Here is a 102,406-nt window from a genome sequence, read left to right on the forward strand (position 1 = left end):
TGCTCCTATGTACAAGAATATAACTACTATAATACTGCCCCCTATGTAAAAGAATATAACTACTATAATACTGCTCCCTTGTACAAGAATATAACTACTGTAATACTGCTCCTATGTACAAGAATATAACTACTATAATACTGCCCCCATGTACAAGAATATAACTACTATAATACTGTTCCTATGTACAAGAATATAACTACTGTAATACTGCTCCTATGTACAAGAACATAACTACTATAATACTGCCCCTATGTACAAGTATATAACTACTATAATACTGCCTCCTATGTACAAGAATATAACTACTATAATACTGCCCCTATGTACAAGAATATAACTACTATAATACTGCCCCTATGTACAAGAATAGAACTACTATAATACTGCCCCATGAACAAGAATATAACTACTATAATACTGCTCCTATGTACAAGAATATAACTACTATAATACTGCCCCTATGTACAAGAATATAACTACTGTAATACTGCCCCTATGTACAAGAATATAACTACTATAATACTGCCCCTATGTACAAGAATATAACTACTATAATACTACCCCTATGTACAAGAATATAAATACTATAATACTGCTCCTATGTACAAGAATATAACTACTATAATACTGCCCCCATGTACAAGAATATAACTACTATAATACTGCCCCATGTACAAAAATATAACTACTATAATACTGTCCCCATGTACAAGAATATAACTACTATAATACTGTCCCCATGTACAAGAATATAACTACTATAATACTGTCCCCATGTACAAGAATATAACTACTATAATACTGCTCCTATGTACAAGAATATAACTACTATAACACTGCTCCTATGTACAAGAATATAACTATGATAACGCTGCTCCTATGTACAAGAATATAACTACTATAATACTGCTCCTGTGTACAAGAATATAACTACTGTAATACTGCTCCTATGTACAAGAATATAACTACTATAATACTGCTCCCATGTACAAGAATATAACTACTATAATACTGTTCCTATGTACAAGAATATAACTACTGTAATACTGCTCCTATGTACAAGAATATAATTACTATAATACTGCCCCCATGTACAAGAATATAACTACTATAATACTGCTCCTATGTAGAAGAATATATCTACTATAATACTGCCCCTATGTACAAGAATATAACTACTGTAATACTGCCCCTATGTACAAGAATATAACTACTATAATACTGCCCCTATGTACAAGAATATAACTACTATAATACTACCCCTATGTACAAGAATATAACTACTATAATACTGCTCCTATGTACAAGAATATAACTACTATAATACTGCCCCCATGTACAAGAATATAACTACTATAATACTGCCCCTATGTACAAAAATATAACTACTATAATACTGTCCCCATGTACAAGAATATAACTACTATAATACTGTCCCCATGTACAAGAATATAACTACTATAATACTGCTCCTATGTACAAGAATATAACTACTATAACACTGCTCCTATGTACAAGAATATAACTATTATAACGCTGCTCCTATGTACAAGAATATAACTACTATAATACTGCTCCTGTGTACAAGAATATAACTACTGTAATACTGCTCCTATGTACAAGAATATAACTACTATAATACTGCCCCCATGTACAAGAATATAACTACTATAATACTGTTCCTATGTATAAGAATATAACTACTGTAATACTGCTCCTATGTACAAGAATATAATTACTATAATACTGCCCCCATGTACAAGAATATAACTACTATAATACTGCTCCTATGAACAAAAATATATCTACTATAATACTGCCCCTATGTACAAGAATATAACTACTGTAATACTGCCCCTATGTACAAGAATATAACTACTATAATACTGCCCCTATGTACAAGAATATAACTACTATAATACTACCCCTATGTACAAGAATATAACTACTATAATACTGCTCCTATGTACAAGAATATAACTACTATAATACTGCCCCCATGTACAAGAATATAACTACTATAATACTGCCCCTATGTACAAAAATATAACTACTATAATACTGTCCCCATGTACAAGAATATAACTACTATAATACTGTCCCCATGTACAAGAATATAACTACTATAATACTGTCCCCATGTACAAGAATATAACTACTATAATACTGCTCCTATGTACAAGAATATAACTACTATAACACTGCTCCTATGTACAAGAATAAACCTATTATAACGCTGCTCCTATGTACAAAAATATAACTACTATAATACTGCTCCTGTGTACAAGAATATAACTACTGTAATACTGCTCCTATGTACAAGAATATAACTACTATAATACTGCCCCCATGTACAAGAATATAACTACTATAATACTGTTCCTATGTACAAGAATATAACTACTGTAATACTGCTCCTATGTACAAGAATATAATTACTATAATACTGCCCCCATGTACAAGAATATAACTACTATAATACTGCTCCTATGTACAAGAATATATCTACTATAATACTGCCCCTATGTACAAGAATATAACTACTGTAATACTGCCCCTATGTACAAGAATATAACTACTATAATACTGCCCCTATGTACAAGAATATAACTACTATAATACTACCCCTATGTACAAGAATATAACTACTATAATACTGCTCCTATGTACAAGAATATAACTACTATAATACTGCCCCCATGTACAAGAATATAACTACTATAATACTGCCCCTATGTACAAAAATATAAATATAACTACTATAATACTGTCCCCATGTACAAGAATATAACTACTATAATACTGTCCCCATGTACAAGAATATAACTACTATAATACTGCTCCTATGTACAAGAATATAACTACTATAACACTGCTCCTATGTACAAGAATATAACTATTATAACGCTGCTCCTATGTACAAGAATATAACTACTATAATACTGCTCCTGTGTACAAGAATATAACTACTGTAATACTGCTCCTATGTACAAGAATATAATTACTATAATACTGCCCCCATGTACAAGAATATAACTACTATAATACTGCTCCTATGTACAAGAATATAACTACTGTAATACTGTCCCTATGTACAAGAATATAACTACTATAATACTGCCCCTATGTACAAGAATATAACTACTGTAATACTACCCCTATGTACAAGAATATAACTACTATAATACTGCTCCTATGTACAAGAATATAACTACTATAATACTGCCCCCATGTACAAGAATATAACTACTATAATACTGCCCCTATGTACAAAAATATAACTACTATAATACTGTCCCCATGTACAAGAATATAACTACTATAATACTGTCCCCATGTACAAGAATATAACTACTATAATACTGCTCCTATGTACAAGAATATAACTACTATAACACTGCTCCTATGTACAAGAATATAACTATTATAACGCTGCTCCTATGTACAAGAATATAACTACTATAATACTGCTCCTGTGTACAAGAATATAACTACTGTAATACTGCCCCCATGTACAAGAATATAACTACTATCATACTGTTCCTATGTACAAGAATATAACTACTGTAATACTGCTCCTATGTACAAGAATATAATTACTATAATACTGCCCCCATGTACAAGAATATAACTACTATAATACTGCTCCTATGTACAAGAATATATCTACTATAATACTGCCCCTATGTACAAGAATATAACTACTGTAATACTGCCCCTATGTACAAGAATATAACTACTATAATACTGCCCCCATGTACAAGAATATAACTACTATAATACTGTCCCCATGTACAAGGATATAACTACTATAATACTGCTCCTATGTACAAGAATATAACTACTATAACACTGCTCCTATGTACAAGAATATAACTATTATAACGCTGCTCCTATGTACAAGAATATAACTACTATAATACTGCTCCTGTGTACAAGAATATAACTACTGTAACACTGCTCCTATGTACAAGAATATAACTACTATAATACTGCCCCCATGTACAAGAATATAACTACTATAATACTGTTCTTATGTACAAGAATATAACTACTGTAATACTGCTCCTATGTACAAGAATATAATTACTATAATACTGCCCCCATGTACAAGAATATAACTACTATAATACTGCCCCTATGTACAGGAATATAACTACTATAATACTGCTCCTATGTACAAGAATATATCTTCTATAATACTGCCCCTATGTACAAGAATATAACTACTGTAATACTGCTCCTAGGTACAAGAATATAACTACTATAATACTGCCCCTATGTACAGGAATATAACTACTATAATACTGCCCCTATGTACAAGAATATAACTACTATAATACTGCCCCTATGTACAAGAATATAACTACTATAATACTACCCCTATATACAAGAATATAACTACTATAATACTGCTCCTATGTACAAGAATATAACTACTATAATACTGCCCCATGTACAAGAATATAACTACTATAATACTGTTCCTATGTACAAGAATATAACTACTGTAATACTGCTCCTATGTACAAGAATATAACTACTATAATACTGCCCCCTATGTAAAAGAATATAACTACTATAATACTGCTCCCTTGTACAAGAATATAACTACTATAATACTGCCCCCTATGTACAAGAATAAAACTACTATAATACTGTTCCTATGTACAAGAATATAACTACTGTAATACTGCTCCTATGTACAAGAATATAACTACTATAATACTGCTCCCTTGTACAAGAATATGACTACTATAATACTGCTCCTATGTACAAGAACATAACTACTATAATACTGCCCCTATGTACAAGTATATAACTACTATAATACTGCCTCCTATGTACAAGAATATAACTACTATAATACTGCCCCTATGTACAAGAATATAACTACTATAATACTGCCCCTATGTACAAGAATAGAACTACTATAATACTGCCCCATGAACAAGAATATAACTACTATAATACTGCTCCTGTGTACAAGAATATAACTACTGTAATACTGCCCCTATGTACAAGAATATAACTACTATAATACTGCCCCCATGTACAAGAATATAACTACTATAATACTGTTCCTATGTACAAGAATATAACTACTGTAATACTGCTCCTATGTACAAGAATATAACTACTATAATACTGCCCCTATGTACAAGAATATAACTACTGTAATACTGCCCCTATGTACAAGAATATAACTACTATAATACTGCCCCTATGTACAAGAATATAACTACTATAATACTACCCCTATGTACAAGAATATAACTACTATAATACTGCTCCTATGTACAAGAATATAACTACTATAATACTGCCCCCATGTACAAGAATATAACTACTATAATACTGCCCCTATGTACAAAAATATAACTACTATAATACTGTCCCCATGTACAAGAATATAACTACTATAATACTGCCCCCATGTACAAGAATATAACTACTATAATACTGTCCCCATGTACAAGAATATAACTACTATAATACTGCTCCTATGTACAAGAATATAACTAATATAACACTGCTCCTATGTACAAGAATATAACTAATATAACACTGCTCCTATGTACAAGAATATAACTATTATAACGCTGCTCCTATGTACAAGAATATAACTACTATAATACTGCTCCTGTGTACAAGAATATAACTACTGTAATACTGCTCCTATGTACAAGAATATAACTACTATAATACTGCCCCCATGTACAAGAATATAACTACTATAATACTGTTCCTATGTACAAGAATATAACTACTGTAATACTGCTCCTATGTACAAGAATATAACTACTGTAATACTGCTCCTATGTACAAGAATATAACTACTATAATACTGCTCCCATGTACAAGAATATAACTACTATAATACTGTTCCTATGTACAAGAATATAACTACTGTAATACTGCTCCTATGTACAAGAATATAATTACTATAATACTGCCCCCATGTACAAGAATATAACTACTATAATACTGCTCCTATGTAGAAGAATATATCTACTATAATACTGCCCCTATGTACAAGAATATAACTACTGTAATACTGCCCCTATGTACAAGAATATAACTACTATAATACTGCCCCTATGTACAAGAATATAACTACTATAATACTACCCCTATGTACAAGAATATAACTACTATAATACTGCTCCTATGTACAAGAATATAACTACTATAATACTGCCCCCATGTACAAGAATATAACTACTATAATACTGCCCCTATGTACAAAAATATAACAACTATAATACTGTCCCCATGTACAAGAATATAACTACTATAATACTGTCCCCATGTACAAGAATATAACTACTATAATACTGCTCCTATGTACAAGAATATAACTACTATAACACTGCTCCTATGTACAAGAATATAACTATTATAACGCTGCTCCTATGTACAAGAATATAACTACTATAATACTGCTCCTGTGTACAAGAATATAACTACTGTAATACTGCTCCTATGTACAAGAATATAACTACTATAATACTGCCCCCATGTACAAGAATATAACTACTATAATACTGTTCCTATGTACAAGAATATAACTACTGTAATACTGCTCCTATGTACAAGAATATAATTACTATAATACTGCCCCCATGTACAAGAATATAACTACTATAATACTGCTCCTATGTACAAAAATATATCTACTATAATACTGCCCCTATGTACAAGAATATAACTACTGTAATACTGCCCCTATGTACAAGAATATAACTACTATAATACTGCCCCTATGTACAAGAATATAACTACTATAATACTACCCCTATGTACAAGAATATAACTACTATAATACTGCTCCTATGTACAAGAATATAACTACTATAATACTGCCCCCATGTACAAGAATATAACTACTATAATACTGCCCCTATGTACAAAAATATAACTACTATAATACTGTCCCCATGTACAAGAATATAACTACTATAATACTGTCCCCATGTACAAGAATATAACTACTATAATACTGTCCCCATGTACAAGAATATAACTACTATAATACTGCTCCTATGTACAAGAATATAACTACTATAACACTGCTCCTATGTACAAGAATAAACCTATTATAACGCTGCTCCTATGTACAAAAATATAACTACTATAATACTGCTCCTGTGTACAAGAATATAACTACTGTAATACTGCTCCTATGTACAAGAATATAACTACTATAATACTGCCCCCATGTACAAGAATATAACTACTATAATACTGTTCCTATGTACAAGAATATAACTACTGTAATACTGCTCCTATGTACAAGAATATAATTACTATAATACTGCCCCCATGTACAAGAATATAACTACTATAATACTGCTCCTATGTACAAGAATATATCTACTATAATACTGCCCCTATGTACAAGAATATAACTACTGTAATACTGCCCCTATGTACAAGAATATAACTACTATAATACTGCCCCTATGTACAAGAATATAACTACTATAATACTACCCCTATGTACAAGAATATAACTACTATAATACTGCTCCTATGTACAAGAATATAACTACTATAATACTGCCCCCATGTACAAGAATATAACTACTATAATACTGCCCCTATGTACAAAAATATAAATATAACTACTATAATACTGTCCCCATGTACAAGAATATAACTACTATAATACTGTCCCCATGTACAAGAATATAACTACTATAATACTGCTCCTATGTACAAGAATATAACTACTATAACACTGCTCCTATGTACAAGAATATAACTATTATAACGCTGCTCCTATGTACAAGAATATAACTACTATAATACTGCTCCTGTGTACAAGAATATAACTACTGTAATACTGCTCCTATGTACAAGAATATAATTACTATAATACTGCCCCCATGTACAAGAATATAACTACTATAATACTGCTCCTATGTACAAGAATATAACTACTGTAATACTGTCCCTATGTACAAGAATATAACTACTATAATACTGCCCCTATGTACAAGAATATAACTACTGTAATACTACCCCTATGTACAAGAATATAACTACTATAATACTGCTCCTATGTACAAGAATATAACTACTATAATACTGCCCCCATGTACAAGAATATAACTACTATAATACTGCCCCTATGTACAAAAATATAACTACTATAATACTGTCCCCATGTACAAGAATATAACTACTATAATACTGTCCCCATGTACAAGAATATAACTACTATAATACTGCTCCTATGTACAAGAATATAACTACTATAACACTGCTCCTATGTACAAGAATATAACTATTATAACGCTGCTCCTATGTACAAGAATATAACTACTATAATACTGCTCCTGTGTACAAGAATATAACTACTGTAATACTGCCCCCATGTACAAGAATATAACTACTATCATACTGTTCCTATGTACAAGAATATAACTACTGTAATACTGCTCCTATGTACAAGAATATAATTACTATAATACTGCCCCCATGTGCAAGAATATAACTACTATAATACTGCTCCTATGTACAAGAATATATCTACTATAATACTGCCCCTATGTACAAGAATATAACTACTATAATACTGCCCCTATGTACAAGAATATAACTACTATAATACTGCCCCCATGTACAAGAATATAACTACTATAATACTGTCCCCATGTACAAGGATATAACTACTATAATACTGCTCCTATGTACAAGAATATAACTACTATAACACTGCTCCTATGTACAAGAATATAACTATTATAACGCTGCTCCTATGTACAAGAATATAACTACTATAATACTGCTCCTGTGTACAAGAATATAACTACTGTAACACTGCTCCTATGTACAAGAATATAACTACTATAATACTGCCCCCATGTACAAGAATATAACTACTATAATACTGTTCTTATGTACAAGAATATAACTACTGTAATACTGCTCCTATGTACAAGAATATAATTACTATAATACTGCCCCCATGTACAAGAATATAACTACTATAATACTGCCCCTATGTACAGGAATATAACTACTATAATACTGCTCCTATGTACAAGAATATATCTTCTATAATACTGCCCCTATGTACAAGAATATAACTACTGTAATACTGCTCCTAGGTACAAGAATATAACTACTATAATACTGCCCCTATGTACAGGAATATAACTACTATAATACTGCCCCTATGTACAAGAATATAACTACTATAATACTGCCCCTATGTACAAGAATATAACTACTATAATACTACCCCTATATACAAGAATATAACTACTATAATACTGCTCCTATGTACAAGAATATAACTACTATAATACTGCCCCATGTACAAGAATATAACTACTATAATACTGTTCCTATGTACAAGAATATAACTACTGTAATACTGCCCCCTATGTAAAAGAATATAACTACTATAATACTGCTCCCTTGTACAAGAATATAACTACTATAATACTGCCCCCTATGTACAAGAATAAAACTACTATAATACTGTTCCTATGTACAAGAATATAACTACTGTAATACTGCTCCTATGTACAAGAATATAACTACTATAATACTGCTCCCTTGTACAAGAATATGACTACTATAATACTGCCCCTATGTACAAGAATAGAACTACTATAATACTGCCCCATGAACAAGAATATAACTACTATAATACTGCTCCTGTGTACAAGAATATAACTACTGTAATACTGCCCCTATGTACAAGAATATAACTACTATAATACTGCCCCCATGTACAAGAATATAACTACTATAATACTGTTCCTATGTACAAGAATATAACTACTGTAATACTGCTCCTATGTACAAGAATATAACTACTATAATACTGCCCCTATGTACAAGAATATAACTACTGTAATACTGCCCCTATGTACAAGAATATAACTACTATAATACTGCCCCTATGTACAAGAATATAACTACTATAATACTACCCCTATGTACAAGAATATAACTACTATAATACTGCTCCTATGTACAAGAATATAACTACTATAATACTGCCCCCATGTACAAGAATATAACTACTATAATACTGCCCCTATGTACAAAAATATAACTACTATAATACTGTCCCCATGTACAAGAATATAACTACTATAATACTGCCCCCATGTACAAGAATATAACTACTATAATACTGTCCCCATGTACAAGAATATAACTACTATAATACTGCTCCTATGTACAAGAATATAACTAATATAACACTGCTCCTATGTACAAGAATATAACTATTATAACGCTGCTCCTATGTACAAGAATATAACTACTATAATACTGCTCCTGTGTACAAGAATATAACTACTGTAATACTGCTCCTATGTACAAGAATATAACTACTATAATACTGCCCCCATGTACAAGAATATAACTACTATAATACTGTTCCTATGTACAAGAATATAACTACTGTAATACTGCTCCTATGTACAAGAATATAATTACTATAATACTGCCCCCATGTACAAGAATATAACTACTATAATACTGTTCCTATGTACAAGAATATAACTACTGTAATACTGCTCCTATGTACAAGAATATAACTACTATAATACTGCCCCCTATGTACAATAATATAACTACTATAATACTGCTCCCTTGTACAAGAATATAACTACTATAATACTGCCCCCTATGTACAAGAATATAACTACTATAATACTGTTCCTATGTACAAGAATATAACTACTGTAATACTGCTCCTATGTACAAGAATATAACTACTATAATACTGCCCCCTATGTAAAAGAATATAACTACTATAATACTGCTCCCTTGTACAAGAATATAACTACTATAATACTGCCCCCTATGTACAAGAATATAACTGCTATAATACTGTTCCTATGTACAAGAATATAACTACTGTAATACTGCTCCTATGTACAAGAATATAACTACTATAATACTGCCCCCTATGTACAAGAATATAACTACTATAATACTGCTCCCTTGTACAAGAACATGACTACTATAATACTGCTCCTATGTACAAGAACATAACTACTATAATACTGCCCCTATGTACAAGTATATAACTACTATAATACTGCCTCCTATGTACAAGAATATAACTACTATAATACTGCCCCTATGTACAAGAATATAACTACTATAATACTGCCCCTATGTACAAGAATAGAACTACTATAATACTGCCCCATGAACAAGAATATAACTACTATAATACTGCTCCTGTGTACAAGAATATAACTACTGTAATACTGCTCCTACGTACAAGAATATAACTACTATAATACTGCCCCCATGTACAAGAATATAACTACTATAATACTGTTCCTATGTACAAGAATATAACTACTGTAATACTGCTCCTATGTACAAGAATATAACTACTATAATACTGCCCCTATGTACAAGAATATAACTACTGTAATACTGCCCCTATGTACAAGAATATAACTACTATAATACTGCCCCTATGTACAAGAATATAACTACTATAATACTACCCCTATGTACAAGAATATAACTACTATAATACTGCTCCTATGTACAAGAATATAACTACTATAATACTGCCCCCATGTACAAGAATATAACTACTATAATACTGCCCCTATGTACAAAAATATAACTACTATAATACTGTCCCCATGTACAAGAATATAACTACTATAATACTGCCCCATGTACAAGAATATAACTACTATAATACTGTCCCCATGTACAAGAATATAACTACTATAATACTGCTCCTATGTACAAGAATATAACTAATATAACACTGCTCCTATGTACAAGAATATAACTATTATAACGCTGCTCCTATGTACAAGAATATAACTACTATAATACTGCTCCTGTGTACAAGAATATAACTACTGTAATACTGCTCCTATGTACAAGAATATAACTACTATAATACTGCCCCCATGTACAAGAATATAACTACTATAATACTGTTCCTATGTACAAGAATATAACTACTGTAATACTGCTCCTATGTACAAGAATATAACTACTATAATACTGCCCCCTATGTACAATAATATAACTACTATAATACTGCTCCCTTGTGCAAGAATATAACTACTATAATACTGCCCCTATGTACAAGAATACTACTACTATAATATTGTTCCTATGTACAAGAATATAACTACTGTAATACTGCTCCTATGTACAAGAATATAACTACTATAATACTGCACCCTATGTACATGTACAGGGATTTCATGTGGTGTTCCTTCATCCACACCTTGCTTGACATAGCTGTGTGGCATGGCGCATTGTCCTGCTGGAAAAAACAGTCCTCAGAGTTGGGGAACATTGCCTGAGCAGAAGGAAGCAGCTGTTTTTCCAGGATAGCCTTGTATGCGGCTTGATTCATACGTCCTTCACAAAGATTAACCTGCCCAATTTCAGCCTTGCTGAGGCATCCCCAGATCAACACCGATCCTCCACCAAATTTCACAGTGGGTGCAAGACACTGTGGCTTGTACGCCTCTCCAGATCTCCGTCTAACCATTAGACGACCAAGTGTTGGGCAAAGCTGAAAATTAGACTCATCAGATGAGATTACCTTACTCCCATCCTCTATGGTCCTCTTCAGCCTGGCTCTCCTTTGCTTCTCATGGATGAAAGTCTTTTTTCTAGCTTTACATGACTTGAGTCCTGCCTCTAGAAGCCTGTTACGAACTGTTCTTGCCGTACACTTCACCCCAGCTGCCATTTCTTGTGTAGGTCACTTGATGTCATCCTGCCGTTGCCGAGTGACATTCGAATAAGATGACGGTCATCCTGATCAGTGAAGTCATTTTCGTCCTCTGCCGGTCTGTAGCTTTGTTGTCCCCAATATCTGCTGCTTGACCTTGTTGTAATGGACTGCCGTCTTAGAAATTTTAAGGATGGAGGCAACATAGCGCTCACTGTATCCCTCTGCTAGTAAAGCCACAATTGAGCCCTTCTTTTCCTCACTCAAGACTTTTCTTTTCCACTCCTTTGGCATGGTTAAAGGTTATTTTTTCATTCCTGTTACTTTTGGGATATTACTAGCACTTGTTTTGCCATCCAGCTTGTCCTATTGCAGGAGGATTGTGAAGACCACAGCAGTTTTTTATACTTTTCTTTGTTAAATAAGATTTGGTTCAGGTGATCACCTAATCAGAAGCACATTAAGTAGAATGAGGTGTTCTCTGGTTGGAATTCAACTGACACTGGAATGGAATGGCCATCAGACATGGAGAGAAGCTAATTTTTATAAAACTGTGCAGTGGGCTCTTGATTTTTGCCAGAGCTGTATATAATACATACATACATGCATTCACATATGTACACTCATATACACATAGATGTATGGGAGGGGAGGGGAGGGGGGGCCAGTAAGTATGGGAGGGGGGCCCCAGTGGATGGTGGTGGGCTGGCCCTGCCTGCCTGCATCTGCCCCCTATACCTCCTGGCCCCGCTGCATCGGTAGTATACCCGCCCCTTAGTGTGAGCCCCACAGATACCAGCTGGACAAGATTCTGGAGTAACGGTGTCACATCAATGGCAAAACTTTTAATGGGTCTTTCGAAAGAAACTGCTCCTAACCTTAATTTCACAACTAGTCCAGAATCAATGAAGTTGTAAGCAGACTCACAGTCAATGAAAGCTAGCGCAGATCATTGGGTCTTAAAAAGTTGTTCCACGTTTAACAGTATTTGGTCTGAGGAGTAAAAAGATACCTGGGAGTTTGAGTGACCTCCTCGACAATCACCCAGGCTTAGGCATTTTCTGTCAGCTTGCTTGCTCTAGGGTGTGCCGAGCGGTCCTTACGGAGATGTCCAGAGTGACCAAAATAAAGGCAGAGTTCGGAATCGCACAGACATCTTTTCTCAATGACCCGAGAGCTGGCAGGTCCAACCTCCATTGGTTCCTGCTCAGATAAGTGGATGGACTCAAGAAGAATGACCAAAATCTGCTGTCACCAATCACTTCTCTCCCAAATTCTTTGATCCATTCGATCGGCCTGAGTCATGGCCTCCCCCAAGGAGCAAGGTGGAGTATGAAGAGCCAGAGCATCCTTAAGAGTATCAGAAAGACCTCTGTAGAACTGGCACCTGAGAGCTACATCATTCCACAGAACTTCAGAGGACCATTGCTGGAGCTCAGAATTATAGTCCTCAGCAGAGCGGCCCCCTGTATTAAGGTTCATGATCTTTGCCTCAGCATTTGGGGCTAGTGGGGACAAAGAAAATGCACAAGTCTGAGGGCCCCATCATAGTAGAGACATGATTATTCTCACCTAATGGGACTCATCCCCTGAAGACCAGATCATAAAGTAAAAAATAGTCTACAGTTCTCCCTAAATACCCTAAGCTGGTCTTTCTACCCCCAAAATTTATCAGGAAGTGCCACTACTGGTTCGGGAGAGACCAATTACAGGTCAGAAAGTACAGAATTAATAATTACAGGTGGCACTCAAGAGCTTTGTGAGCACCAACAGTACTAAAAAAACTATACCTGCAGCTGAGACTGCGAAGATTGTAGCTTTCGGTGCTCCCTGGACAGATCCTGGACCACCTGGGTCAGATTCTCCACCTGATCACAGAGTGTATGAACTGGATCCATTGGTGGGGTAAAAAAAAAGTATATGGAGATTTTAATGTGACAAGCCGTCAGGCAGAGTAGTCAAACGTTTCATTGTCAGATACCAATGGAGCACGTCATAAACTAAAGGGGAAAGAAAAAGGCATAGTCAGGTCACGGTCCAAGGTCAGAATACCAGGAAGATAGTGGATCAGATCAAAGGTGGTAGGTAAATGGATGGTCAGAATGAGGTCCAAGATCAGGCATAGATGAACAAACAGAGCACCGGAATACAAGGCAACATGCACCATTGAGCAAATGCTGCGACTGGCAGTGATCTGGGACTGACAGCTTAGCTAAGTAATTACTTACAACAGGGAGCACCTGAAGGAAGCCCAGTGTCAGGACTCTGAACATTTTTTACCTTTTGCGCATTACTGCCCTTTTCCAAGATGGCGTTTTTGGTCTCATGTGCACTGTGTCTTCCTGCTATAAAACCCCACCCCAGCCTTCAGTGTGTGCTAGAGTATTCTGCCTTGCATCCAGCTCCTGACCTCTGGTGACTCCCTGGCTATACACCTGCTCCTGTGAACCTGTGTGGTGATCCTGCTACTCTGCTCTGAGTTCCTGCTGCATACACCAGTTCCCAGTAATCCTCCTTCATCTGCTGCTCGTGTTTACTTCCATCTCATTTGCTGGACATGTAAGCTGTTTCTGCTCTGCAAAAACCTGAGACTATTACCCAGGCCTCCCTGGTTGAGCTAAGATATGATTTGAACTGCCTTATAAGCTTATCTATCTGTGTTTGGACTAAGACAAGGATTTATTTGTGTCAAGTATCCTCTATCCTCAAGAATAACTGCTTCATAGACTTTCTGCTTGATTGCATTTTCCTCTGAAGTCTCCTATAGACTGCTAAGCTGCGTTTATTATTTGCACCAAGTGTTGTGGACTTGAGTTTCTCTCTGCACCTGTTTGAATCACCGTGTGATAATATAGACTTTACCAGTTATAAAACTGTGTCCTGTAGTTGTCTTGTTCCACGCAAAGAGTCTCCTGAGTTATCCCCTATAATTATTACACCCAGCACTTCCCAGTCTCAGAATGGACGGCTGAGCAATCTATCAAAATACTGACAGCTCAGCACGCCCCTGCACTAGATTCTAATGACTGAGCACACGCTCACTGCATCCAAGACACACTGAGTGGGGGGAATTGTGGCAGTCAGTAGGCCAAGCCAAGACACTTGAGGCAGAAGACCAAGCCAAGTGACAAGGCATGAGGCAGCAGGCCAAGCCAAAAATGAGGCGTGAGGCAGCAGGCCGAGCAAAGTGACAAGGCGTCAAGCAGCAAGCCAAGCCATGAGGTGTGAGGCAGTAGACCGAGCCAAGCTTAGAATTTCACAGAAGCCTCCATTGATATGAATAATTAATTGTCCCTTTCATTAATGATGAGTCCTCGTTAATATCTTAACAGCTGATTGTGAATGCTCTTTGATAGAAGGATCAATGGTTAAAAAAATGTGTTGACTTCAAGGTGAATGTAAAAGAGAGAAACAGGTAGAAAATACCCGAGTCGCAGATCTGAGATGGACTATTCTACACGGTGGACACTTAGAGGACTCACAAGACCAAACATTTCTCAAGAAAGTTTATCCCAAGTTCTGCCGTAAGATTAAAGGAGAGGGTGATCATGTTTCCTTCGTGATTCCAGTGTAACTGGAGACATAGGCAGTGCCACCCCTCATCTGGTTACCTATGGAGATATACTGGGAAACAGGCCATCAGAGAAACCCTTCTAGGGGTCATCAGGTCTACAAAACTCATCTGTCGTACAGTACTAGGGAATTCAGCAGCTAAAAAAAGCCCATTTTGCCTTGAAGGATCCTGTAATGCAATGCATTACTATCACGAGGAATTGATTACAATGGGATGCATGTAATGCTTCATTTCACCTGAAGGGGCGCTGCAGGAATATGGTACTTGGGCAGCTCCAATAATAGTGGTGAGCTACTTCCATTCTAGTTACTTGATACACATGGAAATAGCGATGGAAAAAGATGCAGCAGTAAAATTAAAGCATTGCAACAAGAATGCAGCTCTGGGGTATAATGCAGGATGTAACTCAGGATCAGTAATGTAATGTATGTACACAGTGACTGCACCAGCAGAATAGTGAGTGCAGCTCTGGGGTATAATACAGGATGTAACTCAGGATTAGTAATGTAATGTATGTACACAGTGACTGCACCAGCAGAATAGTGAGTGCAGCTCTGGGGTATAATTCAGGATGTAACTCAGGATTAGTAATGTAATGTATGTACACAGTGACTGCACCAGCAGAATAGTGAGTGCAGCTCTGGGGTATAATACAGGATGTAACTCAGGATCAGTAATGTATGTACACAGTGACTGCACCAGCAGAATAGTGAGTGCAGCTCTGGGGTATAATTCAGGATGTAACAGGATTAGTAATGTAATGTATGTACACAGTGACTGCACCAGCAGAATAGTGAGTGCAGCTCTGGGGTATAATACAGGATGTAACTCAGGATCAGTAATGTAATGTATGTACACAGTGACTGCACCAGCAGAATAGTGAGTGCAGCTCTGGGGTATAATTCAGGATGTAACTCAGGATTAGTAATGTAATGTATGTACACAGTGACTGCACCAGCAGAATAGTGAGTGCAGCTCTGGGGTATAATACAGGATGTAACTTGGGATCAGTAATGTAATGTATGTACACAGTGACTGCACCAGCAGAATAGTGAGTGCAGCTCTGGGGTATAATACAGGAGGTAACTCAGGATCAGTAATGTAATGTATGTACACAATGACTGCACCAGCAGAATAGTGAGTGCAGCTCTGGGGTATAATATAGGATGTAACTCAGGATCAGTAATGTAATGTATGTAACCAATGACTGCACCAGCAGAATAGTGAATGCAGCTCTGGGGTACAATACAGGATGTAACTCAGGATCAGTAATGTAATGTATGTACACAGTGACTGCACCAGCAGAATAGTGAGTGCAGCTCTGGGGTATAATACAGGATGTAACTCAGGATCAGTAATGTATGTACACAGTGACTGCACCAGCAGAATAGTGAGTGCAGCTCTGGAGTATAATACAGGAGGTAACTCAGGATCAGTAATGTAATGTATGTACACAGTGACTGCACCAGCAGAATAGTGAGTGCAGCTCTGGAGTATAATACAGGATGTAACTCAGGATCAGTAATGTAATGTATGTACACAGTGACTGCACCAGCAGAATAGTGAGTGCAGCTCTGGGGTATAATACAGGATGTAACTCGGGATCAGTAATGTAATGTATGTACACAGTGACTGCACCAGCAGAATAGTGAGTGCAGCTCTGGGGTATAATACAGGAGGTAACTCAGGATCAGTAATGTATGTACACAATGACTGCACCAGCAGAATAGTGAGTGCAGCTCTGGGGTATAATATAGGATGTAACTCAGGATCAGTAATGTAATGTATGTAACCAATGACTGCTCCAGCAGAATAGTGAGTGCAGCTCTGGGGTATAATACAGGATGTAACTCAGGATCAGTAATGTAATGTATGTACACAGTGACTGCACCAGCAGAATAGTGAGTGCAGCTCTGGGGTATAATACAGGATGTAACTCAGGATCAGTAATGTATGTACACAGTGACTGCACCAGCAGAATAGTGAGTGCAGCTCTGGAGTATAATGCAGGATGTAACTCAGGATCAGTAATGTAATGTACTGTATGTACACAGTGACTGCACCAGCAGAATAGTGAGTGCAGCTCTGGGGTATAATACAGGATGTAACTCGGGATCAGTAATGTAATGTATGTACACAGTGACTGCACCAGCAGAATAGTGAGTGCAGCTCTGGGGTATAATACAGGAGGTAACTCAGGATCAGTAATGTAATGTATGTACACAATGACTGCACCAGCAGAATAGTGATGGCAGCTCTGGGGTATAATATAGGATGTAACTCAGGATCAGTAATGTAATGTATGTACACAGTGACTGCACCAGCAGAATAGTGAGTGCAGCTCTGGGGTATAATACAGGATGTAACTCAGGATCAGTAATGTAATGTATGTACACAGTGACTGCACCAGCAGAATAGTGAGTGCAGCTCTGGGGTATAATACAGGATGTAACTCAGGATCAGTAATGTCATGTATGTACACAGTGACTGCACCAGCAGAATAGTGAGTGCAGCTCTGGAGTATAATACCGGATGTAACTCAGGATCAGTAATGTCATGTATGTACACAGTGACTGCACCAGCAGAATAGTGAGTGCAGCTCTGGGGTATAATACAGGATGTAACTCAGGATCAGTAATGTAATGTATGTACACAGTGACTGCACCAGCAGAATAGTGAGTGCAGCTCTGGAGTATATTACTGTTATTATTTTGCTGTCAGATATGTGATTGTTGACAATGAGGCTCAGTGTACATATGATAACACTGAGCTGCTAGTGATAGGAAGTATCATAGAGAAACTGACAACTCTGTCTGTTACTTCTGCGGATTTTTTTGCACAGAAATAAGTGATATTATTTTTATTTTTGTTGTTTTCTTTTTTTTTGTTTTTTTACAAACTTTTGATACACCTTTTAACATCTCCCATTTATGAACTGCCAGTTCCTTTATATAGACAATCCTTCCCATGTTTGCCCCGCAGGCTCCGCCCCGTTGTCACAATGCCAGGCTGAGCTCTTACACAACACCTCTCCCTTATTTGTCACACGCCACCAATCTGTAATACACTTCATGCACTTTTAATGACGGAGGGGAAGTGGTCCCATTAGACCAACACCAGGGGGATTAACCTGCCTCTCTATATTGCATTTTTCATGATCAGGCAATTCAATTTTACCAGTGCCCATAAACGTCCCATCCTCCTGGCTGCATAAAGTATATTTATTTCTGCGTCCATAACATCCTATTTAGTGCATTATTTATATCGTAACGCTCCTTTATATTCACTTAAAGAACAGACGCCTTTTAAATCACTTAATCCTGCAGCACTCTCCCAGGAAAAGTGCAGCCTGATAAATAAAAAGTAACAGCTTCAGGCCGGGTGAGCGCGCCGTCCCTTTAAGCTCCCGCTAGAATTTATTAAATTGCTTTACTAAAAACATTGGACATTTATGCTGCGGACTGTGAAATTGGAAGCTTACGTGACACTTTCTGCTAAAAACCCAGATGGTTCAATGGTAACGTTAATCACGTCTGTGTTTAATGGTGGAAGATTCACAAAACTTTACTACAGCAAACTTTATATCCCACAAAGGACAATGGGATAACTGAGCGGAGAGCAAAGAATGACAGAGTAAAGATAAAGACAGTGCAAAGGACTGCAAGTCTACATATACGGTATACATCTACATAATAGCATTACAAGTTATGTGCTCCTACACAGGAAGCAGGATTATAGTAGTTATATTGTTGTATATAGGAGCAGTATTATAGTAGTTATATTCTTGTACATAGGGGCAGTATTATAGTAGTTATATTCTTGTACATAGGGGCAGTATTATAGTAGTTATATTCTTGTACATAGGAGCAGTATTATAGTAGTTATATTCTTGTACATAGGAGCAGTATTATAGTAGTTATATTCTTGTACATAGGGGCAGTATTATAGTAGTTATATTCTTGTACATAGGAGCAGTATTATAGTAGTTATATTCTTGTACATAGGAGCAGTATTATAGTAGTTATATTCTTGTACATAGGGGCAGTATTATAGTAGTTATATTCTTGTACATAGGAGCAGTATTATAGTAGTTATATTCTTGTACCTAGGGGCAGTATTATAGTAGTTATATTCTTGTATATAGGAGCAGTATTATAGTAGTCATATTCTTGTACATAGGGGCAGTATTATAGTAGTTATATTCTTGTACATAGGAGCAGTATTATAGTAGTTATATTCTTGTACATAGGGGCAGTATTATAGTAGTTATATTCTTGTACATAGGAGCAGTATTATAGTAGTTATATTCTTGTACATAGGAGCAGTATTATAGTAGTTATATTCTTGTACATAGGAGCAGTATTATAGTAGTTATATTCTTGTACATAGGGGCAGTATTATAGTAGTTATATTCTTGTACATAGGAGCAGTATTATAGTAGTTATATTCTTGTACCTAGGGGCAGTATTATAGTAGTTATATTCTTGTATATAGGAGCAGTATTATAGTAGTCATATTCTTGTACATAGGGGCAGTATTATAGTAGTTATATTCTTGTACATAGGAGCAGTATTATAGTAGTTATATTCTTGTACATAGGGGCAGTATTATAGTAGTTATATTCTTGTACATGGGGCAGTATTATAGTAGTTATATTCTTGTACATAGGAGCAGTATTATAGTAGATATATTCTTGTACATAGGAGCAGTATTATAGTAGTTATATTCTTGTACATAGGAGGCAATATTATAGTAGTTATATTCTTGTACATGGGGGCAGTATTATAGTAGGTATATTCTTGTACATATGGGCAGTATTATAGTAGTTATATTCTTGTACATAGGGGCAGTATTATAGTAGTTATATTCTTGTACATAGGGGCAGTATTATAGTAGTTATATTCTTGTACATAGGGGCAGTATTATAGTAGTTATATTCTTGTACATAGGGGCAGTATTATAGTAGTTATATTCTTGTACATAGGGGCAGTATTATAGTAGTTATATTCTTCTACATAGGGGCAGTATTATAGTAGTTATATTCTTGTACATAGGGAGTAGTATTATAGTAGTTATATTTTTGTACATAGGGGCAGTATTATAGTAGTTATATTCTTGTATATAGGGGGCAGTATTATAGTAGATATATTCTTGTACATAGGAGCAGTATTATAGTAGTTATATTCTTGTACATAGGAGCAGTATTATAGTAGATATATTCTTGTACATAGGAAGCAGTATTATAGTAGTTAAATTCTTGTACATAGGGGTAGTATTATAGTAGTTATATTCTTGTACATAGGGGCAGTGTTATAGTAGTTATATTCTTGTACATAGGGGCAGTATTATAACAGTTATATTCTTGTACATAGGAGCAGTATTATAGTAGTTATATTCTTGTACATGGGGGCAGTATTATAGTAGATATATTCTTGTACATAGGAGCAGTATTATAGTAGTTATATTCTTGTACATAGAAGCAGTATTATAGTAGTTATATTCTTGTACATAGGAGCAGTATTATAGTAGTTATATTCTTGTACATAGGGGGCAGTATTATAGTAGATATATTCTTGTACATAGGAGCAGTATTATAGTAGTTATATTCTTGTACATAGGAGGCAATATTATAGTAGTTATATTCTTGTACATGGGGGCAGTAGTATAGTAGATATATTCTTGTACATAGGAGCAGTATTATAGTAGGTATATTCTTGTACATATGGGTAGTATTATAGTAGTTATATTCTTGTACATAGGGGCAGTATTATAGTAGTTATATTCTTGTACATAGGGGCAGTATTATAGTAGTTATATTCTTGTACATATGGGCAGTATTATAGTAGTTATATTCTTGTACATAGGGGCAGTATTATAGTAGTTATATTCTTGTACATAGGGGCAGTATTATAGTAGTTATATTCTTGTACATAGGGGCAGTATTATAGTAGTTATATTCTTGTACATAGGGAGTAGTATTATAGTAGTTATATTTTTGTACATAGGGGCAGTATTATAGTAGTTATATTCTTGTATATAGGGGGCAGTATTATAGTAGATATATTCTTGTACATAGGAGCAGTATTATAGTAGTTATATTCTTGTACATAGGAGCAGTATTATAGTAGATATATTCTTGTACATAGGAAGCAGTGTTATAGTAGTTAAATTCTTGTACATAGGAGCAGTATTATAGTAGTTATATTCTTGTACATAGGAGCAGTATTATAGTAGATATATTCTTGTACATAGGAAGCAGTGTTATAGTAGTTAAATTCTTGTACATAGGGGTAGTATTATAGTAGTTATATTCTTGTACATAGGGGCAGTGTTATAGTAGTTATATTCTTGTACATAGGGGCAGTATTATAAGTTATATTCTTGTACATAGGAGCAGTATTATATAGTTATATTCTTGTACATGGGGGCAGTATTATAGTAGATATATTCTTGTACATAGGAGCAGTATTATAGTAGTTATATTCTTGTACATAGAAGCAGTATTATAGTAGTTATATTCTTATACATAGGGGGCAGTATTATAGTAGTTATATTCTTGTACATAGGGGCAGTATTATAGTAGTTATATTCTTGTACATAGGGGAAGTATTATAGTAGTTATATTCTTGTACATAGGGGCAGTATTATAGTAGTTATATTCTTGTACATAGGAGCAGTATTATAGTAGGTATATTCTTGTACATGGGGCAGTATTATAGTAGTTATATTCTTGTACATAGGGGCAGTATTATAGTAGTTATATTCTTGTACATAGGAGCAGTATTCTAGTAGGTATATTCTTGTACATGGGGCAGTATTATAGTAGTTATATTCTTGTACATATGGGCAGTATTATAGTAGTTATATTCTTGTACATAGGGAGCAGTATTATAGTAGTTATATTCTTGTACATAGGGGCAGTATTATAGTAGTTATATTCTTGTACATAGGGGCAGTATTATAGTAGTTATATTCTTGTACATAGGGGCAGTATTATTGTAGTTATATTCTTGTACATAGGGGCAGTATTATAGTAGTTATATTCTTGTACATAGAGGCAGTATTATAGTAGTTATATTCTTATACATAGGGGGCAGTATTATAGTAGTTATATTCTTGTACATAGGGGCAGTATTATAGTAGTTATATTCTTGTACATAGGGGAAGTATTATAGTAGTTATATTCTTGTACATAGGGGCAGTATTATAGTAGTTATATTCTTGTACATAGAAGCAGTATTATAGTAGTTATATTCTTATACATAGGGGGCAGTATTATAGTAGTTATATTCTTGTACATAGGGGCAGTATTATAGTAGTTATATTCTTGTACATAGGGGAAGTATTATAGTAGTTATATTCTTGTACATAGGGGCAGTATTATAGTAGTTATATTCTTGTACATAGGAGCAGTATTATAGTAGGTATATTCTTGTACATGGGGCAGTATTATAGTAGTTATATTCTTGTACATATGGGCAGTATTATAGTAGTTATATTCTTGTACATAGGGAGCAGTATTATAGTAGTTATATTCTTGTACATATGGGCAGTATTATAGTAGTTATATTCTTGTACATAGGGGCAGTATTATAGTAGTTATATTCTTGTACATAGGGGCAGTATTATTGTAGTTATATTCTTGTACATAGGAGCAGTATTATAGTAGTTATATTCTTGTACATAGGAGCAGTATTATAGTAGTTATATTCTTGTACATAGGGGCAGTATTATAGCAGTTATATTCTTGTACATAGGAGCAGTATTATAGTACTTATATTCTTGTACATAGGAGCAGTATTATAGTAGTTATATTCTTGTACATAAAGGCAGTATTATAGTAGTTATCCATCACCGTAAGATGATGTCCTGAGTTCACACAGCGCAGAGTGGCATTATTTATGGCATTATGTATGGTACTATGTAATATTAAAGGATGTGAAAACATCCTGAGAAGCAGCGCACACTGCAGAGACTATAAACAGCAATGTTCTTCCCCTGTAATGGACAACACCTAGTTGGCAGGAAGACGACTTCCTCTGACCTCAGATTATATCTGAAGATAAGTTTGTGTTTTGCTGCTAGATCGTCCTCAAATAATATTCGGTGCGTTCCTGACTGAGACGACCCAACCTGAGTGTAGAAAAGTAATTACAGGACATATCAGCCCCACGCCGGTCCCAGTACAATGTGTGCCGGCACGATAGCACAGATGAGCCAGCAGGACTGGGATGGGCCGAGCTGCGAAAATGACTACTACTCCCAACCGTCAACTGTCAACTTTATCAGACAAAATGAAGAGCAGGAATGAACAATGTCACCATATCATGCAGCTCAGACTCTACTCAGATGCTGCTTATTGAATTGGAAAGTCCTGTGAAATATGATGGCGATATATGAATAAAGATTATTATTACTGGAATTTCTGTGACTGACACTGTTATGAGGGATCTGTGGATGACGCACTGTTATGAGGGATCTGTGGATGACGCACTGTTATGAGGGATCTGTGGATGACGCACTGTTATGGGGGATCTGTGGATGACGTGCTGTTATGGGGGATCTGTGGATGACGCACTGTTATGGGGGATCTGTGGATGATGCCCTGTTATGGGGGATCTGTGGATGATGCACTGTTAAGGGGGATCTGTGGATGACGCACTGTTATGGGGGATCTGTGGATGATGCACTGTTATGTGGGATCTGTGGATGACGCACTGTTATGGGGGATCTGTGGATGATGCACTGTTATGGGGGATCTGTGGATGACGCACTGTTATGGGGGATCTGTGGATGATGCACTGTTATGGGGGATCTGTGGATGATGCACTGTTATGAGGGGATCTGTGGATGACGCACTGTTATGGGGGATCTGTGGATGACGGGCTGTTAAGGGGGATCTGTGGATGATGCACTGTTATGGGGGATCTGTGGATGACGCGCTGTTATGGGGGATCTGTGGATGATGCACTGTTATGGGGATCTGTGGATGACGCACTGTTATGGGGGATCTGTGGATGACGGGCTGTTAAGGGGGATCTGTGAATGATGCACTGTTATGGGGGATCTGTGGATGACGCGCTGTTATGGGGGATCTGTGGATGATGCACTGTTATGGGGATCTGTGGATGACGCACTGTTATGGGGGATCTGTGGATGACGTGCTGTTATGGGGGATCTGTGGATGACGCACTGTTATGGGGGATCTGTGGATGACGCACTGTTATGAGGGATCTGTGGATGACGCACTGTTACGGGGGATCTCTGGATGACGCACTGTTATGGGGGATCTGTGGATGACGTGCTGTTATGGGGGATCTGTGGATGACGCACTGTTATGGGGATCTGTGGATGACGCACTGTTATGGGGTTCTGTGGGTGATGCACTGTTATGGGGGATCTGTGGATGACGCACTGTTATGGGGATCTGTGGATGATGCACTGTTATGAGGGATCTGTAGGTGACGCACTGTTATGGAGGATCTGTGGATGACGCAGTGTTATGGGGATCTGTGGATGATGCACTGTTATGAGGGATCTGTAGGTGACGCACTGTTATGGGGGACCTGTGGATGACGCACTGTTATGGGGATCTGTGGATGATGCACTGTTATGAGGGATCTGTAGGTGACGCACTGTTATGGGGGATCTGTGGATGACGCAGTGTTACGGGGATCTGTGGATGATGCACTGTTATGAGGGATCTGTAGGTGACGCACTGTTATGGGGGACCTGTGGATGACGCACTGTTATGAGGGATCTGTGGATGACGCACTGTTATGAGGGATCTGTGGATGACGCACTGTTATGAGGGATCTGTGGATGACGCACTGTTATGGGGGATCTGTGGATGACGTGCTGTTATGGGGGATCTGTGGATGACGCACTGTTATGGGGGATCTGTGGATGATGCCCTGTTATGGGGGATCTGTGGATGATGCACTGTTAAGGGGGATCTGTGGATGACGCACTGTTATGGGGGATCTGTGGATGATGCACTGTTATGTGGGATCTGTGGATGACGCACTGTTATGGGGGATCTGTGGATGATGCACTGTTATGGGGGATCTGTGGATGACGCACTGTTATGGGGGATCTGTGGATGATGCACTGTTATGGGGGATCTGTGGATGATGCACTGTTATGAGGGGATCTGTGGATGACGCACTGTTATGGGGGATCTGTGGATGACGGGCTGTTAAGGGGGATCTGTGGATGATGCACTGTTATGGGGGATCTGTGGATGACGCGCTGTTATGGGGGATCTGTGGATGATGCACTGTTATGGGGATCTGTGGATGACGCACTGTTATGGGGGATCTGTGGATGACGGGCTGTTAAGGGGGATCTGTGAATGATGCACTGTTATGGGGGATCTGTGGATGACGCGCTGTTATGGGGGATCTGTGGATGATGCACTGTTATGGGGATCTGTGGATGACGCACTGTTATGGGGGATCTGTGGATGACGTGCTGTTATGGGGGATCTGTGGATGACGCACTGTTATGGGGGATCTGTGGATGACGCACTGTTATGAGGGATCTGTGGATGACGCACTGTTACGGGGGATCTCTGGATGACGCACTGTTATGGGGGATCTGTGGATGACGTGCTGTTATGGGGGATCTGTGGATGACGCACTGTTATGGGGATCTGTGGATGACGCACTGTTATGGGGTTCTGTGGGTGATGCACTGTTATGGGGGATCTGTGGATGACGCACTGTTATGGGGATCTGTGGATGATGCACTGTTATGAGGGATCTGTAGGTGACGCACTGTTATGGAGGATCTGTGGATGACGCAGTGTTATGGGGATCTGTGGATGATGCACTGTTATGAGGGATCTGTAGGTGACGCACTGTTATGGGGGACCTGTGGATGACGCACTGTTATGGGGATCTGTGGATGATGCACTGTTATGAGGGATCTGTAGGTGACGCACTGTTATGGGGGATCTGTGGATGACGCAGTGTTACGGGGATCTGTGGATGATGCACTGTTATGAGGGATCTGTAGGTGACGCACTGTTATGGGGGACCTGTGGATGACGCACTGTTATGGGGGGTCTGTGGGTGACGCACTGTTATGGGGGATCTGTGGATGACGCGCTGTTATGGGGGATCTGTGGATGACGCGCTGTTATGGGGGATCTGTGGATGACGCACTGTTATGGGGGATCTGTGGATGACGCACTGTTATGGAAGGTCTGTGGATGATGCTTTGTTATGGGGGATCTGTGGATGACACACTGTTATGGGGGTCTGTGGGTGATGCACTGTTATGGGGGATCTGTGGATGACGCGCTGTTATGGGGGATCTGTGGATGACGCGCTGTTATGGGGGATCTGTGGATGACGCACTGTTATGGGGGATCTGTGGATGACGCACTGTTATGGAAGGTCTGTGGATGACGCTTTGTTATGGGGGATCTGTGGATGACGCACTGTTATGGGGGATCTGTGGATGACGCGCTGTTATGGGGATCTGTGGATGACGCACTGTCATGGGGGATCTGTGGATGAAGCGCTGTTATGGGGGTCTGTGGATGATGCACTGTTATGGGGGATCTGTGGATGACGCACTGTTATGGGGGATCTGTGGATGACGCGCTGTTATGAGGGATCTGTGGATGACGCACTGTTATGAGGGATCTGTGGATGACGCACTGTTATGAGGGATCTGTGGATGACGCACTGTTATGGGGGATCTGTGGATGACGGGCTGTTAAGGGGGATCTGTGGATGACGCACTGTTATGGGGGATCTGTGGATGATGCACTGTTATGTGGGATCTGTGGATGACGCACTGTTATGGGGGATCTGTGGATGATGCACTGTTATGGGGGATCTGTGGATGACGCACTGTTATGGGGGATCTGTGGATGATGCACTGTTATGGGGGATCTGTGGATGATGCACTGTTATGAGGGGATCTGTGGAAGACGCACTGTTATGGGGGATCTGTGGATGACGGGCTGTTATGGGGGATCTGTGGATGACGCGCTGTTATGGGGGATCTGTGGATGATGCACTGTTATGGGGATCTGTGGATGACGCACTGTTATGGGGGATCTGTGGATGACGGGCTGTTAAGGGGGATCTGTGAATGATGCACTGTTATGGGGGATCTGTGGATGACGCGCTGTTATGGGGGATCTGTGGATGATGCACTGTTATGGGGATCTGTGGATGACGCACTGTTATGGGGGATCTGTGGATGACGTGCTGTTATGGGGGATCTGTGGATGACGCACTGTTATGGGGGATCTGTGGATGACGCACTGTTATGAGGGATCTGTGGATGACGCACTGTTACGGGGGATCTCTGGATGACGCACTGTTATGGGGGATCTGTGGATGACGTGCTGTTATGGGGGATCTGTGGATGACGCACTGTTATGGCGATCTGTTGATGACGCACTGTTATGAGGGATCTGTGGATGACGCACTGTTACGGGGGATCTCTGGATGACGCACTGTTATGGGGGATCTGTGGATGACGTGCTGTTATGGGGGATCTGTGGATGACGCACTGTTATGGCGATCTGTTGATGACGCACTGTTATGGGGTTCTGTGGGTGATGCACTGTTATGGGGGATCTGTGGATGACGCACTGTTATGGGGATCTGTGGATGATGCACTGTTATGAGGGATCTGTAGGTGACGCACTGTTATGGGGGATCTGTGGATGACGCAGTGTTACGGGGATCTGTGGATGATGCACTGTTATGAGGGATCTGTAGGTGACGCACTGTTATGGGGGACCTGTGGATGACGCACTGTTATGGGGGGTCTGTGGGTGACGCACTGTTATGGGGGATCTGTGGATGACGCGCTGTTATGGGGGATCTGTGGATGACGCGCTGTTATGGGGGATCTGTGGATGACGCACTGTTATGGGGGATCTGTGGATGACGCACTGTTATGGAAGGTCTGTGGATGATGCTTTGTTATGGGGGATCTGTGGATGACACACTGTTATGGGGGTCTGTGGGTGATGCACTGTTATGGGGGATCTGTGGATGACGCGCTGTTATGGGGGATCTGTGGATGACGCGCTGTTATGGGGGATCTGTGGATGACGCACTGTTATGGGGGATCTGTGGATGACGCACTGTTATGGAAGGTCTGTGGATGACGCTTTGTTATGGGGGATCTGTGGATGACGCACTGTTATGGGGGATCTGTGGATGACGCGCTGTTATGGGGATCTGTGGATGACGCACTGTTATGGGGGATCTGTGGATGAAGCGCTGTTATGGGGGTCTGTGGATGATGCACTGTTATGGGGGATCTGTGGATGACGCACTGTTATGGGGGATCTGTGGATGACGCACTGTTATGGGGGATCTGTGGATGACGCACTGTTATGGGGGATCTGTGGATGATGCGCTGTTATGGGGGATCTGTGGATGACGCACTGTTATGGGGGATCTGTGGATGACGCACTGTTATGGGGGATCTGTGGATGACGCACTGTTATGGGGGATCTGTGGATGACGCACTGTTATGGGGGATCTGTGGATGACGCACTGTTATGGGGGATCTGTGGATGACGCACTGTTATGGGGGATCTGTGGATGACGCGCTGTTATGGGGGATCTGTGGATGACGCACTGTTATGGGGGATCTGTGGATGATGCACTGTTATGGGGTATCTGTGGATGATGCACTGTTATGGGGGATGTGTGTATGATGCTGTAACGGGGGATCTGTGTTGTGACAAAGACTTATTTTACGTCCAATAAAATTTACAACTTTTAGCACAAACTACAATAGGGTAAAACAGAAATAACACTTGGGGCCCCAAGGGCCACAGCAGAGACCTCTAGATGGCGCTCTAGGACCTGTAACCATGACAACAGCTTGGCCGCCGCCAGTACTGGACGGGTTTCCCATTCCAGCACCCAGGGACAACTTCACCTGTTGATTCCGGCGCGCAGTGGGCGGGGCTTGTTGCTGTGCGCGTTTCTGTTTGTGCTACGTCTCAGTGTGACCGGCGGCGCGCACGCAGGTTCGAGCTGTCGGGGGCGCGCAGAGTAACAGGTGACTTTCGCTGCCTGAGGGGACAGAGCCGGGAGCGGAGCCGGCAGGTAACAGCGAGCGCCGTCCGTTACCGGCGACTCCCGAGTGTTTCCGCACCAAGTGTCCTTTCTATGGGCTGATGTATAGGGAGGGACGGACGCGTTATATGTGCCGCGGCTCTAATGGTCCCGTAGGAAGTTTTCTCTCCGTGTGTGTAGAGATACAGGGTGTATACAGGTGTAAAGGCGATACATGGCGGGGAAGACACGGGGAGGGGATTTTGTTTATCAATTTTTTTTAAAGTAAAGTTTGGGGCTTTACAATTTGTTTTTTTTTTTTCTATTTTTTTCTGGCCATTTTGTGAGGTTTTCATGTGTTTTTTTCCTTCCCTCGAGGCAAAGCTGTAGCTCCTGGTGACACTAGTTAGGGTCACAGGACTTTTTTATTGCATTTTAGTCCATATTTTGGAAAGCTAGGTGACAAAAAAACACAATTCAGGCAGTTAGGTTTTGTTTTTTTTTTAAATGTATTTTTACTTTTACTATTCAGTTTACCATGTATCTAACTTATATTGAAGGATTGGACTTTTAGTGATGCCACGCTTGTTTTTTTTATTTTCGGAGAAGGCGACTTGGGTGTGTGTATATGTGTGTGTGTGTGTGTGTGTGTGTGTATATATATATATATATATATATATATATATATTATAATCCATGAGGCTATGTGCACACGTTGTGTTTTCCATGCGTTGTACAGTACCATGTAAACCTATGGAAAACCAAATCTGCTGTGCCCATGCTGCAGAAAATGCCGCGGTTTATTTTCCGCAGCATGTCAATTCTTTGTGCGGATTCCGCAGCGGTTTACACCACCTGGAATCCTAGAATGGTAGAGTTGGTATGGACCTCCTGGGTCATCAGGTCCAACCCCCTGCTCAATGCAGGATTCACTAAACCATCTCAGACAGATGTCTGTCCAGCCTCTGTTTGAAGACTTCCATTGAAGGAGAACTCACCACCTCTTGTGACCACCTGTTCCACTCATTGATCACCCTAGTTTTTTCTAATATCTAATCTGCACCATAATTGGAATCCGCAGGTGTAAAAACGCATGTGAAAACGGCACAAAAAACGCGGTAAATATGCAGGTAAAACGCAACTGATTTTTCAGAATCTGCACATACCCTAAGAACTCTCCAGGAGGGGGGATGTGTACCCTCACAATGAACATATGCAATTAATTGGGGCTGAAAAGAGAGGAGCTAAGTAAAACAAGGGAAATGAGAAGGAGAGCTAACCCTTCAATCTCCATTGAAATAGGGGCCTCCTACAGTGACTAGGTAATTACAGCAGAGAATTGCTCTGACTAAAAGATACAAAGTCTGAGATCCGTCTAATCAAGAGACAGAAAGGTGAAAAACCTAACATCTTCAGATGGATGTCTTGTTCTCTTAAAAAAAAAATAAATAATAATAATAATTGCTGTTAGACACACTAACTCCGGTGTCCAGATATGAATATTGGGGTTTTGTACCAAACTGATATTTATGGGAGATATATTTTAGGCGTCGTAGTGAAGGGATGAACATAACACATTCGCTCTCATCACTTTACGGACATTCTAACTTAAAGGGAACCTGTCACCTGAATTTGTCGGGACCAGTTTTGGGTGTTTGATTCACCCTTTCCTTACCCGCTGGCTGCATGCTGGCCGGAAAGGGTGAATCAAACACCCGAAAACCCAGCCCATATGACCCAAAACTGGTCCCGCCAAATTCAGGTGACAGGTTCCCTTTAATTCCCTTTAATATTGGGCCAGTGGATGATGCTATCCATGCCATGTTTCATCACTGCGACAAGATAAAATTGCGATAAGAAACATGAACACGTTATCTACCTCATGGGATCTCCAAGGGCAAAGATATTCTGTAAGCTGGGAATCTCATAAAATTCTGAAAGACTTAGCCCATCCCACAATCAGCCCCCCCATATGAGTTCATCAAGGGGAGGTATGTTGGGTGTAAGCTTGCACTAATAATAATAATAAAGAGTTTGGGTGTCTGTCTTTGTTCATTCTGGAAGACAGTTCTGTGAGAGTTGTCCATTTTCCCAATCGGAGTGCTTCCCTCCTTAAAGATAACAGCCTTTCCTGGAAAATCGGGTTTAATAATTCTCTTTCGTTATTTGATGCAGTTGTATATATCGTATTGTTTTGTTCCCATTTTGTATATATTTTTTTTTAAACACTGCCTGTCTTTCAGGATGAAATACATACCATTTAATATCTCTGTTCCTCTTGTTCTGTAATCCGCACCCCTTAAGCCATACGCACCTGATACCAGTGTCCAATTGGCCAGAATAAACAATTGGTGGTGGCAGCTAGTGGTTCTTTTATTATTGTGGAGCTGGCAGTGACTGTAGTGGGTGTACAGTGGCTTGTGAAACTATTCACCCCCTTGGCTTTTTTATCTATTTTGTTTTGTTACAACCTGTGTATAAATATTTTTGTAATCTGTTTTATGTATGATGCATCTAATAAACTGGTGAAGTGAGAATAATATAGGCATAAACTACATTTCTGGGATGAAATAACTACAAACTGAAATGTGCATATATATCCACCCCTTTTTGCTATGAAGCCCTTAAACATTTCTGATACAAGCAATTCTCTTGTTAAAGGGAACCTGTCAGCAAGGTTGTGCTTAGTAACCTACAGACATTTTCAGGTTGGCGCCGTTAAAATGATACCTTGGTTGATGAAATCCGTCTTGTGGCTGTTTCTTAATCTTTATTTTCAGTTTTGTGTTAACGATATGCTCGTGCCCTAAGGCGGGGCTGGTGTATGTGGCGCTCTGATTACACTGGTCAACAGCATTTTTGGTGCCAAAGATATTTCATCGAATTTAGGGTATTTTTGGGGTGCTGATTCTGAATATGTCATCAGTTTTGCCAGATTGGCTCAAGTTTTTGAGATTTTTGGTATCTTATTTATAGCACTTGTTGGTAAATGCGACGCATCATCTCATTAATTTCTTTGGATTAGTACTTGAACTGAGCAGTTCTCAATATAGTTTTGTGTTAATTAGTGTTCTAAAAGTTTGTTCATAGCTTGATTTTTGCACTAACTTTATGTTGTTGTCTGTTTTCCAGTGAAAAGCATGAACTCATCAAGAAGAAGTTGTCTTAACGATCCAGACTCATTCTGTTACATTTGTGGTGAATACACACTGCCAAAACATAGAAGAAACATAACAGACTTCGTAAAAAAAGTGTATTTTGCCTATTTTGGGGTTATGCTTGGGGACCAAGACAAGTTTTGGGCACCACACATAGTGTGCAAAGCATGTATCGAATTATTACGAAAATGGAGCAAAGGACAAAGAAAAAGCTTCAAATTTGGTGTTCCAATGGTGTGGAGAGAGCCAAAAAATCATCATGATGACTGTTATCTCTGTGCAGTGCAAGTGCAAGGATTCAATAAGCATAAGAAACGAAAATGGGAGTAACATGGAATCTGCAAGAAGGCCTGTCCCTCATTGTGAAGATGTGCCTGTACCTGTGTTTACCAGAAATAACAGTCATCATGATGATTTTTTGGCTCTCTCCACACCATTGGAACACCAAATTTGAAGCTTTTTCTTTGTCCTTTGCTCCATTTTCGTAATAATTCGATACATGCTTTGCACACTATGTGTGGTGCCCAAAACTTGTCTTGGTCCCCAAGCATAACCCCAAAATAGGCAAAATACACTTTTCTCTAGTCACCTTCCACGACGGCATATGGAGGTTGTCTCTTTGCCCTAATGGGGAACAGGAAACACAAGAGAGGTTAGAAGCACCTCCCACCTCCCATTCACCAGTGTCTTTCCTGATCCCCATGGGACAGGGAGAGGTTCCATATGCTGTAGTGGCCGGTGGCTACAGTCATTTTACAGGTCTTACCTGTATTTCAGCCGGGCAGCTGGGGTCGCCTTGTGCCTCTCCGTGGGCTGCTCCCGTCGTCCTGCTTGCCAGGTACCTCGGGACCCTTCCCGGCCTTCCTGCGCCCCCGTGAGGGTAAAGCAGGCCGGGATCCCCAGCCGGGATCCTCTCCGTAGCTTCCCGGCTTCCTCCCTCCATGCTGCCTGGTCGGCGTTCCGGAAGTGACGTCGGCGGCGCGCGCGCGCGCGTCACTTCCGGTTTTCATATCACCCTGAAGCTGGCTCTTCCGGGTTCCGCCGGCGGCGGTGTCGGTGCAATGGCGTCCCACACGTGGATCCTGGAGGAGGAGGAGGGGAAAATCTACCGCTGGGACAGGTGCTAGGAGAGTTACTCCATAAAAGCCTGCTGAACCACCACTGAGGTAAGACTATAATCTCTTCAGTATGGACGGTTCTTTATGCCCTGCAACTGCAGAGCCCAGCACTGCCCCTGCTACTGTGAGTATGCAGGGTCTGGATCCGGGAGGTAGTTTTTATCTTAGGGGTAGCTCCTCATTCTTCTCTCCCTCTCTGTTTCAGGGAGAAAAATCTGCCCCTAGAGCTACTATTAGGAAGAAGTGTCCGGTCTGTTCTGCAAAACTCCCTCATACCTGGGATAAAAAACTCTGCCAGCCATGCACTGACAGGATAGTTAAAGCAGAGCAACCATCTCTTCTAGATGAGATACGCTCTCTTGTTAAACAGGAGGTACAATCTTCCTTAGCAGCCTTCACTCCTCCACCCCCACCTCCGCCGCCACATTCCCCAGCTAAGAAGAGGAAGATTCAGGTCATAGAATCGGATTCGGATTCTGACCACTCTTTTTCTTCATCTGCTGGCTGGGAAGATCCAGCATCCCCTAGGGCTGAGGTCAGGAAATACCTCTTCTCTTCGGATTATATTGAGGACCTGGTGTCTGCTGTTCGTAACACCATGGGGCTTGAAGAGGAACCTGTACCACAGTCCATACAGGATCATATGTTTGGTGGGCTTAAATCGGAGAAAAAGGCAGGGTTCCCTGTTCATGCAAATGTGCTTAATATGATTGAGCAAGAGTGGGATCTCCCTGAGAAGCGCCTTAATATGTCTTCCGAGATGAAACATAGATTTCCTCTAGAAGGCGACCTTGTTAAACTTGACATTCCCAAGGTGGATGTGCAGGTGGCCATAGTCGCCAAAAGAACAGCACTCCCCTTTGAGGATGCGTCGCAGTTAAAAGACCCTATGGACAGGAAGATTGAGAGTCTCCTGAAGAAATCCTGGGAGTCATCTTCTTCTGTTCTCAAGGCTAATATTGCCTCTACATGTGTTGCGAGGACCCTTTCCTGCTGGCTGGAGAAATTAGAATCACACATTTCTCAGGGTACCTCCAGAAGTGAGATGTTGGATTCCCTCCCTATCTTACATAAGGCTACTGGGTTTCTGGCGGATGCTTCTCTGGAATCCGTTAGAATTGCTGCCAGATCTTTAGTGCTCTCTAACTCTGCCAGAAGAGCCCTCTGGCTTAAATTATGGAGTGGTGACGTCACATCTAAGGCCAAGTTATGTGCCATCCCTTTTAAGGGAGACTATGTGTTTGGTCCAGCTTTAGACGACATTCTGGATAAAGCGACCGACAAGAAAAAGGCGCTCCCGGAGCAAAAACAACCAAGAAAACGGGTTTTTCGTGCCCCACTGTCTCAACCTTCTCAGCCGAGGGGTAAAGGCAAGACCGGCAGGTGGAGCTATGCTAAAGGCAGAGGGAAAAATATCTTCGTCCCGCAACAACAGCAGCAGCAACAACAGTCATTTCAGCAAGATAAACAATGACTCCGACCCAGTGGGGGGGAAGACTCTCAAATTATGTGGATCAGTGGGAAAACATCACCAGCTCCCACTGGGTCCTCAATGTTATCAATGAGGGCCTATTGATAGAGTTAACTTCTCCCCCCCCTCAGGGTCTAAAGATTACCACCCCCTCAATGAGGGATCACAAACTGCTAACATTGGGTCTCAGAGACCTTTTAAGATCAAATGTGATCTCTCCAGTTCCACAATCAGAATGGGGTCAGGGACACTACTCCCGCTTATTCATGGTACCAAAGCCATCAGGGGAAGTACGTATCATCATAAATCTAAAAGGTCTGAATCAACATGTAAAATATCGAAGATTCAAGATGGAGTCTGTAAAATCAGCCATTCCTTTAATACATCAGCACGCCTTTATGGCGACAATCGACCTGAAAGATGCGTATTTTCATATCCCTATTCACCCGAGACATACAAAATATCTCAGATTTGCGATTCAGGGGAATCATCAGGTGGAGCACTATCAGTTCGGAGTCCTTCCCTTCGGCATCTCATCAGCTCCGAGAGTGTTCTCCAAAGTGATGGCGGAAGTCGTGTCATTCATTCGGAGACAAGGGGTTTGTATAGTGCCTTATCTGGACGATCTGCTGATAGTGGCTCCCACCAAAATGACCCTGGTATCTCATGTATCAACCACATTAGAGATATTGAAATCTCTGGGTTGGATACCGAACATAAAGAAATCCCAGCTTCAACCCTCAAGAACCAGAAGGTTTTTGGGGGTAATTCTGGACTCGGAAAAGCAGATGTCCTTCCTTCCAGAAGATCACAGACTACCATTAGTAGTAAAGGTCAAGAAATACAGGGAGATGAGATCTCCCACACTCCGGGAAGGAATGTCACTGTTAGGCTCGATGACGGCCTGTATTCAGTCGGTGGCTTGGGCTCAAGCCCACTCAAGAATTCTCCAGACTCATTTGCTAAGCAATTGGGATGGTCATCCTGGCTCTTTAAACAAGAGGATTCACACTCCAGGTCGAGTGAAAGCATCCCTAACGTGGTGGATGAAGTCCGAAAACCTTCGCAGGGGTGTGAGTTGGATTCAATTCCCGTTAACCACGATCAAAACAGATGCCAGCAAGAGAGGCTGGGGAGCCATGATAAATCATGTGCCTTATCAGGGTCTTTGGGACCCGTCAATCAGAGAGAGATCGTCAAACTTCCGAGAACTCAAGGCTGTGGAAGAAGCTCTCCTTGCAACAAATCATCAACTCTCTGGACAACATGTCCAGATATACTCGGACAACTGACCACGGTGGCTCACATCAGACATCAGGGCAGTACAAGATTCACCAGTCTAAAAAATATCTCTGCCCGAATCTTTGCCTGGGCCGAGAAACACCTACTGTCCCTGACGGCAACTCACCTAAAAGGTACTGCCAATTTTCAGGCAGATTATTTGAGCCGACAGGATATTCACCCAGGCGAATGGAGTCTGGATCGGCAAACTTTCAACTTACTGGTAAACAGATGGGGTCTCCCGGAGGTCGACCTCTTTGCTTCCCACCAGAACGCGAAAGTAGAAATATTTTTTTCCCTGGATACAAGAGGAAATCCCAGAGCAATAGACGCCTTGGTTCAAGATTGGCAATTTCATCTGGCATATGCTTTTCCGCCCATTCCGATTCTTGCAAAAGTGCTACGGAAGATTCGGATAGAAAAGACTCCAACTATTTTGGTTGCTCCATTTTGGCCCAAGAGAAGTTGGTTCAACCTGATTATTCAACTTCAGGTGGACGGACCGATAATGTTACCGATGAAGGCCAATCTCCTTTCCCAGGGCCCAGTTCTTCACTCGGATCCTCAGAGGTGGAATTTAGCGGCGTGGTTTCTGAAGCCAATGTACTAAGAGCGAAAGGGCTATCAAACCCTGTTATAGCTACTCTACAAAAATCCAGAAAACCGGTAACAAATGCTATTTATAATAAAATCTGGAAAAAATTTTCATCTTTTTGTCTGCCTAACCCTCCAGACCCTCTTAGGCCAGATATATCTAAGATATTGGACTTTTTACAAAGAGGCCTAGAAATTGGTCTGAAACCCAGTACTCTGAAGGTCCAGGTCTCTGCGCTTAGCTCCATCTTTGATCAAGATCTAGCAGGACATCGCTGGATTAAAAGGTTCATGACCTCAGCAAACAGAATGAACCCTAGGAAGCAAGTTATAGTTCCTCCATGGGATCTTAATATTGTGCTTCAAGGCCTTACAGGTCCACCGTTCGAACCTTTGTCTACCTGTTCCCCACAGAATCTCGCCTACAAGACTATTTTCTTGGTAGCTATAACTTCAGCTAGAAGAGTGGGTGAATTACAGGCCTTATCAATAAGAGAACCTTATCTTCTGGTTAGAGAGGATTCAATAGTACTCCGTCTTGATCCTTCTTTCCTCCCAAAAGTGGTCTCTGAATTTCATCGTTCTCAAGAGATAGTGTTACCAACTTTTTGCAGTAATCCTGCAAACTCTGAGGAAAGAAAATTTAATACTCTTGATGTTAGACGTATCCTGCTACATTATTTGGATCAAACCAGTGCTCTTAGAGTTGATCACAACCTTTTTGTCCACTCTTCAGGACAAAATAAGGGGAAGAAGGTAGCCAAGAGTACCATCGCTACTTGGATTAAAAAAGCCATAACAGAAGCTTACCTTGCTCAAAATAAACTACCTCCAGTAGGAATCAAGGCCCATTCAACTAGATCTACGTCGGTCTCCTGGGCAGAGAGAGCAGGCGCAACTCCAGAGCAGATCTGCAGGGCAGCTACGTGGTCGTCACTCCATACCTTCTCCAAACATTATAGGTTGGATGTATTATCCAACAGAGATTTAGTCTTCGGCCGCAAGGTTCTTCAGGCCGTTGTCCCTCCCTAGTGCCAATTAGTTGGTATTCCTCCATATGCCGTCGTGGAAGGTGACTAGAGAAAATAGAATTATTCTTACCGTTAATTCGGTTTCTAGGAACCTTCCACGACGGCACTAATTTCCCACCCTCTATATTTCCTGGATTAATTCTGGGACTCAGAAGGTAACCGGTGCTATGGTTTCAGTTATAAGTCACTGGTGAATGGGAGGTGGGAGGTGCTTTTAACCTCTCTTGTGTTTCCTGTTCCCCATTAGGGCAAAGAGACAACCTCCATATGCCGTCGTGGAAGGTTCCTAGAAACCGAATTAACGGTAAGAATAATTCTATTTTTTTACGAAGTCTGTTATGTTTCTTCTATGTTTTGGCAGTGTGTATTCACCACAAATGTAACAGAATGAGTCTGGATCGTTAAGACAACTTCTTCTTGATGAGTTCATGCTTTTCACTGGAAAACAGACAACAACATAAAGTTAGTGCAAAAATCAAGCTATGAACAAACTTTTAGAACACTAATTAACACAAAACTATATTGAGAACTGCTCAGTTCAAGTACTAATCCAAAGAAATTAATGAGATGATGCGTCGCATTTACCAACAAGTGCTATAAATAAGATACCAAAAATCTCAAAAACTTGAGCCAATCTGGCAAAACTGATGACATATTCAGAATCAGCACCCCAAAAATACCCCAAATTCATTAAAATATTTTGGACACCAGAAATTTTTTTTTTTTTTGTTGACCTGTGTTATATATTCATAATGCAGACTGCTGACAGGTCACTGATCCCTCACTGACCCGCCCCCTAGTTTGCATAATGAATACCATCGCATACTGATTAAAAAAAACACGCTTCTGCAGGCAGGGGCAAGCTGTGGCCTCTGCGCTGCAGAATAATCGCATGTGTACTTTGCACTTATTACCTTATGCAGAATTACTTGAGCAAGGTTAAAAAAAGTCATTTTGAAAATGGCGATAGCTGCTGGTACTAAGGCGCCGGCGGCGCCATCTTGCTGGAGAAGAAAAAAAAAATGTCCTCCACCAAGATTGCCAACAGCTGCTATTGCGATGCGGTGCCATCTAGAGCTCTCACTTACGGCACCGCTGCATGAGAACTTTTCCACGCAGCAGTGGTACCGTAAGGGAGATCACCGGAGCTGATCAGCTGATGAACTCCGGTGAACTCACAGCAGCTCAGTGATACACTGACAGGAGGTAATCGCTCCCGCAGTGTATCGCTGGCTGTCTGTGAGAGCAGTCACATCACTGATGTGACTGCTCTGAACGTGATCAGGATCGTCGTGGGACATTATTGATTATCTTCTCGGCGGACATGTGAGGAATATTGTGGTTTATTATTTTTGTTGCAGGAGACGGCGTCAGTGGATTAGGCGTTCAGTGAGTATTAAGATTATTAAAGGAGTCTGTGTCAGTTCAAATAAAGGACTTTATTCTGGGTGTCTATGGTTTTTATACAATATCACTATGGGGTTACTAATAGATAGGTGTCTTATTGACGCCCCCCCCCCATTACTAACCTGTTCGCTTGGTGTCACCTGACAATACAAAGGTAACATCAACCCCAAAAATATGAACCTCACTTGCCACCACTACAGGGCAAGGCTAAGCGCCAGATTTGGCGCATCTTATAGATGCACCTTTTCTGGGGCAGCTGAGAGCTGATGTTTTTAGTCTGGGAGTGGCCAATATGCATTGCCCCTTCCCAGGCTATAAAAATCAGCCCGCAGCTGTCTGCCTAGCCTTTGCTGGTTAGATTTTATAGGGGGACCCTATGTCAATTTTTTTCTGGGGTCCCCCTGTAAACTAGCCAGTAAAGTCAAAGCAAACAGCTGTGAGCTGATATTAAAGGGAACCTGCCACCCCCAAAATCGAAGATGAGCTAAGCCCACCGGCATCAGGGGTTTATCTACAGCATTCTGTAATGCTGTAGATAAGCCCCCAATGTATCTTGAAAGATGAGAAAAAGAGGTTATATTATACTCACCCAGGGGCGGTCCCGCTGTGGTCCGGTCCGATGGGCGTTGTGGTCCGGTCTGGGGCCTCCTATCTTCATAGGATAACGTCCTCTTCTTGTCTTCACGCTGCGGCTCCGGCGCAGGTGTACTTTGTCTGCCCTGTTGAGGGCAGAGCAAAGTACTGCAATGCGCCAGGCCTCTCTGACCTTTCCTGGCGCCTGCGCACTGCAGTACTTTGCTCTGCCCTCAACAGGGCAGACAAATTACGCCTGCGCCGGAGCCGCAGCGTGAAGACAAGAAGAGGACGTCATTGTAAGAAGATGAGAGGCCCCGGACTGGACTGCGACGCCCTTCGCAGCAGGACCGCCCCTGGGTGAGTATAATCTAACCTCTCTTTCTCATCTTTCAGGATACATCGGGGGCTTATCTACAGCATTACAGAATGCATCACAGAATGCTGTAGATAAGCCCATGATGCCAGTGGGCTTAGTTCAACTTTGATTTTGGGGGTGACAGGTTCCCTTTAATAGCCTGGGACCATTTATGGCTATTGGCTCCCTCCCAGAATATTAACATCAGCTGTTGGCTTTCCCTCTGCTGGTTATTAAATTTACGTGGGAGGCAACGCAATTTTTTTTTTTTCACTTTTTTTTTCTTTAAAATTAAAAGATGCTGTCTGATTACAGCCTATGTACGTTCATTCTGTTAACCATCCTACATAGGCTGGTGACAGTGTGTGCGTTTACTTATCGACTTAGTAATGAGGGTGTCGTGCTGACACCTCTTCATTACAAAGCATAGAGCTAGGTGTCAATGACAGCTGCTGACACCAAGCCCTAATCCCACTACCCTGATGCTACTGCATCAGTTTGAAAAAGGTGGTGTTGAACCAAGAAATTACTTCACACATTTTTTTTTTTTTAAATAACTTTATTTGAAAAAAGCATTCATTGCTGTACAAAACACATGCAAAAAATGTGCATTTTTTCCACAGCATTTTTCCTGCCAAGAGATGCAGAAACCTTGCAGAAATTTCTGCAAGCAAATACTCAACACGTGCGCACATAGTCTGAAAGAGCAGCAAAGTTCTCAAGCAGAGACTGGAGTATCTGTTAGTATGATACAATAAGCCGTACACTCCATAGAAATGGCCTTTTGGAAGAGTGGGCAGAAAAAAGCCTTTGCTTGCACACACAAATTTTAAGGCTCGTTTTGAGTTAGCCAAAAGTCATGGGGGAGACTCCCCAAATGTATGGAGGAAGGTGCTGTGCTCAGGTGAGACCAAGATTTAACTTTTTGCACACCAATATAAATGCTATGTTTGGTGCCAAACCAACACAGCTTATTACCCCAAGAACACCATCCCCACAGTGAAACATGGTGGTGACAGCATCATGCTGTGGGGATGTTTTTCGACAGCAGGGACAGGGAAAATGATCCAAGTCAAGGGGAAGATGGATGAACCTGGATAGGGAACTTGTCAGAAGGATTGTGCTGAGTAACCTACAGACAGTGTCAGGTTGGCGCCGTTATACTGATTACAGTGATACCTGGTGATGACAGGCACTTTAAGCAAAGCCTGTTTGTCAGTGTTGAAAAGAAAACTAAATGTTCAGTTGTGAGGTAGCAAAACACAAACCGCACCAAAAGGGTGGAGGTGGTGAGCACTTTTGCAAGCCACTGTATATATACAAATTCTATGCTTTGGAATTCCCCAATAACCAGCCTAATAGTGAAGGCAGCCATGTCTTTGTCCATCACTCGTCAGTCAATTGCATAATTTCCCAGATGATTGGAGGCGGCGGTGTTACGTTCCCCTGACAAACTGGTTACAGCGGGTGGATCTGCGTGATCTTACTGTTGTTGTCTTGGACAAACTGGTAAAAGCGGTGGGGTCTGTGTCCCCACCCACGCTCATCCGGCTGTTATCCTTGACATAAAAGTATATCACAGAAGTGAATACACCTTTTACATTTTTGTACATATTTAATTACGGTTTATCTTTCCATGGGATAACACTGAAGATCTGACATTTTGATGCAATGTACAGTAGTCAGTGTTCAGCCGGTATAACAGTGTAAATTTGGGGCCCTCTAAATAACTCAACACGGCCATTAATGTCTACATCACCAGCAACAAAAGTGAGCACACACCTAAGGGAAAATGGACAATTTGTGCCCAAGCTGTGAACATTTTGAATGGCCACCATTATTTTCAAGCACTGGCTTAACTCTCTTGGACTTGGAGGTCACTTGATCTTCACAGTTCGCCACTGGAATCCTCTTTCACTCCTCCATGACGACATCACGGAGCTGGTGGTTGTTGGAGACTTTGCTCCTTCTCCTTCCATTTGAGGATGGCCCACCGATCATCAATAGTGTTTAGGGCTGGACACATGCTTGGCCAGTCCAGCACCTTTACCCTCAGCTTCTTTACAAGGCAGTGGTCGTCTTGGAGGTGTGTTTTGGGTCATTATCATGTTGGTATACTGCCCTGCAGTCCAGTTTCCAAAGGGAAGGGATCATGCTCTGCTTCAGTGTGACACAGTACATGTTGACATTCATAGTTCCCTCAATGAACTGCTGCCCACAGCCGGCAGCACTCATTCAGCCCCAAACCATGACACTCCCACCACCATGCTTGACTGTAGGCAGGACATGGTTTCAGTAATCCATGTCCTTAGTCTGCTTGTGTTTGTGGGTTTTCTTCTGGAATGACGACCATGCAGACTATTTTGATGCAGTGTGTGGCGAATGATCTGAGCACTGACAGGTGGACACCCCCCTCCCTGTATCCTCTGCAGCAATTCTCCTAATGAGTCACATGATATTGGGGAGGGAAAATGGCTTATTAGGAAACATTTGGCCATTTTCACTTAGGGGTGTACTCACTTCTGTAATGCACTGTATTGTATGGTGTTTGTCATATTATTAGGGGGCTTATTGTATGGCGCTTGTCAAAATAAAATTAGCAGTACATATGCCACTCAGTAACTGGCATTAATCGGGGCTCATGCCTCGTGGTGGACAGACCACCATACAAGAGCAGAAATACTGGGAGAAGGCAGCAGCGCTCCAAGGCTGTTGCAAAAAGGTGTATTAGTCCAACTTGCTGGATTGCTGCCTTCTTCCAGTATTTTTGGTGAAGAAGCCCGTCACTGTCATATCGGTGCTCCTGTGAAGCCATAGTAGATGTGATTTTTGCAATATTCTGCAATACTGTAGTAGAAGTGAATAAACAATCTCAGGTTCAAGTCCCCAATGGGTAATGTCCGTGTGGTAATGAGGCAGCGACAAAAGAAACCAAGCATCTTTGCTATCCCAATGTCTGTAATAGTTGGACTCGTGAAAATATAAAATATTTTGACCCATCCAGAAAAAGTCAAAGCACCCAAAATTGCTGTTATCAGTCACCACAGCTCCACCGAAAAAAGGATCCAAATTCCCAAAATTCTATCAATAGCAGCTACAGTTTGCCAGACAAACAGCAAGACTTCACACAGCTCAATCACTGGAAAAATAAAGTTACAGGTCCCAGAAAATGATGACACTAAGTATTTAGAATTTTCTAAAGCAAAAACTAGTTTTAAGTAATTGAAATAACAAATTATAACATGTCTGGTATCGGTGTGAATGCACTGACCTGAAGATTCGTGATGTCCTTTTTACTGAATAATTAACGTTGGGGGGAAAAAAAACAAAACCCGAAAAACAATGTTGGGAGTGAGTTTTATTTTTTTATCATTTTACACAACATGGAATATTTTCCTGTATCCCAGTAACTTGTATCGTAAAGTGAATGGTGTCTTACAAATTGTCCTGCCGCTACAAAAAATGCAGCTATGTCAACGGAAAATATTAAAGTGAGAAGTAAAAATGCAAAAAGTTGTTGATGGCGGGAAAAGGTTAAAGGGTTTGTGTAGCATCTTCTGCATAATCTGATATTGTGCTGATTATCAGCAGGGGTAGTTACCGAGGCATTCGTCCGACGCCCAGCCGGTATCATCCAGGTGTCCTACTTAGCTGCCAAGCGTTGGCCGGTTGTCACAGCAGCTGCCCCGCCCGTCATGCTGCAGCGTCTCTTCATGCCCAATTATTTATTATTAAAACCTCCCTAATGTCCTAGGTCGCACTTGTGCTGCCAAAACAGCTTCAAGCCATTAAGGCACTGACTCCACCAGACCTCTGTGGTATCTAGCACTGAGACGCTAGCAGCAGTTTCCCACAAGGGTTTGTCCAGTGAAGTCATTGTTTTGTCCAAACAGCTCCAGGCATGTTAAAAAGGAGGAATCGCAGAGAGCTCTTTTTTTTTTTTTTCCCAACACTCTCAGATGACCATTGTTTGGGTTTTCACAGTGGACAGGGGTTACCATGAGCACCGTACACAGCAAACTGTGATACTCTGCGTGTCCTGATTGTTTTCTATTGACGTCTTTCTATCATAGCTGCGGTGCTTTGCGTCTTCTGATGCTTCTCCTATCATAGCTGTGACACGCTGTATGTCCTGACTCCTTTCTATAATAGTTACGATGCTCTGCATGTCCTGAAGCTTTTCTATCATAGCTGCAATGCTCTGCGTCTCCTTACACCTCTCCATCATAGCTGTGATGCTCTGCGTCTCCTTATGCCTATCTATCATAGCTGTGACACACTGCATGTCCTGACTCCTTTCTATAATAGTGGCAATGTGCCCTATCGCTTTTCTGAAGCAGTTGTGGTGCTCTACATGTCCTGACTTTTTGTCATAGTTGCGACGTTCTGCATCTCCTTACACCTTTCCATTATAGCTGCAATGCTCTGCGTCTCCTGATGCCTTTTTATCATAGCTGCGATGCTCTGTCTTCTAATGCCTTTCTATCATAGCTGTGATGTGCTGCGTCTCCTGATGCCTTTCTATCATAGCTGTGATGCGCTGCGTCTCCTGATGCCTTTTTATCATAGCTGTGATGCTCTGCGGCTTCTAATGCCTTTCTATCATAGCTGTGATGCGCTGCGTCTCCTGATGCCTTTCTATCATAGCTGCGATGCTCTGCGTCTCCTGATGCCTTTTTATCATAGCTGTGATGCTCTAGGTCTCCTGATGCCTTTTTATCACAGCTGTGATGCCCTGCCTCTACTGATGCCTTTCTATCATAGCTGTGACACACTGTATGTCCTGCCTCCTTTCTATAATAGTGGCGATGCTCTGCATGTCCTGACTCTTTTCTATCATAGCTGTGACGTTCTGCGTCACCTTTCTATCATTAACACAAAAACCAGATTCATTGTGGTGACTGATGTCAGTCACCCCACAATAGCATGTACCTCCATACACCGAGAATGCTAATCAGGAGAAACAATGGAAGCTTGTATAAAAGGTTAAAATACAATCTTTATTGAAAAATTAAAACAAAAACACAGCACTTATCAAACCATAATGATAGTGCAATACAAAAAGAGTAACAAAATGACAAAAGACACCAGACAATATGAGGTTTGACCGCATATAAGGTATTATGTGTTGGGGAAATATCCCATATAACAAGGCATAGGCATACTAGTTAGACCTCCAAACACCCATAACTGTTCTCAGGGATATACCATGAATCCCTTGCGTATATTATAACAACCCAGATCCATACCAGGTACCTATAGTCCAGTACATGGGAATGAACAAGGATAACCAGAAATGCCTCACCTAATTGCGGATAAGCCTCTGTACGCACCCCACCCTCTGTGCGTACAGAGGCTTATCCGCAATTAGGTGAGGCATTTCTGGTTATCCTTGTTCATTCCCATGTACTGGACTATAGGTACCTGGTATGGATCTGGGTTGTTATAATATACGCAAGGGATTCATGGTATATCCCTGAGAACAGTTATGGGTGTTTGGAGGTCTAACTAGTATGCCTATGCCTTGTTATATGGGATATTTCCCCAACACATAATACCTTATATGCGGTCAAACCTCATATTGTCTGGTGTCTTTTGTCATTTTGTTACTCTTTTTGTATTGCACTATCATTATGGTTTGATAAGTGCTGTGTTTTTGTTTTAATTTTTCAATAAAGATTGTATTTTAACCTTTTATACAAGCTTCCATTGTTTCTCCTGATTAGCACCTTTCTATCATGTCTGTGACGCTCCTTGTGTCCTGACCGACTTCCATCCATAATAGTTGCGGCATTTTGTATCTTCTGACTCCTTTCTATCATAGCTTCAATGCTCTCTGTTTCTTGATAGCTTTATATCATAGCTACGAAGCTCTGTGTGACCTGACAGCTTTCTGTCGTAGCTGCAACACTCTGCATGTACTGACACGGTTCTCTCATAGGTCGTGAAGAACGTTGCAGCTAATGGTTTTCTGCCCATCATAGCCAGCAACGACTTCATCAGTAATTGGGGGTACAGTTGCTCTTTTGTAGGATTCAACCAGGTGTACGCCTTCACTCCCCAGCACCTAAGCCCTGGGTGGCACAGGACCCCCAAGTACCATGAAGGCCTCACAAGGCTGACTCTTGGAGATGCTCTGATGCAGTCATCTTGGCAGCATAATCTACTCATTTTTTCTTCTTCCAACGTATCAACTTCAGTAACTGTTCACTTACAGATGATCTCCAGAGAGGGGGGGAAATATCGCCCTCGCATTGATCATAATAGGGGATTAATTATAGCTGGCAAAGAGAAACACTGATGGGCAAGTGAGAAACTAAACTAATTAGGAAGTGAGAGAGCTGACACTTCTACCACAATTGAACTTGGGGGCCCCTGGCAGTTAACAGTCAATGGGGACAGGAGGTTTGTTCTGGGGGAAAAAAGACACCAAGGCTCATATTCGTTTACTCAGAAGCGGGGCAGTACTTTTCTCAGGCATAAGCTTCCTCTAAGCAAAGCACTGTCGGAGACTTTTTGGAGCCAGTGGTCAGTGATGAATATTGGGATTTGTATTCATCTGATATTTATGGGAGATATATTTTCGTCATCGTGGTGAAGGGAAGTACATAACGCTTTCACTCACATCACTGTACAGCCATTCTAATCCATACAACTTAATAACAGCCCGCTGGATGGTGCTATCCCTGCCATATTTCATCTCTATATATAGACAGGTTAAATCGCGATAAGCAACATGATGACACTATCAAACTCCAGGGCGTAGGTATCCTGAAAGTTAGGGATATCATAAAATTCTAACAGCCCTAGCACATCCCACAACCAACCCACATATGAGCTCATCAAGGGGAGGTATGAGTGCGTAACCTTGATTTAATTAAAAATGAGAGTTTGGGTGTCTGTCGTTGCTCTTTCTGAGGGTGGTCCACTTTCCCAATCGGAACGCTTACCTCCATAAAGATAAAAGCTCATTCCTGCAACATCAGGTTTAGTAATTCTCTTTTGTATGTCATGTAATTGTATATTTTATATATTTTTTTTCCCCATTTTGTATCATCTTGTATATTTTTTTTTATAAACACTGCCTACCTTTCAGGATTAAATATATAAAATGTAATAGCTCTGTTCCTCTTGCTCTGTAAACCGCACCTCTGAAAACAAGCACTACCTGTACTTTCAGGAAAATGGGCTCTAAACTCTCTAAAATACCTAAAGTGACCAACTCAGTAGGTACTTGCACTCAATGGATCCACTGGTGGCTCACTGATGCTGCACCTGTCCTGGTGTTCTGGCTGCAGCAGTGTCATCTCGTTACCATCACATGTCACCGCTCTAGCCAGTTACTGAGCTCAGTGCTCATCCCGTCAACCTCTGCATAGCCATTGAGCCCACTGAACGAGACGTGACTTCATTGATGTAGCCAAAACACCAAGACCGGGACAGCAGCGGGAATTTGGCGCTGGACCCACAAAGAGGGTTAAGGTAAGTGAAGCATATCAATTAGCGGCTGCTTGCTGATTGACTTCAGGGGCCTCATTCCATCTGATCCTAAAAACACCATTTTCCGTCTCTTTCTTAGCACTTGGGTGGAAAGTGACTCCTCCTGTGGTTAGATGCAGCTGAGAAAGCCAGAACACTAGAGAGGGGCACATGAGCAGCGTCGATGGTCCGGAAGTTGAGTCGTCTTTGTTTGCAGTACCACAATGGGCCCATTTTTAAAAAGTTTTTTTTTTTTTAAGTATTGGACAACTATAAAGATAACTATGAAATAGCCCACCTAAATTCAGTGGGGTTTGCATCTTTGCATTCCCGGTAATCTGCTGATTTAAGGGGCAGTGGCAACTCATTGATGGCATGAAAATGGCACCAACTTGCCTATTGCCAGAGACCTCCAAAGGTCAGGGGTGCAACATTCTAGAAATTTCAGACTAGAAGCAAAAAGGGGTTTTTGGATCATATATTAGGCACTGCCTTTTTCTGAAAATCCTTAAGGGTCCTGTTTGCACAACTCTTCCTGTACACATGTTTTCGATAAGCGTCACATTGGGAAAACAAGACATCTGGATTAAGTCCAAGCTCTCGTGTTTTGTGAACATTCAGCCAGTCCCCATAGATATCAGTTCAGTGGCCAGAGACTCCAGGAGACTCTGCTGTTAGTTGCCGGCTTCATCTTCTGCTGTGGGATGTTCAGTAGAGAAATAAAACTAGAATACGTGCTTTAAGCCGTGAATTTTCCTTGGGAGGAAAGTCCTACAAGAGATCTTCAGGTGTAATATAAGCCCTTTATATATTGGGTCGTGATTAATTTTATAGATTTGACATGAAAAAAATAGTTCAGGAAAAGTATCAACACCTGAGACCTGTCTTGAAAGTTTCAAGGTCAACAAGCAAAAAAAATTAATCCACTGGAAGGAAGGATGACTGGAGGAGGCTTCACAGGACCTGAAGGACGTTTAGGAATGGCTAATTTTTGAATTATCGGAAGTGGTAACTTGTTATCGGTATGTCGGTTGGGCTTTATATGGAGCTGCTGTTTAGCAGTGATATTGTACTGTTTGGCTACTGGATATCCCTTTTATTTGGTTATTGCGAGGGACTAAATCATGGTCCCTGTATCGCCGTATCTAGTTATTGGGCTGCGCCATTTCCTGCTATCTCTATGCCACAGCTCTTTGGAGATTGTACCGCACTAGACTTTGGGCGCTGTATGTCACTCTTCAGTGATGGTTGGTAGTATTATCTAGGAGCCATATTTCATTGTTACTTCAGCGATATGTTATTTGGCACGGTATGTTACTATTAGGTGATGTGTGGCAGGATCATTTGGCACTGTATGTTACTATTAGCTGATGTATGGCAGGGTAATTTGGGCCTGTATGTTACTATTAGCTGATGTATGGCAGGGTAGTTTGGGCCTGTATGTTACTATTAGCTGATGTATGGCAGGGTAATTTGGGCCTGTATGTTACTATTAGCTGATGTATGGCAGGGTAATTTGGGCCTGTATGTTACTATTAGCTGATGTATGGTAGGGTAATTTGGGCCTGTATGATACTATTAGCTGATGTATGGCAGGGTAACTTGGGCCTGTATGTTACTATTAGCTGATGTATGGCAGGGTAATTTGGGCCTGTATGTTACTATTAGCTGATGTATGGCAGGGTAATTTGGGCCTGTATGATACTATTAGCTGATGTATGGCAGGGTAATTTGGGCCTGTATGTTACTATTAGCTGATGTATGGCAGGGTAATTTGGGCCTGTATGTTACTATTAGCTGATGTATGGCAGGGTAATTTGGGCCTGTATGATACTATTAGCTGATGTATGGCAGGGTAATTTGGGCCTGTATGTTACTATTAGCTGATGTATGGCAGGGTAATTTGGGCCTGCATGTTACTATTAGCTGATGTATGGCAGGGTAATTTGGGCCTGTATGATACTATTAGCTGATGTGTGGCAGAGTAATTTGGGCCTGTTTGATACTATTAGCTGATGTATGGCAGGGTAATTTGGGCCTGTATGTTACTATTAGCTGATGTATGGCAGGGTAATTTGGGCCTGTATATTACTATTAGCTGATGTATGGCAGGGTAATTTGGGCCTGTATGTTACTATTAGCTGATGTATGGCAGGGTAATTTGGGCCTGTATATTACTATTAGCTGATGTATGGCAGGGTAATTTGGGCCTGTATGATACTATTAGCTGATGTATGGCAGGGTAATTTGGGCCTGTATGTTACTATTAGCTGATGTATGGCAGGGTAATTTGGGCCTGTATGTTACTATTAGCTGATGTGTGGCAGAGTAATTTGGGCCTGTATGTTACTATTAGCTGATGTATGGCAGGGTAATTTGGGCCTGTTTGATACTATTAGCTGATGTGTGCTGGATAATTTGGGCCAGTATGATACTATTAGGCCGGGGTCACACTTGTGAGTGCAATGTGAGAAACTCACGCCTTAATACCCGGCACTGCTGCCAACACTCAGGACCGGAGCGTCCAGCTGCAGACAATACATGTAGCCACAGGCTCCGGTCCTGAGTGCCGGCGGCAGTGCCAGGTATTGAGGCGAGAAACTCGCATTTCACTTGCAAGTGTGTCCGCAGCCTTAGGTGATGTATGGCAGGGTAATTTGGGCCTGTATGTTACTATTAACTGATGTATGGCAGGATCATTTGGGCCTATATGTTACTAAGGAGTGATGTGAAGTTATTATTTGGACTCTGTATCTTGGGTGAGGTCTGGAAGTATCATTTGAGAACTGTGAATCATAAATACAGTTAGGTCCATATATATTTGGACAGACAACATTTTTCTAATTTTGGTTATAGACATTACCACAATGAAGTATAAACAAAACGATTCAGATGCAGTTGAAGTTCAGACTTTCAGCTTTCATTTAAGGGTATCCACAATAAAATTGGATGAAGGGTTTAGGAGTTTCAGCTCCTTAACATGTGCCACCCTGTTTTTAAAGGGACCAAAAGTAATTGGACAGATTCAATAATTTTAAATAAAATGTTCATTTTTAGTACTTGGTTGAAAACCCTTTGTTGGCAATGACTGCCTGAAGTCTTGAACTCATAGACATCACCAGACGCTGTGTTTCCTCCTTTTTGATGCTCTGCCAGGCCTTCACTGCAGTGGTTTTCAGTTGCTGTTTGTTTGTGGGCCTTTCTGTCTGAAGTTTAGTCTTTAACAAGTGAAATGCTGCTCAATTGGGTTGAGATCAGGTGACTGACTTGGCCATTCAAGAATATTCCACTTCTTTGCTTTAATAAACTCCTGGGTCGCTTTATGTTTTGGGTCATTGTCCATCTGTAGTATGAAACGACGACCAATCAGTTTGCTGCATTTGGCTGGATCTGAGCAGACAGTATGGCGGCTCTGTCCTGTGTCACATCATCAATAAACACTAGTGACCCAGTGCCACTGGCAGCCATGCATGCCCAAGCCATCACTCTGCCTCCGCCGTGTTTTACAGGTGATGTGGTATGCTTTGGATCATGAGCTGTACCACGCCTTCAACATACTTTTCTCTTTCCATCATTCTGGTAGAGGTTGATCTTGGTTTCATCTGTCCACAGAATGTTCTTCCAGAACTGTGCTGGCTTTTTTAGATGTTTTTAGCCTTTTTATTCTTGATGCTTATGAGTGGCTTGCACCGTGCAGTGAACCCTCTGTATTTACTTTCATGCAGTCTTCTCTTTGTGGTAGATTTGGATATTGATACGCCGACCTCCTGGAGAGTGTTGGTCACTTGGTTGGCTGTTGTGAAGGGGTTTCTCTTCACCATGGAGATTATTCTGCGATCATCCACCACTGTTGTCTTCCGGGGGCGCCCAGGTCTTTTTCCATTGATGAGTTCACCAGTGCTTTCTTTCTTTCTCAGGATGTACCAAACTGTAGATTTTGCCACTCCTAATATTGTAGCAATTTCTCCGATGGGTTTTTTCTGTTTTCGCAGCTTAGGCCTCTTTCACACTTCAGTTGTTTGGCGTCAGTCTAAAACCGCCAGTTTCCTCAAATAACGGATCCGTCATTTTTTTTTTGGCGGATCCGTTTTTTTCCCATAGACTTCCATTGGCGACGGATTGTGACGGATGGTCGTCAGTTCCATCTGTCATGCGACGGATCCGTCGAAATTTGGCGGACGTTGTCTAGACATAGATGGACATTGAAACGTTTTTTGTCAACGCCGAAATGACGGTTCGCAGCGGATCTGTCGCGTCCGTCATTCCATAGAATGGCCGCCTATGGGCGACGGATCCGTCGCAACCGTCATTTCGGCGGATCCGTCGCCCCAATCCGTTTTTTCAGTTGCGCATGCTCCAAAAAGTACATACTTTTCCCAGACAACCCCCAAGTAACGGATCCGTCAAAACGGATCCGTTGGAACCGTTTTCTCAACAATTGTGACGGATCCGTCACTATGTCGGAAGTGACTGACGCCAAACAACTGAAGTGTGAAAGAGGCCTTTAAGGGCCACTGTCACCCCCCTCCAGCCGTTATGAACTAAAAGAGCCACCTTGTGCAGCAGTAATGTTGCAGTCTAACAAGGTGGCTCTTTTAGTTTTTGATTAAGTTATTACCTCAATAAAGCGTTTTGAAAATTGTCCAAATTGTTTTGAAAAGCCCCCTTCGTGCTTTTTCTTCTTAAATCCGGCACCTGCGCTGTGCGTGCCTGCCTGGGGCAGGCGCAGTCTTCATTGTTGGTCATAGCGCAGATCTAGGGCTCCTGACAGCGGCGGCGGCGGAGCTGTTACCCCAGTGGTGGCCGCTGTCTTCACGCTCCTCCGGGCGCGGTGCGGTGTTATCCAGCGCTGTACGGTGTTATCCAGCGCTGTACAGGCTCCATGGACGTCACTGCGCTCCAGCAGCTGGAAAACTACAACTCCCAGCATGCCCTGACTGCCAGGTCTATCGGGGGACGCTGGGAAATGTAGTTTTCCTGCAGCTGGTGCAGAACAGACGGCAGAGGCTTGCTGTATTCAGCAACAGGGTGGCCGCACTGCCCGCACAGGCGCAGTCAGGCACCCTGCGTCTGAGTGTGACTCACAATGAACACTGCGCAGGCCCCAGGCAGGCACGCACAGCGCAGGCGCCGGATTTAAGAAGAAACACCGCGAAGGGGGCGGAAACCATCGCCCCTGAAGAGAAGAGTGACGGCCGTTGGGGGATTCATACAGGACGCTTAGGACCGCCTCCAGGTACAATATCTGGTCTTTGTGGACAATTTTCAAAACGCTTTATTGAGGTAATAACTTAATCAAAAACTAAAAGAGCCACCTTGTTAGACTGCAGCATTACTGCTGCACAAGGTGGCTCTTTTCGTTCATAACGGCTGGAGGGGGTGACAGTGGCCCTTTAAGGATGGCTTGTTTCACCTACATGGAGAGCTCCTATGACCGCATGTTTACCTCACAGCAAAACCTTCCAAATGCAAACACCACACCTCAAATCAAACTCTAGGCCTTTTATCTGCTTAATTGAAAATGACATAACGAAGGGATCGCCCACACCTGTCCATGACATAGCCTTGGAGTCAATTGTCCAATTACTTTTGGTCCCTTTAAAAACAGGGTGGCACATGTTAAGGAGCTGAAACTCCTAAACCCTTCATCCAATTTTAATGTGGATACCCTCAAATGAAAGCTGAAAGTCTGAACTTCAACTGCATCTGAATTGTTTTGTTTAAAATTCATTGTGGAAATGTCTATAACTAAAATTAGAAAAATGTTGTCTCTGTCAAAATACATATGGCCCTAACTGTGCATTCTATAATAAAACCTTTTGATGTTTTCTCTCTGCCGTCTGGTATCTTGCTGTGCTGCTTGGGCCGGATGCGATTAATTGCGCTGCAGAACTCCACAGCTCCGTCAGCTGCACTTCAGTATAAAAGTCCGTTTCTGATTATTGTTCTGAATAAACATGGAGGCTCTTAAGTCACCATCGCTTTTTGCCAGCCTGTATAAGTGGGCCGCCGGTAAACGAACGTCAAACACCTTGTCTGTAGTCGATGTAGCGATTGTTTTACACCGTCTGATTGGCTGCTGTAATTGGGCCTTTCCGTTATCGCTCTCTTATCATCGATCTGTGACTTCAGTCAGGATATCCTGTATCGGGGCGATAAGCAGGATGACAAAGTTACAGTAAGAGGCGATAGCTGCTGCGAGACTTCAGGAGGAACGTTCTACTTCCCGGCGTTATCTACTGTACTTTTATAATGTGTCAAGAATAGTGTTTATTCATGTCCACATCATTGTTTGCAATCATCTGGCTGGAAGGATTCATGTATATTTATGGTCTGCTGGAAGGCGTCATTGGAAATGAGCAAACAAATAGGAATGTACCCAGTGACTGCACCAGCAGAATAGTGAGTGCAGCTCTGGAGTATAATGCAGGATGTAACTCAGGATCAGTAATGTAATGTATGTACCCAGTGACTGCACCAGCAGAATAGTGAGTGCAGCTCTGGGATATAATACAGGATGTAACTCAGGATCAGTAATGTATGTACACAGTGACTGCACCAGCAGAATAGTGAGTGCAGCTCTGGGGTATAATACAGGATGTAACTCAGGATCAGTAATGTAATGTATATACACAGTGACTGCACCAGCAGAATAGTGAGTGCAGCTCTGGGGTATAATACAGGATGTAACTCAGGATCAGTAATGTAATGTGTGTACACAGTGACTGCACCAGCAGAATAGTGAGTGCAGCTCTGGGGTTTAATACAGGATGTAACTCCGGATCAGTAATGTAATGTATGTACACAGTGACTGCACCAGCAGAATAGTGAGTGCAGCTCTGGAGTATAATACAGGATGTAACTCCGGATCAGTAATGTATGTACACAGTGACTGCTCCAGCAGAATAGTGAGTGCAGCTCTGGAGTATAATACAGGATGTAACTCAGGATCAGTAATGTAATGTATGTACACAGTGACTGCACCAGCAGAATAGTGAGTGCAGCTCTGGGGTATAATACAGGATGTAACTCAGGATCAGTAATGTAATGTATGTACACAGTGACTGCACCAGCAGAATAGTGAGTGCAGCTCTGGGGTATAATACAGGATGTAACTCAGGATCAGTAATGTAATGTATGTACACAGTAACTGCACCAGCAGAATAGTGAGTGCAGCTCTGGGGTATAATACAGGATGTAACTCAGGATCAGGAATGTAATGTATGTACACAGTAACTGCACCAGCAGAATAGTGAGTGCAGCTCTGGGGTATAATACAGGATGTAACTCAGGATCAGGAATGTAAATGTATGTACACAGTGACTGCACCAGCAGAATAGTGAGTGCAGCTCTGGGGTATAATACAGGATGTAACTCAGGATCAGGAATGTAAATGTATGTACACAGTAACTGCACCAGCAGAATAGTGAGTGCAGCTCTGGAGTATAATACAGGATGTAACTCAGGATCAGGAATGTAAATGTATGTACACAGTAACTGCACCAGCAGAATAGTGAGTGCAGCTCTGGGGTATAATACAGGATGTAACTCAGGATCAGTAATGTAATGTACAGTATGTACACAGTGACTGCACCAGCAGAATAGTGAGTGCAGCTCTGGAGTATAATACAGGATGTAACTCAGGATCAGTAATGTATGTACACAGTGACTGCACCAGCAGAGTAGTGAGTGTAGCTCTGGAGTATGACTCCATAATACAGTTGTTGGTAGGTTTCCTGTCTTTTATTCCTACTCTGCAACGTGTGACTGTTCTGACCCTTCCTTACGGCTGATATATGGCGATCTCATTATGTACTGCCTGATTATAACCTCAGTATGTAAATCTTATTATGGGGCTGTGACGTATGGCGGAAATAATGCAGCCCAGCAACCAGACCAGAGCTGCAATCCAATCCTTGCCTGATAAGATGGTAATCAACTTGGTCAAAGTGCATGTGGCCTAATGCCAGGATAGTGCCTGCAGAAGCGTCTACAATGTACTATGGAGAGTTATGAGTCATGTACGACCCACAATAATGGCTGTAATTACAATCATGAATTGGGCAATAAACATTCCTTAGTCATTTGGGGCCAATATGTTACTAAATATTCCAGTCACTACACCTCCCATCACATTTTATGTTCCCTGTATGCTGGATGGAGCGTTCTCTTGCAGTTAGTGTCATAGATTTAAGTGCATAAAAAGTTTAAGGTGCTCTGCTGGATCAGAAAATCTTGGCTGCTTTTCTCCAGATACAGCGTCACCCCTGTCCACAGGTTGTGTCTGGTATTGCAGCTCATCCCCACTCGCTTCAGTTCAATACCAAACATACCCCATGAACGGATGTGCTGCTGAACTTGGAAGAAATCAGATGTGTTTCTTATCCTTGACAGCCCCTTTAAATGGGGTTAAAGGGTCCGGCTATACTCCAGGAGACATACTTAGGGTCCCATTGTAGTAGATGTCTAATGGATCCCACCTTTGGCTGAGATTGCGATGGAGTTAATAAAACTTATGACCGATGTCCTCCTGAAGAAGCTGAGATGTAGTATAAAGCATGGTGGAGGGACAGGACCTGGAAGACACAAGATTGATTTCAATGATCTTAAGGCTATGTGCACACGGTGCGGATTTCCTAAGGATCCACAGCGTTTTTTTCCGCACAGAAACGCAAATCCGCAAGTGATTTACAGTACAATGTAAATCAATGCGAAAAAAAAAAAATGCTGTGCTAATGGTGCGGAAAATTCCGTGCGGAAACGCCGCGGATTAAAAGAAGGAGCATGTCACTTCTTTTTTTGCGGATCTGCAGCGTTTTTATGAAAGGGGCTCCTTTTGCATCAATGCGGTGTGGCATGGAGGCGATCAGCCTCTGGCACTGCTGAGGGGTTATGGAAGCTCAGGTTGCTTTGATAGCAGCCTTCAGCTCGTCTGCATTGTTGGGTCTGGTGTCTCATCTTCCTCTTGACAATACTCCATAGATTCTCTATGGGGTTAAGGTCAGGCAAGTTTGCTGCCAATCAAGCCCAGTGATACTGTTTGTAAACCAGAAATTTCCTCTGAACACAACACCTTGGACCACTGACAACAGTCCAGTTCTTCTCCTTGGCCCAGGTAAGATGCTTCTGGCTTTGTCTATTGGTCATGAGTGGCCTGACACAAGGAATGTGACACTTGTAGCCCATGTCCTGGAGACGTCTGTGTGTGGTGAAGCAATGACTCCAGCAGCAGTCCGCTCCTTGTGAATCTCCCCCACATTGCTGAATGGCCTTTTCTTAACAATCCTTTCCAGGCTGCAGTTATCCCGGTTGCTTGTGCACCTTTTTCTACCACACTTTTTCCTTCCACTCCACTTTCCATTAATGTGCCTGGATACAGCACTCTGTGAACAGCCGGCTTCTTTACCAATGACCTTTTGTGGCTTCCCCTCCTTGTGGAGTGTGTCAGTGACGCCTTCTGGACATGTGTCAGGTCAGCAGTCTTCCCCATGATTGTGGAGCTACTGAAACAGACTAATGGCCTTTATAAACACTTAGGAGCCTTTACAGGTGTTTATTGTTAATTCTAATTTACTGAGATAATGACTTTTGGGGTTTCATTGGTTGTAAGCCATACACTGTGTTCCAAATTATTATGCACGAAGAGTTTAGGAGTGATAAGGTTAGAATTTTTTTGTTTGTCATTTAAACTCATTGATGGTGATGTGTGTCAGGGCTCTTTATATCACTGAAAGCAATTGCAGATACCTGTGCAAATTAGTTTGGCAGGTGTGTTCAAATAAAGGCAAGACTACTTGCGGTTAAGTCCGCAGCGTATCATCCGCAACCGCAAACGCATGCAAAAACGCATGCAAACGTCTGTTAACGCAGCGTTTATCCGCATCAGCTTACGCATGATGGTAAAAAAAACGCAGCGTTTGCATGCGTTTTTACATGTGTTTGCGCTTTTTATGCGCATGCGTTTGATATTTCCAGGAGGGTGTGTCTTTAATGGGCATGCGCAGTCTGAAGTACGCAAGCGCATCAAACGCATGCATACGCAAAGACATGTGTATGCATGCTTTCCCATAGATAGTAATGCTTTTTTTGCCGCATTCCTTGCGCTAACAACCGCATATGTTTCTAGGCGGCAAATTGACGCCTCTAAAATTACTACATGTTGCGTTTACCACGCCAAACCACAGACGACGAAATGACGCATGCGTCGTCAAACGCGGCAAAACGCAACCGATCGCAGACACATGCGTCCCTAATGTTAAATATAGGAAAACAACGCATGCGGATATTTGCGGAAGAAACGCTGCGGACACAACCGCAAATGTGAAACTGGCCTAAGAAGGCTGTTCCACATTATTAAGCAGCCTACATTTTTTGCCAAAATGGGAAAGAAAAAGGATGTGTCGGCTGCTGAGAAGCAACAAATTGTGGAGTATTTAAGTCAAGGTATGACTACAATCAACATTGCCAAGACACTTCATCGTGATCACCGCACAATCAAGAAGTATGTAGCTGATTCCCAGCACACACGTGTGCGTGCTGATAAGGAAAAATTGAGGACTCTTTCCAACAGGCAATTGCGTAAGGTTAAAAGAGCAGCTGCAAAAATGCCTTGTCATAGCAGCAGACAAGTTTTTGAAGCTGCTGGTGCCTCCAACGTCCCCAGAACAACAAGATGCAGGGTCCTTCAGAGGTTTGCAGCTGTGCGTAAGCCATCCTGTCGACCACCTCTATCCACTGCACACAAGCAGAAACGGCTCCAGTGGGCCAAACGATACATGAAGACTGACTTCCAAACTGTTTTGTTAACCGATGAGTGCCGTGCAACGCTCGATGGTCCAGATGGATGGAGTGGAGGATGGCTGGTTGATGGACACCCCATGAAAACACGGCTAAGGCGCCAACAAGGAGGAGGTGGAGTAATGTTTTGGGCTGGAATCATGGGGAGAGAGATTGTCGGCCCCTTTATGATCCCTGAAGGGGTAAAGATGAACTCCATAATCTATGTGGAGTTTCTAAAACAACACTTCCTGCCATGGTTCAAGAGGAAGAACCGTGCTTTCCGCAGCAAGATCATTTTCATGCATGATAATGCACCGTCTCATGCTGCAAAAACACATCTGCATCTCTGGCTGCTATGGGCATAAAAGAGGACAAACTTATGGTGTGGCCACCATCTTCCCCTGACCTCAACCCCATTGAGAACCTCTGGCGCATCATCAAAAGGAGTGTCTATGATGGCGGGAGGCAGGTCACATCTAAGCAACAGCTCTGGGAGGGGATTCTGTCCACATGCAAAACAATTGAAGCAGAAACCATCCAAAAACTGACAAATTCAATGGACGAGAGAGTTCAGAAGCTTCTTTCCAACAAGGGGTCCTATGTGCAAATGTATCATCACCTAGAATAAAGTTTTCACTTGAAAACTGTTTGATTTCATTTTGTAATAATCTGATAATGCTTATAACTTCACAACTGACCATTTTTTTGTTCAAAATAATAAAAAAAAAAGGTTGAAAACTGCTGTGCATAATAATTTGGAACATGCATTTTGAGTATTTTTTTTCATTTTTTTTAAAGATACTGTTTTCATAGGCAGTTTGTTCCAAAACATTGCAATAATACTAGAATAGTAGATGACTGGAAAATAACAATGACTGCAATTCAGATAGGTAATTTAGAGAAAATATGAGGAAATATTATTTGCATAATAATTTGGAACACAGTGTAGACATCAACATTAACAGAAATAAACACTTGGAATAGATCACTCTGTGTGTAATGACTCTATAGAATATAGGAGTTTCACTTTTTGTATTGAAGAACTGAAATAAATTACGTTTTTGATGATATTCTAATCTTGTGAGAAGCGCCTGTATGTATCATTGTTTGCGGATATTGAGGGTAATGGTCACATGGAGAGGGAAGAGGATCAGACAAGAAAGTGTGCGGTAAATGTGTTGGGCTTGCCGATGCCTCCAGAGCTGGCAGCGACACAGGTTTCCATTCTTGTCTTGTCTCCATTGTTTGCAGCAGGTCAAGCTGTAACCCACAGATGTCACCCAGCCTCACACCCTGCGCCACGGTGGCAGCCCATGACCCTGTAACCCACAGATGTCACCCAGCCTCACACCCTGCGCTACGGTGGCAGCCCATGACCCTGTAACCCACAGATGTCACCCAGCCTCACACCCTGCGCCACGGTGGCAGCCCATGACCCTGTAACCCACAGATGTCACCCAGCCTCACACCCTGCGCCACGGTGGCAGCCCATGACCCTGTAACCCACAGATGTCACCCAGCCACGCACCCTGCGCCACGGTGGCAGCCCATGACTCTGTAACCCACAGATGTCACCCAGCCTCACACCCTGCGCTACGGTGGCAGCCCATGACCCTGTAACCCACAGATGTCACCCAGCCTCGCACCCTGCGCCACGGTGGCAGCCCATGACCCTGTAACCCACAGATGTCACCCAGCCTCACACCCTGCGCTACGGTGGCAGCCCATGATCCTGTAACCCACAGATGTCACCCAGCCTCACACCCTGCGCTACGGTGGCAGCCCATGACCCTGTAACCCACAGATGTCACCCAGCCTCACACCCTGCGCCACGGTGGCAGCCCATGACCCTGTAACCCACAGATGTCACCCAGCCTCACACCCTGCGCTACGGTGGCAGCCCATGACCCTGTAACCCACAGATGTCACCCAGCCTCACACCCTGCGCTACGGTGGCAGCCCATGACCCTGTAACCCACAGATGTCACCCAGCCTCACACCCTGCGCTACGGTGGCAGCCCATGACCCTGTAACCCACAGATGTCACCCAGCCTCACACCCTGCGCCACGGTGGCAGCCCATGACCCTGTAACCCACAGATGTCACCCAGCCTCACAGGCTGCGCCACGGTGGCAGCCCATGACCCTGTAACCCACAGATGTCACCCAGCCTCACAGGCTGCGCCACGGTGGCAGCCCATGACCCTGTAACCCACAGATGTCACCCAGCCTCGCACCCTGCGAGCTGTTCGGTAGTCGGCAAAGGTGTCACCGACCCCCGCTGTAAAGGTGCAGCAACGGGTTACAGCATAGCTCCACTTATATACACACGAGTCCCACAGAAATCCATTCTGTGCAGATATTTAGTCTCTTCTCATCTACTGGTCTTGTTCTAGTCCTGATTTTTACTCCACTCCCCTCCAGAGCTGCGCACAGACTGTTCCTGTGTTCTCACATAGGACTTCTTGACGGATAAGAGTCCGTATAGATTGTGCTGTTTTCTGCTGCATCGTAAGGAGCGATATAAAGTCCCCAGCTTTCTAGTTTGTGTTTCTTCTCACCATTTTCAATATCTTTGCTTGGTGTCAGTGAACGGCGGACACTCTTGCTTCCTTACGTTCAGAGTCAGTCAAGCCTGTTCAGAGCCAAGAAGTGGCTATAATTGTATCCAGACTGATACATTGTAGCAAACCAGCGGATTGTGTAATGTGTGGATAGAGTTGTATCTGTGTCTCAGTTGCCTGTTCACAGGATTAGATACATTCCCTGAAAGCAAGCAGAGATCTAGCAAAGGAGAAGTATTGAAACATGAAGTATGTGAGAAAGATGTAGAACATTTCCTTTGATGATTAACCCCTTTATGATGCATGACGTTCGTGTCCATCACTTGTCAGGGGCCGACTGTATCATACAGAGATGGGAACTGGCTCCGATTGCTGCTATTTAACCCGTTAAATGCATTTCTGCATTTCTGACTTGTGATGTGTAGTTTCGAGCTCCCATTTTCCCCACATTCCTCTTTATCACACACCTTTTCCCACTTCCCCCACAACATGATCACAGTGACGGGAAACGGTTTCACCTCTTGTATTTTTTTGCCCTGTTTTTTTCAGTCCGTTATAAGCTGAAGCGAACGGCGTCATTGAAAACTACAACTCCTCCTGTGGAAGAAAAAAAAATAAAAAATTTAAGGTTCTCAGAAGAAAGCGAAAAACGAAAGCGCAAAGATAGAAAAAGAAATCTCATGAAGGGGTTACGTAAAAGTAGAAAACCACTTTCAGAAGTTGTATTCACCAGAATGCCGGCGCAGCTCTGGATGTGACTGGAGTAATCTGAGATGAGGATAAGCCAAGTGTGGCGCGGTTATGTAATCTAATCGTAAGATTGAGCCGGTAAAACAAGAAGTGAGCGAGGAGCGGACGCTGTACATAAATAGTTACACGGCCGGCAAATAGAACTTAGATAAACAGGAGCCAGAAATCCAGACGAAGCGAAGAACCGCCGGCCTCATAGCAGCACGGATCCTGGGTGGCCGAGGCCCCCGAGCAATCAACGCTTCCTCCTACCTTTATAATCAGTGCAGTGCGCCAGAAGCTAGTGTGAAAGCTAACCGCAGAGCTCTGAATGCAGCTTTGGATGTGACTGGAGTAGGAAACTTGTTTAGTAACTTTCTATGTTGATTACTTAAAGGTGTATTCCCATATCCAAGATCCTATCCCAGTATGAAGTAGATCTAGTAATAATAATAATCTTAGCAAACACCTCCAATTAGAAATGTGCAGTTCTTCTGATTAGCTATGTCGCTTACCCCATGTGCAGGACATTTTCAGTAGCTTAGTTGTTAGTGATTATAATAATGGATACCCAAGTGTCACTATATGAGTGGTCGTAACCAAGGATACCTAAGCTACTGCAATGCCCTGCACATGGGGTAAGCGACATAGCTAATCAGAAGAACTTTGCTACATTTCTGTGAAGCTTACTCCGTATGCAGGTCATTTTCTGTTCATGATTATAATCACTAACAGCTAAGTGTCACTATATGAGTGGTCGTAACCAAGGATACCCAAGCTACTGCAATGCCCTGCAGATCGGGTAAGCGACATACCTAATCAGAAGAACTTTACTACATTTCTGTGTAGCTTACTCCATATGCAGGGCATTGCAGTAGCTTAGGTATCCTTGGTTACGACCACTCATATAGTGACACTTAGTTGTTAGTGATTATAATCATGAACAGAAAATGCCCTGCACATGGGGTAAGCGACATAGCTAATCAAAAGAACTTTACTACATTTCTAAATGGAAATATTTGCCAATATTATTATAATTAGTACACCTACTACATATTGAGATCGGATCTTGGACATTGGAATATCCTTTTATGTTTGCAAAGTTTGACATTTTAATGTTTTTTTATGTTTTTTTTTTTTTTTTTCTCATAACCAATAAACGAACAATGTGCTGTCTGAGATTCTGTTTGTACAGCGTGGATCAGAGGGACCTCCTAGATCAGCTGTTTAACCCATTAATCACTGTTGTCTTGATGAGAGAGCCCCCCATGCCCTGTTCAGGCACTGTAGAGAACCCCTGTTTAGTCCGCTCTGGGAGCCTAGGAAGGGCTGTCCTTAAACTAAGCGTGCTGTTAGGGCACACGAAGTGTTGTCATAATGTGTAAGTAAGTATGCTGCTACATTAGAAGTATGAAATAAAGATGGGGAATAGTTGATGGTGTTTTCTTGTTTTAGAAAACTGCTTCCCTGCTGAAACTTGATTTAAAAATATATATAATGTCCTTTACTCACCCTCACCAGGTCCGGCACGGAGCATACTCATAACATCATGTCGTCAGTGTTGCAGCTCTGCTCAGCTGCAGAATGTATTGATTGGCTGCAGCAATGTCAGCGTGGCGTGAGCGCTGCAAACAGACACCAGAGACAGCAGCAGAGACTCCGCTCTGGACCCAGAAATGGTGAATAAAGCACAGTTTGCTTTCTAACACAAACCACTGCTGGGGGACGAAAGTTTTCTGAAACCAGACATTTCCTTTTAGGCTATGTGCACACGTCCGGATTTCTTGCAGAAATTTCCTGAACAAAACCGGACATTTTCTGCAAGAAATCCGCATGTGGATTTTTTGCGTTTTTTTCACGTATTTCACGTGTTTTTTGCGCTTTTTTTTTGTGGAATTTTCCTGAGGTTCTGGGATGCAATAATGTAGTGGGAAATCCGCAAAAAAATCCGCAAAATAATGAACATGCTGCGTTTTTTTCCGCGATGCGTTTTTTTCATGGGAAAAAAACACAACATATGCACAAAAATTGCGGAATGCATTCTAAATGATAGGATGCATATGTATGTGGTTTTATAGCGAAAAAGCGTGAAAAATCCGGAAGAAATCCTGACTTGTGCACATAGCCTTAATGTTTTCAAAGGGGAAAATTTAATTAAAAAAAAAAAAAAATCCCTAAAAAAATTACAGAAAACCCTAAGTCTTTTTTTTTTTTTTGTCTTATGTAAAACCAAAAACTTAGTGTGAAATGTGAACAGCAAACTAAAAAGTTGTACAATTCTTATGTTTTTTTTCCCATAATTGTACTGAAAATAAAAAGTATAATTCTCAACTCCGAAAAACAAAAAAAAAGGAAAATTTTTCCTACATAAAACAGCAACAAAATGTAACAATAACAATAAAAAAAAGTTATGACTGCTGAAATGCTACGAATAAAAATATATCTGGTCATTAAGGCTAACGGTGCGTGTGATTTGTTTTTGCAGGACATGCCTCGGACTCCCCGCTGCGGACCTGCGCCATCGTCCTCCACCTTGGCTCTGCTCCAGTATTGTAAGGATGCCGGTGCGTCTCGCTGGACCCCTTCCCGGCTCTGAAATATTCCACCAGATCCTTAACACGTGAGGCGGCTGCATCCTGCACCATGTTTACAGCCCGGACGGATAAGCGGTGCTTCTTCTTGTGTTTAGCCGCTTCTCAGCTGCTGTTTATTTTGCTCCTGTATCGCCGCGGAGTCTCCAGGGTGTTTCAGGGCGTATTCGGAGCCCACCCGGAATGGGATTATTCCAAAACCCAAGATGTGTACGTCAACCTCAGCTTATTCATACCGGACCCCGTGGCGGTGAGGACACAGTACTGTCCGGTCCGTTCTCCCATTCTTGGTAGGTGATTCTTGTACATTGGTTTTTGCAAAACTCTATAAATGATGTCCGCTAACTACATTCCTAGAAAACGTGACCAAAAGCAAGTGGGGACCCCCCATCCATCAGCTTGTAGGAGAGCCCTTGCCAAAAGCATCAGTGACCATATGCAGGGCTGTGGAGTCTGAGTCGTGGGGTTGGAGTCTGAGCCCATTTTGTTGGAGTCTAGAGTCGGTGTCATGGAAATTGAGGAGTCGGAGGTTTGGCTTACCGACTCCACAGGCCTGACCATATGGAACAGGGCCCCGTTTGCAGTTATGGTAGCCTCCACTCCTTCGGAAAGGCTTGTGGGGATTTTTGCTCACGGATCATGAGCAGGATCACAACGGGCCGTCCTACGTAACCTACGGGCCATATTGGGGCCACACTCATGAACTGTACTAACGCCATCATTGGCTTATACGAGGTAATGTAAGGTCACAAGGCCGGTAGTCAGGCTGCGTTTTGCGGTTGTAATGCAGAAAACAAAATATGGTGGCTATAGGGTCGTGTGAATTGGCCCTAAAGCTGTTGAGGTCAGGGTTGGGTGCAGCCCCCATCACCCCACGTGTTTATGGTGTTACACTAGAAGAAGCCCCTTTTAGGCTCTAGCCCAGATAGCGCTCGCTAATAAGTGGGCCGCCATCTAAGGGATTTTCTCACATTCCCCCTTTGACCTCCGAGTGGCAGAGATCTGGACGGTCGCAGATTTTAGAGCAGTCTCGGACCGGCGGTCGTAGCTCTGCGTATTAGCAAACGGAGTCAGAAGATGTCAATTTGATAATAAGGCTACTTTCACACTAGTGTTTTTTTCAATACGTCACAATGCGTCGTTTTGGCAAAAAAACGCATCCTGCAAAAGTGCTTGCAGGATGCGTTTTTTCCCATTGACTAACATTAGCGACGCATTTGCGACGCATTGACACACGTCACAACCGTTGTGCGACGGTTGCGCCATGTTGTGGCGGACCGTCGGCTGCAAAAAACGCTACATGTAATGTTTTTTGCTGCCGACGGTCCACCCCCACCTCCCCGCACTTCCCCGCACCTCACAATGGGGCATTGTAGTCAGGCTGCGTTTTGCGGTTGTAATGCAGAAAAGAAAATATGGTGGCTATAGGGTCGTGTGAATTGGCCCTAAAGCTGTTGAGGTCAGGGTTGGGTGCAGCCCCCATCACCCCACGTGTTTATGGTGTTACACTAGAAGAAGCCCCTTTTAGGCTCTAGCCCAGATAGCGCTCGCTAATAAGTGGTCCGCCATCTAAGGGATTTTCTCACATTCCCCCTTTGACCTCCGAGTGGCAGAGATCTGGATGGTCGCAGATTTTAGAGCAGTCTCGGACCGGCGGTCGTAGCTCTGCGTATTAGCAAACGGAGTCAGAAGATGTCAATTTGATAATAAGGCTACTTTCACACTAGTGTTTTTTTCAATACGTCGCAATGCGTCGTTTTGGCAAAAAAATGCATCCTGCAAAAGTGCTTGCAGGATGCGTTTTTTCCCATTGACTAACATTAGCGACGCATTTGCGACGCATTGACACACGTCACAACCGTTGTGCGACGGTTGCGCCATGTTGTGGCGGACCGTCGGCTGCAAAAAACGCTACATGTAATGTTTTTTGCTGCCGACGGTCCACCCCCACCTCCCCGCACTTCCCCGCACCTCACAATGGGGCAGCGGATGCGCTGGAAAAATGCATCCGCTGTCCCCGTTGTGCGGCGCAGAGAACGCTAGCGTCGGTAACCTCGGCCCGACGCACCGCGACGGGCCGGGCCCGACGCTAGTGTGAAAGTAGCCTTAGTATAAAGCCAAGCTTAATTCCAAGTACAATGGTGGGTCAGAGACAAGGCGGAATCAGGAACAATATCTACAGATACCTCCGTCACCAGCTCAGCTCACAAACGTGTTGGACGAGCTCGTCCGGATCAGCGAGCGCACAGGTAACCTTTGCTTTAACTGCAGAAAAATGTAGAGGGGAAAAAAGGAGGAGATGTGTGACCCTGAGCCGAAGAACAGCTCCTTACCCTTACCTCTCCTCCACTACCACATTATACAGTAGGCATGATGGATTCTGGTCGGCCAGATTTGTAAATGCCCATCGTCTATGAGACCACCAGACAGCGAGGCAATTCATTAGCAAAGACCACATTTCCACTGCTGAGGGACAACTTGCTTTACATCACTCCACCAGCAGATTGGCGGTCTTACACCTCGGAAAGCTTATGGTTGAATGGTTCGCCCTGGGCAAAAGACTCTGTGGCCCCTTTAACACAGATCACGATTCATGATGCACAGATAAGAAATATAGGGATAGTACAATGCCAGAGATTTCTTACATTACATGAGTGATATCAATAGCTCTGAAATCGGACTGTATAGTGCTCCATACAGTATTGTTGGCACCACATAGTCCTCCATACACAATAATGAGCCCCATATATTGCTCCAAACAGTATTATGGTATTATAGTCCTCCGTACAGAGTAATCAACCTCATATATTGCTCCATACAGAATAATGAAACCCATATAATGCTCCATACACTATAATGGGACCCATATATTGCTCCATACACTATAATGGGACCCATATATTGCTCCATACACTATAATGGGACCCATATATTGCTCCATACACTATAATGGGACCCATATATTGCTCCATACACTATAATGGGACCCATATATTGCTCCATACAGTATTATGGTATTATAGTCCTCCATACAGAATAATGAACCTCATATATTCCTCCATATGGAATATTGAGACCCATATATTGCTGCATACAGAATAATGAACCTCATGTATTGCTCCATACAGAATGAGACCCATATACAGGTCCTTCTCAAAAAATTAGCATATAGTGTTAAATTTCATTATTTACCATAATGTAATGATTACAATTAAACTTTCATATATTATAGATTCATTATCCACCAACTGAAATTTGTCAGGTCTTTTATTGTTTTAATACTGATGATTTTGGCCTACAACTCCTGATAACCCAAAAAACCTGTCTCAATAAATTAGCATATTTCACCCGACCAATCAAATAAAAGTGTTTTTTAATACCAAACAAAAAAACCATCAAATAATAATGTTCAGTTATGCACTCAATACTTGGTCGGGAATCCTTTGGCAGAAATGACTGCTTCAATGCGGCGTGGCATGGAGGCAATCAGCCTGTGACACTGCTGAGATGTTATGGAGGCCCAGGATGCTTCAATAGCGGCCTTAAGCTCATCCAGAGTGTGGGGTCTTGCGTCTCTCAACTTTCTCTTCACAATATCCCACAGATTCTCTATGGGGTTCAGGTCAGGAGAGTTGGCAGGCCAATTGAGCACAGTAATACCATGGTCAGTAAACCATTTACCAGTGGTTTTGGCACTGTGAGCAGGTGCCAGGTCGTGCTGAAAAATGAAATCTTCATCTCCATAAAGCATTTCAGCCGATGGAAGCATGAAGTGCTCCAAAATCTCCTGATAGCTAGCTGCATTGACCCTGCCCTTGATGAAACACAGTGGACCAACACCAGCAGCTGACATGGCACCCCACACCATCACTGACTGTGGGTACTTGACACTGGACTTCAGGCATTTTGGCATTTCCTTCTCCCCAGTCTTCCTCCAGACTCTGGCACCTTGATTTCCGAATGACATGCAAAATTTGCTTTCATCAGAAAAAAGTACTTGGGACCACTTAGCAACAGTCCAGTGCTGCTTCTCTGTAGCCCAGGTCAGGCGCTTCTGCCGCTGTTTACCTGGGGAATGCGGCACCTGTAGCCCATTTCCTGCACACGCCTGTACACGGTGGCTCTGGATGTTTCCACACCAGACTCAGTCCACTGCTTCCTCAGGTTCCCCAAGGTCTGGAATCGGTCCTTCTCCACAATCTTCCTCAGGGTCCGGTCACCTCTTCTCGTTGTACAGCGTTTTCTGCCACATTGTTTCCTTCCAACAGACTTACCATTGAGGTGCCTTGATACAGCTCTCTGGGAACAGCCTATTTGTTGAGAAATTTCTTTCTGGGTCTTACCCTCTTGCTTGAGGGTGTCAATGATGGCCTTCTTGACATCTGTCAGGTCGCTAGTCTTACCCATGATGGGGGTTTTGAGTAATGAACCAGGCAGGGAGTTTTTAAAAGCCTCAGGTATCTTTTGCATGTGTTTAGAGTTAATTAGTTGATTCAGAAGATTAGGGTAATAGGTCGTTTAGAGAACCTTTTCTTGATATGCTAATTTATTGAGACAGGTTTTTTGGGTTATCAGGAGTTGTATGCCAAAATCATCAGTATTAGGGTATGTGCACACGTTGCGGATTTCTTGCAGAAATTTCCTGAAGAAAACCGGAAATTTTCTGCAAGAAATCCGCATTTTTTTTTTTGCGTTTTTTTTCCGTTTTTTTCGCGTTTTTTTAGCATTCTGCAAGCGTAATTAGCTTGCAGAATGCTAAAGTTTTCCAAGCGATCTGTAGCATCGCTTGGAAAACTGACTGACAAGTTGGTCACACTTGTCAAACATACTGTTTGACAAGTGTGACCAACTTTTTACTATAGATGCAGCTTATGCAGCATCTATAGTAAAAGATAGAATGTTTAAAAATAATAAAAAAAATAAAAAAATGCTTATACTCACCCAGACATCTCATCAGCGGCGTCCGTTCGTCTTCCTATAGCTGGTCTGTGCGCACAGGACCTTCCGTGACGTCGCGGTCACGTGAGCGGTCACATGACCGCTCACGACCAATCACAAAACAGTGACGTCATCGGCAAGGTCCTTTGCCGCACACCAGCTACAGGAACCGAAGCGACAGCGTGCAGTGGAGGCGGGAAGACATCGAGGGTGAGTATATCGCTATTTTTTATTTTAATTCTTATTTTTTGACCACTTATATGGTGCCCAGTGCGTGGAGGAGAGTCTCCTCTCCTCCACCCTGGGTACCAACCGCACATAATCTGCTTACTTCCCGCATGGTGTGCACAGCCCCGTGCGGGAAGTAAGCAGATCAATGGACCCCTAGGTGTGCGGAATCCCCTGCAATTCTGCATTTTAATGAACATGTTGCTTTTTTTTCCGCAATGCGATTTTTTCGCGGAAAAAAAGGCTACATTTGCACAAAAAATGCGGAATACACTTAAAATAATAGGAGGCATATGTAAGCGTTTTTTTCGCGTTTTTATCACGTTTTTATAGCGAAAAAACGCGAAAAAAACGCGAAAAATACTTAACGTGTGCACATGGCCTTAAAACAATAAAAGACCTGACAAATTTCAGTTGGTGGATAATGAATCTATAATATATGAAAGTTTAATTGTAATCATTACATTATGGTAAATAATGAAATTTAACACTATATGCTAATTTTTTGAGAAGGACCTGTAATGCTCCATACAGAATAATGAACCTCATATTGCTCCATACGGAATAATGAGCCCCATATAATGCTCCATACAGAATAATGAACCTCATATATTGCTCCATACGGAATAATGAGACCCATATAATGCTCCATACGGAATAATGAGACCCATACATTGCTCCATACAGAATAATGAACCTCATATATTGCTCCATACAGAATAATGAGACCCATATAATGCTCCATACAGAATAATGAACCTCATATATTGCTCCATACAGAATAATGAGACCCATATATTGCTCCATACAATATTATGGGCCCCATATATTGCTCCATGCGGAATAATGAGCCCCCATATATTGCTCCATACAGGATAATGAACCTCATATATTGCTCCATACGGAATAATGAGACCCATATAATGCTCCATACACTATAATTAGACCCATATATTGCTCCATACGCTGAGACCCATATATTGCTCCATACAGAATGAGACCCATATATTTATTGCTCCATACAGAATGAGATCCATATATTGCTCCATACAGTATAATGAACTCCATATAATGCTCCATACACTGAGACCCATACATTGCTCCATACAGAATGAGACCCATATGTTGCTCCATACAGTATGAGACCCATATATTGCTCCATACAGAATGAGACCCATATGTTGCTCCATACAGTATGAGACCCATATATTGCTCCATACAGTATAATGAGCCCCATATATTGCACCATACAATATTATGGGCCCCATATATTGCTCCATACTTAATAATGAGCCCCATATATTGCTCCATACGGAATAATGAGCCCCGTATATTGCTCCATACGGAATAATGAGCCCCGTATATTGCTCCATATGGAATAATGAGCCCCATATATTGCTCCATACGGAATAATGAGCCCCGTATATTGCTCCATACGGAACAATGAGCCCCATATATTGCTCCATACGGAATAATGAGCCCCATATATTGCTCCATACGGAATAATGAGCCCCATATATTGCTCCATACGGAATAATGAGCCCCATATATTGCTCCATACGGAATAATGAGCCCCATATATTGCTCCATACGGAATAATGAGCCCCATATATTGCTCCATACAGTATTATGGGTCCCATATAGTGCTCCATACAGAATAATGAGACCCATATATTGCTCCATACAGAATGAGACTCACATATTGCTCCATACGGAATAATGAGACTCATTTATTGCTCCATACGGAATAATGAGCCCCATATATTGCTCCATACGGAATAATGAGCCCCATATATTGTTCCATACGGAATAATGAACCCCATACATTGCTCCATACAGTATTATTGGCCCCATAGTGCTCCATACGGAATAATGAGCCCCATATATTTCTCCATACAGTATGAGCCCCATATATTCCTCCACACGGAATAATGAGACCCATATATTGCTCCATACAGTATTATTGGCCCCATAGTGCTCCATACAGAATAATGAGACCCATACATTGCTCCACATGGAATGAGACCCATATATTGCTCCATACAGAACAATGAGATCCATATATTGCTCCATACAGAATAATTAGCCCCATATATTGCTCCATACAGAATAATGAGCCCCATATATTGTTCCATACAGAATGAGCCCCATATATTGCTCCATACAGAATGAGCCCCATATATTGCTCCATACAGAATAATGAGCCCTATATATTGCTCCATACGGAATGAGCCCCATATATTGCTCCATACGGAATAATGAGACCCATATATTGCTCTATACAGAATAATGAGACCCATATATTGCTCCATACGGAATGAGCCCCATATATTGCTCCATACGGAATAATGAGACCCATATATTGCTCCATACAGAATAATGAGCCCCTTATATTGCTCCATACAGAATAATGAGCCCCTTATATTGCTCCATACAGAATAATGAGCCCTATATATTGCTCCATACGGAATGAGCCCCATATATTGCTCCATACGGAATAATGAGACCCATATATTGCTCTATACAGAATAATGAGACCCATATATTGCTCCATACAGAACGAGACCCATATATTGCTCCATACAGAATAATGAGCCCCATATATTGCTCCATATAGAATCATGAGCCCCATATATTGCTCCATACAGAATAATGAGCCCCATATATTGCTCCATACAGAATAATGAGCCCCATATATTGCTCCATACAGAATAATGAGCCCCATATATTGCTCCATACAGAATAATGAGCCCCATATATTGCTCCATACAGAATAATGAGCCCCATATATTGCTCCATACAGAATAATGAGCCCCATATATTGCTCCATACAGAATAATGAGCCCCATATATTGCTGAATACAGTATATGATGAGAAGAAATATTCAGCTCACCACTTTGCGTCCTCGGACAGCAGGATCCACACCGTCGCACGGTGCTGCCCTGGCGGCACAATATTCTTCAGCGATCTAAGGCAGGAAGGTATGTATTAATATTATTCCTTTATTTTATTTAATTATGGATGATTAAGACTCATCTGAGTTGAAAAGCCTTGCATTTTTATCATCCACTGGGGTATCCACTGCCTGTAACATGTTCTTTTAACAAAAGAAATTAAGGAATAATTTTTATACTTGCGGTACCTTCCTGCCTGAGATCGCTGGAGATTATTGAAGACTTTTTACAGCTGACCAATCTCTGCTTTGTCAGGGTCCAAAACCTGGCACAGCCGACCATCAGCTATTTCTGGCAGTATACGGAGCAGCATCGCTGCGGCTCCATACACTACATAGTGGCCGTTCTCGGTACTGCAGCTCAGATCACCGTCACTTCAACAGGAGCTGAGCCATTTAAACGCCAATAGCCAATATGTGGGTAATTTTCCGCTACATCATTGTGCCCCGTGCATCCCTACAACAGCGCCACTCTTGTACATAGGCTACGTCTGGTATTGCCTGGAGAAAAAAATGTCACCGATTTTGGAAGAAAAAAACCCAAAGCAGCCATGTTTTTTTTTTTTTTTTCTGATCTCACACTTGTGAGATGAAGGACGGTAACGTTGCGCCATCAGATTGTTTTCTCTAGTAATGCATGCAGCCGTAACGAGCTCGCGGCGCCCGCACTTGTAAGTGGTTTTGACAGCGTCTCCCCCTCCGTCCTGGCACATAAAATGCAGGATGTCCAGCGGAAAGGTCACATCTGACAATCTCGGTATTTTACCAGATGGAAGGTGTTGACTTAAAAGGTCAAAATTCAAGATGAAGCGGTCAGGAGAGATTTGTCTGCGGTACAGCCAGGCTTCTTACCTTTGCACACACATCTGTTGTGCGTATTTAAAGGGCTGGGCGCGTTCCTTTCCTTGTAGAATCCCTTTTTTTTTTTTTTTCTTGGAAGAATTTCTCTAATGTAAGCCAATGATGAAGAGCTCCGCTGCCGGGACCACCGGTGATCAATTCTGCTGACTTACCGAAATGTAATATTGGGAGGTTATCATATATATTAGATGTTCGGACGGTTGTATCGGGGCAGGGAATTTTAAAGTCCCCTCTCCAGTACTTCCAGTTCTCCAGTGGAATCTGATAGTTTGGGTTCCCCCCAAGGTTCACGACTCTCCGGTATTTAGATGAGTGCAGCACAGCCTTAACCACCGATCCATTACAAATCCATCTAGTGGAGTTCTCCTTTCTGTTTGTGTTGAGCCCTACCTCCCCCCCAATAATCTAACTTTTATCTTGCATCCAATGAAAAAATGCCTTGGGTTGGATTCCCCCTTTAGTTAACAATTCATATGGACATCGACTATTAAAGTGGTTTTCCCGGCTGGGAAGAAAAATCTGCAATCACTCTAATTGCAGACTGCGATGTGTTCCCTGTGGGAGTGGGCATCCACATGTCAGCGAGAAGGCATTTTGCATGGTTGTGGTCACTTGCCAACTAGACTCTACCCAGCATCCACATGTCAGCGAGAAGGCAGTTTGCATGGTTGTGGTCACATGCCGACTAGACTCTCCTTGGTGTCCACATGTCGGCGAGAAGGCAGTTTGCATGGTTGTGGTCACATGCCGACTAGACTCTCCTTGGCGTCCACATGTCAGCGAGAAGGCAGGTGCATGGTTGTGGTCACATGCCGACTAGACTCTCCTTGGTGTCCACATGTCGGCGAGAAGGCAGTTTGCATGGTTGTGGTCACATGCCGACTAGACTCTCCTTGGCGTCCACATGTTAGCGAGAAGGCAGGTGCATGGTTGTGTTCACATGCCGACTAGACTCTCCTTGGCGTCCACATGTCGGCGAGAAGGCAGCTTGCATGGTTGTGTTCATGTGCCGACTAGACTCTCCTGGGTGTCTATAATTCTCAACATTGAGAGAAGCACAGGAAAGTCTAGTCGGCACGTGACCACAACTAATCTGCCTACTCGCTTTACCCGTGGATGCCAAGGAGTTTAGTTGGCATGTGTAAGACGGGGAATGGTGACAGTGTGCACATTGCAGTCAGAGGGACTGCAGACATTTCTTCTCAGCCCTTATATAGCGAGCACTTGGTCCACTCACATCTGTTCCTCCCAGCTCGCCCCATACACGTGCACGCTGGTCTCTTACTGCATTTGCTATGGGGAGAGGGAGGTAAGCACCTGACGGAAAGTTCAGGCAGCAGCAAGGACAAAGGATCAGGCAGATTGAAGTCCAACATGTCCGATCCTTCATCTTCTGTTGGGGGAAAGGCAGGACACCACCATACACACTGACCTCTCATGGACCCTCTCCAGTTTTGGGGGATTATCTGCTGGTATCACAATAGTAGGAAAGGAGAAGAGGGGACTGAGAAAATGTCCCCAAAAAAACGGGTTTTTCCAGTTATACGAATCCAATAACCATTGCACATAGAATGTTTGTCGTGTTCTTCCGCTGCTCTACAGCATCATTGTCCTGCATCCTGCCACTCGCCGGCGGGTGCACTGAGGACATTACCCCACGGGAGGCATCGGGCCTGAATGTCCTCTGTGCCGGCGGCTGGTCCCCCAGCTAATTATCACAGAGCTGAAGAAATGGCTGCTATCCCTCCTTCATAGTCTGTACAGAGAAGTCTGCTATGTCTGATGGAATAATCCCAGCTCTAAAGGAGCACAGCGCCGCGTGGAGTAAAATCGCTGGAGGACTTAACTCTCATAATGCTGGACTGGATGCTGAAATCCGATGGCTTGGGGTGAAGCGAAATGGATCCACTGGGCTCTATGCGGAATCGTGCTTTTTGGGGCAGAGGGGTTTACACACAGATACAGTTTGAGAGAGAAATCACTCATCCGCACTAACCCATAAAATAACATTGGTCTGTGTATTTTCCATTTTTTCACAGACCGAAAATACGCTCGTGTGAACTTGGCCTAAGGGTTGTCTCACTTGCAAGAAGTATTGATTTGTTTCCAGTGCCGAAAGGTTTGAAATGCATATGTGCAATTTCTTTTTTTTTTCCTTCTGTTTTCAAGATATCGGCTTGCAATCAGTGAATGAGAACCTTCATAGTTTATTTGCAGGGAATTGACATCTGCTCTGTACGTGATGACCACAGGTCGTCTAGGACTCATAACAGTAGGTATGGCCACGTGTAGTATTCAGCGTGCAACCAGGGAGAGGGCTTCTACTTTCCGCCATAGCATTAGAAATGAATTCCAAATGTGCTTACTGTGTGCGACCCCAGGATCAGATTTCCAAATGTGCTTACTGTGTGCGACCCCAGCATCAGAATTCCAAATGTGCTTACTGTGTGCGACCCCCGGCGTCAGAATTCCAAATGTGCTTACTGTGTGCGACCCCCGGCGTCAGAATTCCAAATGTGCTTACTGTGTGCGACCCCAGCATCAGAATTCCAAATGTGCTTACTGTGTGCGACCCCAGCATCAGAATTCCAAATGTGCTTACTGTGTGCGACCCCCGGCGTCAGAATTCCAAATGTGCTTACTGTGTGCGACCCCCGGCATCAGAATTCCAAATGTGCTTACTGTGTGCGACCCCCGGCATCAGAATTCCAAATGTGCTTACTATGTTCGACCCCTGGCATCCGAATTCCAAATGTGCTTACTGTGTGCGACCTCGGCGTCAGAATTACAAATGTGCCTACTGTGTGCGACCTCGGCGTCAGAATTCCAAATGTGCTTACTGTGTGCGACCCCCGGCGTCAGAATTCCAAATGTGCTTACTATGTTCGACCCCTGGCATCCGAATTCCAAATGTGCTTACTGTGTGCGACCCCCAGCATCAGAATTCCAAATGTGCTTACTGTGTGCGACCCCCGGCATCAGAATTCCAAATGTGCTTACTGTGTGCGACCCCAGCATCAGAATTCCAAATGTGCTTACTGTGTGCGACCCCCGGCGTCAGAATTCCAAATGTGCTTACTGTGTGCGACCCCCGGCATCAGAATTCCAAATGTGCTTACTGTGTGCGACCCCCGGCATCAGAATTCCAAATGTGCTTACTATGTTCGACCCCTGGCATCCGAATTCCAAATGTGCTTACTGTGTGCGACCTCGGCGTCAGAATTACAAATGTGCCTACTGTGTGCGACCTCGGCGTCAGAATTCCAAATGTGCCTACTGTGTGCGACCCCCGGCATCAGAATTCCAAATGTGCTTACTATGTTCGACCCCTGGCATCCGAATTCCAAATGTGCCTACTGTGTGCGACCTCGGCATCAGAATTACAAATGTGCCTACTGTGTGCGACCTCGGCGTCATCCATGTCCTGTACGCAGTTGTGCACCAGTGACCATCGACTCACCAGGACTGATTCTTATCATGTTTAGGTAATTTATGAAGGTTTCTCATTCACTGGGTGTAAGCAGAGATATTAACTCTGAGAAATGGATGTAGAATTTTATTGGTTACATAATTATTTTTTTTTTTAAATTGAAATATTCTTTTAACCTTTTCAAAACTTGGCAATTTTTCTTTTTTTCCCTGTCCTTTTAAGAGCCATGACTATATTTTATCATTTACATCCATACGAGGGCTTGTTGTTTGCGGGACAAGTTGCAGTTTTTTGTAGTTGTGAATAATTGTTGTGGAGTTGTTGTTGTTTTTTTTAGGGGAAAGTTTAGTGACCAAAAAAACATTAATTTTGGTGTTTTATTTTTTATTTCACTATATACTTCAATACTTGGATATTACAGTATACAGTGTAAATTATTTTCTATTTTTGAAGCCCTCTAATGAAGAGGCAGGTCCCCGGGTGCCATGTTAATTCATTGTCTCTCCGCGATTTCGTCACGCAGGTCAAGGCAATGGCAATCGACGTTCGCACGTGCATCGGCAAATAGGCTATTTGAAATGATACCGCTTGTGATTGACACTGGCAATTAAATGGTTAAACAGAGGAGATCAGAGCTAGCTCCGGTCACTGGTAAAGGCAGATGACGGCTGTAAGACACAGCCAGCGACTGTGATGAATGGAGCAGGCTCAGTTCCTCAGCCCGCTACATTCTCCCCGCATGTGACCAGTGACAAAGATGTCATTAAGGGTTTAAAAGGGGTCTCCACTTTGGAAACACAAAGTGTTCATGAGCCTGGGCAGTTGAAGACCCCCCAAAACTTTACCCACATGGGAAATGCTTGGCCGATGTCTTGCCACCAGTCATTGCTTAAGGACTCGTTCGTGGTGCGTTAGCTGCATATCTTGTCTCTTGGCTGCATGTGATTTTTTTTCTCTTTTTAGTTGGTCCTTTAACCATTGATCTCATCAAGGCTCCGAGTTTGAAGAAGGTCCAGATGAAGAACCGCTATGTTACCCCCGGGGGTTACTTCAGCCCCAGGCATTGTTTTGGGAGGTACCGCACAGCTGTGATTATACCGCACAGGAACAGAGAGTCTCACCTACGAACCTTGCTCTACTACCTGCACCCCTTCCTGCAACGGCAGCAGCTGCACTACGCCATATTCGTGGTCCATCAGGTAATGCGTCTCTAGCACGTTGTCAGCTTGACGTAGTCAGCCGTTCACTCGTTGTCCCTCATCGGCCTATTGGATACCACCAGGCTCCAAGAAGCCCCCAATATGACTATTCTTCCGGTAATGCATCATCTTCAAGAAGACCGCTTGTCCTCTTGGTCCAGATTTCTTTAACTTCCAGCAGAGTGGGTCCAGCTTTATGAAACTTTGAGGTTTTCCCCAGGGGGCTGGTCATTGTTTTTGAGGAACATGGAAGTTCTTTAGACTGTGATTGCTCCTAATCTCGATCCCAGGGTCAATCTACCAGTCATGGTGAAAGTCCCAACAGTAAAGGAGAGGCGTCTCGTTAACATTTTGGAAACTGCAAGATCTAATTATTGGGAAAGCAGGACCAGACCCCAAAACTAAGACCACCTCCCCCAAAACTCATTACGACCCCAGACCACTAAAATGAATTAATTTATAACCAATATAAATTATATTGCACTTAAATAATTAACAGACAAAAAAAGCAGAATCAGGCAAGATAGCCGTCATTAATCTTGCCTGATTCCGCTTTTTTGTCTGTTAATTATTTATGTGCAATAAAATGTATATTGATTAATATCAAATCCCCTTAACTTATTTGGATCTTAGGTCATTATTAATCTACAGCACGGTCTGGAGATTTATTTTGGATCCCTTTTCATACATAGAGATCCTTTTCTTTCTTTTTTACTATGGTTATACTTGTCTGGGCTTAGGAGTACGTCCCACTTGGCCACGTGGACTATTTTTTAGTTTTTTTTTACTAAAATGAATTCAGACCATAGATGAAACGCTTAAATTTAGGATACCAGACCTCTAACTTCTTCACGACATATGACGCATATGATGCGTTTTTTTCATTGCATGCGTTTTTTTTTTTGGTCACTTGAAATAAAGCTACCGTAATTGAAAGTTGGCTTCTGGGAAGGAAAAAAAAAAGTGATTTCCTGTTAGCCGATATATTGGGGTATGTTCCCATGGTCAGTGAACGCTGCGGGTTGGATGCTGCGTACATCCGCAGCGTCAAACCTGCAGCGTCCAGCTGTTACAGCATAGTGGATGGGATTTCAAGAAATCCCATGCCCACTATGCGTGCACCAATGCCCGCGGCTCACCTGCAGAGACGGACATGCGGCGCGTCTTTCCAGACCGCAGCACGTCAATTTATAATCACACACTGATGTCCCAAATGATATTCACCCGTATCAATTTTGGGTGGAGTACCCCTTTAAATGCTTAATTCCATCACACAATGTTACCAAAACCTATATTAATCATTAGTAACAAGAGGTACTATAAAAACAATAATATTTTATTGAAAATTACAATATAAAGACTTTTCCTATTGTAATTTTCAATAAAATATTGTTTTTATAGTACCTTGTGTTACTAATGATTACTATAGGTTTTGGTAACATTGTGTGATGGAGCATGTCAATTTATGTAGTGGAGGCGCTCTGTCTCCGGTGTGTAAATTACCCATACACTTTCATTAGATGCGGTAAAACCGCAGTATCTTCCTAGTCACGTGTATTAAGTGCAGGAACGCAGCTTATTACCCATGTACCAATTTACATTATGATGAACCTTGTGACACAGCCACACGTACATGACACAGGAAGTGGAGGAAAGCACTTAGAGGGGGTCCCCTCCTTTTTAATAAATAAATAATAATGAAAAAAAAAATGGTGTGGGGTGCAACTATATTTGTTTAACCAGCCATAGTAAAGCAGACTACTTGGACTGGTATTTCAGACTGGTAAGGAAGCAATATCCATGAAACTTACCAGTCTGGTAACCCCAGGCAGCAGCAGTCTGCTTACCTTGGATGGTTGGCAAAAAGCGGGATCCCCTCCAAAAAAAATGGTGTGGGGGCCCCCCTGTATTTGTTAACCAGCCAGAGTAAAGCAGACTTTTTGGACTGGTATTTCAGACTGGTAAGGAACCAATATCCATGAACCTTACCAGCCTGATAACACCAGGCCACGGCAGTCTGCTTACCTTAGATGGCTAGCAAAAATAGTGGGGTCACCCTATTTTTGTTAACCAGCCAAGGAAAAAGCAGACAACTGCGCCCTGGTACTCTCAGGCTGATGAGGTCCATGGATTTTGGCCCTCACCAGCCTAAAAATAGAAGCCCTCAGCCGCCCCACAACTGGCACAGCCAAAGATACGCCAATTGTGGCACTTTACCTGGCTCTTCCCACTTGCCCTGTATCGGTGGCAAGTGGGGTTATATTTGTGGGGTTGATGTCACCTTTGTGTTGTCCGGTGACATCAAGCCCACATCTTAATAGCGTCTATAAGACACCTATCCATTACTAATCCCATAGTTACATGGTAAATAAACACACAGCAAGAATAAAGTGTTTTAATTGAAATAAAGACACAGACTTCTGGCCGCTGCAGATGTACGCAGCATCCAACCCGCAGCGTTTACTGACCTTGGGAACATACCCTGAAAGACATCGTATAGCTGCCGTTCATTGGAGACCACGATATTCTCCATACACTGCAGTACTGATCAGAAGCGATGAGACAATCACAGCTTCAAGTCCCCTTAGGGGACTAACAAATACAGTAAAGAGCGAGACAAAAAGTTTTTAAAAATATGAAATTAGTCAAAACAAGTTCAATTCACCTCCCCTCTTTGCCCAATTAAAAATGAAACAGTTTAAAATAAAGTACACACATTTGGTACTGCCGCATTCCTAAAACTCCGATCTATCAAAATATAAAGTAAATGAATCCGATCGGTAAACAGGTTAATGAGAAAAAAATCAAAACTCTAGAATAACGTTTTTTTGGCCTCCAGAACATTGCAATAAAATGGAATAAGAGGCGATCAGAAGATCGCATCTACCCCCCAAAATGGTATCCGTAAAAACAGTCATGCCGCAAAACATAAGCCCTCAGATCCTGAAAATGAAAATGTTACGTGTCTAGGAAAATGGTGACAAAGGCAAAATTCATATTTTTTCCTTAGAAATTTACACATTTTTTTTACATTTACATCAATTAAATAAAAAAAATATATATACACACAAATAGATTGGGTAAAAGTATGTAGTCGGCCCCCAATTGTGCAAGTTCTCCCCCTTATAAAGATGGGAGAGGCCTGTAATTGACATCATAGGTCGACCACAACTATGAGAGTCACAATGAGAAAACAAATCCAGAAAATCTCCTTGTCTGATTTGGAAGATTTATTTTGCAAATTATGGTGGAAAATCAGTGTTTGGTCATTAACAAAAGTTCATCTCAATATTTTGTTAAATGTCCTTTGTTGGCAATGACAGAGGTCACAGGTTTTCTGTAAGTCTTCACCAGGTTGGCACACACTGTTGGTGGTATGTTGGCCCATTCCTCCATGCAGATCTCCTCTAGAGCAGTGATGTTTTGGGCCTGTCGCTGGGCAACACGGACTTTCAACTCCCTCCAAAGGTTTTCTATGGGGTTGAGATCTGGAGACTGGCTAGGCCACTCCAGGACCTTCATATGCTTCTTACGAAGCCACTGCTTCATTGCCCTGGCGGTGTGCTTGGAATCATTATCATACTGAAAGACCCATCCACGTTTCATCTTACTGCCCTTGCTGATGGAAGGAGGTTTGCACTCAAAATCTCACAATACATGGCCCCATTCATTCTTTCACGTACATGGATCAGTCCTGGTCCCTTTGCAGAGAAACAGCCCCAAACATGATGTTGCCTCCCCCATGCTTCACAGTAGGTATGGTGTTCTTTGGATGCAACTCAGCATTCTGTCTCCTCCAAACACGACGAGTTTTGTTTTTACCAAACAGTTCTACTTTGGTTTCATCAGACCATAGGACATTCTTCCAATGCTCTTCTGGATAATCCAAATGCTCTCTAGGAAACTTCAGATGGGTCCGGACATGTACGGGCTTAAGCAGGGGGACACGTCTGGCACTGAAGGATGTGAGCCCCTGGCGGCGTAGTGTGTTACTGATGGTAGCCTTGGTTACGGTGGTCCCAGCTCTATGCTGGTCATTCACTAGGTCTCCCCATGTGGTTCTGGGATTTTTCCTCGCTGTTCTTGTGATCATTTTGACTCCACGGGGTGAGATCTTGCGTGGAGCCCCAGATCGAGGGAGATTATCAGTGGTCTTGAATGTCTTCCATTTTCTTATTATTGCTCCCACAGTTGGTTTCATCACACCAAGCTGCTTGCCTATTGCAGATTCAGTCTTCCCAGCCTGGTGCAGGGCTACAATTTTGTTTCTGGTGTCCTTCGACAGCTCTTTGGTCTTCACCATAGTGGAGTTTGGAGTCAGACTGTTTGAGGTTGTGGACAGGGGTCTTTTATACTGGTAACAAGTTCACACAGGAGCCATTACTACAGGTAATGAGTGGAGGACAGAGGAGCCTCTCAAAGAAGAAGTTACAGGTCTGTGAGAGACAGAAATCTTGCATGTTTTTAGGTGACCAAATACTTTATTTTCCACCATAATTTGCCAAAAAAATCTTCCAAATCAGACAAGGTGATTTTCTGGATTTGTTTTCTCATTTTGACTCTCATAGTTGTGGTCTACCTATGATGTCAATTACAGGCCTCTCTCATCTTTTTAAGTGGTGGAACTTGCACAATTGGTGGTGACTAAATACTTTTTTTCCTGACAGCTCTGGCAAAAATTAAGAGACCACTGGAAAATGTTCAGTTTGTCTGATTTTTCTCTTTGTAGGTATATTTGTGAGTAAAATGTGAATTGTTCTTTTAGTCTATAAACTTCTGACATGTCTCCGCAGTTCCAAGCAATACATTTTGTATTTTTTTTCTGACAAAGAAAAATGGGCAATAAATTAAAAAAAACAAACCACTGCTTTCAGACACCTCAAATAATGCAAAGAAAACAAGTTCATAATCATTTAGAAACAACATTACTAATGTTTTATGTCCGGAAGAGTTCAGAAATCAATATTTTGTGGAATAACCATGATTGTTAATCCCAGCTTTCATATGTCTTGGCAGCTTTCCCCCAGTCTTTCACACTGCTTCTGGTACAGAAATGTCAGCAGTTCTTCTTTGATGGCTTGTGACTATCCATCATCCTCCTGATTACATTCCAGAGGTGTTCAATGGGGTTCAGGTCTGGAGATTGGGCTGCCCATGACAGGGATTTGATGTGGTGGGCTCCTAATTTTTGCCAGAGCTGTGTACAGAGTTTGGTATCTGTATACTCGCACTGACCTGGAGAATCCTATTGTCAGGTCGGTTGTATCTTATAGTGAGCATGGTAAATAAGAAATAAAAAAATACCCAGAGAGATTAGCAGAATTAGGATTATTCAGTCTACAAAAAAAGACGCCTGAGGGGCGATCTAATAAGCATGTATAAGTATATAAGGGGACAATACAAATATCTCTCCGAGGATCTGTTTATACCAAGGAAGGTGACGGGCACAAGGGGGCATTCTTTGCGTCTGGAGGAGAGAAGGTTTTTCCACCAACATAGAAGAGGATTCTTTACTGTTAGGGCAGTGAGAATCTGGAATTGCTTGCCTGAGGAGGTGGTGATGGCGAACTCAGTCGAGGGGTTCAAGAGAGGCCTGGATGTCTTCCTGGAGCAGAACAATATTGTATCTTACAGTTATTAGGTTCTTTAGAAGGACATAGATCTGGGGATTTGTTCTGACGGGAATATAGGTTGAACCGGATGGACACATGGCTTTTTCAGGCCTTGCTAACTATAATACTATGTTATGTCACTTGAAATTTGTTTTCCCATTTCCCAGTGCACTATGTGCTAGAATGAATTCTGTTGTTCAAAAGTACAACTTGTCCCATAAAAAACAAGCCCTGATATGGCGAAGTGGACAGAAAAATAAAGGGAACATAAATACCAAAGTTTACCTAATAAGGTAAGAAGTGACGCAAGAAACCGTAAAATAGAACAATATTTTATTAACAAAAATGTTTAAAACAGCTAGTTAAGTATAAAAAGACAGGGAGATAGCAAAGAAATTGTAGGACCTCCAAAGAACTAATCGGGACGTGACACAAGAAGATGGTGATTTTTCGATAATATGTCTGCTCCCGGAAAGTGTTCTCCGAAGGAGGTTGAAAAGGTATATCTCAAAAAGGTGATGGACGCCGAGGCGTCTCAGAGGTTTCACCTTATAGTCCTCTATCCCATGGAGAACAAGAACCAGGAAAAGCCTAACACCACAGGTATGCAATAAAAATTGCTGGAAAAACAGCTAAAAAAAAAAAAAAAATTTGAAAAAACTGAAGCGAATCACAGTCTGTATTAGAGCATAGAAATATCCCATGGACTGTAATTTACATGAACTAGCCGTTAAACATTTTTGTTAATAAAATATTGTTATTTTACTATTTCTTGCGTCACTTCTTACGTTATTAGGTAAACTTTGGTATTTCTGTATATTTGAAGTGCTACTGCCATTTATATGTCGGATCATGGGATTAGAACAATAAAAGGGTATGACTCTTGGAAGAGGGAGAGGAAAAGAACAGAAAATCGCCATGTCATAAATGGGTTAAAATCGAGGAACCCCTCCCTACCCCCCGGCATTAAGTTAGGACACCCGGGCAGTTGGCAGAAATTAACTCATGCCCCAGACTTATAAATTTAATTCTCTTGCTTTAACAAACCCCTAAGGTTTAGTCATACCCCATACCAGACCCCTAAAAGTAATTCTGTGTCCAAATTAAATCTCTAAAACTTCAGACCCATAAAATTAATTCTGACTCTAGAGATGATACCTAAGTTTAATTTGGATCCTAGACTAGACCCTAAAACTAATCAGACCCTTAACCAAATCTTAAAAATGATAGAGACTCCAAACCAGGCAAAAAAACCAAAACCACAGAGCTATATAGATAACAATCGTGGGTCACCTCCAGGGCCGGGATCTGGTGTGCCGGCCCAACAGGACGCCCTCTAGATCCGGTGGAGAGGACAGATGGCCGGGTCCGTGTGCTCCGCCGGGGCTCTGATCTCTTGTGGAGGAAGATCCTTGTTTTGCAGACCATCAGTTGTCCTACAAAGTGATTTCAGATCTGATGCCGCTTTCTCTCTGCTTTATTTTCTTTGCGTTGTTACTTTCACCCCAGGAGACGTCATTGGTGGCGGTAAGTGGTGATCGGCAAGTCCTTCATGACATCCCTTAGTTCAGCCTCACATTCCGGTCTCTAGATTTATTTTCCTTTTTGTCTTGTGATGTCTCCGGCCTCAAAGTAAAACAAAACACATCTTGATCTATTCTAAAGCATGTCTTAAGTTCACTATAGCGCCACCAGTGGAGATGCAAAGTATTACACAGGTGTCATCAAAATCAACGGGCTGTATTAAAAAAAAAAATCTGATTATGAATGCTAACCGGGATGGAGACAAAGATTGTAGACAGAATCTTATCATGTATCTCTGTACACAGGGAGCTCCCCCTAGTGGTGGCTGCAGGCATGATATTATCTGGTATCTATATAGGGAGCTCCCCCTAGTGGTGGCTGCAGACAGAATCTTATCATGTATCTCTGTATACATGGAGCTCCCCCCTAGTGGTGGCTGCAGAGAGGATCTTATCAGGTATCTCTGTATCCAGGGAGCTCCCCCTAGTGGTGGCTGCAGAGAGGATCTTATCAGGTATCTCTGTATACAGGGAGCTCCCCCTAGTGGTGGCTGCAGAGAGGATCTTATCAGGTATCTCTGTATACAGGGAGCTCCCCCTAGTGGTGGCTGCAGAGAGGATCTTATCAGGTATCTCTGTATCCAGGGAGCTCCCCCTAGTGGTGGCTGCAGAGAGGATCTTATCAGGTATCTCTGTATACAGGGAGCTCCCCCTAGTGGTGGCTGCAGAGAGGATCTTATCAGGTATCTCTGTATACAGGGAGCTCCCCCTAGTGGTGGCTGCAGAGAGGATCTTATCAGGTATCTCTGTATACAGGGAGCTCCCCCTAGTGGTGGCTGCAGACAGGATCTTATCATGTATCTCTGTATACAGGGAGCTCCCCCTAGTGGTGGCTGCAGACAGAATCTTATCATGTATCTCTGTATACATGGAGCTCCCCCTAGTGGTGGCTGCAGAGAGGATCTTATCAGATATCTCTGTATACAGGGAGCTCCCCCTAGTGGTGGCTGCAGACAGGATCTTATCATGTATCTCTGTATACAGGGAGCTCCCCCTAGTGGTGGCTGCAGAGAGGATCTTATCAGGTATCTCTGTATACAGGGAGCTCCCCCTAGTGGTGGCTGCAGACAGGATCTTATCATGTATCTCTGTATACAGGGAGCTCCCCCTAGTGGTGGCTGCAGACAGGATCTTATCATGTATCTCTATACAGGGAGCTCCCCCTAGTGGTGGCTGCAGACAGGATCTTATCAGGTATCTCTATACAGGGAGCTCCCCCTAGTGGTGGCTGCAAACAGGATCTTATCATGTATCTCTGTATACAGGGAGCCCCCCCTAGTGGTGACTGCAGACAGGATCTTATCATGTATCTCTGTATACAGGGAGCTCCCCCTAGTGGTGACTGCAGACAGGATCTTATCATGTATCTCTGTATACAGGGAGCTCCCCCTAGTGGTGACTGCAGACAGGATCTTATGTATCTCTGTATACAGGAAGCTCCCCCTAGTGGTGGCTGCAGACAGGATCTTATCATGTATCTCTGTATACAAGGAGCTCCCCCTAGTGGTGGCTGCAGACAGGATCTTATCATGTATCTGTATACAGGGAGCTCCCCCTAGTGGTGGCTGCAGACAGAATCTTATCATGTATCTCTGTATACAGGGAACTCCCCCTAGTGGTGGCTGCAGACAGGATCTCATCATGTATCTGTATACAGGGAGCTCCCCCTAGTGGTGACTGCAGACAGAATCTTATCATGTATCTCTGTATACAGGGAGCTCCCCCTAGTGGTGGCTGCAGACAGGATCTTATCATGTATCTCTGTATACAGGGAGCTCCCCCTAGTGGTGACTGCAGACAGGATCTTATCATGTATCTCTGTATACAAGGAGCTCCCCCTAGTGGTGGCTGCAGACAGGATCTTATCATGTATCTATATACAGGGAGCTCCCCCTACTGGTGACTGCAGACAGAATCTTATCATGTATCCCTGTATACGGGGAGCTCCCCCTAGTGGTGGCTGCACACAGGATCTTATCATGTATCTCTGTATACAAGGAGCTCCCCCTAGTGGTGGCTGCAGACAGGATCTTATCATGTATCCCTGTATACGGGGAGCTCCCCCTAGTGGTGACTGCAGACAGGATCTTATCATGTATCTCTGTATACAGGGAGCTCCCCCTAGTGGTGACTGCAGACAGGATATTATCATGTATCTCTGTATACAGGGAGCTCCCCCTAGTGGTGGCTGCAGACAGGATCTTATCATGTATCTCTGTATAGAGGGAGCTCCCCCTAGTGGTGGCTGCAGACAGGATCTTATCATGTATCTCTGTATAGAGGGAGCTCCCCCTAGTGGTGGCTGCAGACAGGATCTTATCATGTATCTCTGTATACAAGGAGCTCCCCCTAGTGGTGGCTGCAGACAGGATCTTATCATGTATCTGTATACAGGGAGCTCCCCCTAGTGGTGGCTGCAGACAGGATCTCATCATGTATCTGTATACAGGGAGCTCCCCCTAGTGGTGACTGCAGACAGAATCTTATCATGTATCTCTGTATACAGGGAGCTCCCCCTAGTGGTGGCTGCAGACAGGATCTTATCATGTATCTCTGGTATACAGGGAGCTCCCCCTAGTGGTGACTGCAGACAGGATCTTATTATTATTATTATTATTTATTGTTATAGCGCCATTTATTCCATGGCGCTTTACAAGTGAGGAGGGGTATACATAATAACAAGTACAATAATCTTGAACAATACAAGTCATAACTGGTACAGTAGGAGAGAGGACCCTGCCCGCGAGTGCTCACAATCTACAAGGGATGGGTGAGAATACAGTAGGTGAGGGTAGAGCTGGTCATGCAGCGGTTTGGTCGATCGGTGGTTACTGCAGGTTGTAGGCTTGTCGGAAGAGGTGGGTCTTCAGATTCTTTTTGAAGGTTTCGATGGTGGGCGAGAGTCTGATGTGTTGTGGTAGAGGGTTCCAGAGTAGGGGTGATACGCGAGAGAAATCTTGTATGCGATTGTGGGAAGAGGAGATAAGAGGGGAGTAGAGAAGGAGATCTTGTGAGGATCGGAGGTTGCGTGTAGGAAAGTACCGGGAGATGAGGTCGCAGATGTAAGGAGGAGACAGGTTGTGGATGGCTTTGTACGTCATGGTTAGGGTTTTGTACTGGAGTCTCTGGGCAATGGGGAGCCAGTGAAGGGATTGACAGAGGGGAGAGGCCGGAGAATAGCGGGGGGACAGGTGGATTAGTCGGGCAGCAGAGTTTAGAATAGATTGGAGGGGTGCGAGAGTGTTTGAGGGGAGGCCACAGAGCAGAAGGTTGCAGTAGTCAAGGCGAGAGATGATGAGGGCATGGACTAGGGTTTTTGCAGATTCTTGGTTGAGGAATGAACGGATTCGTGCAATATTTTTGAGTTGAAGTCGGCAGGAAGTGGAAAGGGCTTGGATATGTGGTTTGAAGGAGAGATCAGCGTCAAGGATTACCCCGAGGCAGCGAGCTTGTGGGACTGGGGAGAGTGGGCAGTCATTTACTGTAATGGATAGGTTCGTTGTGGGGGTCACGTGAGATGGGGGAAAGATGATGAATTCTGTTTTGTCCATGTTAAGTTTCAGAAATCTAGCGGAGAAGAAGGATGAAATAGTGGACAGACATTGAGGGATTCTGGTTAGTAGGGAGGTGATATCTGGTTCAGAGATGTAGATCTGTGTGTCATCAGCATAGAGGTGATACTGAAAGCCATGAGATTCTATGAGCTGTCCCAGGCCAAAGGTGTAAATGGAGAAGAGCAGGGGCCCAAGGACTGAACCTTGTGGGACTCCGACAGATAGGGGGCGAGGTGAGGAGGTGGTGTGTGAGTGGGAGACGCTGAATGTCCGGTCTGTTAGGTATGATGAGATCCAGGATAGGGCCAAGTCTGTGATGCCAAGGGATGAGAGGGTCTGTAATAATAGGGAATGGTCCACTGTGTCAAAGGCAGCTGACAGGTCGAGGAGGAGGAGGACAGAGTAGTGTCGCTTGCTCTTGGCGGTTAAGAGGTCATTGGTGACCTTAGTTAGGGCAGTTTCAGTGGAATGGTGTGACCGGAAGCCAGATTGTAAGCGGTCAAAGAGGGAGCAAGAAGAGAGATGGGAGGACAGTTCAAGGTAGACGTGTTGTTCCAGTAGTTTTGAGGCATAGGGGAGAAGTGATATAGGGCGATAGCTAGATACAGAGGATGGGTCAAGAGAGGGCTTTTTGAGGATAGGTGTGATGGAGGCATGTTTAAAGCTTGAGGGGAAAACACCAGTTGTTAGTGATAGGTTGAAGAGATGGGTTAGGGTTGGGATGAAGATTGTGGTGAGGTTTGGGATGAGGTGGGATGGGAGCGGGTCAAGTGCACAGGTGGTGAGATGCGATCTTGAGAGTAGAGTGGAGAGTTGATCTTCTGTAATGGTGGAGTAGTTGGTTTTGGAGGTGGAGGGTAGGGAAGTTGGGAGGAAGGGCTCTGGGGCTTGTTGACCAAAACTGTCTCTGATGTTATCAATCTTCTGCTTGAAGAATGAGGCAAAGTCTTCAGCAGAGATAAGTGGGGAGAGAGGAGGTGCTGGGGGACGGAGGAGAGAATTGAAGGTGTTGAATAACTGTTTAGGGTTGTGAGACAGGGAGGATATGAGAGATGAGAAGTAGGTTTGTTTAGCTGTGGCGAGTGCGGTCTTGAAAGTAGTGAGGGACTGTTTGAATGCGATTAAGTGGTCGTTGGAGTGGGATCTTTTCCATCTGCGCTCAGCAGCCCTGGAAGCTCGCCTCAGTTCCTTGGTCAGGCTGGTGTGCCAGGGCTGTCTGTTGATTTTGCGAGCTTTGGTATGTGTAAGTGGGGCAGCAGATTCCAAAGCTACAGCTATTGTGGTGTTATATAGAGCGGCAGCATCATCCGCATTGTGTATGGAACTTATGTCAGTGAGAGGTAGGAGGGATTCAGAGAATGAATGTAGGTCAAGATGTTTAAGATTTCTGCGAGGGTGTGAAAGTTTGTGGGGTGGGGACTCTAGACATGGAGTGGAGAGAGATGAGAATGTGAGAAGGTTGTGGTCAGAGAGAGGAAGAGGTGAGTTAGAGAGGTTAGATAGGGAGCAGAGGCGGGTGAAGATGAGGTCCAGTGTGTGACCATCTTTGTGAGTGGCTGCAGAAGACCATTGAGTGAGGCCGAAGGAGGAAGAGAGAGATAGAAGTTTAGTGGCAGCTGAGAGGGAAGTGTCAATGGAGATGTTAAAATCGCCCATGATGATAGTGGGGATGTCTGCAGAAAGGAAATGAAGTAGCCAGGTGGTGAAGTGGTCAAAGAAGATGGTGGCTGGCCCTGGGGGGCGGTAAATGACAGCCAGTTGGAGGTTGGAGGGGGAGTAGATGCGCACAGAGTGCACCTCAAAGGAAGGGAGGGTAACAGAGGGTGGCAGTGGGATTGGGGTGAAGGAGCAGTTATCTGACAGGAGAAAACCAACTCCTCCGCCATGCTTGCTGCTGGGGCGGGGTGTGTGAGAAAGGTGGAAGCCACCGTAAGAGAGTGCAGCAGGAGAGGCTGTGTCAGAAGGGGTGAGCCAGGTTTCGGTGATGGCGAGGAAGGAAAGTTTGGTAGTAACAAAGAGATCATGGATGTAGGAAATGATATCATGTATCTCTGTATACAGGGAGCTCCCCCTAGTGGTGGCTGCAGACAGGATCTTATCATGTATCTCTGTATACAAGGAGCTCCCCCTAGTGGTGGCTGCAGACAGGATCTTATCATGTATCTATATACAGGGAGCTCCCCCTACTGGTGACTGCAGACAGAATCTTATCATGTATCCCTGTATACGGGGAGCTCCCCCTAGTGGTGGCTGCACACAGGATCTTATCATGTATCTCTGTATTCAAGGAGCTCCCCCTAGTGGTGGCTGCAGACAGGATCTTATCATGTATCCCTGTATACGGGGAGCTCCCCCTAGTGGTGACTGCAGACAGGATCTTATCATGTATCTCTGTATACAGGGAGCTCCCCCTAGTGGTGGCTGCAGACAGAATCTTATCATGTATTTCTGTATACGGGGAGCTCCCCCTAGTGGTGGCTGCAGACAGAATCTTATCATGTATCTCTGTATACAAGGAGCTCCCCCTAGTGGTGGCTGCTGACAGAATCTTATCATATATCTCTGTATACGGGGAGCTCCCCCTAGTGGTGGCTGCAGACAGAATCTTATCATGTATTTCTGTATACGGGGAGCTCCCCCTAGTGGTGGCTGCAGACAGGATCTTATCATGTATCTCTGTATACAGGGAGCTCTCCCTAGTGGTGACTGCAGACAGGATCTTATCATGTATCTCTGTATACGGGGAGCTCCCCCTAGTGGTGGCTGCAGACAGAATCTTATCATGTATCTCTGTATACAGGGAGCTCCCCCTAGTGGTGGCTGCAGACAGGATCTTATCATGTATCTCTGTATACAGGGAGCTCCCCCTAGTGGTGGCTGCAGACAGAATCTTATCATGTATTTCTGTATACAGGGAGCTCCCCCTAGTGGTGGCTGCAGACAGGATCTTATCATGTATCTCTGTATACAGGGAGCTCCCCCTAGTGGTGACTGCAGACAGGATCTTATCATGTATCTCTGTATACAGGGAGCTCCCCCTAGTGGTGGCTGCAGACAGGAGCTTATTATGTATATCTGTATACAGGGAGCTCCCCCTAGTGGTGGCTGCAGACAGAATCTTATCATGTATCTCTGTATACAGGGAGCTCCCCCTAGTGGTGGCTGCAGACAGGAGCTTATCATGTATCTCTGTATACAGGGAGCTCCCCCTAGTGGTGGCTGCAGACAGAATCTTATCATGTATCTCTGTATACAGGGAGCTCCCCCTAGTGGTGGCTAGATTATTATAGCTCTTTTTTTATCAGGACAGGTCTATTAGTTCAGAAATTGCACAGTTGGACTTCTGGCACAAGTAGCGTCCTATGAATGTTCCCCATTTATTGCCACTGAGCTCTTCAGTGCGACCACCATGAATGTCTACTAAGAGATTAGTATGTTATGTTATTTTTGTAGAATTTCAGTGCCACTTGTTATGGGTCACTTCCTTCTTCCTGGGTGACGGGTGCTGTACTTTGTAGACTTGTCATTTTTCCAGCCGATTACTAGATAATAAAGCTTCCTCTCCTTCCCTCCGTGCCGGTGATAAATCCCAGTAACGATCACAGCGCTACTCCCTCTGTTTCCTCCTCTTGTAATGTTCCGTGAAATAGTCACCGCTTCCATTACAAACCGCAAGACAGATTCTCCTCCATTTTCCTGACTAACGGCGACATTTATCTTCCCAGGCGGGGAACGCCACGTTTAACCGGGCCAAGCTGCTAAACATCGGCGTGAGAGAGGCGCTGCGCTACGACGACTGGGACTGCTTAATTTTGCACGACGTGGATCTCGTTCCAGAGAATGATCACAACCTGTACATATGTGACGAGTATTACCCCAAGCATCTCTCCAGCGCCATGGACAAGTTCCAGTACAGGTAATGCAGCGGGCGTGGAGAGCCGGCAGCCATGGTGCAGACTGCTGACCGCACTGCTAATCAGGAATGGATGAGATGCCGCAGAGCGAAGATTGTCATTGCGCTATGGACACTAGAGATAAATCACAAGGCTGGTACTCGCTCTCTGGGGTCCAGCGCCATTGCCCTGGTCTTGGTGTTTTGGCTGCAGCTGTGACTTCTCATATCACTGCTGCAGCCCCTCATTGAGCGAAGTGGATATGCAACCAACACATCTGGCACCCGAGCAGTAAGGGAAGGCGGGTGCTCCTTCCCAGAATATTAACCTCAGCTGTCGGCTTTCCCTCTGCTGGTTAAGAAAATTACACGGGAGCTCCCGCAATTTTTGAAAAATTATTTTTTGAAAAATAAACAGATCACTTATTTGTTTTGTGTGGGTAAACATTATATTTGAATATGGTATGTAACAATATTAAATAATATATCTTAATTTAGCTTACGAAAACGTACATACAAATCCGCATTAAAAAACGCATTGAAATCCGCATCAAAAACGCATAAAAACTGCCTGGAATTTCAAGTGCGTTTTCTGCCAAGGGAGGAAGAATCCACACGGAATTTTACAAAAGCAAATCCGCAACGTGCGCACATAGACTAATTGTTTTTTTTTTTGCTGCTTAATTACTCCTTAAGGCTATGTGCGCACGTTGCGGATTTGCTTTTGGAAATTTCTGCATCTCTTGGAAATTCCACGCGGATTTGATGACTTTTTCATGCTGATTTGTAAGCTCAAGATATATTATGAAAAAAAGTGAAAAAAAAAAAGATGTAATTTCCTTGTTCAACCTTTTCAGCCAGATACCCTCATTATTATTAAATACACACACACACACACACACACACACACACACACACACACACACACACACACCAGCCTATGTAGCAGCATTAACATTAACATAATTAACCTACATATTCTGTTAAAAAACAGCAACTGTTATTAGGCTACGTCCCCACGGTCAGTAGCCGGCAGTGCTTTGGATGCAGCACATGTCCGCTGTGTCCAAAGCGCTGCTGGATTTTGAACGCAGGTGTTCATTGAACCGCGTGGAATCACCGCGCACTATACATTGGAAGGGTGGTATTTATCTTGCGGAGACTGATCGTCTCCGCAAAATAAATAGGACATGCTGCGGTCTGGAAAGACGCTCCACATGTCCGTCTCCACAGGAAAGCCGCGGGTGTCGATGCACGCATAGTGGAGATGGGATTTCTTGAAATCTCATCCACTATGCAGTAATATCTGGCAGCTGCAGGTTGGATGCTGTGGATGTACGCAGCGTCCAACCCGCAGCGTTTACTGACTGTGGGAACATACCCTCAGAAATCTGCGTGAAATGCAATATCTGTTTATTTACAAAAAAAATAAATTGCGTGGGCTCCCGCGTAATTTTAATAACCAGCAGAGGAAAAGCCGACGGCTGTGTGCTGATGTTAATATTCTGGGAAGGACCCAATAGCCATAAAGGTTCCCAGGCTATTAATATCAGCTCACAGCTGTTCGCTTAACCTTTACTGGCTAGTTTGCAGGGGAACCCCAGAAAAACATTGACATGGGGTCCCCCTATAAAATCGATCCAGCAAAGGCTAGGCAGACAGCTGGGGGGTGATATTAATAGTCTGGGAAGGGGCCACGTAATCCCTCCTGCAGTGTGTCACTGCACTGCCGTGAGAGTTCACCGGAGTTTATCAGCTCCGGTGCTCCCACTTACAGCAGTAAAGATGTGTGAGAACTTTCACATGCAGTGGTGCCGCAAGTGAGAGCTGATCAGCTAATACACTGCGGGAGCGATTACCTCCTGTCACTGTATCACTGGAGGCCGGGTAGAGCGGTCACATCTCCCAATATGACTGTTTAACACGTGAGATCGTTGTGGGACAAGCTGGATTACCTGGACTACGGCGGGCAGGGAGTATATGTTGGTTTATTATTTTACATTATTTCTAGGAGACGAGGGCGTCGGGGAGTATAACGGGGTTTTATTTTTATGTGAATATGTATGTAATTTAACTTTTTTTTTTTTTAAACTGTGAGTACAGGCACCGGCAGATGATACTACTCTCCCATCAGCAGCACCTGCTGTCACTGTTATCAGTGACAGCAGACCTAGCCGGATGGGAGCAGTAGTCTCATCGGCCCATACCTGCTTTTTTACCACAGGTCACCGCTGCAGGTCACAGTCAGCTGCAGAATCCTGCTAACATCTGCCAGCATCATCCTGCAGCTCTGTGACCGGCGGTAGCGTTACCGCACACAGCTGCACACACCCGCACATACTCTCCGCTCGCACATTCTCCGCCCACACACTCTTCCTCCTTTTTCTGCAGCGTTTTTGCCTGCACATCCGCAGCAAATTCGCAGACCTTTTTACACCTGCGGTTTTGCTGCGGATTTGACTGACTCAATAGGTGCAGAAACGCTACAAATCTGCAAAAATAATTGACCTGCTGCGGAAAATAAAACGCTGAGAATAAGGACGGAATTTCCTGCAGCATGTGCACAACAATTCAGGAATACCATTGATTAACTTTGCCTTAATAATCCAGTGCGGATTTATAGCATTTCCACGTGGAAAAAAACGCTGTGGAAACGCAACAAATCTGCAACATGTGCACATAGCCTAAGTCAGATTTTGAAAGCCACTTGCCAATATATAAAGTCAGTATCGGAACACATTACTCCTCTGTCATGTTTCAGTAGCCTTACTTTTATACTACCTCTTGGGGCAGAGGTGCAGTACCTATCCCTGACCTCTAGATGTCACTGCTGCTTTGTACATTCTCACTGTAGCCGGGATATTTGTTATTACTTATTATGGCTGACACATTATCAGTATTTGATCCTTCACAGGGATGAAACTATTATTTGTTATATTTTATTATATATTATACATTTATTCCAGGGCGCTTTACGTGTGAGATTACATGCGTTACCAGGTCCCTGCAGGACGGGGAGGTTTAACTCTTAAACAGTGCATCAGTAAAGGGTAGATATATTAAAGCTGAGCTTAGAAAAGGCGAGTGATGGACTGTATGTCAGGGGTGATTGCTGGTGCATGTAGTGTTAGTTTTCTGATTTCACCCATGTTTGTAAAAATAACACGTATATGGAAGGATGAGGAAAGTGATGTTGGCTAATGAGAATGAGGGCGTTTTTACTTTAAAAGGGGTTTTTAAAGATATTATCATGGAAATACTGTGAGTAACCTTGGTGTCTCTCCTATTGTTTCGAGACTAAGGTCTCAATACTTTACCAATTATTTGTCTTTTTTTTTTTTTACACTTGATTCATTTTTTCAGTTTTCCAAGAAAAATTTTGCAATTTTCGCACTGTCCAGAAGATACTACACCAAACTCTCACTTTTAGCACTCTATTTTCAGTAGTCTCATCATCATCACAGACTGGATTTAGCAATGCCTGATAACACCTCTATATACAGTAGATAACACAGGATCCACCATTCACAATAGGTGATGTCACAGCTCACCTCCTCCTCCTCCTATACAATGACTGATAACACCTCTATATACAGTAGATAACACAATATCCATCATTCACAATAGGTGATGTCACAGCTCACCACCTCCTCCTCCTGTACAATGACTGATAACACCTCTATATACAGTAGATAACATAGAATCCACCATTCACAATAGGTGATATCACAGCTCACCTCCTCCTCCTCCTCTACAATGACTGATAACACCTCTATATAGAATAGATAACACAGGATCCACCATTTACAATAGATGTCACAGCTCACCTCCTCCTCTTCCTGTACAATAACTGATAACACCTCTATATATAGTAGATACCACAGGATCCACCATTCACAATAGATGTCACAGCTCACCTCCTCCTCCTGTACAATGACTGATAACACCTCTATATACAGTAGATAACACAGGATCCACCATTCACAATAGGTGTTGTCACAGCTCACCTCCCTTGTTTTCTTTGCCCCTTTCCCTGCAGTCTTCCATATTGGGCATACTTTGGCGGAGTGTCTGCGCTTACACCAGATCAGTTTATGAAGATGAATGGATTCCCCAACACATACTGGGGCTGGGGAGGAGAGGATGACGATATCGCCATGAGGTAATCCGCTCCGGTGAGGGTCTTTGCAATTAGGGGCTGAAAGACTAAGTATGGAAATTCCGACAATCGGATGTTTTGTGAGAAGTCGTGTCACGGCTAGATAATTTCCTATAGATGCCCTTGCAACTTTTTTTTTTTTTTTTTGGGGGGGGGGCAGGTTTTATCTAAAAGGGGCGCGCAATGTGAGAGCAATGCATGAGCTGTATAACGTGGTAATGTGTCTGTTTATAAGGATCCGTCTCTCAGGGATGAGTATGACCCGGACGCCTCTGAGCATCGGCCGATACAAAATGATCCCACACAACCGCGACTCCGGCAATGAGGAAAACTCCCACAGGTAAAAGCTGTCTCTAACACTGGAAACTAAAGTCTGACCCTTATATTGTCACCGCTCCCACCCCCGTGGCCCCTGTCGCCGTCCACTCGCACCCCGTCGCCGGCCCCTCCCTCCGCGGCCCCTGTCGCCGCTCCCTCCCTCCGCGGCCCCTGTCGCCGGCCCCTCCCTCTCCTGGCCCCTGTCGCCGGCCCCTCCCTCCGCGGCCCCTGTCGCCGCTCCCTCCCTCCGCGGCCCCTGTCGCCGCTCCCTCCCTCCGCGGCCCGTCGCCGGCCCCTCCCTCTCCTGGCCCCTGTCGCCGGCCCCTCCCTCTCCTGGCCCCTGTCGCCGGCTCCTCCCTCTCCTGGCCCCTGTCGCCTGCCCCTCCCTCTCCGCGGCCCCTGTCGCCGGCCCCTCCCTCTCCGCGGCCCCTGTCGCCGGGCCCTCCCTCTCCGCGGCCCCTGTCGCCGGGCCCTCCCTCTCCGCGGCCCCTGTCGCCGGGCCCTCCCTCTCCGCGGCCCCTGTCGCCGGGCCCTCCCTCTCCGCGGCCCCTGTCGCCGGGCCCTCCCTCTCCGCGGCCCCTGTCGCCGGGCCCTCCCTCTCCGCGGCCCCTGTCGCCGGGCCCTCCCTCTCCGCGGCCCCTGTCGCCGGGCCCTCCCTCTCCGCGGCCCCTGTCGCCGGGCCCTCCCTCTCCGCGGCCCCTGTCGCCGGGCCCTCCCTCTCCGCGGCCCCTGTCGCCGGGCCCTCCCTCTCCGCGGCCCCTGTCGCCGGGCCCTCCCTCTCCGCGGCCCCTGTCGCCGGGCCCTCCCTCTCCGCGGCCCCTGTCGCCGGGCCCTCCCTCTCCGCGGCCCCTGTCGCCGGGCCCTCCCTCTCCGCGGCCCCTGTCGCCGGGCCCTCCCTCTCCGCGGCCCCTGTCGCCGGGCCCTCCCTCTCCGCGGCCCCTGTCGCCGGGCCCTCCCTCTCCGCGGCCCCTGTCGCCGGGCCCTCCCTCTCCGCGGCCCCTGTCGCCGGGCCCTCCCTCTCCGCGGCCCCTGTCGCCGGGCCCTCCCTCTCCGCGGCCCCTGTCGCCGGGCCCTCCCTCTCCGCGGCCCCTGTCGCCGGGCCCTCCCTCTCCGCGGCCCCTGTCGCCGGGCCCTCCCTCTCCGCGGCCCCTGTCGCCGGGCCCTCCCTCTCCGCGGCCCCTGTCGCCGGGCCCTCCCTCTCCGCGGCCCCTGTCGCCGGGCCCTCCCTCTCCGCGGCCCCTGTCGCCGGGCCCTCCCTCTCCGCGGCCCCTGTCGCCGGGCCCTCCCTCTCCGCGGCCCCTGTCGCCGGGCCCTCCCTCTCCGCGGCCCCTGTCGCCGGGCCCTCCCTCTCCGCGGCCCCTGTCGCCGGGCCCTCCCTCTCCGCGGCCCCTGTCGCCGGGCCCTCCCTCTCCGCGGCCCCTGTCGCCGGGCCCTCCCTCTCCGCGGCCCCTGTCGCCGGGCCCTCCCTCTCCGCGGCCCCTGTCGCCGGGCCCTCCCTCTCCGCGGCCCCTGTCGCCGGGCCCTCCCTCTCCGCGGCCCCTGTCGCCGGGCCCTCCCTCTCCGCGGCCCCTGTCGCCGGGCCCTCCCTCTCCGCGGCCCCTGTCGCCGGGCCCTCCCTCTCCGCGGCCCCTGTCGCCGGGCCCTCCCCCTCCGCGGCCCCTGTCGCCGGGCCCTCCCCCTCCGCGGCCCCTGTCGCCGGGCCCTCCCCCTCCGCGGCCCCTGTCGCCGGGCCCTCCCCCTCCGCGGCCCCTGTCGCCGGGCCCTCCCCCTCCGCGGCCCCTGTCGCCGGGCCCTCCCCCTCCGCGGCCCCTGTCGCCGGGCCCTCCCCCTCCGCGGCCCCTGTCGCCGGGCCCTCCCTCTCCGCGGCCCCTGTCGCCGGGCCCTCCCTCTCCGCGGCCCCTGTCGCCGGGCCCTCCCTCTCCGCGGCCCCTGTCGCCGGGCCCTCCCTCTCCGCGGCCCCTGTCGCCGGGCCCTCCCCCTCCGCGGCCCCTGTCGCCGGGCCCTCCCCCTCCGCGGCCCCTGTCGCCGGGCCCTCCCTCTCCGCGGCCCCTGTCGCCGGGCCCTCCCTCTCCGCGGCCCCTGTCGCCGGGCCCTCCCCCTCCGCGGCCCCTGTCGCCGGGCCCTCCCTCCGCAGCCCCTGTCGCCGGCCTGATTAGAGCTAAGTTGCTGACTGTTTCCAAGACCGTTCAGATGTGATCTCTAACTTTTTCTTCTTTAAACTTATAGACATAATCTGTTGAGTAATACGAGAAAAACGTGGCGAGATGACGGGATGAATTCCTTACATTTCCAACTCCTTTCCCGAGAGAAAATCCAACTTTTCACTAACATCACGGTGGACATTGGTGAAGCTCCGGTGATGCCGACCGAGGCGAGCCGGTGGAGGTTATTTTAGCCCTTGGTCAGGACTGCACTAATAGAAGCTGTTACGGGTGAGGCTGTGGGTCCCCATGTGGCCCCCCCATGTGGCCCCGGAAGAGGTGTTAAGACCAAGAGTGGACCGCGGCCTGACTCCTCACTCGTCCCTGGGCCTGTATTTCCCACTGTTGCCAGTAGAGGTCACTGTGCGGACTGTAAGATGCTGGAATGAAGGGATCGATGAGAGGACGATTAAGGACTTATCGTTATCGGTACTGTGTGATCTGTGTTATTTGTTTTTATCTGAAATGAGGCAGTTTATATGAATTATTCTCATATTTGACTTTTACTCAATAGTCATATTTTATATAAAGGAAAAAAAAAGTGTCCTTTAAATCACCGTGCGCCTTATACCTTCCGGCACCGGCCCTTACCAAGATTTACATAGTAACTCCCTCTAAGAGATGCTAGAAAATCTTATTTATATTTTTGGGGCATGAATGATTTCAATACAATAAATGGAGTCATACTCGCCTTACTTCATATCCCTCCCAGTGGATCCTTCGCTGGTCTTGATGGAAGCTATATCTGTATAATTCGGAAGTCAAAAGGTGACTAGACGAGCGCACTGATGATGTTTCTGGGATGAGGCCTGACCGCTGCAACCAATCAACGGCTTCAGCGGTCCTGTTCTCTCCCAAACAGAGCTGGCCATAGTTTCCAAAGCTGCCTGTACTGGATCCACCGTGGTGCTGAAAAGTGAGTATGCCTCGGTTAATTATTGAAAAAAAAAAATAAAAATATATATATATATATGTATGTAGTCAGCCAACAATTGTGCAAGTTCTCCCACTTATAAAGATGAGAGAGGCCTGTAAGTGACATCATAGGTCGACCACAACTATGAGAGTCACAATGAGAAAACAAAGCCAGAAAATCGCCTTGTCTGATTTGGAAGATTTATTTTGCAAATTATGGAGGAAAATAAGTATTTGGTCATTAACAAAAGTTCATCTCAATATTTTGTTATATCTCCTTTGTTGGCAATGACAGAGGTCAGGCGTTTTCTGTAAGTCTTCACAAGGTTGCCACACACTGTTGGTGGTATGTTGGCCCATTCCTCCATGCAGATCTTCTCTAGAGCAGTGATGTTTTGGGCCTGTCGCTGGGCAACATGGACTTTCAACTCCCTCCAAAGGTTTTCTATGGGGTTGAGATCTGGAGACTGGCTAGGCCACTCCAGGACCTTCATATGCTTCTTACGAAGCCACTCCTTCATTGCCCTGGCGGTGTGCTTGGGATCATCATCATGCTGAAAGACCCATCCACGTTTCATCTTCAATGCCCTTGCTGATGGATGGAGGTTTGCACTCAAAATCTCACGATACATGGCCCCATTCATTCTTTCATGTACACAGATCAGTCGTGCTGGTCCCTTTGAAGAAAAACAGTCCCAAAGCATGATGTTGCCTCCCCCATGCTTCACAGTAGGTATGGTGTTCTTTGGATGCAACTCAGCATTCTGTCTCCTCCAAACATGACGAGTTTTGTTTCTACCAAACAGTTCTACTTTGGTTTCATCAGACCATATGACATTCTCCAAATACTCTTCTGGATAATCCAAATGTTCTCTAGCAAACTTCAGACGGGCCCGGACATGTACTGGGTTAAGCAGTGGGACACGTCTGGCACTGCAGGATCTGAGTCCATGGTGGCGTAGTGTGTTACTTATGGTAGGCCTTGTTACATTGGTCCCAGCTCTATGCAGGTCATTCACTAGGTCCCCCGTGTGGTTCTGGGATATTTGCTCACCGTTCTTGTGATCATTTTGACCCCATGGGGTGAGATCTTGCGTGGAGCCCC

General features: G+C 43.7%; 1 protein-coding gene across 3 annotated transcripts; it reads left to right on the plus strand.

Annotated features, from left to right (window-relative positions):
* The first annotated feature begins 30,237 nt into the window (after positions 1-30,237).
* Positions 30,238-101,344, plus strand: LOC143814981 (beta-1,4-galactosyltransferase 3-like). Of its 3 annotated transcripts, XM_077293727.1 has the most exons (8): positions 30,278-30,376; positions 64,388-64,545; positions 65,352-65,747; positions 78,832-79,067; positions 93,542-93,732; positions 97,748-97,870; positions 98,103-98,207; positions 100,412-101,344. In XM_077293727.1, exons 3-8 carry the CDS (start codon positions 65,510-65,512, stop codon positions 100,578-100,580), a joined length of 1,062 nt encoding a protein of 353 aa, XP_077149842.1. In that variant the 5' UTR covers positions 30,278-30,376; positions 64,388-64,545; positions 65,352-65,509; the 3' UTR covers positions 100,581-101,344. The 3 variants fall into 3 exon arrangements, with proteins under 3 accessions (XP_077149841.1, XP_077149842.1, XP_077149843.1); XM_077293726.1 differs by lacking the exon at positions 64,388-64,545 and having other exon boundaries at positions 30,238-30,376; XM_077293728.1 differs by lacking the exons at positions 30,278-30,376; positions 64,388-64,545 and adding an exon at positions 62,687-63,220.
* The last annotated feature ends 1,062 nt before the right edge of the window (positions 101,345-102,406 follow it).

The sequence above is a fragment of the Ranitomeya variabilis genome, chromosome 3, assembly GCF_051348905.1.
Source record: "Ranitomeya variabilis isolate aRanVar5 chromosome 3, aRanVar5.hap1, whole genome shotgun sequence".
Classification (NCBI taxonomy): Eukaryota; Metazoa; Chordata; class Amphibia; order Anura; family Dendrobatidae; genus Ranitomeya; species Ranitomeya variabilis.

Coding starts and splice junctions, on each gene's coding strand:
- LOC143814981 (XM_077293726.1), top strand. CDS start 65,510: ATGTTTACAGCCCGGACGGATAAGCGGTGCTTCTTCTTGTGTTTAGCC. Junction 79,068..93,541: donor CCATATTCGTGGTCCATCAG/GTAATGCGTCTC, acceptor TTATCTTCCCAG/GCGGGGAACGCCACGTTTAA. Junction 98,208..100,411: donor AATGAGGAAAACTCCCACAG/GTAAAAGCTGTC, acceptor TTAAACTTATAG/ACATAATCTGTTGAGTAATA.